Here is a 144,179-nt window from a genome sequence, read left to right as displayed (position 1 = left end):
ATGAATTATATGGCTAAATATGAAAGTGAGACAACTGAGCAGCTTTATAATGCATACATCTGTGTTTTTAATTTGGTCATGTTGTGTTTTATCCTTCGAATGAATTTTATCTGATGATTGAAAAATTAGGTTTTAGGCAAACAGAAAAGAACGCTATGTTATAAAAAGAAACATAAACTCGCCTTTGTGAATGTCATAGACAGTCCTGCTTTTGTTGGAATATAGGCTTGAAAGATAAAGGTGAAATGTATACACCCACTAGCCGTCGTATTGATGGAAAGAATTCATTAAATAGAGGAGGAGTCTTGCGACGCAAATCTGAATTCTGGTAAAAATAAACACATGTTTTCGAAATAGAAATATCAAACACAAAATTCTGATGTGGGGATGTCGACATTATGTTAGAAACGAAAAACTGCTACAATTTGAACTGTCCGAAATTCCAGTCGCTTCGGTCGGATTAAAAAAAACCTTTAATGTAGCTGCACTAATCCAGAGAGCTAGACTACGTGTAGCTTCTAGTAAATAACAGTATTGGACTGTGGTTCGAAATTTAAATTAGCAAGTTGGTGGCTACAGTTTTGAATCCCTCTATCCCACAGAGTTCGTAAACCTGCCAGTACCGGTGGGAACCACGTCGTATTGCTAGCTTAAACGAGGCTCTTTGAGGAGTTTGAAAATACAGACTTTCGAACATTTAAACTAATTGCTAGAAGGAATATAAACCGATAATAATAGCTTTTCTGTAGTAGATACCTGTAGTAGAACCGATAGTAATTTAAAACAAATTTTGTAAAAACTATTGCGTTGCGTTCATTTATTTTAAAAAATTACTTAGAAATGTATGGTTATTGCAGAGATAACTGTTAAAAAGACTTGAGTAAAATAAATGAGATGAAAAGTATTGGATTCACAGGATTAAGAGGGGCTTGATATAGATCACAAAACAAAACAGCTCAATGTTTAGACACTTCTTAGTGGATACAGATATGTATACATTGCGGCGATAGCCTAGTTGGGTGTGGAACGGACTGCCAAGACGAATGTCCACAGGTTCAAATCCCAAGGGCACACACCTCTGACTTTTCTAAAATCATGTGTGTATTCTTTGTGAATTTATCGTTCGCTTTAACGGTGCAGGAAAACATCGTGAGTAAACGTGCACATCCGAGAAGTTGTCTATAGGAATTTCGAAGGTGTGTGAAGTCTACCAATCCGCACTAGGCCAGCGTGGTGGACTAAGGCCTAATCCCTCTCAGTAGTAGAGCAGGCCCGTGCTCAGCAGTGGGCAAGTATATAATACAGGGCTGATATTATTATTATTATAGTGGATACAGAAAATTATCTATTATCTATACCAGGGATAGCGAACCTTTAATGGTTAAAGTGACCCACGTATGGTTGTTTTTTTATCTGTGCTCGTCAACGTGGCTCCACAGCACCTGATGTCAAGCGAAGTGAAGCCTAAAGAAATATACATATACAAATTCTTACGTGCCCGAACAATTTCGTCACGTGCCGCGTGCCATTGGTTCGCCATTCCTGATCTTTACCATCAAATAACTATCTATCATAGGTAGGTACTATCTATCCAAATCAAGAATCGCATACGAGTCATGCACACTTTCCAAATTCCTAAGTACAATGTAACAACAATATACTCCCAAAAATGTACACTAAAACAAATCTATTTTTATCCATTGTGATCTAGATTCTTCGCTAAACATGCCATTGTACCAACAGCGGGAAAGTAACGGATATCCGGCGGCCATTATTACGTCGTTAGCCTGTTTGTGCTAACCTGTCAAAAGTCGAATGTCAGAGGTCACAATGCCATCTTCATGTTTCAGCGGCACTTATTCAATTATAATTTACGTCGCTATTTAATTTTTATGTGGTCATGATTTATTTTATGAATATAAAACAATAATGAGTATAAAAACAACTGAAATTTTAATTGAACCTGCTGTTACATAAATAGGTTACTTTCATCGATGTTATTTTACTTAAAATATTTTATTACTTATGTAATAAGTATATGAAAATAACTCAAGCAGCAATAGAAGTATTCCTTTATTTTTAAAATAATATAAAGATTCTATTCTAATCATCTTTTATTATCACCATTAAGCTAAATGAAAATAAAAACTCTATAATTTTTAATACAAAGTTCATGAATGGCAGTTGCATTCATTTATAACAGAAAATCTGAACGAGTAGGTATTCTTACGATCTTTCCGCGTGACTTGCCGGAACTCTGCCTGGGCATTGCACCCGATTGCAGTGCAAAGGGGCGGCCAACCCGCTGCGCCTTGGGGTAGGTTGGGCAATGCGAGACGAGACGCCCGCACCACGCTCCTCTTAATTACCACTCGTCGTTTGTATCTCGAAATACGTCGTACATTACTCCTTTACAAGGCACTATTTGGTACTCGTATGTGCAAAAACAGCAATGTATGACGTTTTCACGGAGGTGTGATGGGAAAGTCGGTGCAGCCAAATTACCGGACTTCCCGAAGAAAACAAAAGGCTGGGGGCTAGTTCGGTTGGTGGCGGCGTTCGATATTGCACTTGTGTGCGTGCAGTGTTTAGGTTTATAGCGTCTGGTGCAATGTGTTTGTCGCAAATTGTGTTATGAATGTTGTGATGAAATGCAATTAGACGGTAACATTTATTAATGGAATACGACATTTTTCTGTTGCGAAGTTAATTGAACAAAATTTTAAAACCTTTCTCTAATATACTCGTAGCTTTATTTACTTTAAAATATTACTTCTCATTATAACATACTGTATAACATAAATGCGGAAGTTTGTGAAAATATTTGAATGTGTATGTTTGTTAGAAGTAAAGAAACAGCTGGACTAATTTGCATCTAAGAGCAAATTCGAACGTTATTAGAAATATATTTTCAGTTTTATCTATTAATTTGAACAGTAATTTATTAGATACTTTCATAAATGTAATATTTCATGTGCCTTGATAACTAATTATAATATAGGCGAATACACAACTCGATCAATACTGCTGGGTGTGAAGCGAAAAGTGACTGCCCAGGTTGAATCTCTGTTTACCCTTTGAGGGATAAAAGCGTGATATGTTTGTAAAAAAGTGGTATTTAAGTACTTATATTGTATGCATATTATTTTCTTGATTGCTACACTTTAAAAATAAATCAAAACTATAATTCAAGTCATACAAGTCGATATCGAAAGAAGATTAATCTCCCTCAGGAAAGGAATTTCCTCAAGAGTATTCATACTGAAGTTTTAACTACTTTCCTCCTTGGAAAATTCCATCACCTTCGAGTATTTAGGTCACGTTGCTAGTTTTTTTACTCAGAAGTTTGAGCTTTGACCATCCAGTATACAGCATGGGTATCAGTAGCGAAGCGCGAGGTTTTCCGTAAGGGGGTTCTCTTACGGAAAACCATAGGTAGGAACATAGGAACTGGGAATAGGAGGTAGGTATATAGGAACATATAGGTACTACTGATATGCATAAATGCGATATACGATAAAAAAAATTAGGCAAAAAATATAATGTAGAATTTTGTAATAATAAACTAATTATCTGGTGGTAGGATATATCCTATATCCGCCTGAATAGCGACCACCGTACACAAGGTGTTAAAACCCGCAGTAGTTCCTCACGTAAGTCCAATGATAAGTATATTTTACATAAGCTACAAAAGGGCCAGCAGGAATCGGGTTATATGGACCCTTCTCCATTGATGGGTATTATAGAAATTATACGTAAAACGTCTCTGCGTGCTTCGGTCTACCACAGATATAGAATGGAACGGATAGCGGAGTACCTACATGCATCCCTTGCCCAGAAAGAATTCACAAAAAATCAGAAACAATTTGAACTATCGACCACAGAGGTTTTATTATGATAAAGCATTTTCGAAAACCCGCGCGAATTGAATTTGAAAAAAATATAATGATATTATGTAGTATAGTGTGTAGATGCAGATACACCTCCCTAAAACTAATCTTGGTGGGGCCCATGACTACTACGTATGATAATGAAATTTACGTCAACAAACATACACGCAATTTGCATGTCAATAAATTTGACAAAAGTTGATTGATCAGAAAGGAATATATAATATTTTATACTGTACCAACTTTTTCGCACAAAAAGGATTTACTATTATAATTAATTGAAATACATGGTAACTTTGGGATCAACCTGTATATTCGGTTTTAACAGGCCGGCATAATTGTGTCGACTGCGGAGGGGTAATCATCTCGTTAGTCGACACTGTATTGTCCCCACTTCAGTTACTATCACGTGCAGTGGGGTCAGTTTACCGTGCTCGTAAAAAAAAATAAGGTGCTTAAGTCCTTAATAAATAAAATTAAAAATAGAGACATTCTTATAGCAACTCTGATTACCAGAAAACGCCTACATTATACCTTGATTCTCGTGAACCAATCAATACACAAATTGTTAGCGTTGGCGTTAAACATTTATAAAACATCGTATTCTAAATTGGCATCATAGGTTTATAAGCGGCAACATTAGAAATATCGCAACACTGAAGGGACGGTGGGATTTTTATTGGAATGCCTCGGTGACGTAGTTGTTACACACAGTACGACTATCGCACTAAGGTTTCAGGTTTGAATCCCGCGTCGGGCAAAATTGTATTTTTCTCCTAAGTGTTAATTCAAAGTCTGAAAATATGCCCAGTAAATGCCAATATGCCCCCGCCCCACCGTTTGCATTGGATCAAACAAATGTGGATGTATAACCCTACCCCTGAAAAGGGAAAACTCCATGATGTTATGTATATCATTTCCTATGATCTATTTTTTTAAGCTAGTTTTAAGTTGAAGTAATTGTATGTATCCATAGTTCTTTTATTAGACAATATAGTCGCTAAGTAATAAAGCCTTTAAATAAATAAAAAAAAAACATTTATAATCTATGTTTTAATAACATCAATGACAAACATGTATGCAAAAATCCTCACCCTTATACCTACGGATTAATGCGGTAAAAGATTTTATACCGTCTATCAGTGTAGTGCTAGCTGTGTGGGGCTGTCTGGCGTGCAGTTTCGATCTGTCTGGCTCTGGTGCAGTGGTCCGCTGCCGGCCAGTGATGTCATCGTGCGTTAGTATGGGACGATTGTCTGAGGGGTTGTACAGATTAATATTGAGAATTCATTTTGTAGATTTGAGTTGTAAAAGTGTGATGCATAGATTATGTGAATGTTTTTCCCAATGGAGTATAATACAGATGTAACTAATTAGATTTACAATGTTCTTATTAATTGACTTAACTATTATATAAAATTGTATTATAAAATAACAATAACCAAAAGAAACATCGAACTTATTAAACACACAGAACTAAATTAAATATTTACTATTACCACAAACTGATATTATTTATAAATTATTATGAAACAATATCTTGAGTAAGCAAACAAAAACATAACCTTTTGTTAAGTTTCATAAAAAAGACTTCTTAATATAACGATAAGTTTTATTTTGGTTCTAGTAAAATATAAAACCACAAACTTTTTTTTTATTGAAATAATTTCGTAAGTAGGTATAATAATTTAGTGACAAAAATAAGAATTTAAATCAGTTCAATATTAATGCCTCGCATTGCATGCTCGGTACAATAGCGCTCTGAGGTCCTGGGTTCGAATCCCGGGTCGGGCAAAGTGATATTTGGGTTTTTTCTGCTCAGTATCAGCCCGGAGCCTGGAATTTGTGCCCGATATGGCGATAGGCTCGCCCCCTATCACATCATGGGACGGAACATACTTGGCGAAAAGTGGGTGCCCTGGTTGCGCCTCTGCATACCCCTTCGGGGATAAATGCGTGATGTTATGTATGTATGTATGCATGTAAATAAAAAAATTTGATATTCGCTTTCGCGAATATTTAAGTCGCATATTCACATTCGCGAATATGGAAATTCGTCATTCGTCACATCGCTTATAGGTATACCGCATGGATAGGTAATGGGCATTCGGTACCCAGACGAGCTCTCCTACTTATGCGAGAAACGTAAATACGTATACGTTAAGTATTGAAATTTTTTCTTTGATTTCAACCTTGTTCTATTATTTATTTATAGCGTCTGTACCCAAAAATCACACGTATCATAATAACTTTAAAAATCCTCAAAACTAAAAAAGTACTGGCCAATCGGCCATTAAAAAAAACAGAAATGCAAAAAAACATGAATTAAATATATATGTTTGTTCCTCTGGGTGCGATCAAGCACCGTTCACAAGTACCAGGGCGGCATGTAGCCGTGGAGCTGGCGCGGTTCGATCCCGTCTGCGCTGTCGTGGAAATTGCCTGCGCACAGGGACGAATTAGTCTCACAATAGGTTACTATTATGTGCCTTGAGAAATTACCAATAAAATTAAAAAAGATTTATTATGGAGTTGACGAAGGAACAACATATTGGTAATGGGGTGGTGTTTAAGTGATACATAAATATAATAATAATTTCCGGAGAGATTGGAGTATAGATTTAAAATGCGATCAGATGACTACAGAATGACCTTTTTTTTACCAAATATTTATATTGTTAAGCCTGGTATATTATGATTATCGTTTCGTACTGTGTAAATAATATGTCTTCTGGTAATTATAAAGGGAATCCTGGGCCCCTTAACCTCTCAACTCGAGTTTAGATTTATCCTTAGGTGCAGCCCTGTTACCGCTATATGGGGTGCGAGAAGTTGGCAAGTAACAAGCCCTGCACCTGCAGACGTACCTACCGTCTGGGCGCTGCGAGCCGTGTAATTTAACTTTTAATAAACGCTCTGGATACAAGCCTTTTGGGAAATGTCCGACATTCCAGCGCGCTTATTTTGTATATTATAATCGGACACAGAAAATTTAAGGTGAGTGGAAGTTTTGCCATAATAAGAACTTAGGTGTTTTTTAGACATTATTTTTGGCTATGTTAATGGTAAACTATGACACAATATTATAAAACATAGTATAGATCAGATAATGCAATCATAATGATTTCTTATTTTATTCATTAATTTCTAGAAATTAAATTTGTTTTTGGGCGTTAAAATACCAAGTGGATTTCCACGTACCTTGCGTACAGTATCATAAATATGTTATTTCAATATAACTTTTCACAAAACATCAACAATGCTTGTAATCTGCGTAGGTTTAATCCTCTGTACTCAGAACTGAGAGTATACTTATACAATATTAGTATAAAAACAAAATCGATCGGTTCTTTTGTTGTCTGTTGTTGATCTGAAATTTATTATTGAGGCCTATGTTCAGCAGTGGACAAGATGAGACTGATGATGGTTACGATGCTGAAAAATAATATATTTGTACATGTCGTGACGTTATGAAAACACTTTCTGCAAAAAATAGCGAATATTATTGTAGTATCTACGGTAAGTGTATCTTTGATGTCAAAGAAGGCTGAGAAACGTATATTCGAGGATTCAAACCGCGTTGAAATCTTTGGTCTGCTTTATATTAGTGGCAAACGCCGATCTTAGGCAGCGGGAGGTCCTGGGCGGAAGCATAAAGTAGGATCCTCAGCTGGGCTGCACGAGACTCCGGGTGGTTGACCAATTCAACGCAATTATGTCGGCCTGTTTGATATCGGATAGACATAGACAAAATATAGTCCATTTATTGTTGCGTGGTGAACTAAGGCCTAATCTCTCAGTAGTAGAGGATGCGTGTGCCCAGCAGTGGGTCAGTATATAATACATGGCTAATATTATTATTATAAAGTATATTGCGATAGGACACATGTTTACTAACTTGAAGCAAGCTTTCAATACATTTATTTTTTTTCTATTTCCGAAGGGGTGGTTTACTCTGCTATAGACAAATTTTATTAAATCTGCTCAATATCTGCGGGGGAAGCCGTAAACTGAAAAATTTGTCAACGCGTTCAATTAGGACGGATTTAAAATCAATTACATGAGCTCAGACAGGCTTCAACCTGCCACGGACAGGAATGTTACACTTAGAACCGCCGTTTTAAATCAAAAATATTAACATATAAAATACTTAACCTAATGTTTTGTATTTTTGAGTCATTATACATTTGTGGCAACGATTCCACTCGTGTTGATGTCGATGTCGTCTCCGCCCGCGTGAAACAGCTTCTCCGGGATAGAAAGTAGCCTATGCTCTTTCCAAGGTGATAAGCTATCTCCACACCAAATTTGATCGAAATCGGTTGAGTGGTTTAGCAGTAAAAGCGTAACAGACACACAGAGTAACTTTCACTCATATAATACAAGTATGAATTGAGTTTTCACAGTCAATCCAATAAACAAAATCTTGCATTTTATTCTATATAAAGTTTCCGTTATATATAAATAATAAATCTTGCTGTATTGGCCTTCTGTACGATCGATGTTCGTTCAACTTTTTTTTAGATTTGCTTCATGGTCACCAACCTACCCAGAATTATTTCCGTATTATCATTTCTCAAATACCATTTTTAAGCGCACTTTCACCATATATAAAATTGCAGGATTACGTGCATCAAAACTCTCGTGTTGGAAAAACAAAAGATACTTCAAAGGTAAGTCTTATGACCTACAAATCGTCTGGAAAAATACGTAACTATGGTTTCAGTACAATGCAGCGTGACTAACGCATTTTATGGGAAAAATAAATGGTGTTTGTCTAGACCGTCGCCGCTTTTATGGTGAGAGACTTGCATTAACCATCAATTACGTCACGATAGTGCAGCCAGTAATAATGTCTGTGCAGCTCAAATTATGAATTAAAATGTACAGAAATACATGCGTGACCCTCCGCCAGATCCAAACTACCTCGAGGGAAAACACTATCTAAAATATATGCACACAGAAATTATAAATAAATTAGCCTTTTTTTCGCGCGTTATCGCTACTGTCTTCTGTGGGGTGAGTTGAACGGTTATGTTGGTTTCACCGGTCTTAGGGCCCAATGTTAACAGGCATTGGGCATAAATACATTATTCTAAGATAGGCCTAAACCATGAGTCATTGGATCGCCAAGTTAGAGCAGCAGTATGCAAAGCTTCAATAGTAGCCAATGTAAATTTTACCAAGCGTTTCAAGGCTACAATTAACGTCTTAAGATGACGGATAACATTTGCTACTAAGTATATAGAACTTTAATATATTTTGGTATTTGGTATTCTTTATTTCCTTTAATTTACATACCAGGGCGATGTAAATTAAAGGAAATAAAGAATTTAAAAAACTTACGGAGCTTGATAACCTTGCTTAAGTTATATAAAAAAACATGGTCTAATTCTAAAGTTTAATCACATTTTATCTTTATAATTTTCAACATTTTAAAAACCTCATGTTATTTAATTTTAAATGAAACAAGTACTTTTATTTAGCCATTTAAATAAACAAGCTGTAGGCTATCTTTGTGTGTTGTCGCTAAGCACTTCTGGATTTGTAAATAGGCCGTATAGACCGCGGCCTATGAGCGGCAGCCTCTTAGCGGCGGCAGATTTCAGAGGACACTTACTCGATTTATCTATCATTCGTTTATTTAACTTTAGTGCCTTCCATAATACAAATATATGGAAAATTATTAAGTATTTAAGAAACCTACATACATACATACAAAAACCTACCTACATGGGGCGGCGGAAATAAAGTGGTCTACACTCATAAAAAATATAAATTCGGCACTGGAGCTAAGTGGAACACTACTAATTCGGATGCAGGAGGCTTGTCTGTTCTTTTGTGTCTGCAGATCACAGTAATGGATGGCGACTCTCCGGTTTAGGACGAGCTTCTTGTTACCTCGTGCTGTGGACTAATGAAACAGCTTTCAATTCTCTATTTTTGATTTTATGTACAAATTACTCCTTGGTTATACTTCAGTGCAAATATTTTTCCTTCTACTCTTGTACTTCAGGGTCGTCGTAACTTTTTGACTTATGTTTACAATGTATAAAGGATTATATATATTTATTAAGCTGATCGTAATTTTGTGACATAAATGTTTACAACGTATAAATATTTTTTTTTCTGAAACTGAACTGATTATCCAATGGTGAGCAAATACTAGTGAAGGCATAAGTGTAACTAATTGTAAAAGTTTTCTAAAATGTTTGCCACCTGTATATTTATGATTCAAAGATGCCACATGTTCTGAAGGATGTACAGTACATAGATACGCTGGGGATAGGTAGAAGAATCAGAACTAGAGTTGGACAAGTAAGCAGTAGATAGATATCCATGGAACCAGAATAGAAGTACCAACGATTTTGTTATACATATCTCCATTTTTATTACCCAATAATTTTATTTAAGGCAATAATTTGGTACAAAAGGTTGTCTTGCCACAGGAGTTATCATTGGCATCGTCCCCACAATTGTTTCGACATGTTTATAACTGACGCTCCTTCCCACTTGTTTCTTCATATCAACTCTAATTATTTATACAATTTATCAATAAAAGCTTGAATATCGCCTATATATAGAAGGATAAAATTGCAGTTCGCAATTAACTCGTTTTTGATTAAAGAATCACGACTGACGGTAAAAGGGAGGCTGCGTTTGATCTCCATGTCGAGGGAATGTAATAATTCAGCCAGGTCACACAATGGCCTGTGAGAAACAGGCGCGGACTCAGGGCTTGTGGGGGTCATGGCCTCCCACGAATAATAATAAAATATAGTAGGTTGCAAGGTACAGCCCATTCGTGTTTTTTTTCAGGCATGGCAATGTGATCCAACTGCAACATATTGTAAGAAAAATAGGTTTGGCGCTGACTAGATACAATTAAACCCTCTCCAGTCGATACAATTATGTCAGCCTATTAATCTTTTGTTAAATGTGGATGCTTCCATATTCAATTTCGTTTATTCTAAAGCAAAGACTTTAACTAAACATAGATGTTATTAAAATATGCTAAAGTAGAGAAAACAGCTTTGTGGAACTAATTGCAACATATATAGGGGGCTGTCAGTTGATACAACTATTTTGGACTTTTTTTAAATTGCTATGTTGAGGAAAAAATAGTATCTTTTATTTTATATTAATTTCTTTGAACACTTTTGACATGGACTTCATTTTACCTACAAAAGTACAGATTTTTGTGTCCCCTTTATATTTCTAAATCCATAGCAACGGCGCTTCGCTCTGTTTTATTGTTTTTTGTTGTCGCGATGTCCCCTTCTATGACGCGTGCATACATCGGAGGTTTTAATATAAAAATTATGCTACAAAATAAATATTAGGTTTTGGTACGTATGTCTTGTATTTATTCGCTTTTTTTTTTATAAAATATAGTCTCTTGTTGTCTCTTATTCCTCGACATTACATAAAAAAATAGTGCATCAAACTTTTACCAAGTGTAGATGGATAAATGAAACTCGAGGGTAAAAATACTCCAATAGTTAGATACCGAATAATAAAATATTTAATTTAACTTTCAAAAGTCAAGTTATAAAAATCGATTAAACATTAATGACTTAGTTAAAATCAAATAATATAATCATTATGCAACACAAGCAAGGCATTTGCATCTATACTAATATATAAAGCTAAAGAATTTATTTGTTTAAACGCGCTAGTTTCAAGAAGTACTAAATCTATGTAATTTTTTTTATTAATAGAAAACTACATTATTTCTGAATTCTATAAGCTACTTTTAAATCGGAAAACCTATTTCACACAGGCGAACTCGCGAGTTAAATTTAGTAAAAGAATAAAGTTTATGCACCATTTTCATTTCACCCGTACACCAGCCTCCATTTGCAAAACACTCGCTCCCGTCGATTGCTAAAATCAATAGAAACTTATCATTCTCCGTCAACGCGGCAATGAGGAAAACGTCACGTCTCCCCAAATGGAACGTGTTTGTGGGTAAACACAATTTCTGCAGTAAGTTAGAGGTTTTTATAGGTATGTTGCAAATGTTTTAACTGGTCACTTGGTTCCGTGTGGTATTGTCTGAGAGATAGATCCACATTTCGAAACGATCAATCTCCCCACCTAAAAAGGAATTGGGGTTAGGGAGGGGAAGGATGTTGTTTGAGCCTTCGGTAATATATAAAAAGCAAACTATCAAGTTAGTTTTCGGCAGCCAATGCTTCTGCTATCGCAGTCGCGCTCTCAATCTACCAGTTGTGTCTGATATATGACTGGCAATCGACTGTATATATGGACAAAAAAATATATATGATTATATTAGTCAATTATTATAACATATAAAATGCACTTCGCTTTTTTCTATTTGAGTCGGCACTGGAATCTACTACGCGATGCCTATATTGTCGAAGTAAAAACCAAAATCATTGCTTAAATTAGCTATGCAACACAAAACATGATTCCCAATATACTGGGATTGCCGTCATTATTTGTGCTTCCAAATATGTCTTTCCGCGAAGAATAGTTGAATAACCAGTCCAAAAAAAATTATAGAATTTTATTTTACAACTGCATTAAGATATTTAACGTCTTTTCTCTATAAAAAAAATATTGGTTTAGTTCTACTTCGACGACGTTAAAAGAAAAACTATGCAAAAATATTAATGAACTTACTAATTCGTTTTCTAGAATTCAAATCCATGCTATCCAATTCATGAGGTCATCAGACAGCGACATTAAAATTCAAGGCGAGCGAAGTCACGGCGCACCAATTTACGTTTCTGCAATATTAGATGCATGCGATCTCGCATAGATATGGATTGTTGCATTTTTTATTCGGGTCGCATAGGAGTAATGGCGGACATGAATGCGCGGGAAATCAAATCCGATGGGCAAAGGAATCAATATTCATACATCCTTTAGCGAATTATTAAATATTTGTATGTTTTATTGTAACAGAATCATCTTAGATTTTTTTGGAGTATCGGAGTGATTATTGTTTAGTATATTGTTATTTCCATATTTAAAGCCTAAACACGTCTGATAGAATTAGTAAGCCAAGATCTTGTTACAACTCCCGCCAAAACTAAGTAGGTAACTTTTCATACAGAAAAAAATTATAATCATTGTAGGCAAATTAATACAACAGGGTTCACTGGTTCTACTTATTACTAAATTAATAAAATATTACTCTACGAAAGCCTTAAAAAACATTTTTTTTAATTAATCTACTTTAAATCTCTAATTCTTTATTCATGGAATCTTGTCCTAGATAAGTTTTTTTCTGTGAATTAATCCGATAAGAATAACCAAACGATTCTTTATTTGTATCCAAGTTTAAAAGAAATTCAGTCAAGTATTAATCACAAAAGAGCAAAATTTTTGGCTTCAAAGCAGTTTAGAGAACAAAGGAATTTCACAATGCGGTAAAGGGCGATTGTTTATTATTGTGCGAAACTTGAAGAATTGTGCAATTTTCGTCAAACAGTTATTATTATATAAGACAAATAAAAAGTCAATAAATCAGTGTAATGGAAAAGTTTCTAAATACGGAGCAAAGGCGGGGTGCAGAAGGTGGGCGGTCGTCATGGCAACGGGCGGTTGCAGGAAACTGCACAATCGATGTTGCCAGACGCTCCGCTGCCGCCTGTGGATCAATGTGTCTCTAGTACTATGCTGGGCTCCCGGGAAACCTACCTTCCCGCGCCAGTGTGCGCGAGCTCGCCGCTCATCTACCTGTCTCTGTCTTTATATAACCATTTTACCGTGACCTCCACCACGTCATTGCGCCATTCGAACATTTCATTACATTATTAAAGCGCCCGAGCTCTTTTAACACTGGCCAAGTCTGTCTGTGTGAAGTTTCCCCGGCCAGTTCGCTTGTGTGCGCTCCCTTTGGTAGTGTTGCGTTTCAGAGCGTTCCATTTTCAAACGGTAGCGTCGGGAAACTTGTGAATTGGTTATCTGTGTGTGTCGGGTGTTTGTGTTGTGAGTGCGTTCAGAAACGCCGGCACCTATTGTTTGTTTTGTTGTTATTATCGTTCTGAAACTGTTCACCGGCTGGTTATGCATGCGGCTTTGAGAGTAGCAGAGGAAAAAATATCAAGACATTTTTTTTTATATTCCTTATCAATCTGTTTATTCCATTTTCGAAATTCGCGACTGCAAAATTGACGGACGGATTTCGGATAGGAAAATACTAGGCCAGGATTAGCCGACAGTTTTGTATTAGATCGCAAATGGCAAAGTATGCCTTATTTAATATATTTGTAATTGGAAATTGAAATGTTATTATGTAATTTTTTTGAGAAATATTGTTGATAAATATTGTTGGACATGTTATAAATGATCAACATTCAGTATAATATTATGTTTAAATACAATAAATTTAATTAAATAAGGAACAAATAGTCGAAAAGGACTTTCTTTTAAATCGACGATGCTACAATAGATTGAATGGCGCAGCGAGTCGCAGCTACTTTCCTTTGCGGCAGTGGAAGTAGGAACAGCCGAGTTGCTTTCAAAATATGTTCTAAGAAATTTCCAACAGCGTAATTCCAACTAGAGATGTAGTTGTTAGTTTATCGATATTTTATGTCGACTAAGTAATAGCTATTTATTAGAGACTCCAGAGCTTCCTAATTCAATTTGTTATTTATATTAACCAGAGTTGGAGTATTTTTTTAACGGAAACATGGGTAAATGAATCTCTCATTCATAGAAAGGTATATTTGTATTCAAATATACCTTTAATAAAGGTCCCAGGAACACGCTGGATGCAGGCCGATTTCGACAGGTCCGTCTGGAAATCTTTGGGGGAGGCCTGTGTTCAGAGTGGACTTTATATAGCTTATGATGATTCAAATGTTAACGAATGAGATACTAACGAGTATTTTAATAACAAGAGGTAGGTAAAATTAACGTAAACAATGCGAAATATCGCAATTTATAAATAGTTTAATAACTCACAAAACATTTGATTAATTCCTTTTTTTGGCAGAAGTCTCTGAGTCAGTTATACAGGCAAGCCGAAGTCTTCCACTACAGCCCTAAAAGTAATAAAAGTAACACATTGGTTAACACGAGAGTGCGACGCAAAAATCCCTGTGATATAGGGGACATTATTTGTAAACAATGTATTCATTGGTTCGGTTTGGACGGACGCCAGAATCTGCGATTTATGTTATAAGAATGATACCTATTTTGCTTAAATACTTTGATACGAATTTTATGTGTATTTTTATTCGATTTTGTATGTATAACGCATAGGCATAACTCTGAGACGCAATGCTCGTGAATAAAAATAAATAAAAATCTAATTAATACCTTGAATGAATATTGAGTTAGTATTATTGTAATATAATATGCTATTTATTGTGTCTTGAGTAGTTTTCCATGATAAATAATATGCCTATATGTAAGTAAATATACAAATAATAGGTTTGTTTAGTTGTCTTTATTTTAGTAGGATTTTTTAAGTATATTCCGTTCAGGTACTGATACGAAGAATACATTACAAAACATTTGTTCTATATTGTGTTGCCGCAGGTTGCGGCATTCGTTTACTCGGCCGACTCACAGATGGCGCCGACAGCTTTGTTCTTCTACGTTTACGCATTTTAAAAACATTCCATTAACCCGCGTACTAAATGCGAAAGTTTTTACTTATGTTTGGATGTTTAAAGTGTACCTTGAAACTGCCAAATTTTGCAAAGAAATTTGTCACACACATAATATATTTACTGCTTACATTCTGAAAAGTAATATCGTGAAGAAACCTGTATCTAGAAGTTCTCCATAAGAATTTCCAGGGTATATAAAGTCTGCCAGCCCGCACTAAGTCAATGTGGTGGACTAAGGCCTCAACGCTCTAAGTATTAGAGGAAGCCCGAGCCCAGCAGCGGGACAGTATGCACTAAAAGGCTGATATTATTTTTATTCACAAAAGTGCAGTATTATCGAGAAAGCCTTTTTACGCGGGCGGAGCTGGGAGCAATAGCTACTCTAAATGGAATATTAAACTATTTTATGATGGAGCACGTATCCGGGGTTGAAACGAAAGGCCTTTGATTCGATCAACGTGAGGGAACGTATTTGTGTAGTGTGCAAACATTTTTTAATCCATAGGTATTGCGCCATAAATAGTTTTGCTTACAATCTGTCAGACTTAACTGAGGTGTTACCGCAGAAAATCGACATTTGGCAGCTTTTTTATTGCGTTTAGGTTTAACAGTGTAATTTTAGAAAACCTACTAGAATGTCGACTGACGAGAGATGATTATGCTGGAACCGGATATACACAGGCTGATCCCGGAACGCGACACACTTACGTGGGCCAATATGGCGGGTTTTAACAGATTGTGTACGGTCGCTATCCGGGCGGATATAAAATACGTATCTATATACAACCAGCTAGTCAAGTTTATTTACAAAGTCACTTATATTGCCTCATTACTAGTATTTTCTGTCGGAAATCACACATTTCCTTATGGTTACTACTCAAAGAGTCTCATCGTGCATCAATGAGGTAATATTGCTATTTATATTTTTATTAAGAAAGTTCCATAGTTTATATCAAAGGGATGAAACAGGGTGAACCCTAGAGCCTAACGGTGCGTCATCGTTCTCGGCTTATTTTTAAACACAAAAAAAATATGCACGATGAAAAAATAGAGCTCTAGCATAATCGTGTGCCGTAAGGAAACCTTTGAGGATTATTTTGTGGCGTAAATATTATCAATACTAAGAAATATATTTTGTAAATTATGCAATATATATTATACTTAAACTACAACATACTTACACAACATAACATGCTACTAAAATATGCCTATATTGTAGGATAAATCAGATGTTCAATATATTTCAGAGAAAAATACTTGTAATAGAATGAGTACATATTTATTAACATAATTATTTATGTTTTCCTTATATACGTAGATTACAAAGCGACCCAACGCACCTGACTGTAGGTGGATCGGTGACCAGATAGAATGTTAACTAATGAAAGATGATTATCCTTGTTCTCTCGTTAGTGGACACAATTATGCCGGCTTGTTTGAACCCGGATATACACAGGCTGGTCGCGGTTATACACGTTTACGTGGGCCATGGTAGGTTTTACACCGTGTGTACGGTGGTATCCGGGCGGATAAAAATATCTTACCACCAGCAGACTTTGAAGTATTGCGCAAGAGTGTATAACTTACTTATTATAATTCAGTAGGGTACCTGGTTTTCACTTCAACCTGATTTAGTGTCGCGTATCGTGTAATTAGAAGGCTTTTTGCTATATAGTAAAAATACTCTCTATTTGCACGATTGTGGCATAGCTTGATCATCTAGTAATGTGAAAGATAGACTTGGTCGTCGAAGACCGCTGTCTCGTAAAATTATGTCTGCAGGTCCTCTCTTCGTCTTGCTTATTAAAAATGCAGACAAAATAGTTACCGTAACTTCAAGTACTATCATAAAAATCCGTACTGCGAATGTCTCTTCCACATTAACAGCCAATAAAACGAGGCTTTGGGTGACGCAGTGCGCGTCATCGGGTGTAACGTCCTGTGATTCATTTATCCGGTGACTAGACTTCGTGACACCCTACTCCATCACATAATATTTTCTTTTAGCCCCTATTGCAGTAATGGCGATTCAAATGACTTATACCACTGCGATTTGGCACGTTAGAAATTCTGCGTAGTTTAGAATGTTTTGATATATTTATATTGGTTTGAAATATAATTGTTTGCCAGCATACGTGTTCTCCCCTTCCTATCTTGGGATTTTTCGAGTGGAGGGCGACGAAGCAATTATGCAGGCCGGCATGACTGTACCGATCGTTCAGGGATGCTTGGATCTTATGCCGGTTGGTATTTTCTATGGGTTTCACTTCGCTTAATGAAGTGCAGTGAAGTCACCTCGCCGAGCTGACAAAAAAATGTTTGCAACTATGAGATGTCTTGCTCTCTCGTCCACCACGGCAACTCCTATTTGCTATTGATACTCGTTTTATGACACTGAGCGATAAAACTCAATGAAACCGAGAGCACAAATCAACCCGCAACTTGTAGCAAGCAAGAATAAATAGTTCGAAGGTATTAGACATATTGTATTGCAATAATTAAGTACACTGATTTTATATAAGTCTAAAGCAGGACCATGTAGAGAACCTCAATATGTATGAAAAGATTTGTCACTGCATAATCTTTTTATTGTATTCTAAACTCTAATTCTTGCATATCGTAGAGTAGCGAACGCTACAACGGCTTGTCCAATACGTTAGTAATGCCAAAATCTAGTAATTGACGTTCAAGCTAGCCTCGGAGATTAGCTCCTACTCTGAGTAACAAGATACAACAATATGTCTCAAACTATTAGAACTAAAACTAACTGGTGAAGTAAACGTTTTAGGTCTGGAATTAAGACCCGTTCGGAAAATAGATTGTCGTCTCTTGACACATAAAAGCAGTGAAATAATTGTTTTTTCGGTAATATCGTGTATTTGAGTTCTATCCGAATGAAAAGGTGGTGCGATCTAAAAGTGTTTAATAATTTCAATGCAGAAAATTAGTTAATATGCACATATTACTGCCTAGGTGGCGTAGTTGTAATTGTACACGGTACAACTACCGCGCTAAGGTCTTGGGTTCGAATCCCGGGTCGGGCCAAAATATAGCATAGAATAGACATGGTGAAAATTGTGTGTACTAGTTGCGCCTCTACCTACCTCTTTTGGAATAAAGGTGTTTTGTGTATAATAATCACAAAGTTCTAAAGCAATAGTCTTAATCTACCCAAACTACGTAACAATTACTTACAAATGGAACCCAAAGGTAAGAAAGCAGTGTATAAATTGAGTGCTAATATCGAAGGCTCGGAGCGAGGTGCGTGACCCCGTCGCGCCGCACGGCAAACAATCGGGCAGGGGCGCGCCGCTGCTGCCAGCCTAATGAAACTATCAATAGTTGACGGATTGATAGCTATGATCGAATAAATATATAATTAGCTTACACCTATGTAGCATTAGGTAGAGATACAACTATTGCGCCTACATTTTGCGGAACTTATCTGCCAGATGTGATAAGAGCTGACCTAAACTTTATATCGGAAACAAATGTCAATTCCGGACTCACGCGTTTATATCGAATAAAAAATGATTATTTCTATATAGGAATCAAATCTAAAACGTAACAGTCCACAGCTCAAAAACTCTACCACTGCATGGATGAACTGCTAGTTTTATGACAGCGGTCGATGAGAGAGATCGCCAGCCAATTGCTCCTCTAGAAGAGATAAAAAGAAATGCAAGGGGATTTATCAACAATTTTGGTATGATTGCGACATCTCGGGTATCCCATACATGTCGAAGAAGGAAGGCCGTTTGGAGTTTAGTTTGGTATGCTTGTGTACTATGCATAAATGTTTGGGATCCAACCCTGCAGTCGCCCATGAAGTTTATATTTCGATGGGCTAACCGTTTCGCCTTCTCACGAGACGTATAGCGGTATCAATATTGTTTTAACCTGCCAAAAAAAGCGTCTACAAAAAAAGCGTCTAGGCCTTACTTGTTATTTAAAATCAATTACTAGGAGGTCATGACTTCGTCGGCGGTTATTGTTACACTTTCTACAAGAATATCTGTGAAGGGTGAGGTGTTTCTTCAAATTAGTTTATTTTGAAGGTCTATGGGGCTATAAATTTTTGTGGAGACCGATAATGGTACCTGTTGATGTAGAATGGGTATTTATTTATTTTATACTTTATTGTACACCAGAGACAAAAATAACAGAGAAAAAAGTACAAATGACGGTGTTATCGCACAAGGCAACCTCTTACAGACAACCATGGGATGTATCCATCCATACGAGAAAACGGAATAAATAAATGAATAACAGTTAATATAATTGTTTATAGTATGGCATCTCTATTTGTGGCCTTTTTCCATACGGTATACAATATGAAAGACGAAAAATAAACAGTGATTACTGATTAGGTAATTTAGGAATATTTTAATAAGCGACAATTACTGAAAACTTGTTTCAAAATCAATGTTAATCTTCGAAAATGTAATCCCTTTGCGGAAAAATTCCGGCAATAAACAGCTCTGAGTACTTTATGTAAATTACATCCGATCCGCCGGATCTTGTATTACGTTGGATAAGTTTTAATTACAAAGATCCTAAATCTGTTTTATCTTGAATGTACCTCTTGGCTGTTCTGCGCTCCTGGTATATAATTATATATCCCTATGTCTTTTGATATTTTTAGTTTCTTTTTTTTAAACTCAGTATATAAACAAGTATTGTGTCTGCCATAGAAAAATTGGACCTATATATTATAGTCTCAGCTATAACTAAATATCTTCAAAATATAATACTACAGATTCCCAACACCAGCCTGGATCCGGAACTTTAATAAAAACTTCTAAAGGCAGCATGATTTCGCTATATTTAGCGAAGATCGATAGTGGGCCAATGGAACATTTTTCCCGAGTGGCGAACAACTGCTATTTTATACCGAGCGTTATTAGTTTTCTAACATTTTCTCTTGTTTCTTATTTGTGTTGACTGATTAATGTTAAGCAAAAGTTCGAATGCTTTTAGCTACGTGTTGATAACTTTCTAATGGGGTGTGTAGTTGACTAGTTTGATTGGATGCAATCGCTTCACGCAATGTCAAATTTAATTAACATTAAAAAAAAAAATTAATACAGTTCATATATTTCTCCAATCAGCCAATGACATACTATGGATAAACATATCGCCCTAAGCCATTATAATATTAAAACACGAATATATATTTTTTTTATTGCTTTGAATGACTAGACGAGCCCGTTGCTCGCCTTATGGTAAGCGATACGGCCGCCCATAAACACCAGAAACACTATCCAACACCTTAAATTACAAAGTATTGTTTGGTATTCCACTACGCTCGCCATGCTGTGACATGAGATGTTAAGTCTCACCATGTGCAGTAGTTACACTGACTACAATGTCCTTCAAACCGGAACACAACAGTGACTACATACTGGTGCTTGGCGGCAGGAATAGACATTGCGGTGGTACCTATCCAGGGGGACTCTCACATATAAGAGACTTACCAGCAGTGAAATTATATTATTGTATTAATATAAGATCACAGCTGTATCCACGAAGAAGTAACAGAGATGTAAGTAGTAGGTACTCACGTTATCATACATTATATATCGGTGGAGTAACAACTGGTTCCACTACGGCTATTAGAAAGATGAGCTAGATTTTAGTTTGAGAATTCGAAGTTTCGAACATCACAACTCAAGTGACCTAAGCGAGTGTAATATTAAAACAATTTAATATTTTTCCTTCATATCTGTAAAATGATTTTCAACGCTAATAGCAATTCATAAATGGCTAATAACCACGGAATACGTCAACAAATTACGTACAAATAAGTCTATATCTACCAAGTCTAAATTCCTAACTAGTCCAGGGCAGCGAACTCCAAAGGCTCAGTCGGCCAATTAACCGCGTTAAGTATATTTATTATAGTACTATAAATGTAGTACAAATAGTTACTTTATACACCTATGGCCAATAACAAGGCTTAGTTAAAATCTGTACGGTAACATTTTTACAGCCTTAGAATTTCATGTTTTGTCAAAAACGAATGTATGTAGCATTACTGGATGTGGCATTTATATAAAATAGTTTAAGGTGCTCCCTCCAGCAAAATGGCACGGTAACTATATTTTTGGAAGCCATCTACTCGAAATTTATAAAATATATTGAATAAAAATTCAATATCATATATCTACAATATGTTTAACTATTACATTATTTTTTTGTAACGTGTATATTGTGTCATTAAGTTCATGTTATAAGTGCTACTAAAATTGTTCATTCCATGCTCTTATAAAGTACACATCATTTTCATTGCCACTAACATCATTAAAATTATATGAAGGAATATTTGGTATCAGAAAATTTTCAAAAAAGTTTAAAATTGATTTATAGAGAAATTAATCGTAAATCTGTGTATATCGCTTATAGGTATAGCCCGTTTGTTAGGGAAAGGGTCATACACTAATTGTATCGCCATAACTACAACTAATAAGATGAGAACGTAGCTTGTTTAATTTTACTTTTCTTCTATTTTACTTACATATTAATAGTTCAGAATTTTGTTTTTTAAATATATAACAATGCTTAAACAGATACGACGTTACAGTGTAGGCAATATTTCTATTTTCAATTGTCTTCCAATATGAATAGTGTTCATTGCATATTGCTATCAGAAAGACAGTTACTATCTCGAAGTTACTCACGTCATTAGCTCTATTTAGACATTTTTATTCACCGGTGATATATTTTTTTATATTCATTAATCCTTGGATGTCAATTATCTATAGTAGCAGCTTTCTCCTTTCCTTTTTTTTCAGGCGCAAGATGTTACGTAACAAATAAATGTTTAAAAGTCTATTCACCTACATTTTCTTAAAGAAAGGAATATAATATTTCTTTTGTTCGTCAGTTTATACAAAGAATATACTTAGTCTGGCCATAAATACTGTTACACTTAATTATAAAAAAATATTACATTTGAATTTCGAATCTGTCATTTTTATACGATTGTTCATTGTGTTTTCTCATTTTGGCGCCAATACATTGTAAAATATTTTGCGATATTAAAATGGTGTGGGGTGATAAAGAGAACCGAATCGCTGTGATAGCATTACACAAAGTAGGTATGGAGCCAAATGCAATTTTTAAAACTCTCCATACACTTGGTATTAGTAAAATGTTTGTGTACCGGGCTATTAATAGGTACAATGAGACCTCCTCTGTTTGTGACAGAAAAGATCTGGCCGTCCACGTAGTGTTCGTACGAAAAAGGTGGTCAAAGCAGTAAGGGAAAGAATTCGAAGAAATCCTGTCCGAAAGCAAAAGATTTTATCTCGGGAAATGAAGATAGCACCTAGAACCATGTCGCGTATTTTAAAAGATGACTTAGGACTTGCAGCCTATAAGAGACGCACTGGCCATTTCTTAACTGATAATTTAAAGAAGAATAGGGTGGTAAAATCGAAACAACTACTGAAGCGGTACGCAAAGGGAGGTCACAGAAAAATTTTGTTTACGGATGAGAAAATTTTTACAATTGAGCAACATTTTAACAAACAAAATGACCGTATTTATGCTCAAAGCTCTAAGGAAGCTTCCCAATTAGTCGACAGAGTGCAACGTGGACATTATCCGACTTCAGTGATGGTTTGGTGGGGTGTTAGCTATGAAGGAGTGACTGAGCCATATTTTTGTGAAAAAGGTATCAAAACATCGGCACAAGTGTATCAAGATACCATTCTTGAGAAGGTAGTTAAGCCCCTTAACATCACCATGTTCAATAACCAAGTATGGTCCTTCCAGCAAGACTCGGCGCCGGGTCATAAAGCTCGGTCCACGCAGTCTTGGTTGGAATCGAACGTTTCGGACTTCATCAGAGCTGAAGACTGGCCGTCGTCTAGTCCCGATCTTAATCCGCTGGATTATGATTTGTGGTCAGTTTTAGAGAGTACAGCTTGCTCTAAACGCCATGATAATTTGGAGTCCCTAAAACAATCTATACGATTGGCAGTGAAGAATTTTCCCATGGAAAGAGTGCGTGCTTCTATTGATAACTGGCCTCATCGTTTAAAGGACTGTATTGCAGCCAATGGAGACCACTTCGAATAAGCTTTTTATATTTTTTAATTGTTTTATATTTATGTATTAAACTGACACACTGTAAAAGTAATAAATGTTATTTGCAGTTAACAATTTTCTTTTTTCTTTATTACAATATTTATGGCAAGACTAGGTATTCCCAATAGATTCACGTTTCTTTCAACTATGCGATGTTTGTATTATTTATTGCATTGAAGCGAACTGCCAGTTCTTAAGCTAGCTTTTAGCGCTTATTGCGTGAATAACGAGGGTAAATATAAACTTTTCAAAGTGAAAACGTAATTGTCATTTGAGACATTATTAGATATGAAGAATACAGTTCATACTACGTTGTAGGTTTTCTTAATAAACGGTATGTTATTTAATTAAGTTTTGTTTTAAACTGCTGCTGCAAGGAAGAAAATTATAAAGAATTATTCAGACAAAACGCGTGAAAAAAAATGGTGTACAACGTCCGTAATGTTTGTTGGAAGCTATTATAATATACGTGTTTTGTGGAAGATTCTTTCTTTCCTATCTTAAGGGTAGGATCTCGATCTTAGATTCAAATAACAACATAAGGTCGAGCTTTTACCTACGGCTGTCCAACAGAAACGAAACGGGAATTCATGCTTTTTAACCACATTTACCATATACTACTATTTGTTCCATCTTGATAGGGGGTGTGTCGAGAGTCACTTGATTTCTCCAAAGTCCTTCGTAAATATCTTTTTCGATTTTTAGGAGACTAGCCAATTAAGGCAACGTCACAAGCGCGCTCAAGCCACATCTATAAACTCTATATCCTAATTTAGCCGGTGGTATCGCGATATCGCTGAGGAATCTCGACGTAGCACGCGATCTGGTTATTATCCCCGGGGGGTGGTGCGCGAGGGAGGGGGGGCAGGTGTTCACCCAGTTACCGGGCTGTTACCCCTGACCACGTGGCGTCGCTACAAACAAATGATTGAACCTTTGTAGTCGCTTTGAACTAGCGCTTCTGTAATAGACATGGTCTGTGGACTTAGATACAGCATTTTTAATTTAACTTGATAGATATAGTGTAATGAGTATATATATATATAATATATAATAATATCAGCCCTGTATTATATACTGTCCCACTGCTGCACGGGCCTCTTCTACTACTGAGAGGGATTAGGCCTCAGTCCACCACGCTGGCCTAATGCGGATTAGTAGTATTGATACACCCTCAAAATTTCTATTAAGAATTTCTCAGATATGCAGGTTTCCTCACAATAATTTCCTTCACCGTTAAAGCACGCGATAATTCACAAACAATACACAAATTTTTTTAGACAAATCAGAGGTGTGTGCCGTTGGGATTTGAACCTGCGCTCATTCGTCTTGGCAGTCCGTTCCACACCCAACTAGACTATCGCCGCTTACTGAGTAGTCCATGGTAAAATATATTAACATGTAACAAAGACCGAAACGCTCTTAAAGGCGCAGATTTCTATGGGACGCGTTTTGCCAAAAGCCATTATGTCTACAGTAGTAACTTTAGAGTTGGGCACAAAACTATATCGGAAACAGTTTCTTTATAAGTTACGACAGTATGCATCTCTGCCAGTTTGGTGGATTAAGAACCTAACCGAAATAGATATTGAAGATGAGCTGTGGGACTGGGTTATTTATATAAACTTTATATACAGTAAATATATACAGGTGGACTTAATACGTGAGGCATTTTCTAACAGTCTACCTTTGGGTTATGCAGAGATGAAACAATGTGGGTGTAAGTATTTAAAAAATAAACAAGATAAGACATATATTACATAAAACATACATTCTACATAAATACAGATATACTTTTATAAGAGATTTTTTATTTTTTCATTGCTTTGAATGACGAGACGAACTTGCCGTTCAGTCTTAGTTACACTGGCTACAATGTCCTTGAAACCGGAACACAACAGTGACTACACACTGCTGCTTAGCGGCAGATATAGACATTGCGGTGGTACCTACCCAAACGGACCTACCACTACCACCTTCTGCAAATGCGTGTTGGTTTAGTTTTTAGTACAATCTTCAGATATGTCAATACGATTATAATTTGCATATTTATTTATTTTAAAAGCGAATATAAGCTACAGTGAAGGTACACCAAAACGCTAATAGCGCTCTGTTGGATTCCCGACCTTTCATTTTATACGATTTTACAAGAATTCGCTTGTGTCAGATTGTATTTAATATTGACTATTTCAAAAGGAAACGTTTATGAGTTTGTTTGTAGGTTTGTAGGGGATAATCACTGGAACTACTGAACCGATTTTGTAAATTCTTTTTCTAATAGGAAGCTATATTATTTCTGAGTGCTAGGTTTTTTATCCCGAGAAAATATAAACTGGACCTTTGTCCCCGAAAATATTACGCAGGCGGAGCTGAGGGCAAAAGCTATCAATTATGAATACGTAAAATCATTTGTAAGAAAACACTGTTTACGTTTTATAAAGAAAGTTTCACAGCGTTTCGAAGATTATTTACTTTTGAAGAACTAATTGCTTTTTTCTTGAAACAGATTTTTCCAACTGTTATGCCATGGGAATTCGGTGCCTCATACTTTATTACGTATGAAGTGATTTGAGGTATTTTTTACGACTGCTATCTGCTCACTTTGGGAACCTGTTGAAATAACGTGTAAAAATATTGCGTTAAATCAAAATAATTTTATGGCAAATGCGTCATGCCATTATTAATTTATGTCGATGAGTCTTCACTACACTATGTCACAATTAATACGATAGTTAATGCCGTTAGAAGTGTGGCCCCAGTATAAGAAGGCTTACCCACAAATTATTTCATACAATAAGTGTTATTAACATTTTAGTTTATTGTTGGGTAGTAAGCAGCAGGAAAAACCTATGCGTCAGGAGGGCCGGGCTTCCCTGACGTCTAGCAGAGTTCGTAGAAACGTTTCAATGAGTCAAATAAAAAGATTATACAGAAAATTAAGGCAATTTTATTACACAGTTCCATATTAGAGTGTGCAATAGTAAGTCTATGCGAACTAAAGCCTACTTGATCAAAACTTAAATCGTATCTTAATCTTATTCTTAATATTAAGGAGTATAGCTGGCTGGTGGTATAAATGGATAGCGACCACCGTACACAATCTCTTAAAACCCGTCATATTGGCCCACGTAAGTGTGTCGCGTTCCGGGATCAGTCTGTGTATATCCGGTTCCAACAGGCCGGCATAATTGTGTCGACTGCCGAGGGGTAATCTCTCGTCAGTCGACACTCTATTGGACCCCACTTCACACCATCAGGTGCATTAGGATCACTTTATCGTGCCCGTGAGAGTACACTAAAATACATTACTAGCTAGCGAGTCTCTTAGCATTGTTCCGTATGTCAGATCCCGACAAATAAATTGTTACATCCAGGAAGAATTGAGGTTTATCTATAGCTAAAGTCTAAACTCAATACTGTCAGAATGTATCAGTAATACAGCCGTCTCAGCGCATAATATAAAGCAGTTTGATTAGTTAAATAAAACTTAATAGATAACAAACCAACAAGAAACATTTATGTTTCGTAATAAACTGTGATATTACGCTGCAGGGCACGTTAACAACGTCTAAAAAGGCAAATTGCACCGTATTCTCGTATAAAGAAACATAACTCAGTGTTGCCTTTTTAATCGGTATTCATATTATAGAGCTTAAGAGTTTGTTTGAACGCGATAATCTCAGGAAATACAAAACCGATTTAGATGTTTTTTCACTAATAGGCTATATTACTCCTAATAATACGACTACTTTTTATCCCGGACTTTGCCACGAGGCGAAATCGCAGGTAAAAGATAGTTATTAGATAAAATGAAATACCACTGATGTGTAAATAAATAATCTAATGACACGAAGAGCATAGATTGGATATACATTAACGAACTAAACGAATAAAATGTTCCGCAGACAACCAATAAAATTTGATATTACATGTGAAAGTGTGTGGTATGACGTATTTAGACCAGCACCAATAAAAAAGATAGCTTGTATGCGTCATCAAGAATTAGTGTATGCAATTGTATTACTTGCGACAAATTCACATCTTCAGTGTGTTTGCTAATGGCGAATCTATATTATTTAAATATCATTTAGAACATAATGATTTCTTATGTTTACGTGAATGTAAGACATTAAAATTTAAACTATTTTTCCACGTCCCCCCGCGACCATGAAGGCTGCAAAGCCTTCGAAACGTCGGGAGAAAACTAAAACATTAAAACCGCGATAAAATCCGAAAAATAGTTTAATTTTTAATCTACAACAGGTTAATTACATTTATTTTCAGACAAGTTAATTTTATTGGATTATATTTATCTGATGATTGAAAAATCACAAAAAATATATAATAACAATAGCGATCAATATTAAAATCATAATTGTGTAAAAAGCTGCATCCTGGCACTTGGCAGGTCATGGGAACGGATGTAAGAAAAAACGTCGAAACCCGATCGGCGGAAGCGGCGCGCGCGCCGGATGGGATCACCACAGCCTCCAGCCGATACAACCTTCTTAAACTTGCATTTATCGTATTTATATGTATTTTAATTATAGGGTAGTTGACTTGATACATTTTTGATATCTCATAAATAGGTATTACTTGGTGAGTACTGTGGCGAATGTCATGTACGCGGTACTTGTACACATCAGTGACTACACTTTTCTGTTAATTCCAATGTAAATACCTGAGCCGTGAGGTGACAGTGTTAATAAATTAATGTAAGCACAGGTTAGTTAGCACAGGATGGTAAGTGGGTCCAGATAGGTGTGAACTGAATAGTGATGCTTATCCCTCTACTACCTCCACGCTATATAATTTTGTTGGCCGGTTTGATACCGCATATATACAGGCTAATGCAGGAACGCGACAATTACATGGCGGCGATTTTTCCCCTTCTGTCTCTGTACGGGATAGTAAAAATATTCTACCACCAGCGCAATTATTTTGTTAAGATCTGTTATCGAATATTAAATTTAAAAAAAAATGTGTTTTCGGACTTCAATATTTTACATTTGGTATACGAATATCTACAATTATAGGTTTATAAAATCCAGATTCAGAAAATGTACTTTTTAAAACACTTTTGTTTTTGTGATCGAACATATCATAAGGTTACCTGTAATGAACCCAAGTGCCCCCGACGCACTGCCCGAGCACACCACTACTAAACTAAAGACTCGACATTTCATAACTGATAAATTGTCAATTATCAATTGTTTAATGTTACATATTTTCATTCAAACAACTCGTAAAGAAAATCAGAAGCTAAAACAAATAATTCAAAACATGTTTATTTTATAAAAGTAACGTTACGTAAGCAACTCTCGTAACAATTATTATGTAAGCCTAAATTATTTATTATCAAACTTCGGGAAGACTTATAAAGAATTACAATTTGAATGTGAAATGCTTTACCTTTCGGTATTGTTTTAGTTTCTTTTTATTATTCAGGACACAATAAATAACAAAGTACATTGTAATATTGTCGAAACAATCAGAAGTTGTGAAATACTTGTGTTGCTTGAAGCGGATAACTCTAGCTGAATTTCGACTACGGCGGCCAATTTCAACGGAGATCAGCCAGGGGCGCAGGAGATATTATAGTGCGCATGTGTGTGCGCAACATACTGGTGCAATCTTTGTTCTTTCACTCTCTTAGACCGGCGAGACGGCAATCTGACATGACCGGATATTAGGCGCAGGACCAACGACTTTAGGTGCTTTCCGAGGCACGGGGATATGACACAACCAACTTGAAGTGAACTGAAGCCGGGAGGAATCGGCCTATATTGACCATTCGCCACTTCCATTGAGAACATACAAATACGCATTTATTTTAAATTGTATAAATATTATAATCGCGTACACCTCCATCCATGTGAACCACCTCTCAGCATAAAAATCTCCTGTCTATACTTCTCCTAGGTAAAGGTAGCTTTTGTATTTATGCAAGACAATCTATACTGTACCAAATTCCATCCAAGCCCGTTGGTGGTTTATTTATTTAAACTTGTTTCATCGTTTACTGACATACTAATCTTCTCAAATTTCCACAATATCACTGATTTTCATACAATATTTCAAACCGAAGCAAATATTTGCTGACAATATTTGAGCCATTCGTTTATCATATAAACATTAAACAACTTAAGTACAGATACAGCGTGTGTTTAACAATGTGCTCGTGTTACTAAAACAACAATATCATGTAGCGTTACTTCCGTACAAACCGGAAGTTCGGGTTATTTTAGAAATTTCTACACCGAATTAGTATTAATGAAAAATCCTTATATTATAAACAAAGTCCCCCACCGTTCTGTCAGAACGCGAAAAACTAAAATCTATAAAAAGGACCACGGAAAGGAGCATAGGCTACTTTTCATCCTGGGAAAATATATGACCTAAGGAATGGGGTCTACGCGAGAATACCACAACGTGTCAAGAGAAGTTTCTTTATTTTTACAAGGCGATTCACAATTTTAGAAAACACACCTGACCGTTACACTTTATTCATAAAATTATTACATATCCTTATTGCCATTAAGAAAATAATTAAAATTAAACATTAAACTCTATTAACGCACTGGCCAGATGGCGGGATGACTTATAAAAGGCCCGCAGCGACTGGATTCATAAAGCAGCAAACCGGGCTCTATGGCGTACCTTGAGAGAGACCTATATCCAGCAGCGGGCTAATAATGACGATGATGAAACTCTATTACTGTTAGATATACTTAAAAATTATATAAATCTGATTAAAGTAGTATTTAAAACTCACTAAATATCCTTTTATTAATGTACAATACAAAGAAATATACAAAACCGATAGTTAAAGTATTTAAGTTGTGCATTACATCTCCCTACTACTATTATGCGTACTATTACACTTACTGGTAGTACGCATAATGCGCATAATATGACGTAATAAACACAGACAATCTGATGATCATTAACGCTTACTGTCCGGGGTATAGGTGTTCGATTATAATTAGATTGTTAGTCGCTAGTAATGTCACTCGCAGTGTCGATAATGAACTCATCTTTATTCACACTTGTGATACTGCGACGAGTCGCGGAATAACGTCGAATAAAGTACATGTATATAGCATTACGATTTTCACTTTTCAGGGGTAAACAGAAGTATGTTAGGTATAGATTTCGCAAGCTATGTTAAGACCTTTGTAATCGGGGAGTTTATTGCTAATTTGTTTAAGACTTTTGACTGGCTCGGTGGCGTAATTGCATTGTGTGCGCGGTACAGCGTTGCACTGTGCGGTCTCGTGTTTGTAACCTGTATACGGCAAAGTGGTATTGGGTGTTTACGCTTAGTATTATCAGCTCGCAGTCTAGAATTTGTGTCCTATATGACAATATGGTGGCTTCATATCACATTTTGGAACAGACATGGTCAAAAAAGTTGCTGTGGTTGCACCTATGACAATAATTTCAGGAATAAAGGCGTGGAGTGTATGTTATTTTATTAGTAAGGTCATATAAAAACATAACTTAAATCATATAGTACATTTATGAAACCTCATGATATGTCACGTATTTCCTTTTAAAAGTGACAACACGACAGCCCGACTAGACTTAGGGGCCTCTAAGATGCGATATTAGATTAGGGCGTTGCTAAGGAGACGGTTGTAAACGATCACCGTACAATAGAAAGCGGATTTTCTTAGAACTGTTTGGGTTTTTAGGGTTTTCGTAAAATAATTTGTGCGCCAAATATTTATTTCACTTTTACAAATAGTGTAAATGCAAAAGTTTATGAAGAAGGATGGAGATTAAAATGTTTGTAAGAAAACGACGGTAAAACAGATTTAAATGAAATTTTGCGTTTAGGCTATGTCCAGGATTAACAAAATGGGTTCTGTTTATTTAGATAAAGGGACGTTTACAAGATGAGACGGACGTTTGCAATTCATAACTTAACGCTATGCTATGGTTAAATAAATAAAATATAATTTATTGATCACCTAGAGAAACACCATTGCATTTATGACAAGTAATGATTACAAATAAAAGTTACAGCATTACGGATATTGAATTATTTTTTTTTAATGAAAAAGACAAGCATAATGTTGAAAAATGATAGAAAAGTTACCTCGGGTTGCCTGGTAACGGGATTTTTTTTTATAAAATAACTTCAAGCACGCGTCGCTATCATCACCGATAAAGACGATGACATCCGTAACCTAGCTAACCTGCAGCCTTTCACTAGCTACCTGAGAGTTAAATATCTGAAGAAGAAAGTCAGATAGAAACTCTCCGGTCTCACTTCTTTTACCACCATTTGTATATTTGGTACATCTTTTATATATATTTTTTTTGAAATCTTTCGTGTACAGATTGCAATTATTATTTAATGGGCTAGGCGGCTGTGGCGAAAGGCGAAATTTTTCGATAGGGAACCCATCATTTTGCAAATCGTTCCGATGATAATTATATTCTACAGAAATTCTACTTGAAGGGCTAGGCTAGGCTTCCCAGCCGACAGGAATCGAGTTAACTACTGCCTTGAGTAATCTAAGCGTTTAACATCAGGAGATCGACCACCAAGATGTGAAATTCCACATTTATAGCAGAAAGTATGGATGTAAAGTATTTTTTTATTGTTCGCTAAGTTGTTCATTCTCGCTCCTACTTGTGCTTCAGCCATTTATGTGAACGCGCCTTTATCGTCTAATATTACGACCGGCATCCTGTTCGCCGGTTTAGGAAGCTAAGAATTATGTTCATACTTGAATTATTGGTGTGTAAATATTTCTATGTATATATCGATGTGTTTACAGTATTTATGTGCAGAATTATCTGTACATAAATAATAAAATACTTTGCACTTGCAGTGCTCTGTTATTTAAGTATATTTCTAGTTATAGTTATATAAATGTATACTTTCATAAACCGTATTTATATCATTTTAAAGGTGAAGGAAAACATCGTGAGGAAATCTAATTAAATACGAGTTTGAATTGTTCAGAAGAATAAGGAAGATATATGAAAATTTATCGACCTATATTAGACAAGCGTGGTTGATCAAAGTCTACATCCTCCCAGTCTAGACAAACCCAGGCGCAAGCAATGTACAGTATATAATACAGGGCTGGTATATTATTTATTATATCAGCCCTTTTTAACATATTGTCCCACTGCTGGGCCGAGCCTCTTATTATTATTATTATATATATTTATTTAATTTCTACATATGTTCGTTAAAGCATTTATTTACCCAGTTTTAACATTGACGTACGATGAGTTTTAAGATTTATATTTAGCATAAATTCAACTTAGCAGTAACAAATGTTATAAAGGATTAAACTAAAGTTATTGATACCCGGCGCCTAATCGAGCGTGTATGCCGTTACACCCCTGCGACAGTACCTGACCCTTGTTTATTTATGCTAATTAGAATTGAATCTTACTGCATTTTAGACACGGTTATAAATCTATTGTAATAATAAAATATTGTAAAAATGCAACGCCATTGTTCAATCAAAGCTAAATAGTAATTCTTGCGGTATCCACCAAAGTAATTAAATATTGTACTAACTAAATTTAGAAGTCCATGTTTTACTAAAATCAATAATCAAATATCGGTCCCACAATATTGGAAACATCCAAAATCACGAAACAGGATGCCCATTGCAACTTGACACCATGCGTTGGCAAACTTAACCTGCCACTCGTAAATTAGCATCATGTTATTTTCAACCGTATTCCGTCGTAACAAGACGCACCTTACCAGGGTAATATAACAAGTAGGTAATAGTTTCTAGTGTTGTTAGCTGTTCCGCATCTGTTACCATGCACTCTTGAGCACGCTCACACGTTTTTCTCTACTCTGGCAGGATGTGATCTATCTGGAGTACGCAGGTGGTGTCAAGGAAGTGCATTGTTCACTTAAATTACCAGTTTTTTGGTCTATTTGGTCTAGGAAGCGCCAGCTGTTGTATGCTGGGTGCTGTTCTATTTGGAGAGGTTTGTGAGTTTTTTTATGTGAGACTGGCCAAGTAGCAAATAGGTTACCTGATTTTATCTCCATTTAATAATAATTAATATATATAGCAATATGGGGGTCATCTAGCAAAACACAAAACGCCTGCCCATACGCACTAACGTCATCAAGAAATTTAGAGTCTGAAAGCTTCGCGTAGCATTAAACTATTTTATTAAAAATATTGTCAGTTAATCATAAATGCGTCGTATTAAGATCATTAATTATTTCTCGTCTAGGTAAAAACTATTTCCGCCTTTAAGATTGAAGGCGTTTAGAGAATTGCATCACGGTATCCCCTGCCTATTGTAAGAGGCGATTAATAGGGGTCATCGAGGGGGTCGCGAGTGGGTGGCTGAGGGCCGTCCGCTGTTAGCGCACGTTGTACATATTCAAACACATTATGGTGACCCCTGGAATGGACGGCAGCGTGGAAGGTAGGCCTTGCAGTTGTTGACGCCGAAAGCGTTCTTCTATGCGTGTAGTACATATACAAATACAAAAACGTAGTTGGTATCTAGCCTCTCCTATTACGAATATAGGTGTGTAAAAAAATATTGTTTTGGTTCATAAATACAAGAATAAAGTTAAGCGTAAGTTTCAAACTGGATAGATTAGAATAGCTCAATAATTCACTATTCGCTCAAAGTTTCGTTCTACAGCTATTGTCACTGCGTATCGTCTAAGTTACTTACAAGAGACTGCGACAAAACAGACATCTTAAGGTCAACATTTAATACGCAGTGATTAATCGCTTATATTGAAATTGCGTTTATACCGTCGTTTGGATAAGTAACTAGTTTATTCAGTATTTTTTCCAGTAGGTTGTCTACATTCTAAAACCTTGGCCCTGATTCTTTATGCGACATGTTATTTTGACAGTTTGTAACAAGCACGTGACGCACTTCATAGCGTTTGACAATTGAAATTGGCAATACAGACTACCATTCCACAATATTTTCACGTAAATGACGTAACACGGCCGCGTTACGTGTTCACAATGTCTTAAAGAATAAGGTCTCTCGTTTAAAAGTTACTGACAGCCGTTTTCAACAAACGATCCCAATCTCAATCTTCAATCCGATTCCGAGAATGAACCAATGAAAATGACTCATTTGTAAGCATGTCAAAAATACTTTGTTCTGATTGGTCAAATTTTGAGAAAGATCGAAAAAGCGATTGAGATCGTTTATTGAAATGCCGGTTAGAAAACAATCTTTTACTTTGTAGGTATAAATACGTATAGATACATTCAACTATAAAATAATATTCACTATTTTATTTAGGTAAACAATGCAGGTTCGAGCAGTTACCTCAATGTAATGGTTCACTGGCCTCCAACAACATATTTTACATATTGTTATTGTTTTTGACCATTGTCCTTCCTTACGCGCTCGCAACCAATAAAGCTATCGGATTTATTAGATTCTCACCGCCGACTCCGTAATGCAACTCGCAAAGCAAACAATTTTTTATTTATAGGTAGTTGGATATATGTATATACAAGGACTATAATCCTACAGCAAATGTATTGTTAGCCAATATTTGTTTTAAGACTGTTTGGGTTTAGAGTTTGTGGAACTTGTGACCTTAACAATTATAATATGGTATTATAACAGTAGAATACTATTTGGGAATTAATTTTAAAACATTTTTTTTATGTTACTTTTTCTTTGGCAGGTATTCACATATAAATTGTATATTTCTGATTCTTCGTTTCTTATAACTATTCTACAAAAACACCATAATGTACATTTCTAGCAATCCATCGTAGTACAACGCTACGCGTAGAGTACGTAGCTGTGCGTAGTAAAGAGCTACGTGCTACGAATACGTAGCGCTAGCCAATAACTAGAATTGTAAATCAAATCTCGTTACTGAATTTTCAATTATTTTTGGCCTAAATGTACATTAGGATGGTTAAGGCGAAATTGTATAGTTTCATTACTATTTCAACCTTTCTGTTTAATTATTGTACTATATTTGTATCCGTCCGGATAGCGATCATCGTGCACATAGTATAAATACTTGCCATAATATTGACTCTTTTATGCTTCGGCCCAGGTTTATTTTGTGTCATGTATCTAACTTCGAAATCGGTCAGCATCTCTCGTCAGTCAACATTCGAAATCCGAATTCCGACCCATGTACCATCATGTGCAATGTTATTCATTTTGCTTTGCAAGTATAAAAAGAAAGTCGTGGATTCAATTGGCATGTAATATATCAAAGGCTAATACCAGATAAGTATTTAGGGAAAAAATTAATATAAAACAAATATGGTGATATGTAAACTGTAAAGATACTAAGTAACGAGTTATTTCACCACGTTTTCTACTGCTTAGATATATTGTGAGAGTATTGCTTATTTAGATAAGTAGAGAATGGTCTGAGTAAGTCATGAGAAGGTAATGCTGTTCCATCGCTCACAGTCCCAGCTGCACAGGGTCGGAGTAAGTGAACGGGGGCTTGACCCCCTCGTAAAGTTTATCGTTTTTGAGTTTTAATTTATATTTTAATATTAGTTAAGCTAACGATTCTCTCTGCTTGCACTTTTATTCGTTTGTATTATTGTTTTATTTATAATATGTATATGTATAGTTTTTTATTTCTTTTATAAGTATTGTAATAGTGTTATCTGTACAATTGATAAACTAAGTACTTGAGCATTTTCTATTGTCTTAAAGATTGTGGCTCATGCTGTGATTGCTTATAACCAGAGTTACAATTACGTAAGGTATTATAGCTATAAATATGTGTAGTTATTATAAGAATTATTGTAAACTCCGTTAGCAATCCTTATCCAATAAATAAATAAATAAATAGATTTCAAGCTATTTACTTGATACTCTAAGGTCCTGTTTCATAAGTTAAAAGTAAATTTTATTTGTCAGTTCTCATATTAAACAGCTAATGTAACATTTACTCAACAGAGAAACAGGCCCCGAGTATTCCAGTCATACTTTATGTACTATTTTCTTATAATCTGAAGAATCGCCATTATTATAGTATTCTTTTTAAATTTTAATCGCATTAGGCTAAAAGCCGATTTGTGTTTACTTTCCTTACGATAGCAGATAACTCTTTACCTTTACTTAAAGCTTCTATCTCCATACGACGATGTCTGGTACACGTAACACGGAGTGTCGTTGCATTTTTGCGAATGCCTTCAAAATAATCAACGAACATAAAATCAGATCTGAGTATTGCCTTCGTATTAAAAGTATTTAAACACTCAGATTTTTATCCCTGAAAGGGTAGACAGGTAGTGGTAAGATAGTAGACCTGTAGATAACCTACTTTTCACCAAGATTAATTACGTGCCTTGATGCCATAGATCAAAAATTTCAATCGCTCACAACTCAGGTCTTTTTGGGATTCAATTCAGACGTAATTTGATTGTCAGATTCGTAACAATATTCTCATAATAACAGGTATACCGAATATGCCATCAAGCCACGAGGAGAAAGTTTTCTGGTTTTCACTGAGGCACAGTTATCGAACCTAAAGTATTTTTAAACCGTTTTTTTATAAATTGTAAATTTAAGTACCCTGTGCAAGATCTAGATTTAGAACTAGATACCGTTTAGTGTTGGGTGTCTACCGCCTACCTCGTGCATTCGTAGTCGTTATTAAAAGGTTTTTTATTTGCTCCTCTTCACCATATTCTTGGCTGTTAAAATCAGAACCTTATTCTCTATAGCACGTGCTTTGACCGTGTCTAACAAGCATGTTGCCCACTACGTCGCGTTTAAGACAAAAATTGGCATACAGAATACCATTCCACGCTAATTTCACGAAAACGACCGGCTTAAGAGCATGCATTGTCATAGAGAATAAGGCTCCCTGCCGAGGGATCATCTCACGTCAGTCAATGGTCTATTACACCCTTTTATATTTACCATCAGGTGCAGCGGCATGTTCCTGTTCTCGTATAAAAAAAACTTGTTTTAACTGTAAGTGTGTATGTATTATGAATTATGTAATATGTATTTCCAGTTTTGTTTTCCAAATTATAACAGTAGTGCAGTCGCGAAGGGTCCATAAAACCCGATGTCGGCTTCTCTTTAGGCAGAATCTAATTACCATTACAGCGATTTGCAGACAGCATGCATATGAGAACCTTTACGTTGTCAGGTTGTCTCTGCAGCTTCTCTTGTTCATTATCGTTCGGTGCTTTAGGGTATACAAAGGTATAAAAATAAAAGAGTTCGTTTCGAAAGTTATAGTTTATATTAGATTTATAATAAGATATGTAGTCTACAAAATTTCACAAATGTTCACAACTTTATTTGAACCTAAAGCGGCTACCCATTTTTGTTATGAAAATAAAATGATCGAAATCACTGGATCTACACACGACACGGGGGCTGATTTTACGCAACCATTATTTTTTAAAATATAATCTAATAGGCAGTTACATTCACGCTTCACCTTAACATGAGTACGAGTCAAAACTAATAACGGTAAAAAAATAAAAAAATATCAATCGTGAAACCAGCCCGCCGGTAATCATAACACAACAACCGCGTCGTCCTCGACACCTCTCCCTCTCTGCATCACGCCACTCTCCACTCCTCACTCCTCAACACACACCGTGACATCTCACCACGCACATATACACAATAATCATTTATATTATATTATAATATAATCGTTATATTTAACTAGAGTTATACTGAATAATGATTCCTATGAAATATAATTATGCATTTTTTAAATTTATTATTCAATATAATAATAATAATAATACTTAATAAGTATATCAATAGGTAATGGTTAGTCAATGTCGTCCTACAGACTACTATAGTATATTATAATAATGAATGCTTCGTATTATTTTCATTTATCATTTAATCATTTATTACTTTATCGTCTTCTCGTCGTGCCGGCTGCGCGCCGGTGACGCGCCGGCGACGCGGCGGCGACGTGACGGCGACGCGCCGACGACGCGCGGCGACGGCGGCGTCGCATAACACTAATCGTACATACACAGAGCAGCCTCGGCCCGGCGCACACTGCGCGGGCGCACGTAATCACAAAAAAACATCGTCAACACATAAAATAATAATCAATAATAATAATCATACAGATAAAAATCATTCATAAAAACATTACAATAAAAATCTAAACATTAAAACACACTTAAAACAAACATTATATTAATATTATCATAATCGTAGTGTGTACGTATTGTATAATATCATTTAAGCGAATAGTCGTATAGTCAAAAATAATGTGAGCATGGCGCGCGGGGGAGCGGAGGGGGCGGGCGGCCTCCGGGGCGGCGGCCGGCTCTAGCGCGACCTACACCGGCACTGCACTCGGCACTCCGCTCTCAGCTCTGCACTCAGCCTCTCATTGTACTACCTACAGCTACTCCCGCACATTACACTACACAACAACACATTAGCTAGCGGCCGCTACTCTACAAGTACTGCCCGCGCCCCCCGACAACAGACAACAGGCCGCGCGCCCCGCTCCCCGCGCCGCCCGTCCATCGCCTATCATATCATTATAATATCTTAATACTTTACGCTATTACGTTATGTAAGCTTCATAAATTTCCACTTCTCATTTATGCTATCAATAATAATTATACAACTTTTTTTAAATTTTATGATTTTTTTCGAAATTCTATCGTTAACGTACATCGACTCTCTCTGCGGCGGCGAGCACGGTACCGCTCGACGACCTAATAAAAAACGTTCATATTAAGAAAATATATCGTGAACAACTCTGCCGACTTACGATAGGTACGGCGCGGCGGACGGGCCGTGCCGGCGAGGCGCCGACTTTTGGCACCAGGATTTCGATTACGCGATTTTTTACTTCTTTTAATATTTTTATAACGATTCGAGTAAAAAAGATCCCTACTACGAGAACGTGCGACTCGGCGAGGAGCCGGGGCGGCAGGCGGCGGGCGGCGAGCGGCGGTCGGCGGGCGGGCGCGGCGCGTCCCTCCCGCCCCGCAAACCCTCCGCGCCGCGCGCCGCGCTCCGCCCGCGCCCGCGGCAGACGTGGCGGTGCGCGCGCGCGCCTTACGAGATGATGCGGATCGCCTGGTGCGCCGGCGCCGAGCACGCAGGGCACGGCGCGCCGCCCGCTGCCAGCCGCTGCGCGCACTCCAGACAGAACAGGTTGTGTCCACACGGCACCAGCGCCGCCGCCACGCCGCGCTCGCCGCACACGGCGCATGCGCGCGCCGGCGATGCTGCTGGCGATGGTCGCGTCGGACCCCAGGCCCACACGCCCGCTGTGCCACCGCTTGGAGACTCGAACGACGGCGACTCGCCGAGACCCTCGTCGCGCTCCGTCGATGACCAAATGCCGAGCAGATCGCCGAGCCGCGCCGACGAACCTCCCGAAGAGCACGAGCCGGCCGATGAAAAGGCGGCCTCTTGTTCGGGTCGCAGCAACGAGGCAAGCCCGGCGCGGTAAAGCTGCGCCAGTGGCTCGCCCTCAGCCCCGGCTGGCGTGCCGCCTCCGTTGCCAGCCGCCGCGCCAGTACGCAGAGCGATGTGCGCTTCGATCTCTTTACGCGCCGCCTCCACGCTCTCCGGCAAGCCTGTCACTTCGAATACAGGCTCACGCTCCCGAGACGGCGTCACGATGTATGTATGCGTGGTGTGCTGGATGCGTTTAATGGTGGCACCCTTGGGGCCGACCACAAGGCCAACCACGCGGTACGGCACGCGCACCTGCGCCGTGACGTGTCCGGGCGCACCGGCGGGAGGCGGAGGTGCGGCACCACATTTGCGCGAAGCGCGGATCTGAGAGAAATGCTCGGCCGCCGAGAGGATCTCGCGCTTGGCCCGCGCAACATCCTCCTTGCGGCCGGTGACCACGAATACTGGCTCTTCGCCACGCACCGGCGTCTTAATGTACGTGTTGGTCTTCGCGCGCAGAGCCTTGATCTTGCAACCTGGAACAAAGAACGTCAAATTTTAAACAAATGGCAGAGATAAGAATCTTTTGGCGAGGGGCGTGCGTCGCTGTTGGCGCCCAACGTGGGGCCGTTAAATTGAAGGTCGCTCGCATAATAGATATCATAGCGGTCGTGGCATTGTACCGTGCTGAAGGCCGTCAAACGTATATTTCGGGTATGACGGAGCCACTGCGGGCATGCTCGGCGTCGATGTGGCCCGCGAGACCCCCGCCCGCAGCCCTCGCCCCGACTCCGTCGTTGCCCGCCGCGCCTCATCGCCAGACGGATTTTCAACGAACACGTAATATATCATTCGGCTTCGAACCACCACGCGATTTGGACGTCGGCACATTTCTTAGCGACACAATAAAAGCGGGTGATATGAACGTTACTGGAGCAACATGCCGCAGAGAGTAATGTAATCACTTGACATTGGGTAACAACGGTCACAGATCGGCAGAGGTCGGCATTCGGCACGTGTATGCCATGCCGTAGTGTCTGTCTCCCTCTCGCGCCCCGCTCCACTACGGCAGAGGCTTGCTCTGACCCCGCTCTACGTATAACATTTATTTACTCAGTAATGGTGCTTATTTAATTTAACATTTATGATAACGATATGTTCGTTTCAACCGACGGTACTCAGAGCCTCCCACGCTCTCGTTAAAGTACCGTAATATGAAGAAAAATCGGGATTTTTAACACGAAATGTTCAGCTGTTCCCCAATTACGTAAGAGGGTCGAATTATACCAGAGGGAAGTGCATCGTAGAAAGCTAGCACTCGATTACAGCCAGAAATTTGCATTGATTTTAGCTCAAGATAACATTCGCCCGATTCCATTACTCGAATTATGTTAAGAAATCAAGCCCCGTTATCAAGAACATACTTAAAAGGTATAAAGAAAGACCCGAGATAGATACCAACATATCTCAAAATAAGCGAAGATTGAATGCAATCTTAATAATCTTTAAAACGAGATCTGATTCTAATAACAGAACGGCTAAATGTAGATCGTGATGTCTAAGTCATTTCTTAGGGCACAACTCCGTCGTCTACTACAGGTCTCTACATAGCCATAAATAAATTAAATCGCCCGGTGGTACCGAAACATCCACGTTAAATGCGACTCTACGATTACAAATGGGGAAGGCCTATACGTAATGAAGGGTAGCTTCATGAATCACGGGTTGTCGACCCGGCCGTTAACCCCCGACCTACATATCATTCAAACTTCCCCTTTATACGCATGGACGTAAAGTTTATTTTTGAACGATCCTGACCACCGTCAAAAGGCCGGTTATTATCAACCGTAAATTGAAGACTGTAAGGTGTAAATTCGCAGTGACGATAATGCGAAAGTAATTTGCGGCAATGCCGAAAGGTGGCGGTGTGAGGCGTTTATCACAATACAGATTGTTACGTTGTTGAAAGTGATTAATTCTTGACGGATCGCAACTTCCCAAGTATTGATTTTGATGTGTATTCTTCCTTATCCATCAAGTCGGCGGCTGCATTATTTTGTTTCTTTTACTCAGTTTCACGCAATAAACTTATTCCAAGGTTATGACAAAAAAAGGACGATTAGGTTTAAATACTGCGATATGCTTGAGTGTATGTTGCATCAAATGTATCCAATATACATACATAACTACATGCAAGGTATTTACGTTAAGCACATAATAGAACATCAAGACCATTTTGGAGACATGGAAACAGCAATCAATCAAGTGAAACAATTTCGCCTCTCAACAACCGCATCGTTTAGAATACGATATAGATAAGTCACGTTTCACGTGCAAAACCTCTCCTCAGTCTCCCCTCAACCGCCCTTCAAAATATTACCTAAGCTTAACTAAACAGTTTATCTTTTACCGCATACTAAAATTCCTGTCCATGTTCATAAGGCGCGAACATAAAAAACTTCAAGGAGAGACAAGTAGACACTATTATCGGATGCTAGATAACGCGGCTAGGGGACGGGCGGGGGAGTTGGCTCCGCGCCAGCTGCCTAGCACAGAGCACTCCTCACACAAATTAACATGAACCTCCGGTTATTACGGCCCCTACTTTATTGTGACTCGCAAGCGCTGTTTCCTACGCTATTCTTACAATAGAATGGATTGAGGTCTCTGAGTGTTACGGAATTTTATATAATTCAGTTAATAGCACATATTTCATATAAACATATACTATATGATGCTCATTTTAAGTAGTTGCAGTAGAGTAATTTTAGTATTAATAATCCTGCATTTTAACATCAAATGACAAATACTAATAAAATTTAAAAACATATTTAAATAAACGCAAGTAAACTTATACAGAACAAATAAACGTGTTCGAAACAAAATGGCGCATAGAACTACAGAACAATAACGCGGAGAGCCCACTTCCGTTATAGCTACGCATAACCATTCATCAGAGCGCTACGTGTTTGCTACGCTAGCGCTACGGCTACGGCTACGCGGCCACTGCACTCTACGTCGTAGCGAACCGGGTCACCGCACTTTAGGGTTGCAACATAGTGGAAATGTCGCTGCGTATTTTACATATTTTTTACAGTTTCCAGAATTGCAGTTCAAAACAAAAACTGTGAAATATAAATGCTATAGTGATATTAAACATTTTGCTTTGTTGTATAATGATATAAATAAATGTATGATGGGTGATATATTTTCTATAAATATATTAAATCATTAATTAATGACACAAGAACCTGAGAACACTTTCAAAAACCAAAAAAAAATATGAAAATATAAACCATATAATACATGTTAGGTTTTCCAATGTGATAGCCCTATCACACGTCTCTTTCCCCACCTACTGCTACGGAGACACGACTTTATGTAGAGTTTTTATGCCTACGTAATAAGACTGTAAAATATCAATATACGTGTTAAAATATTAATGCGACGTGCGAGCTTTATTATGCTATAAAATTTGTTTTATTTTAATATTTTACATCGAATAAAATCAATTTAAAATTATGTTTTGGTATAACCAATTACAGCTCTCTGTGAGACAAAATGTAATTTAAATTAACCCCGAAGTCATCGCACGATATTAAAGAAAGTACCTTTAAAAATCATTAAAATTAAAAACCTTCCCCTTTGAAGAACCTGTTACATAGCTTACAAGAAGTACTAGATATTGAAAGCATAGCTTTCATAAGCAGATATTATTACTTTTAGACCATACGAGAATGTTCATTCTAATTAATTAATTTAAAGGAATGACGAATTAATAGGTATGGTTCAAAATCAGTTTCAGTTTTAACTTGAACCTCACTTACAACGTTTCGTTATTATTAAATTTAAATAAAGATAAATATTAAATTTATTTATGTTCATAAACAACAGTATTTATGAACAGTTTTCACTATAACTAATAACCCCTAATTACAGTTCGAGTATAATTTAAAGCCGGTAACTACGTCGAAGCGATAACAAGTTCAGAGCGAGTGATAAATGATCTTATTGTGACTGCCGGGAAAATGCGAAAGAAAACTCTCTCATTACACCCTCAGAACGTAATTATAGCGCTGTAGACGGCACCGGAAAATATTTTCAAGAACCTTTACTTATACGTGCAATATTATGTATTTGTGTTGGAAGATTTATAGTTAATATATACACGTGAATCACTTTTGTATATTAAAGAAGATCCTATTTGTTAATATTTCTCTTAAATAGCAGAGTCATTGAATTAAATGAATAGTGGAAATTCGAGCGAGATCCAAAATAGATTTTCTTAGAATAACCAATGTTGGAATGTGGAAAATTCATGTCATTTTTTGTGGATAGCAAAATTTTCAGAAATTCGTTGATTAAAATGATCCAAAAGCTTTACAGGAAATCGGTTTTAACTGGTATAGTGACATCGATAATAATAATGGTTTTTACGTGATTATAAAAAAAATATTTCTTAGGTTACAGGTAGCAAATACAGTTCGCTTACAAAAAGAGATATTTGGGTCATAAGTATATCAAGTGTAAGAATATATATATTTTTTTGTATATAGTCGAAATAACAGATTTTAAACGTGTTTATTACTTTTATAATAAAATATGGCCAAATTTAAAATCCCCTTTTTAAGTCGGTTAAAAAGTATCTGTTTGTGTTTACTGCACTCTGATTTGACACAGAAAATGTCAAAGAAATCCATACTCCATACATCTCAGATATTTAGGTCAATTGTACGAATAGGGAAGCACGGCCGGCGGAAATGTGTATTCAAACCTTAATAATGAATGAGAAACTGTCTCGCTCGCGCAACGACCTTCCTTGTCTGCACACAGAGCACGAAACATTTTGATACTTTAACAATTTACACCGACAATACTGAGGACATATTAGAATTAAATTATTGAAAAATTTTAAACTGTTTTGTATAATTGTTCTTTAGAGCTCACGTCTTATATTCAGAGAGGCAGATTTTTAATTAGTACACTGAATTTCACAACTTATTTCCATTATATGAAATGTGCTATTGCGATATTCTAACATAAAACATCAGATTTTTTTTTCAATAAACCACTTGCCTTACTATATTCAAGACCTAACCGCTATCATTATTCAAGCGATAATAACTTCAATTACGTTTAGGATTTGAACCCCGTGCGCAGTTAGTATTAAAACGTCAAGGTCGAATACATTTTTGGCAAGGCCGTGAGTCTGAACATGAGCGGTGATCGATATCTTGATGTTTGCCGCTTGAGCCTCGGAGCTCGAGAATACAAACACTGTAATATGTAAATTATGTTTTACTTTCATTAAACCAGCTAGATAAAACACAGTACAAGGTATAATTTGTCAAGTATGTAACACCTCATACCTCAAATAAGGGGTAGGTAGAGTTGTTACGAATATAGTGCGCCATAGAAATGCAGAAAAGAAATTGCTTAGACACGTAAAAATAACTTTTTGGTTGCTACCTATAATCGTCCTTAGATACCATTAAAGCAAACCGTCACACTTTAATATTTGTGTTTTTTAATTCTCTATTAGTTTGCTGGCTCAAGATAACAGTTTACGATGTAAATGATGGTTGGGTCCGACCGTCCGTTTATTGGCATTTGGTTGTTATGAACATGGGGCTTGGGATCATATAGAGATAACATTTACGGAATGGAGCCGCATATGAAATATGTATTATTATAGATCTATTTAGGGTCCTTACGTGTTCACAATATTCTCTATTTCAAAAAGGTACAATAACTTATTATACATAATTTCTAGAATTAGTGACTGAATTAATTATTTTTTTTCAAATCATTAACGTTTAACCCTATTAACAAAATAGACCGTATATTTTGAGGAATGGTATTATGGTAAATATATGACAGAAACATTGACAACTCCTGCATGTTGCTAAAACTTCCTTCTTTATGTTGTTTTAATGCTTGCACTTAATTCTATTTTACGTTTCTAAGTTTTAATGTTGTTTGTGGCGACATTGTCTCGAATCTCCGGAGACTCGCTAATGACTGCGACACAGTTAAACCAATACGGTCAGTAATGCGCAAAAATGTTATTTCACTACGTGTTTTTTTTTCAGTAAATAGAGTTTTATTATACTGCAGGGCTGCGAGCAATCCTTTAGTGTTTTATTTCGGTACGGAAAAGTGACTGGTGACTAAGTGAAGTTCAGATTAGTTTTTAACTCTAATAGTGACTATTTTGCGGATTTTCGACTTGGAACGAGAATCAGAGCCAGTATGGCTTGTTTTTTCCCCATGTACGGTGGCTATCTATCAAATATCTTCCTCCCTACTACTTGCAAAATTGTCATAATTCGCGAAACCACAGAGCATTACCAGGCAAACATAAATCGTAAGAGTCATAACAACAGCGTGCAGGGCTCTCGCCCCTTCCTATAGATGTACAGCGGACCTTTCCTGTGTATAATGGGTCGAGAAACGGTGCTAAGCTACGCGTCGACTTCGTGACTTCGGTACTCGGTGCTATATTGTTTTTTTATTTAATTTTTATCCAAATCTCTTATGCTGGTAATATATTTGTATTGACTAGAAAATTACCATATCTCACTACATATTATAGTAGCTTTTACAAGTTTCTTTAGGTGTCAGTGTACTAGAAATATGGCACCGGATTATTTCTGTACTCTAATGTGTTATGCAACCCTGGTAAATAATAACTTATTTGGCCGCCTTCTACCGGAAAGCAGGAGTATATCAGATACATGATTTAAATATTTGTTGTAACCATAATGAAACAAGAAAGTGCGTGAAGTATGTACAGAACTGCTTACAATATTCCGTACAAAATACATGTTTTTTAGAGAAGTGGCCCTCTCAACCGGCCGTGTCTTGGAGGGCTCTCGGCCGTCCAGTGCCACTCGAGGTACAGTCGCACATCGACTCGCGAACCTTGCGCGAAATTCGCAAGTACATGACTCAAGCCATGTTTTGGATAATGATTGACGTTGAATATTGTGCAGTTGAACTTGTTGCGCAACATCGTGGAATTTCGAAAACGAAGCGCATCATGTGACACTGTTTTTTTAATTTATCACTTTCGGCTTAGAATTAGAAAACCCAGAATCATTGATAAGGCATGTCACGTCTGATCGTAAATTGGAGCGTTTGTGAAGAACTAGGGGGATGTTGGTCAATAACATTTCGTCAGCTTTGGCGCGGTGCCAGGAGTACCACGAGCTGCGTGGAGCGGCGGAACTGTCAACACGATTAGTGGACAAACAATCGATGTTAATGGACTCAAGAGTGATTATTGATTGTGGAATTTGTTCTTTTATGACCTAATGTTATAACGAAGTACAATTTTTCTTTCAATATATAGGTATATTGTGTCCTAGTCACCTGACTACATTTGGACATGTTTCAGTTTTGAACGAATATGTAAGTAAATATGTACGGAATGGAACATATCTTTCAACCTACTACACAACTGCTGCAACACGGTAGTCGTTAACTCTATGTGTGATTATGTATATAGACTTCAATATCAGGAGCACCTTAATTTGTTCGTAAGGAATGAACCAAAAGTGTTGTGAATAAAATAGACAATCAGAATCGATGCACGAATTAATCAATAATTATAGAGGTTTTTTATAGAATAAGGAATAACAAAATATGATACTTTCGAATGATTGTTGTGTTAAGAAACAGACGTGTACAATGCAAATGCATTGTAACAAAAATAATGTATCCACATTTAAAAGTGACGGATTCTTCAGACTCAAAACTAGGTCACCGTGTTTTTAATAATACTTCAGGAAGCAAGCAGGAGCAATATTAATAATAAATATGCAATTCTATACCACTGTGGCATTTTCAATGTATTAAATTTGCTATGACCGTTATGACGCATGCGGTACCGGAACGGGTAGTAAGGGCGCGTGCGGGTGGCGCGGCGGAGTGCGGCGGTGGTGCGGCGGGGGCGGCGTGGAGGGGGTGCGGCGCCGCAGGGGCGCGTGGATGGCGCACCCCCCGATCGATACCGGTCAACGACCCGGCCGCGGTCTGCGACCGGTGCAGTGGTCCCGGCTCGGATCTAACCCACATTCGCTGCCCACCCGGCTGCTAATTACTACACGCAGATTACGTTGAAATATGCATTGTTTGTATTTAGGTCATACCGGGCCGCGATTGGACCGCCTCGAGTGTGTTCGCGCCCGATCCGGAGATTTTATTTTATTGCTCAAATCACTACCGGAAAAAATCTTTGATCGAAAAGATAAGTGGTTACCAGTCCAGATTGAGACTAGATAAATTGGAAATAAGCAAACGCAAATGTTTCAGTGAATGTTTTTTACACGGAAGAAGCCTGCATTCTCTCAAAACCAGAAATAAATTCCGCCAAAGCCTCCTTAACCTCTGGTTCCGTTTATTTCCACTTCTTAAACATTTTTTAAAAATTATACCTACGGTGGAGCCGACGAAACGCTGAACGTCATTATTATACGAGGAAAACGCATAAAATTAAGGTTACTCCGGGAAATTTAGCGCGGGGGAGAAATAGCTTTCCCGGTGTTTTGGAGCGGCCATTGCACTCGACTTACATAATACCAGGGGCACAGAGGTAACGAGAGGTGCGCCGACACTGCGCCGCGCCGACGACAGAAGAGCCTATCACATCGCCGCGCCGCAAATCAAACCGATACTTAATTTAACGTGGATATGTTCTAAATTTAAACGCCACAGCAGGTGGAGTATATGTGTATAAAGGAATGATTAATGATGCGTTTTAGCGCGTGTGGGTGACACGGTGGTGCGAGGAGGGACGGTATGGGGTTGATCGAACTGAAATTGGCAGCGTTCAACGGCCGCAAATTTATTTTGTTTTATAAATTTATCACAAACAATGGCTCCACGCCTATTAATCTATCAATAAATGGACATCGAGATTAAAAATACAACACTTATTTTGGTAACACTTTCTTTCAAGTATCGAGATTACTTGAAATGTTTGCTCGCGGTTAAATTTAAAGGAACGTTCAAAATTGGAACACTCAGTCTCGAAGTAAACATTCAAACAAATATCAACCTTGATATTAATGCGACATAGCTGAAAGTCTAACAGTAGCACTCAAGACATAAGACTGTTAATTTGTGTACGTCAACATATTGTAGTGACGTATACAATTAGAAGCTTTGTTTTGTTAGCGATAAAAGTTAATTTCATTTGCGTGTACCGCAACAACTTGATACATTACGAGGGGAGATTGACACGTGGCGCGTTGGGAATGTCGCGTAGAGAGCGGGACGGGTGCAGGCCCTCTCTGTCTGCTTGTCCGAGATACACATCTTTCCGACGAAAGGGAAATGGTAAGGCGTGCGTAGTTATTTTTGTTGATGACTGTCCTTTTTTACAAGTACTTCTTAGTGGAAGCGTACGTGCCGCGGCGTGATACAAGATCATAAAGGATTGCGAATTGTCCAGTGATATATAATTTCTAGAAGTTTCTTAACACTGATCCCGACAGCCTCCGAACTCAGGTATCAAATGTCATGCATGTGAAATGTATGTGGCCATCTTGAATTATACTTAGGACTACTCTTGCAGTGGTACACTCTGGAATGAGGATCTTGCTTAGAACTAGCTAAGATGGTTGGTTCTTAGTTTTAAAAGCTCACTTTGGTATCTAGCGACTTATACGTACCTTTCGAATAACAATTTTTCAGAATTACCTAGATACTGGAAAACTCTTATAAAAAAAAAACCGCGACGACTGTAAATTTACCTTACAATAACAGTGGCAGGGACGAAAGACTTAGTTTCCATCACCAAAACAAATAAAATCAGTGTTTTTTAATGTCTCTGGTAACTAGTCTGAAATTCTTGTAGTAGAAGTCTCGATGCCTTATAATCTTACTCCTAAAGTGGGGTAGAAACATAATTTTATGCTACTGCAAAACATATTTGTATTTTACGGATCGAACGTAAACCAAAGAGTCGCCAAGCAAATTGTGTCAGAAAAACCCAATGCGTTACGGTTTACATGCAGAATATAAATTGACATCTATTGCGTTGTATTAAAGCACTTATTTGTTGTCACTAATTAATATTTAATTGTTACTGATGACAAGCGTTTGGTTATAAGCATTTCATAACTTGAATTCTAATGATATAATTGAAGATTCTAAGTTAGTTAACTTCCGTATTTGTTCTATATATCAGTGACTAATTACTATAATGCTATTTTAATTCTAGTGCAAATATGTGAACTGTTATTATTTGTATAACTAGCTTTTGCTCGCGGCTTCGCCCGCGTGAAGGAGTTTTCCGGTATATTTTTTTTCTGACTTACTTCATATGTATCGTTATATTATGACCGAATTACACGAAATCATTATAAATTGTAGCCTAAGTGTTATTCTGATGTGTAACCAATAATACTGTAAAGGTTCATCCAAATCCGTTCAGTAGTTTTTGCGTGAAAGAGGAACAAACATCCATCTATCCTCACAAACTTTCGCCTTTATAATATTAGTGTGGCAGTGCTAATTTATGAATAAATAAACTGGGCCACTGAAAATTGAGATGATTATATACGGATGGACAATGGCTTATTTTCATCCCTATAATGAGCGCTACGAAATAATTGGAAAATACTCTCAAGTGTTACCGTGCTAGGGAATCTGCAGATCGGAGACTAGTCGTATTCTCTAACCGCCTTTTTCAATAAACGATCCCTTTTTTGATCAATCGCGAAAATGGATCAATCCGAACAGAGATTTTTTGACATGCTTACAAATGAGTTATTGTGATTGGTTCATTTAGAATCGGATTGAAGATTGAGATTGGGATCGTTTATTGCAGACTGTAGACTTATCTGTGGTGGAAGTGTTTGCAACCAGTGGTCAACGTGTTTTTCATACTTATCTCATAAACTTCTTATACAAATGGACTCGTTTCGATGTTTACCTGAAATGAAATAACATCTTGTTAGTACTTATGTCAAGGTCTAATTTTAAAATTATAAAAAAAAAACATTTAAAATAATGATGTTCCATTTAATATACTTCAACCGTTTTTTAGCATAATTCCTTCATTCTACATACTATTTAAATTTAGAACGAGTGATGGAGATAAGAAAAAATAGAGTACGCATAAATTAAGCCATTTGTCAGCATTGTCTTTGTTCAAAGTAATGGTTATTATGACTGGCCGGTTTCACTCTAATAAGCCATTGGAGCAAACTTAACTCGTTGTTTTTATTTAATCGTCGACGTAGGTAAAAGTCGCAACAAGGTCGCTGGACAAAAACTCGCCACTCGAACTTTTATGCGCTGTGCAGAGCGAATCAGTATGGCAAAATGGAATAAGCAAGTCAGCAGTAACTTAAAACGGCTGAAATTCAAGTCTGATAAACTAGATATTCAGCTATGTTACTGAGCTAGATTTTACGTCAATAGATATCTTTTTAATTTTCTTCACAAATGTATTCGATAAAAGAAAATAATTAAATTGATTATATTACTGGGAAAACCATAGAAAAAATTAATTTCTGTGCCCAAAACTGAATAATTTAGAGCTATTAAAAGCACAAAACGCGGCTAAACGAAGCCATTTATACAACTTGATTTTCCCCTAAATGAAATTTTAATTTGTCTCTTTTATGTTCTATTAACGCTTAGTACATTCATTAAGTATTTCATGTGAACGAAGACATTAAATAAATATTTCTACAATTTTACTTAATTACATTACAGCCTACCAATTGATCTATAATAGATAATATTTATTAATTGCATCAAATTAATTCATTGATAATAATTTAATATTAAACACCAAAATATATTGTAACCATTGTTACTTGTACTTAAAAGTTCCGAACCATAATAGCTATTTTTAAATTAAAAAAAAATCAATAAATAATAACATGTGTCATACTGATCTCTCATACAGTAGGCCACCATCGCACCAAGTTCACAGTCGGAAGGGCTGTCATATTGCATTACCGACGCGAGATTATCACTTATTTAAAGGTGGGATGTATCTTATTTCACCAAAAAACGGGGTCCGTTCGCCGAATATTAGCACGAATTATACACGACATTGACTAAACATTTAAATTAGCTTAATCTATTTGATTGGAATTAAGTGGTTAGGACAACAGATAAAGACGTATTAGTTTTTGTTGCGACCTCCGTGGAGCGGATTAAATAATATGTTTTGGTTAAATGTGATTTGCGATTATTTTATTAAATGAGATGTCCAAGTTTGTGGTTGTCTATGCTCATTGCATTAGATGTTATCAGTGAAACATGAAGGATTGCGTAAACTGTAATTCATAGTCCTAACACATCAGCGACCTAGTTATGGACACTTTCTATAAGAGGCGAACGCGGACGTATTAGGAATTTTTATTTAGTTACATCCAATTGTTACATCTCTTTGTTTCGCAATTTTTATTTTTTAAAATGTATACTTCGCATTTCGATTTGTTTAATTCAAATTAAGAACAACAATAGTGTCCCCATGGCTATGCATAATAAATTGCAATCACAGATCGAAAATAGAATAGAAATTTTCGAAATTTTAAAATCGGAAGCTCTAGTACACCAAGGTCTACGCCCATTCAGCCTATATGAGGATATTGCGATTTTCCTAATCGCACACGTCAAGGCTGCGCCTGCGAACTTCAACCTTTCAAGCGAGCACGCGGGTTAAATAATGTATGGTGTTGCGAACACAATAAAGTACTTTTGCTATTGTTTCTCATAGATCAAGGTCTTTGGGATATGCTAAAGTAATACAAAAAAACGTTACATAACAATGTGGAACTGGTACATCTTTATATTAGACTTACTAATAGTAATACTTATTGACCAATGTTGGTCCCAACATTGCGCTAAAGATATGGCCAATATTTCCAAATTTTCCTGCATTATAAATTGTTAGTTGTGTGTAGATATCACGTAGTTGTCAAAAGTTGGTAATTTTTGTGGTCAGGACTAACCATACGAGTGGCTGGTGCGCCTCGTCACGTGTCTTATCATACCTAAGAGGATTTTCCATTTAAAAATGAATTTTACGGCCACCGCATTTTGGTTAAATTTGCTTATTTATATGCGAAGTTTTTAAGTTTATAGAGGTCGGGCAAAATTAAGACCACCCAAATACGATCAAAGATCTTTCGTCAATTAGAATGAGAAAAAAATATTCAATTTAAAATGGACTTAATTGCTTTACATAATAGATTTTTTTGTAGAGCAATGTTTGAGAAATACGGAAAAGCAATTACGCCACAAATTCCAGGTGCTGCCAACTAAATATGTTAAAAATTACCATAATAGTTTATAACTATAAAAAAGTTGTTATGTAGTATTTCGTCTAGAAATGACTAATTCAGTTCCAAGTGCATCGAACCGCGATTTGACAGACGTGCCCCACACTAGGTATCCACGAAGATGTTTTTTGTATGATAAACATTTTTATTTCATTTGTCATAAAATAAACTGGTTATTTGAATACCTACGTCAACAAAATTTTGCGCTTGATGTCCGTGTAATTTTTTAACAACCTTTTAATATGAAATAATGTGTGGAACGATCGAGAAAAATAATAAAAACAATAATTATTAAAATATTTTATGGGTATCGATTTTATCATTTTGAAATAAGCGACATCTATCGTCAACTACAAGAATGTAAACCATAAACATTCACGAACGATGTTTGTAAATGCTAACCAAACTTTTTCCCACAAACTTCCAAACATGGCTGCATAAAACACCATTGCATAACGTCTTAAAAGCAAATCTCCGTCCCGGAGCCGATACGTTCAGTTTAACAACACGTAAACACGTTTCTAAAATATCTCATAGATTTACGACATGTGACGCAATCCGATAAAATCGGCCGCGTAACGTACGTGCTCCAAATGTAAGAATACTGTATATAAACGATCAATGCCAAGGACTCGATCATTTTCGCGAAACGAGATGACGTGAGAAAACATGTTTCAGGACATGAAGCGACTTGTCAACTTCCAAATATGCTAATAATAAATGAATTATTAACGTATTTACCTAGTGTGTCCGCATTTTACAAAAACAATTTGTAGCGTCATCATTTCCTATTTAAACGTACTCAAACGTATGCATTAACTACAACTTATTCTTAAAATAAATAACTCAAAATATTGATTAATTTTCATAGGGCAAAAGAAAGTGTCCATACGGCCGCATTAAAAGGCAATTCTTTAAAAATGATCGGTAGAAGCGCATGTGCGTTGGGTGAACGCACCGGCGTGTCCCGGTTGGCGCGTCGCCAGCTCTCACGGTAAACTCTCCTAATCACATCGGCGCGTTAGTATGCTTCTGATAGCTTATAAACGCCTAGTACTCGTTAACCCATTGTACCTACACTATTCAATCGTATAATCCACATTGTTCGCTGCCATTAATTTCTTGTTAATTCTTCCGTGTATAGTAACGTTTTCGTCGTCGCAATTTGCTTAAACTTGAACCAGTTTAAAATATTTATGAATAAATTGAATTAAGTATGAATGTTTAATAATAAAGATTATCCGTATTGCGTTTTATTCATTTAAATAAAGTCTTCTACTTATAACAATAACATAATTCTACGACTGTTCGTATGACATCATTTTGTGAGATGATATGCCACATAATTCGGTATTACCAAAGAGGATTTTACTATTTTAACTCACATAATTCACTACTCATATCTAAAAGAATTTTATTAAAACTTAAAAAACATAAGTTAGAGTAGTAAACACGGGATGTGGATTGTGCAACGCGACATATTTGGTATTGCGCAGAGATTTACATCGGCCGATAATGTTATCGGGTAGTCAACCCGACGTCGCCACTCGCCGGTGACACAGACCTCCACGCTCCAAGAAATTCGGCTTCGAACAAACTTCAGTATCAAGTTGTAGTTAAGTGTTTTTTATCGTATTTGATAGTTGTACGCTGTCTGTTATGCCAGCTGCACTTTTACGTGCAGGGAAATTGAGTTTAACGGACTTTTACTGGAATTCATAAATTGTTATCATCAAAGAATTTATTGAGTTTACTTCATGCGTTAACTTGAGTTATCAATTGAAATCGAACTTATGCAAACAATATAATAATAGACAATAAGATTTCGCTCCAAAACACCCACAGTACCCTAAAAACTAAAAAAACCAAGTTATTTTATTGGCCCGCCGGCGAAATATCAAAGTGTGGTACCAGGGCAGCATGACTGGCGAGTGGTGTTTAGATGTTGATAACTCGGTGCCTTCGACCGACTTCATTGCCGCACGCCGTTTCCGGCTAGATACATATTCGCTGAGGTCAACAACGAAGGCTGTTGCGTAACGTTTATGCCTTTTGTATATGTCATCGTTTATTTGCAAATTTTTAAAGGTGAATGTCGGTCCATGGCCGGTGGCATTTAGTTAGTCTGTGCTAGAACTAGGGTAGGTCCAAAAATAATTTCATTTTACTTCACGAGTGGTGAAAGTTTCACAGTTGCATTAATTGCGAGCCTTTGAAACAATGTTCATGACATTAAAAAAGTATAAATGTCAATAATCTTATTTATTGGTCAGTGTTCACTAACATAATAAAATAGCTAAATTGTAAATCTATTGAATAGTAGGTTCTTCGAATTCAATTAATTAATGCCATTGAATGAAGTTATAACAACACTGATATCTTTTACCTCAACCGCATGGGAATTTTTAGCGCACACTGATAAAAACAAGGAAAATATTAAAAATAGTTCACTCATTAAACAGTTTTAGCACGTATTTACGCAATAGTAATCAAATCGGACGATAAATCTGCAAACATTCGCTGTTAGATTTGCCCCGAAATATTATAGAAAAGGAAAGCACATGTATTGATAGTGCCGTCCTTGTCTAGCGGTGAATAGGCCAGGTGGTAAGTTGTACGAGACGTAGTGGATAGTGCCTCGGCCTTGGGTTCGCTATTCGGTAATGACCCTGCGCATACGACCGTTGTGATTAGATTGTTGAGGTGCTGTCACAGTAAGTCGCTTTAACTATTCGATGCTATAGTAGAGCGATATAACGCACTCGAGGACGCACTTGCTGCTCTCTTAATAAGTATGGAACTAATAGTCAAACATATACTGATGACTTAGTTACATGGATGTTATAGCAAAACGTCCAAGGAAACACAGACTTATAATATTCTTGAAACCTCTTGTCAATTTTAATATTATAATTTTAATTTCCAATAAACACTATTTCATTTAATACAACGCAGTATCATACGTAACTACCAGCTTTTGTGAGGTATCAAAACCTTATATCAGCAGTGGGAGCATCACTAAGCTGTCAAGTAACATTAAACGTTACTTATCCGACGGATAACCATCATCTATTTGTGATTCCACATAAGCGTCTTTATAATTATTCGCGGCTCGTCCGCATTCGCTTGCAGTGTGGCGACTACTTTATGTCATGTTTATTCTATAACGCCATTTGATTCTGTTACGAATATTTGAGACTTTTCAATGTTAATATACAGAATATATGTTTGAGAATCTTATTCGTTAACGTTTGGGAACGTAAGTGGATACGGAACATGATTTTACATATGTCGATGACTCACGGGAACCAGTTGGATTTATTCATTGATAAGATTACCTTTGTGTATTTAATCATAAAAAATAAACGTTAGAAAATTCCTATTCCTAATTCGAATTAATTTAAATTTTGATTTTGAATTTCGAATCTTTGGCAGTCTTGGGCGCGACGCCTACCCTAAACTCCTACACTTTTAAAATGTTAAAGGATGCAGATGTATACAGTGGGATTGGGGCGGGAAGTAACATGTTTCGACTTGACACATAACCTCTCGGTCACAATGATACCATAACAGTTGATGGCGAGATTAATGACACGTTTTAATACTATAAAATCTCAATTGAATATGAGTCAGAAAAAGTTCTCAATCCGCCAATGTTGGGTAGAGCCCACATTATGATGAGGAAGGACAGGTAGAACTGTTTAGTTGTTAGATCATAATACTTTTTTTTTTCATCCGTCTAAACTCTCAACTGTGCTCTAGTTATGGACAAATAAAATTTACTAATATGTTACAAACATTAAAGATTCAATGAAATCCACTTTAAGTGCGGCACGAAGGTTAACGCTATTATTTTTATCAATTTAAGTTATATCAAGATCCATATCAAATACACTTATTCTGCCGTGCTAAGCGCAAAAGCGGTATGTCAGGGAAACCTTACTTCGAGATAATCGAAGTTTCGTAAACATAGTTTTGTACGTAAAACTGAGATAGAGAAACTCTTTTAAGGTTTTTTTTAATGAAGATACCGTTATTTGGGTAAGTTCATTCGATGGGTATTTCTTTAAGTTATCTGACAACATAAAAATCAAGATTTTGATCTTTTTTGAGATACTTCTTTCGAGCTAAGCACGGCAGTATTTTCAACCTCTTTATTCCTTCGTGAAAACATTTTCTTAGGACCATATTTATCAGTAGGCACACGACCTTAGTGCAAGAGGTTGGTTTTAATTTGCAAATATTCCGACGGTAACAAAGGGCCCACCGCGTCGGCCGCGACAACAATGCCGACACACTAATTCTTATTTGCAACTCTCACTGACTTACTAAATGTGGAATACCAAATAAATCTGCTGTGATTTTATTAGGAATATTTTGTATCTATATTTAGTGTCTGTAATTTTGATCGTTTACTTAGATATTAGACGGTTACCTACATATATAAATATAAGCTATACAAAACACGGACGAAAAACAGCGCCTAGTAATAAAGTGATTATCTGTTTCATTTACAATAATAATAAAAATTACACGCTTTAATACGTAGTGGTGACCTTTGGAACACCATATTGAAGCGTTGTTTTAAACAACGCCGAAGGTCAAATTGTGTATCGAACATGAGAACTCCAAGCTCCTTGTGCGTACCTACTTTCAGATGTAAACGTCTGGAAACGCTATGGAACCGAGGCGGTCGCCCCACGCTGCGTTTACGACGTGCCCGCGAAATCCGAGCTTTAAAATCTTCATTATCGCCGCCATCAGCCATAACTCAGTCCTTACGGCGGCATAAACAAAATCAAATTTAATAAAAAAACATTATTTAACTCGCCGTCACACGTCCCGTGTGCGACACAGAGCTATCGATTCGATGTAAATCGATATGTCAAAACAGTAACACATCTCTTATCTTTTAATCCGTTATCTATGCTGGGTCTGAATGGACGATAAGGTTATTAAGCTCCGCATATAACGATTTACGATACTGAATGCAGATGAGCCCTGCGTCTAATCTAATGTTGGCGCTTGTGACCACGCCAGAAATAACGGAGCTCTGGCAGAAATGTCGATGTCCAAATGTACTACGTGTGACGCACTGGCGGGCGATCCCGACACGTGTTTACTATGTTCACACAATACACCGAAACCTGTTCCATTTTTGAAATTAAAATTAAATAATTGTTTATGGTTCGTTTTTTAAATTAGGAGTCGCGGTTTGACACGGGCTTTTAAAAAATAAAAAGTGGAATCTTTTTTTAAACTGGTATAATATCGTTTTGGATAACTTGATGAGAATTTGTTTGTTATTGCGATACGGATAAGACTTAAAATAAACTGCAATCAGGGCTTCACCTGTCATGAAATTGATATTTCGAGTATAATTGAATATCCAAGATAAATGTCCTGGGGATAATATACTGTTAATTGTGTGATAAAAGTCAGCTGCTGCGGGCGACGTCACAGGATGAGTGTAAAGGTGTTTACAAATACTATCCTCTATAGCAAGTTGAGTTCATCGGCTCCGAAATTATGGGACCTTTGACTCCACTGAGATCTTTGCACTGGATAATGTAAAAAAGTCTGATCTCTCAAGTTTGTGAATTTGTTTACTTTAAGTCGAGCTATTTTCGCTAAAATCCATTTAAATCTGACTAGATTGAGCGCTAAATGCAAAGCAGCAGTCGATTTAATATTTATATTAGAACTATATTCGAGACGGTTTTATTTTCAGTAACCGCTAGAACGCAAACGCCGTAGAGACAATGTCTGGCTCATGATAAATTTAACAAAAAGCAACGTAAATAAGTCCGTGCAAAAACCTTGATAATATAATGCCCAATATTTTTTACGACGCATATTAAATAATGGACCGTTTTTCTCGCGCCGTTCTGCCGCATCATAATGACGGATAAGAATGCACCGCGGTGAACCTCTCATTTGCGGACACTCAATTAATTTGGTATGATTTGACGGCGTCAATAACATAAACATGGAACAAAGTGACCGCAAACAAGGAAAATAAAAGCTACGTGAGTCACGTGGGAAGATATTTATTGTACCATTTGTGATTATTGACTGCTATGAAGTTAGTTATGTATGTTTTTAGCAGTTTTCGCCTGGTAAGGATGTTGATGAGGGAAAAGCGTCATTCGCGTCAAGCGTCGTTCGTATCCCAGGATAGGCGTTTGCACATGCAAAGGCCTATCCTGGGATACGATTTTCCGAAACAGATTGTAGGCTTTTCACCATGCATACTTGCTACACAGTCTATTCGCTACCTAGTACACCACTCAGTAGTAAAAGTAAATAAAAGTTAAAGCTTTTAAACTGAAATACGAACCCGCACCTCAGTAATCAAACTCGAATTACCGTCAACAACAAAGCCTCGTGACGTTCAAAGACAATACCCAAACACACCAGACACAAAAAATAGTTTCCATATAAAGTATCTCAATAAACATAATACTTAAAATCACTTTACCAAGATCACGTTCTGAACTAAAAATCCGATCACGCTTACATATCGACATACATCGCGCGCATTGTTCTATTCACAATAACAGTTAGACAACAAAGCCATCAATGGAACTAGTGTAGAGCAAACGCTACACTGACGAATGTTAGGGGTTGTTGAACGCAGTGCGTTCTATTTCGGAGCGACTAAAAACGTCGGCGGCTCACCGAGTGACATTTAGCCGAGCTAGATGCATCCAACACTATCACAAAGTGCTGGCTATCTATAGAACCGGGACCTTTGGATTCGGCAGACCAAGATTTTTACCTACAGATGAAAACACGAGAAAATGTGACACACTATGCAGGGTATGAACATTTCGACGGCTACTTAATTTCTACTGAGATTGCGCAATATTGATTATTATTAAAACCCGTCAGCCATTCAGAAAACAAATACACCTTATTAAAGTGTTACGTTTTTGAACTGATATGTAATTTAAAACAATTCTCTACAGTATAGAGTTGTGACACATAATTTGATTGTATATCAGACCCAATACGTAGTTCAAATTTTAAGAATTCAGTGTAAAGTAAAGGTGACCTATATCGTGAGGATCTCGTTCCTGAATCACTCTTAATGACACGAATGATTGATGTTTCTCATTTTGAGGTCGATTTTTAAATTAATGCGCAGTTTTTGCTCCTCGTGAGAAATTTAGATTGATTTTGGCCCTAATCTCTTAAAATCATAATCATTAAATGTTGAATTGGTTTTTAATTCGATGAAAAAGGACATTAGGAATCAGTCTCACAGAAATTGAATGGCGGCTTTGTGATTTTGATTAGTGTGGTCAGTGACATTGCCGGATATCCAATTATCTAATCCTCTCATTTTCAAAGTTGGTATCGTAATTCCCTTGAAAATTGGTGCTTGCAGTCACTTGCTTTTAGATAAATCGTCTGCTCATTTTAGGCTTTCTACTTACACAATATTAATGGCCTAATTTGGTTTTAATCAAAATCTTAAAATTTATCATAATTTCTATCCACATTTATCGATGTATGAACAACAAGCATACAATTCACGCGCATTAACGTAAATTCTGAATGTTAATCAGACGAAGGCACTTCAAATGCAAAGTTAATGAAATACGAACAAATTGTTCACTTACAGTAAAGATAAATTGAGAATTTGAAAGTTAAACAGCGAGATTTTTTTTTTAAATTATGTTTGTCGTTTTAAAACGTAGCTCTAAATGCAATCAAAATTTAATTTAATTAGCTGATTGATTAGCATTAGCTGTTAAAAGTACCAGGGGAGCAGATATTTGTAGAGATTTGACATGAATTTTTGCTGTACATTTTCTTATCACCAACCCCGTTGAGGAGCTTCGACCTCGACCGTTGGCCCAACCGGTCGCAAACACATCGTGATTGACCACAACGCGTATCTAAACACATTAAACTGTGAAAATATTACCCGTAACCTGCACGCATGTTTTAAACAAGTTTTAAACAAAAAACAATCCTGCTTACATGAACTTAAACAAAGCCATAACTAATTGTTTAACAAAGATATTTCCAGTGATCCGTTGATTTTAACCTTAGAACGATGAAGGCCAGTTGATGAGCTTAGAGAAAAAGAGCGAAGTCTGCGGTAATACAATTATTTTTCGGCCGTTGTCTGTCTGTCCGATGAAGTGTGGGCCAAGGCCATCATAGAATGGATCCCGACGGGGTGAAGGCCATAACCACCAAATATAATTAAATACTTGGGGGCTTTTTGTCGAAATGGGTCAATACTTAATAAATCTCACATAACAATCCTAAAAAGAATTATATCATCAATACTGATTATAAATTATGTTCCAATAGAATACAAATTAAAAAAGACGAGTAATATCTTTAACAAACATACCGAAATCCCGATAATTTTTTTGGCTTTATTTTATTACTCAATTTAATTTGGAGGTCAACGTAACGCTGATTCGAGACCTCCGCTCGCCAAGATTTACCTGCCCCAATAACTTTCAGCGCCATCTAATTAATGTTATACCCGGAAGAAATTTGAATTTTCATTGCAATAATTTAATGAAATTTACCCTCAAATATTGACAAAGATAAATGATTCTGTCTATAAATTGGCATGAACGACTTAACCGACGAACACGCTGTTTTGAAATTACTTTTATTTGTAAGAATTTTCTAACCCATCCTAACTTAACTAGGAACAATTTTGTACCGATAGATCATTTTAAAATCGAAGCAGTAAATATACACTTGTACTTAAACAGAAATAAACATTGCCAAAATGAAAAACACATTATATTCATTCGAACATAAAAGAAACTTTGAATAACTGCGATTATGACTCAGCGTCAAGGAAGTGGACGGAGGGTTGCGAAATCGATTCCCGCGCCGGCCAATATTTATGTAGTATATATTGACACGAAAACATTTGTCCTCAATGTGGATGTTGTAAGCAGTAAGAGGCGGGCCACATCTGGCGTTTCATGGTACCAGTACTGCGGAACTAGTTCACATTATCTTGAATATTTCATTCATCAGTTTTAATAAAGAAATCACTCTGAAAACGAATACTTGTGCTAGATATTACTAGGGTACGTGCCTACCTACGGCCGAAAGTAATATTGAAATGATTTTTTGAAAGATATGAGAGATTTTGGTATAGACTATACATCAGATCGGATTCAGTGGAAGCTTGTTAGTATACGCGTTCTGCAAGCTAGCCGGCATAATGAGAGAATAATATTGTAGTTCGGATTAAACCGAAGCCGTCTAATTTTTATTTGAATTCTACTCTAGTCAATAAGGTCTAATTTTGAACTGATTTTCAATACAGTGCAACATCCTTTCACAACATAAGAGCAATAAAACCATCTGCAGAAATAAAGATTCAACTCATTAAACAAAATTGATACATATCGAGGAGCGCGCGGGATCCAATTTCGTACGTTTTAATTAAGGTGAGCTGCGCTTGCGCATCGGCAGACAAAGCAAGGAACCGGTCGGGAGTGGTCAGGCGAGTGTGGGGAAGTTAGAACTAGGCCGGTATGGTGACAAGTGATTCCATTTATTTGAGGGCAGTGTTTCGATGAAGTTAGTGTAATAAGTAATTAGGCTTTGTACTTTCAGAGTACAATACCTAAATGTTTCCTACTTACCATATAAATTTACTTGATTTAAAATTAAAATACCTACATAGAACTTGCGGGATTGCCAAATTTACCTTAGGTTAAGATGCTTTTTTCCTGTTAGAAACAAAGACGGAAAATTTGTATGTGAGTGTAATCTAAGGTATTCAAACTCATTTCCGTAAATATTATGAGGAGTATTCTATACCTTTTTTGTTCTTATTTCAAACTTCGTCAGTTATTGATAATAGCTATTTAGAATCCGAAAATACTGACGATTACGGATGTGATTAATTAATAACAAATTACATACTGAACTAATGTGTTTTTGTACTATAGAGCAACTATACTCTGTGATTATCTACTTATAATTTAATTAAGTGGTCAAGTATTAAATGGCACAATCATGTTGGCTATAAAATTATGAACATAATGTATGCAAGACTAAAAAATCGCTTCATTTGTCTGGTCGCAGCGTATGGCTGAGAAATCTGCCAGGTCTTGGGTTTATACCTAAGTACAGTATAAAAACTGTTTAGGTATTGAAAATTGAAAATACTGTTGCTGGGGATTTATATGAATTGTCGATGTACAAATTACAATCGTCTGTCTGTTTGAATATATACATGTGATATAATTATATATAAATATTGGTACCGTATATCCGGAAATCATTAATCTTGTTTTCATTGCGACATCGTGTACTCGGATCATCTGTATCGTATTCTCAGCGGCGACTCGCACTAAATAGGTTAATTGATAATATTCTAATTGCGCAAAATTACCAAAGTTCAGTGACCGCTGAGTGCAAACACTTATCAAGATCAATTCGTGCCGATACGATATTCAATACTGCTTTATCATCGCTTTAAACAGAGATACAATATCTAACTGAAATTGGCAAATATTTCACTCATGCATGAAACGAGGTAACCATTATGACAAAAAAGTCAAAAAAGAAAGTTCCTAACCCAATCCAGTTCGGGATAAACGTCGACGAATTAGACCGAATGTACCGAATAATTCGCCGAAAAAACAGTTCCCTGCGCCGAAAGTAGGCGTGTACCGGTGCGGCTAGCGCAAGACAAACACGGCTTTCATTTTTATACGTCCTCGCATTCTATTCAGGTTCGGCTGTCACTTTTTCTTTCGTTGCGGTAGTGGTGCGACGCGAGTAGTGCCGCGGGTAGGATCTCGATTCTCGATCAGCCTTGACCTTCGGCGGCGATCGGGCGGCCGGGCGAACGTCGACCCGCGCCGCCCGCCGCCCGCTGCTCGCCTCCAGCCGCTAGTGACGCACCCGAGCCCAGCGCTCGACACATCGATACTGCATCCATTCACATCACCATCGATATTTCGTGTCATTAAGTTAACCATACTTGTTTGGCGACATGTCTCAATGCTAACAAGTTTTGACAGTCTTTGTTTAATCTTAATAGATCTAATACCGGTTTATAAGGAAGTGTGTGAACAGAATACGTAATGATGTACTTGGTTAAGCATATTTCTAAATATGACAGTCTCGTCCTGTCGTTAGAAATTAAGAGTTAAGTCAAAGACACTTGAGGAATGTCTGCTGAATATATTTACACGGAAGTTGTTACACTGAATATCATGAATGTGTAATCACAGTGTATGGCAATAAAATCATTGAAATACTATTCTTGTGGCTTATTAGCCATGCATTATGTAACTTACCTATTTAAGCCATTCAGATGGAATTGATTTGTTATTAAACGACAAGGACGAAATTGAACAGTTGTAAATAAATTTTATAGCGGCGAATTAATTGCTGTGTACTTATCTTAATCGCTCAATAAAATTCGTAATTAATGTCAAATTTTACAACTTTAAGCGCGTCACATTGGCGTTGATTAAAATATAATCTTAATTTAATCCACTGCCCTTAAGAACGGTATATTTAACATAAAGGCAGGCGCGTATTACGTTTATATCTGCGCAATAATTTTGATTAGAAACATTCTCGATGAACAATTACGAGCCAGGGAACACGTTGGACGTAAAGTGGTTTATTACTACTTACTCTATTCAAATACTCAACCAATATTTTTTAATTTTGTTTCATCGATAACGTACGGCTACCGTCTCTAACTGGCCGGCAAGGAGCGCAATGCGCCTCGCCGCAGTCCGATGCACCACTGAGCTATGCGTTTATCTTCCGCAAAATGTTTATTTACTGCGCATTTAGAATCTATATTGGTTTGTCTTTTGTGATGTTATTAACCCTTTAATTGTTAAATTTGGAATAAGATCGCGTTTTTGATCACCGTTATTGACGGGTTAGTTTAAGTCTTGTAGTTTTTAGTTTAATCTGTTAGAAGCTTAATAAACAGTTTAGGAGAAAATAGAGTCTGATTATTTATCTATTACTGGCACAATAAAAATATGAATGCAAATACAATGTAATTATTTAAAGATTTATTTAAATTCTAAAGAAACCCAATAAAATTTACAAACAATGCAAACTATTACGTGGAAGATATTCTATGGATGTCAAATAAAGGACCTCGTATCCGTTAGCTTACTTCAAATATCACATCCCTAATTCTTACATGAATGGGTGTTGTTATACTAATACTTGTAACTTTCGTTTAAAATTAGCTAAACAAAAACAAGTGCAATAGCGTAAAGAGGAGGAAACTGCGTCAAATGAAATGGAACCGAAGCTCAAAGCTCGAAGCTCGAGCAAAGCTCGCAAGTCGCAGCTTAAGCCGCGGTGTCGGTAACATCTTCAAGGGGCGCTCGTCGGCCGTGACGCGCGCAGTTCCGCTCGATGGGGACACACGGACAGAACGTTTGAACAACATTATTAGAAATATAAGTAAAACCGGCCAATGGTTCTGCTATACCGTGAACACGGGCCTTCCTCTAAGGTCCCTTAATGAGCGTCTTGGAAGCGTTTTAAAAAGGTAGCTAGGTAAATAACTGCATATTAATTATGACTATTTTCCGATAAATTATAACCGATATGTTATAAATTAAATGTAAGCATAAAGTGGCCCGTGAGAAATATAAATCATCTGTAGTAAATAATTGGACATATGCAGGGTATTTGTGAAACGAGACGTAAATGATTTCTCAAATTAGACAATTACATATGCGCCAAAACATGTTCAACAATTTTTTAAACAAATACATGTTTTAAACAAAAAAAGGCATTGGTACAATATCAATCTATAAAAAAAAAACAAAGAACTACTTATTTTGTCTAATTTTGCAGCTCCTTTACGGTCTATTTTTATTAAATGTTATTAAAACATTATGAGGTGATTGACTCAACTGATGGAGTAAATTTTAAAAATTACGTTATATCAACCAGAACTGTGAGCAAAAACTACTTTATAATAGACAGTAAATATAGTTGCAAGTCTATCTTTATAAATATTGCGAAATCTGTGGGCGTCTGTATAAAAATAGTGGACATACACGTGATATTATTTTGACCGTCTGCGGCTCGCCCACTGCCCATTGCTAATACATCACACGCGATTCAGGAAATTTATTTTTATTTTGATCGCGTAACTTCATTTTGTATCAACTAATCTTTAAATACCAAGAATATAATTAAATCGGTTGACTTATTAAATAATTGTCGTTGTATTTTTTTATACAAATATGTCAGATTGCAGTCTGTAATGTGTGCTGGTGGCCAATAAATGATATTTTGACTTCATAATAGATTACTGTGGACGATCCAAAGCCCAATCGTGGGAAATTAAGGGTTCTATTAGTGGAAAATTCACATACAATATTTAACATAAACATAAATTCAAATAGCAAGAGCAGTTTACACCTGAATGTCATATTTTGAAATCTCTCGCTGGGTTCGGGCCGATCTGTTTGGTTTTATAAATATTTACCTCGCGAATGACTCACTTTAATACTGTTTACATTTTTATTACGTCAGTTTAAAACCAAACGATCAATCTGGAGATTATGTATCTATGTAACATCTAAGATTGATAATATGAGATAGGTTGTACAAAACATCAATGAAAAAACCTTTAATTCATTGTTAGTACAAGCAAATACACCTCTCAAGAGCATCTCTTTCGAACAGTTTAATCCCTTATTATTGCGATAGTACAGAAACGTAAATACTTTTGCTATTCGGACTATCGAAACTTTACATATGTAGGCGCGGCGAGCTGTCCATCCTTATCGGCCGTAACAGTATAATCTTGTTAGTGGATGTATCGTGCGTTAGCGCGCACACATGAATGGCAGTACGTGCGTGGTGCAGTACATAGTACGCGATCCATTCAATTTGTTTACTCGCGGGCGGCGGTCAAGGACGCGGTCCATCGGCCGCTCCACGCCGCCCGGCGACCGCGCCGCCGCTACATCCACGCCGGTAGGCGACGAACAATTAACTACGATTGTTTCGTTTAAGTGTTTGTAAGTAGTTCCGTTTATCCGTTTTCCCGATTCCGCGGTGTTCAAACGAAAGTATTGTTGAACAGTACGTAGAAGTTATTTTCGGATAAAATCAATATGTGTGGTATTTCGTGGGTTTTTCCAACATCAGTGTCTGTGTGGCAGGTCTGGGCGACGCGCGTCAGTGTCTGCGTGACGTCTGGTGCGGTGGATCGGCGACGCGGTGAGTACAATAACAAACGCGCACTAAACGTCGTCTCAGAGTCGCCGAGCCGCCGAGCCGCCGAGCCCCGCCGCCACGGCCGCCGGCTCCCACCACTCAGGCCCCACGTGCTCCCAGAGACCTTCGCGCAGACCACCGACTCTTAGGTCATTTACTCCAATTACGCAACACCCGTGTAACAACTAAGGCTACGTATATAATCGACGGAATTTTTATTGACTAATTATTCGCCATTTTTTACACGCGGTGAAGTCAGCGGATATAGCTAAATATTCAAACAGTGTATCATTCGAGGCTAACAATAACGCACAAAAACAACTCGGAACGAATTATCTCACGTCGATATCGAATGGTCGGTAAATAACGTTTGGAGGCGAGGCGGGCGCAGGCTCATGCGCGGGCGCGTTGCGTTGGTGATGGTAGAGTGATGCTGGCCGCCACACCGTGCCCCGTCGGGTAGGTCGCAGGCTGCGGGAGGCAGCGAGATGCGCCACATTCCGCGCCGGTGAGTCGGCGCTCGGAACACGGCTCGTCCCGCGCACATGTGGACGCGCATCACACGCAGATTCCACTCCGGCGCAGCGCTGCAGCCGACCGCGCTGCCCGAGCCCTGTCGCGCCCGTCATTCATCAGCGGCCGCGAGCGCGAGCAGAGTCAACGCCCAGACGGATTAAAGGGCTTATTTAACGAGCGCACTTTAATTTACAACCGGAATAATAAAGACGCGCGGAAGGGACTGAGGCCCGCGCACCCCGCGGCTCCCCTCACTAACCTATATTGCTCGAGATATATGAAGACAAAGCACGGCGTATTCCGTCGCGCGGCGACCGGTTGTCGACCGTCGCACGTCCGCATAGAGCCGGTAATGCGACGTTTTACGCCTGTTGCTAAAACATCTACTCAACTTTCGGTTTCGCACGAACTCTAACATTGATTTAGAGCAGAACGATAAAAACGCCGAAGTCGCGGGACGCCGGAACCGGTCGCCGCGCCGGTCGAAAACTGTGCGGGTAATTATGTTAACGAGGTGCCGGGCGGGGATATGCGCCTGCGCGGGGATTGGGGTCGAGCACGTGGCTCGACGTAAACTAAACGATAGTGAAAGACTGTTTCGTAAGTGCGGCTTCGCACGTATAGATTAGAAGTATTGCGGGCGGATGGCGGCGAGTGGCCAGCGGTGGCGATAACGACGCGGAAGCCAAGGTCGCAGCTGCGGGCAGCACAAGCCCCTCGTTCACGGACTATCTGGCTGATGTTTGTCGAGAGTAAACAAGCAGCGCTGCGGTGGCGCGCCCGACCGCGCCGTGTTTATGGGTGTGAACGCACTCGGGTGTGCTCCGCGCGCCGCCCGCCGCCGCCTCGTGAGAACCACACCGGGCGTTAGGCGATGATATGAGCGATAATGCGACACGTGGTAAAGCTCCGCACAATGTGACGGAATCGTTGCGCAACCGTTGCCAGTACTCGCGGTTATCGCTACCAAATGTCGCGGAGACGCGGCCGGCTCCTGCGCCGATAATCATTTTTTTAATTTCCTCGTCCCGAGAGGTACCCGACCGATAAAGAGTTCACGCGATCTCCGCGGGAGGGCTGGATGACGCGCCGACTCACATTCCTAACACATTATTTATTTTTAATAATGCCAATGAACGCTTAGCACGTTTACCTTCGCTTTGCGTCCAATGGACGCGCGCGCTTCCTGTTCAGAGCGCTAACGTGTGTCGGCTGCACCCTGGCAGGGAGCAAAGGATCAGCGGGACGTCGCATCATTGCTTATCGATTTCATTCAAACATCGAGCTTGCCGACGCGGAACGGGCCGCGGCGTGCCGACGCTGACGAGGCGAAAACGTCCGCCGACTCATCGGCAGTGGGTCAGTGGAGCCCGGCCGGGACCAAGCACCGACATCCCAGTTCAAGTCATTCATAATAAAAATGACATCAACAGCGTGGGAACTCGTAAATGCCACGCAAAGCGACCGGTCCGACCGGCGGCCGCGCTTAATTACTACTCAACTGATTAATATTGGTATAAACGACATTCGTCGAAAAGCATGCGCTGCGCGGGCGACGAAACTGAAAGCCGCGCCATGCGGGGCGCGGGGGCCGCGAGCGCAGCACAAAAAGACAAGAAAACACGCAGACGATCGTGATGCGTGATGCGTCAGCGCAATGCACTCGTGCCGTCCCTGTCGCGGCGCGTGCACTTGTCGCCGAGGCATCGGTGCAGCGCGGCGCGGCGTCCCTGTCCCTCAGCCGGGAGCGCCCCTCCGCCTCCTCCTGCGTCCCGCTCGCGCCGCACTCCGCACTCTGTTTGAGGAAGTGCGCGTCGGGCTTACGGGATCGCCTCGGCCGGTAGTCGCTTTGCATCGCATACCGAACGGATTAGGAGGTTTAGTCATTGAGGAGAATCAATCGGCGCGCGTGTGGCCGCGACATTTCCCCCATAACAATGAGTGATAGTGCATCCGTCCCTGTCGCGGCGAGCCCCGCCGTGCTGTTGCTCCGAGCCAGGTTCAATATCCCAGACCTTGGACCGATCGAGAGTGCCGACGCGGCCGGTTGGAACTAGTCACCTACCACCTGCAATAACTTATCCGTTATTTTTAGCACATTATGATGAATCGACGACACAACGCAAGTATTGTGCGCAGTGCGCCTCGGTCAGCCCTGATCGCGGGCGAGAGCTCGTTCTGAGGAAATGGATTTTTCCACGTCGCGTACGGATGTCGCGTTCGCGATCCGCTGGGGTCACGTTTTGACACAAACGACCGAACGTAAAAAATTAAGAGTTTATGATTTCACTACCAGGAAAACTAATGAAGCGTCGGTGGTCGGCTGTCGGTGGTCGACGCGGCGACCTCGGACCCGCATCAAATATACGAGCGGCCAATTAGATGTCGGCCGCATCGCGAAAATAATATAAATATTAGTAGAACCGACAAAGGTTTTTAATCACCGATCGCGTCGCGTTTTGTTCCTTTTGCGGTCCGAAATTACAGGTTGCGAGTTCGCTCACCCCGGCACGCCGCGCTTAGGGCAACTATGCTCTCGTGGATCGTGTGAAAAATTACCGTACGTTTTGTTCTTATTTCGCATTATAATCGACATTCGATATGTGTAATTTCTCGCATCCGGCCAAATATTGGCGGGGGCACGTAGCGAGTTGGGCCCCTTCGGCTAACTGGCAGCTTGTGCACTGCAGTATTTGAAAAAAGAACAATGAAAACGAAAGCGAACGTCGCAGAGCGCTCGTCGCTCGGTGCTCGGCGCTCGCCGCCAAGGTTACGTAGTAGGGGCGGCGACCGGCGCGGCGCGGGCGAGACGCGGCCGTGACGTCACGGGCGCCGGAAACGATTGTCCGCTCATAGTTACGGTAACGTTTAGAGTTTAGAAGAAAGTGGTCGCCGCGGCGTGGGCTAGGTCAGCACTCGACGCGCGCAATGTACGTACACTATACAGTGCACACTGTACAGCAGGCTCCTCGGCCGTCGCCCCTCGATGTACACACTCGCCAAATTCAATGCCTTCATTAACAAAACTTGCACTACTTGAATCAAGTTCAAAATTGAAAAAAATAAAAACGATTATATATGCTACCTATTAATTTTAAATACCATAAACTTCTTAACAATATACCTAACATGATCAATACTTTACGCAATTACAATAAAATAACTACAATAGTACTTATACATATCGATTCTGGTTTATAAAAGTACACTTATGAGTCACAGTTATGGAACATAATTTAAAATATCTCACATACAAGCAGCTCATAAAACAAGCGACGACAAAGCCCGCGTTCTGTTCCCGACAGGGGAAAAGCAGATGACCTCAGCGCTTCAGATATATGCAATTATTAATTGTACGTAAACATTAAATGCCTCATAAGAAAATTGTATTTAGCTATACATTTTCCATAAAATCGATAACAATTTTTTTTATACGTACGTACTTAATATTTAGATGATTTACCAATTTTCCTAATAAACACAAAACGATAATGTTAAAAATACTTAACTGCTATTTCGTAAAAATAAATAAAAATTGCAATTATAAATACATTAATAGAATACATTTCCCATTAAACCCGTATCCGTCGTTCCAAAAACTTGTTCCACAGAGGTCCGCGACAGCTGCTTCCACAACGCATTAAAACAATAAACCTCGTCGCCGATCGACTTCGCTTTGTCTCAAATAACATTTAAAAAATACGCAATCGCCTTCCTACTTCCCATTCGTTTAGGTATAATAATATTTAACACTACAAACTTTATCCATCATATTTTTTTTATATTTAATTTTTAAATAAATTTTAGACTTAATATAAAAAGTGAGACATTTCATTTAAGAACTAATATTATAAAAGTGTGACACCTAAAATGTTCAAACAACTGCCATTTTAAATTCCTTTTTCGTTGTACCACTTTTATATGATGATTAAAATTAATGTTAATACTAAGAAAGAATGTTATCACGTTCCAGAATATTTGCAATCCAGTGATACAAACCAAGGGCCGTCTTATCCCATCGGATGCTTACAAGGCGAACCTATTCCGCCATATTAAGCGCATTATCGCCCTCAGATCAAAGGCATAACCCACCGTTAATTGCAAACACATACCACCACGTTCCACCAACTGATATTTACCTGAAATAAAAAATAACAATTTATTTCTGCTATGAATGTCAATAGAGTTCAACAACACTAAAATAATAATTGATTTAAATTAAACAAAATAAGCCACAATTGTGCCTCATTATCGATATCTCGATTTATAAATACCGGCAGTTATGTATTGTATTAGTATACGATTGCCGATTGTCTTTTGAAAGTCGATTTTCCGAATGTCCGGTAATTCATTCACATCGATGCGGGAAAGGAAAGGATTAAAGCATTTATGCATAATAACCTACAGAAGAATACATTGTAACCCGAAGGACTCAAATCTGTCTCGAGACGCCATAAAAAATATCTTCTTAGCAACTCTTGTAAAAATTACATGTAACGCAGTCGGAATGTCGACCTAACACTGAAAAACGGATCTTTGTTTGTGGTAAAATGACAAAAATGCCGTAAACACACCGAGTACGTAATGCAAAAATGAAAACAAAAAACACGCGAGTGCGTAAATCTCGAGCGGCTTGCGCGCGCGTTATATGGAATTAATATTGTCGCCTAAACACACCTCCTTACTTATTTCACATTGTTCGCAACAAAAGCAACATTTTGTTAACTCTCGCGTGCGCCTTTTGGCGGCAATGGCTACGTTCTATAGTCTATGCTCTTGTTAATTTAATATTTTATAGAATTCTTTATTCAATAATATTTTTTTAGGTCATAAAATTCTTTATGGTTAAGGTGGTAGCTCAAGGTCCATTTTCATACATTTTGTTTCGGCTTTAATCTGGGTAACTAAACAAGTATTGGCAAGTAAAGAATTTAAATTCACGTCTAGTTAGTGATTAGTTCTCGCAGTTGAGACAATGTAAAATAATTAATAATCATGGATATTTCTGCCTTTAAAATTTCGTCATATTAAATTTTAAAGGCCGAAATATCCATGATTATTAATTATTTTTACGTTTTTCTTCAACTGCGAGAACTAATCACTAACTAGACGTGAATTTAAATTCTTTACTTGCCAATACTTGTTTAGTTACCCAGATTAAAGCCGAAACAAAATGTATGAAAATGGACCTTGAGCTACCACCTTAATGAATGATTTATTTTATTGTTCTTTTGAAATAAATTCACGTGTATTATGTAAGCGTATAGCTGTGAGATATAAAAAAGAATATTTGAGAAAATGTGCAATTTTTTTAAAGTATTTTACCTTAAAATTCTTTAAGAAAAGTGATTTGCCTATTATCTAAGTATCTATCTAGTTGGTAATAAGAATGCTCTGACCTAGCTTTATGCGTCATCCCGTCAAGAATTTTAACTATTACTCAACAAAGCCATTCTTTATAAATTGACCCATTTATGTCCAAGATTACAAAAAAATAATAACAATCTCATCAAAATTCAAACAAATTTACCTTCACACGCGCGAAGGCTCCAGTCATAACTGGGCATTATTGGCTGGCCGGTATAACAAGAGCTGCTCATTTTGAAAGAGACGGTCGGAGCGTGATGAGGTGCAGAGGTCATTGTTGTTTGGACATTTGTATTTAAATACCCGACTTGGCCGTTAGCGTTTCCGATAGACGAGTGACGCAGCGCGACGGGCGAAGAATTCGTAATGAGTCAGCGCTCGCTGGATGGAGCAATAAGGCGGGACTCCGGTCAGCGGCACTACGCATTGCCCCTTAACTCATTGAACTTGCCCATCCGATGTGTGCATGCAAACTTTTTCCGGTTGTGATCTCAATTGTACTGTCAACACACTGCGCGTTTGATCCAACATTGGAACGTTGGTGCGCGTTGCGATACTGATTGTCTGACGCTACTTATACTTTCGTATTTAGACGATAATCATGTGATTATACAAACGTTTTATCGTGTGTGGGCTTTGTTTAAACAAATGACAATCGGATGCACGCATCTCCGTTGCAACAAAATACGCAATTAAATAACTACAAAATTAAATACCATACATTTAATTATTTGTTTATAATAAAGAGTTGTAAATCGATGTCGCGGTTAATGTAGGAAGAGTCGAACGCCACAAATAAACTCGTCGAGTGCGCTCGTCTTATTGTCTCGTGTAAGGTCAGCATAATCGATGGATTAAAATAGTCATATTAAAATAATTACCGCAACGAGGAACAGAGCGGCGGATAATCTGCCGGCCGACACCTCGCCCAAAGAACATAATCAACGCTAATTTCGACCGATCGTTTAAACTTTAATACGAGATAAAAAGTAATGAACGAATTCTCCGGCCGCCATTATCGCTCGCAGGGACATAACTCGCCGTTCGTTTCGCAGTTAAATTAAAAACGCGTAAATGCAAAGGTGGGCCCGTACAGCCACGGCTTCAATTAGATTTCGCGAAAGGCGAACAATAAGAAATAAAATGTGATCTTTTACGATCGGTCCGTCAGACGTCGAGGCGGTCAGCGCTGGTCGTAAACGCGGGAATGCAACGGGGCCCGTGTTGCTAAAAACCAAAAGTTAACCGAAACTTTGACCATTTAGCCGAAACTGCCGGCACGAAATTTGATGGGGCGGTTTATGGCGCCAGAAGTGGGTCACCCGCGCCGCACTCCAGCACTCTGCAGGGCCCACAGAACTGACGCGATCGATCAACCTCGACACCCTGACTCCCGTCGAATCATCTCGATTAACGTGCGATCGTGGGAACAACACTAGAATTCTAACCGTTCACTCCACTTACGATCAATTCGGCAAATACGAATTTGGAACATAAAATACACAGTGGTCGCATCGAATACTCGCGGAATGCAAAACGGAATCTGGCTCGCTCTTTGTTGCGGATTCCCAGACGGCGAACGGCGAACGGCGGGTGAGGTAAAAAGCGGTCACATGTACCTACCGTCTTATAAATTATGAACTCCACCGGGGGTCATTAGTTGTCGAAATGACAGCGCGAGGAGCCAGGCGCGGCTCCCGGGACCCCGACCCCTCGCGGTCCCGTTACCCGCGCTAGACCTCTAAAAACTAAGGGCGATAGGGTCGACCGTCCAGTTCCACTCGTTTATTTGGGTTCTCGATAAATCCCAGTTTAAAAGTGAAACAATGCCTTTCGGCGATAAAAAGAAATCGAATGTGGAGCGGCGCGAGATCGTATCTGCGCAAACTGCGCTTTAGGTATAATTAATTAATGCGCCGGGAATCTCGGGACATAAAATTACAATAATATTGTTATCGTGGCCGTGTTGAACTGTCCGAGAAAGCAATAAGTCAACGACTCGCGTTCCAATGAAAGAAATCCCTGTTTGATTGATGTGTTGCCTACATACACCGACGCAAATAAACTACTGTATCGATGTTATTTATTGCGCATTACGCAATTACTACGCACTGACATTTTTATATAATTTATTAGCACAGGATGCGAGGACGCGAGGAAACGGCCGATAGCCTTTGCTTTGTAGTTAAAGCATTGCCATCAGACTAAAGTCTGTGACGTATAAATCTAAAATTGAAGCAACGACCACTCGAGCGTAATATTTTTCATTCAATCATAATTTTAACACTAAAGATGAATTTTGTAATATCTGATGTCGAAGTTGACCACAGCGTGTATAATATATAAGCGGTAAATCTATTGGAGCGGTGTAAACAAATGTCTATTTTAAGTCTACTAAATCATTTTCTATTTATAAAAGATTGATGTACGTTATGTGATAATGTTATAAATAAATGCAATAAGATAGAAGGTCGTCCCACGGGTTACGCGGCGCGTCGAGGTAGGTCGGGAGCGAAGCTAGATCAAAATATTATGTCAATTGGTGTTATTGAAACGAGTGATTGATTGGGGGGCTGTTGACCTTGCTAATCGCATTGTTCTGGCTTAGTCGACCGCCTGCCGGGTTATAACCTCCTGGTACTTACCAATTAGTAATTGTATTGTTTAAATCTCTTTTGATCCGTGGCGGGGTTGAATGTTTTGTGGAAATGGTTCGTAATATGTATACAGATTAAGTAAGACGTCAAAATTCTATATAGTCATACAATTTCTTAACAAACGAAATAAATTCTTCAGAATGAGTTGTTAGTAATTATTATCTGAAGGTGCATTGTAGGAACAGTAAGAAAATAAAGAGGTTATAAATTATAAATAAACTGGGTAAATACATTAATGACTTTTACTTGCTCATTCATGTTTTATAAAACGAAAATGCTTAAAAGCTTTATCGCGTCGTTCGCCGCATACATTTTTTTCCTTATAAATAGTCAAAGGAAACTTGATCCATACAGCCAAGAGCACCATATTTTTATTTTGCCATTTACAAGGTCTGTATTGTCTGTGATCCGAGTTACTTTAAAAGTTGATCCTGAATCATGCAACTGCATTTACTTCTAAAACTGCATATTAACCTTTGCGGATGCAGACACGCGAATCATATATCTGTAATTACATAGTACGCGTTTAGCCATACAATTAATTATCACAATAGTTCAGTTTTGACGTGACACGTGAAAAAACAGGCACAAATTATACATCGAGGTTTAACAATAAGTTTGACTCGTCCTTTTCTATCAGCATTAATTACAGTTGGTAAAAAAGGTGATCGGTTTAACAGACCAACAAATTACAGAGTACTGACCGGTATGATTTCATTGGGATACGTCTATTTCGAAGGTTAACATAATGTGCTATAATTAATTGGGTTCGTGCCTGTTATACATAACTAAACATATTTAAAATTGACTTACCCTATAGATCAAGACAGAAATTATTTTAAACAAGGTTTAATTGATTTTAAAATAAATCATACGACACAAAAAGCATTACAAACTAGTAATTTATAGTAATTCACAAAAACTGGCATTAGAATGAAAGTAAGGTTTCATCAAGCGACTGCAAAACTTAATCAGAGTTGAGTGAAGAAGTCATTCAAAATAGTATAATAGTGTAAGTAATAAAACATGGAAAGAAACTTTTACTTTCCAAGTAGTTTGAAGCAGAGCATGTACCAGGCGTTTATAAAGGCGCGGAGTAAGGGGCGCGAGGAGGTTGTGAAATTGCGTGTGACCGCAAGACATCCGGCGGACAATGCGCGTGCGCGTCACAAAACATCAGGGCTGGTAATTTTAAAATTAAACTAAAATTATAAAAACAAAAAAGTGCCTGGATGACATTTATACACTTGATGTCAATTTAGTAATGTAATATTTCATACAACATTACACATTTATTAGAAAAGAAACCTAGAAAGTGGTTGAAAGATACGTAAGGCAAATTCATTTTATACATAATGCCGCATGATTTCTAAAGAATAATTAATAAGAATGTGTTATTCTTGGCACATGACTAAAATATAGCAAGATTGGCACCCCTGGCGCTTCCCCGCGCGGCGGATGTTCGTAATGCGCCCGCGCCACTGCACGCACGTCTCTATCCTGCACAACACTTAACGTAGCTTCGGACGCAATTTAACCAGGACGTAATTCGGGACTTCTCAGAATGGCATGAGTTTAAATTGTTTTTATGCAGCTCAGGGTAAGGTTAAGGCGAAACAAGGTATCAGAGATTATACATATATATTAAAAGTCATAACCAAAATGGGTAGACTAGATTCTAGAAGCACTAGTCTAAGCAAGATTGAGCGAGGAATTAGTCTTATGATTGATTGCATTACCATTTTAACCACTAAAAGGTAATGGATCTTTAATTTTGAAATCACTGTCTACTGAGAAATCATAAATGATAATGTCATCAATGTGGTCAGACATTTGTATTTATAAGTAATACATAAAAAAGTCATAAAAATCACATAAATATATTCAGTGAAGTGACGTTTGTAAGCATAAAAGTTTAGTAAGAAAGCTTGTAGACAAGCTTGTAGACTACTCAGTTCTAGAAGTACAAATTGACAAATAAGTTACGCTACACTAAAGTTTAAGTTACGCTCGTACCTCAAAAAAGTTGTGTAAAGTTCGAAGCAGCGGAAGTTGGTAGTCGGCGTTATTTCGACAGCGGATGGGAAGGGAAACCACAACATAGCATCAGATCTCTCGATCAAGATTTTAAATCTTACGCACTTCGCTTTACTTGATTATTACATCTTATAGTACTTTTCTAGTCCTAAAGAATTTAGGAACTGGAATTAAGGTAACTGAACCTACCTTCTAGCATGAACTAATGGAACTCACTATGATAATATTGCTTGATGAAATGACATTTTTAATGCAGCCAATTTCAAACAATGAATGTCTTAGGATAAAAATATGACTACTGCGATTAAACATCAATTTATCCAGGGCATAATAATTACTAGTCACATTAACTGCCCCTGCTGACATAATATCCGCGATGCGGTGTGACTAGGGATGCATAACATCGAAAGTGGTAGGAGGTATCGGATGAAGCGATCTATCAGCCGCAGTGTTTACAGGGAAGCCGCCGATGTGTGGGAGAAGCTAGGCGAAACTGGTTCCAATGTTTACCGACGCGTTCCGAAGCTTTGTTGTCTTGCTCATTTAGAAAATGTTGCTTGTTGACGGTTTATGGGCGAGTTTAATTTATGAATACTTGTTACATACATTGTAAGATCTGTTTTGAATAAAGTCGATGTTTAATTGGATCAACATAATGTAAGCAAATTTGTTGATATCATCCAACATTACAGCAATAATAAACTGAAAGCAGACGTCTCCAAGAAACTAACATGTATCATTTATAAAATTAAATTCTACACAATATTCAAACGCCGTAAACTAGTTTGTAAAACATTTTAAATATTTAACCTTCCCGTCACAATAGCCGTCAAAAGTCCAATTTCGCATTTCGTAAATAGCCAGCTTTAACGGAGTAGCGAGCCCCTAGCTACAACCGAGATATTCTTACCGGACAAAATTACGAGAAATTATTGTTGATGAAGATTTAAATCATGAAACACTTAAGGTACAAGTTCTTTTGTGTTCGCCGCGTGGGCTCTTGGCCAAATTGCAGTTGCCATAAAGGCATGAAAAGATGTCAATACACGCCGTTTACGAGGTAATTTTAAGGCTGGCAATTTAAGAGAAAAGTTCGAACGAATTTCGCATTCATTCTTTTACAATGCAAGCTTGAATCAAACACGCGATCTGCTTTTACGAAACTAGGAGTTGTACAAGTTTCATCATGCGATATTCCGGTAAATTTATTTACCATTCATTCATCTAATAGACATTTCTGTAACTTAAGAATTTTAAATCAAATAGTTTCAGAGAAACGAAGAAAAACAACGAAACAAAAGAGTAGAAATTCATATAGTTTTTTTACCATTTACTTGTATCCCTAATACTAGATTCTTTATGAGGACCAGCATGACAACACATCACAATAAAGTTCGCCTTGACCTGACCAGACCCCTGGCAGAGACAAAGAAAGCTGAATAGCTCGCATTCAATACAGAATTCATAGAAACGGCAACTGTTCGAATGGAATTTAGACCCTCCGCCTAGTCCCCTAAACGAGGGCCCTTAGCCTAACAATGGGGCAGGAACAGCGTCGACCTTGCCAACGTCTAGGTGAATTGTGAGCCGATTAGCTTTCGGCAGTTTTTTTGATGCGTCTAACCCTGCTCTTTACGATTCATAATTATTACATGTCTGAGAAGCAATCACCTAACCTGTCATTATGTTGTGCAAATAAGTTATTTATAAGATCAGTGGGGCTTGTACCTGCCGGTAGTGATGTAGCCCAGTCGATACGATAATCGATACTGATTTGTATTAATCGATGATTAATGTGTTTATTGTATACAAAAGTTTGAAGTTTAATTTATGATAACCGCGGGCGGTTAATTAAAATTGCGCAGGGTCAGTTACGTAAAATTTGATGTCGTATCACATAGAAAATTATAACTTGTTTCATCTATGGTACATTCAAGAACGAAATCAATAAAAAAATATGTCGATAACATAATGCTAGTTTTTATCGATCTCTTCAAAACCTATGATGTCCTGGTACAATCTTGTATTTACCGAACGGCAAATTACCGGCAATAAAAAAGGGGGTCCGTTTACAGCGCCATATCTCATCGGGCCGTTTTCTCATAGTTTTGTTACAAAAAATGGCACATTACGGCAAGTATAAATTAAGATTAATACGTGTCCGTTTTTTGGCGGGCGCCGCTAACATTATGATTTGTTGCAATTAGCCCGAACGGTTCGCGTGCACCGGTGCATGCTGACGTCATCACATCGATTTAGGGCTTTAGCTTTTAAACGCGATTTTACTCGCATCATTTGTAAAAAATCTATACAAATAAGGAGACGTTTATAACAATTTCATAACTCAGATCAAACAGTAATTGGAAAGAAAATCTAATTAAGCCAATAATAATAATTTATCTTGTAAGAAATTGTTTCTTAAATTATGAATGGGAAAGTTTGTTTAAACTCCTATTGAAAAGCTCAGTTGATCCATATGAAACGTGTAGTCTCGTGACCAAACACAGGAATTATGTATAGTCTAGTTGAAACGATGGCTAGCGATCGCGTTCCCAACCGCCGATACAGAATGCATTCGATGGAAACATAATACACCGCATCTTTACGAAAAAAACGCCAACACCGACTCGCCTTGCATGCAGTAATAGGATATTATAGTAATAAGATAATAACATGTCGGCTCTAAGCGGTGCGGCCAAATTGCCAGCGTCCTGCGCCTTTTTTACACCCTGTTGCAGTTACCGAGACTGTCTGGGCTTTATCCCCGGCGGTTAAACTAGTTCAAGGTTGACGGAGATGTCGCGCTCCGTGAATGGGCGGCTTTATTTTTTGTTTGCGATAGGTCGTCTTTAGGTCAGCCAAGTCACCCGGCAGCCGGAACGGTCGATGCCATAAACTAGCACAAAGAGTCGTGTGTCGAACTGCCGATAAACAAAGCTCACAATATTATAATCTAGTTTTTATGCCGACGACAACCCGGCCATTTGTTACGCGCTCAAAACATTTGTATCGCAAACAAAATAAATTAGCCGTAAGAATGTTACACATATGGTACGGCAAATAAAAATAAAGCTATCGACAAAAGGATACGATTTAAAAATTAATTAACTACTTATGGTAATAAGTTTTGCGGGTCCGATCGAAGAATGCATATTTAATTGTGGTCAAAAAACGTAACAAAAAAACGTCCACTCGAATGACGGAGGCATTAAGTTATTTTGTAACAGAGTGCAACGCACTGGGAACTGACCACGTTAGGTTGGCAACCCCGCGGAGGGCAACTGCACCCGCCCGGCCGGGTGCGCCACGTGACCTAATGCTCGGTTTGCCGTTTGAATTTGGAATGATTAGATCGATTAATGAAATTAATCGATTAAATAAATTAATCTATAATCGATATAAACGTAACCGCGTCAAGTGACATTTCACTTTCCGGGTGCTGAGACCAGGTGCTCGCGACTCGAGACCACCGAGCTGTCGAACGCGACCGACACAAAGTCACTTACAAGTAACTTTGTTGAGAAAAAACAGCCCACCCGGCGGACGGTAAGTCATCCGCGCATATTATTATAAAGATAATCTGCGAAATATCAAAATATCTGTCAACCGGCGGGCGCTTTGATCTATGGTTCGGGGCCGGGATGACGAAAATCATAGCGAAAAAATTCAACGAAAAAACACGGGTCACGACTCCGCGCCGGCAACTCAATGGGTCGGATAATTTGATTATGAGTCAATTTTCGTAACAGTTCTAATGAGATTCTGATTTGACATTATTGTTCTACGATACAAAAAAATCCGAATTGATTGATGTGTTAATTATGTATGTAATTGAGTTTGCGCCTTGGTAGCGTTTTTTCTACCGAGTGTGGTGGCCAGCGCGAGTTAAAAAACACATCGTTTTGTAAATGAGGTTGCCAGTGGCGGAGTTGAGTTTCAACCCGACTCTCGACTATTTATTCTTATTAATTTAGTGTAGTGGTAATTTCCATGTCGCTAATGACCGTTCCGCGTATTTTCCAATTCGATTGTTCATGAAATAAGCCAAACCTAAAGTATAATTTTCGAGTAAAATGTAATGTAAACACGTCCCGCTGGCGTCACAACAAGGTCCAAGTAAAGCCAATCCTCACCCACATAACTACTTAATTTGGTATTCAGCTCTCAAAGTGCCGTGACGTTATTAGTTTTTCGCCTTAAATCGATAAAAATCTAAATGAATTGTGAATCGTTTTGTCCGAGGCCGTTGTTTATGTGAAATAAATCGGCCACATCAAACAACTGGTGCCGTCTGCGCTAACACGCGTGACCACACGATTTTGACATCAATAACTTTATGGTAACACCGCCTGATGGTCGCAGGACTCATGCAAATGAAGGGGCGGGGAAGGTCAACACATGCTGGACGTACAAACAGAACGATTTGTCAAAAACCGTGAGATACTGGGCCGAATATAGAATTAGCCGAATCCGTTTTTCTTTAAAAATGTCGTCGGCATTTTAATGACCGGTCAGGCATACCTGAAATATCGAATATTGTTATTAATCGCCATTGTGTTGCGGACACGAATACCTATTGCACACTTTGTTCTTGAAATTAATTAAAAAATGTTGATTTATGTGTTAGTGGACAGTTTATTAAAGGAGGCTAATGAATGTCACATACGAGTCGGAATCCAAATAATAGGTTTGTATTGTGGTCGTGTTGGCTACAAGTATAAATTTTCTGTTCGACTAGTCCCGGTTCACGGTCGGGCGCGCGGCACGTCAGCTGGTCGTTCCCTCGGGCTCCGGCGCTCGTACCTCGCACTCGCCCTCCACCCCTAATTACCGCTAGTGTGTTTCTGTGTCAACCACACTATTCAAACATGCCGCACTATTTTAAATTCAAGCTTATTTGAAATTCGAATCTAATTGGTTCCTTTTTCAATTTTGAAAATATTCTGTTTGACAATAGCAAACTTCTAAAATTCTTATTAGACTAAAAAGGTAATCGATTACCAAAGTTGATGTTAACCGATAGACAATAGACAACATTCATAACTTTCACTCACTTCCGTTCCTTAGTAAATGCTCGATATTTAAAACAATATGGCTATGAATAAAGGCCCACTCGACCGATTGCGGCGCAAAAACAAGATCGGTTAAATGTTGGAAATAAAGGGAGAAAAAAAGCCAATTTCCAAGAAGCGTTGACCGCGTTGCCAATTATAATAAAATTGTTGTTCAATACAGCCAGCGGAAAGGTTAGCAATTTAGCATATATTTAGTTATGGACTGCGAGCCGAGAGAAGATACCATCACGTTCGGCTTTATTAGACGTGTGTGGAAATCGATGGATAGAATTTTAGAAAACGGCGGTCATTTTGTTGTCATGCAAACCGATGAGAGTAGAACAATCGAGTTTTAAAATCGATGATCACGAGTGAATCGATCTGGACGCGTCGCTCGCAGATTATTAGTCGGGAATGCCACCGCGCGGCTCGGGCTTTTTCAATCGCATGCAGTTCGCGCTGATCGCATCGTGGCCTATCCCTTTGTATACATCACATAGGTTATTGTGACCGCAATAGTCTCGGTGAATATTATTTCTTTATCCAACCTACGGGCCGTAAATAAATTATTCAGCGATTCCAATTTTGAAAAGAAACGGCTGAATAAAGTATTTATTATGAGATCCAATAAGATCGTCTATCTATTTCTATAACAGGATCAAGAGTCTAATTAGCGAAAACAACAAGATTTTACTTCAAATATATCCAGTCTAAATTCAACCAAATATCAAAGAATTTTCAATTGATATTTCACTAACTTATGTGAAAAATACTGATTTTAAGCAGCAAAAAGTGTGGAATGCAGTAAACATGTACGAGACATCTGAACAAAGAAATTCCTGTCAATTATGTGCAGAAGTTTCGAGGATCGTGCGCGAGACGCTCACAGCGTTTATAAATGGAGACTGATTGTATGAATTTTCTACATTGCATAGCGATAAAGTTTGTACTCTGATTTCGACGTAGTTTTTAATAATTTATTAGAACTATTGTTTGACTTTTGCGATTGTGTAGACAAAGACATTTAGACATTATTTTGAGAAACTAATCCAAAATTTATATTCTAAATGCGAAAGTAACTTTTACGCTTTCAGGACTGAACCGCTGAGCTAATTGACTGCTGATGAACCCTGGGAATGACATGGGACATAGGCTACTCTTCATCCCGGGAAAATATATAGCGTGATTTGTCCTGATAAACGCTTGCAAAAGCTATAAAAATAAAAAATACCGAAGAACTCGTGCTGCAGAGACCGTCTCGCCCCCGGGTGTGAATTGATACGCAAATGAGTGTAGACTCCATCGTCAATACTTAATGCGATCGCGGGCAGTAATAACGGACGCGTGGTCCCTACATGCGGAAAACATTCAATTATTGTTGGTATACTTTATGTATATACTGATATAAATGGAAAAGTTTGGTTGTTTGTTATTCAAGCTACAGGACGGCTCAACGGAACTAGAGGAAATTTGGGACGGAGATATAGTCTGGAATAGCACATAGGTTATTTTTAATTCGGGATAAAATATAGCGAGAATTTTGCGGGAACGTATTACCGTACGGTGTAATAGCTATTATTGTATGCAGCTGAATGGGTAGCTGTGAACGCGGATGGGAGGTCCTAAGTTAGATTTACAGTTTATGTATATATTATGCGATTTTCCTAAAAAAATATGCTAGATTGAATTATAGTGTAGGCGTTAGACAGATGGCAGGAAAAAATTTGCCAAATATTTCTCAGCATGCGCGCTATAGTGAGTTGCATCAACTCCAAATTGGATAAGGGTAGAAACTAACATTCCATGCCACCAATACGTTTGGTTTAGATGCGGGCTCAAAACCCGGGTATGAAGCGACCATAATATTCACTAATTAATCTGACAAAGCAAACAAATTAAAGTTTTTTTTTTTTACTGGCTATTGTACATTATGCCAATTTCCAGTTAGGGAAACAGGTTTGTCCAAATTAAAGTTATTGTTAGGAAGCTTTACAACTAACCTAATATCTTTACGCGGGAATATCTTAGTCAATGTATAGTTGCACTTATTTAGAAAAACATATTCGAAATTTAAAAAGGGAGATTATAACAATCGTTAGCCAACCTAACAACGTATAATTTTGCATGAACTTTTTGTGCCAACATAAGAATGTTAAGGGCCCTAATACTAAGAAAGTAACCTTTCTCAGAAGGTAATCTGTTAACATATCTCGTATTTCGGCCGGCAGGTGCGTGTGGCAGATGTAGCGAGCCATTTTTTCAACTAGTACTCAATGGGAACCGGTGCGTGCCACGTGTTAGAAACTATTAGTGTTTCCTGTGATGGTAGTTGTACCGAGTGTGAGATAAGTATGTGCTTATTATATTTCAGATAAAATAAATAGAAAATAAATAAAATTAGTGTTATATTGACATAGTTCTTGAGATTCTTAAGTATCAGAAACTATAGAAGACTAGTCTTACAAAGCCCAGCATCGATGAATTAAATAATTTGTTAAAGTCCATTGTGGTTTAGTGTAAAAATAATACGTTATATTTTTAAAGAAAATGTTAATAATTACATTCATTATTATTGTTAGTTATTTATGTAACGAACTACACCATGTACCGCCGACCGCAAATGTCACGAATAATGACCGTTGTTCCTTTAAAATAATACAAAATACCGAGAATCGAACGCAGAACGTTTCGAAAACAAAACAAAATTGCGTTTCCGGAGTGCCGCTCGGCAGATGGCGCCTTTCCGCCAGCTGGTACTGGCCCGCTCCAAGTTAAGCCCGCCGTCGGAGCGAGGTAAGGCCGCCTTTCAGTTTTACCGCGACAAATGTACTACGCGATAATTGTTACTTTTAATTTTAATACCTTGCTCTGCCTTAAATACAGTTGAGTTAATCTAGTAGGCGAACTGGTATTGGGGACAGGTGGTCTGAAAAAAATACTTGCACACAATAATTATCGACGCGAAATAATGTACCGGCATGCGAGGCGAAAATCTAAAGGGTCGACACGCACCGGGCTGACGGAACTCGACACCGGCCATTGAACATTTTTCATGAGGGAAATATCGTCTTACATGTCGCTCGAGCCACCCACTACGCATACGCTCTCAAACTAGACCGCTTCATTGTTCACACGATATTTAAAAATAATTATAATTTTTATTTTTAATCTTAAGTTACTTACGGGCTTCACTAGATGAGGTCTATGCTATTTGACACCACCGACTTCCACACGCACACCGCATTGTATAAATATTGACATCCCTGGATAATAAGTATTAAGTCATATAATTTTATATTTGTACTTTTTACCAAAAAATAACGTAATTTTAATACTTTTGTAAATAAAAAAAAATTACGTTTTCTTTATCTACCATAATTCCATTTTCAAATAAATCAAATGTAATGAACAATCTAATGAATGGAAAGAACTTCATGCCAACCATAAAAAAAAAAACATTTAAAAATCGAACAGAAGGGATTGTCAACTAACTGTACTTTGGATCCTGCGGATACCTGCTCACTACCTGATGGTCGGCGATACGGGTCCAAAGATTTATGGAGGGAGTTCATTATTATCGCATCTCTTATTGTGTGGGTATTAATGAGGTTTGAAAGTATGAGTCGATATATCACGGGCTCGTTGGATGCGGTATTTTAAATTGGTATAAATCAACGATAAAATGCGGTTGCAGTGTTGTGAATTAATTGCTATAAAATCAGCAAGGTTTGTTATGTAGTTTTGTTTCGGTTTTGATACTTGCGATGGTAAAAACAAGTTTAATTAGATATAGAAATGTTGTTAGGTAAATTATTCTACGTCAGATTTCTTCAGAATCGAACCGCATTGTTTAGCTAATATCACGTCTTTATATAGTTATTCATAACAAGAGCTTATCGCTTCATTATACACTTCGATCTAACAAACTTTTTACCGCCAAACTGACGCCCGGACCTATGACCTTATCAGTTCTAGACTAAATACGCTACCCCATTGTGGCTATAATTAAATAATATGACGAAATCAAGTGTAGTGTTAGTAAAGTAATAAATTTCCCCGCCCAGTGATACGATGATAACCTCTGCACATGCGCATTAACTCAGCGAAATGATTCATAGGAAGTTGTACATAAAACTTGAAGGACACAAATTTCGTGCGGCGGCCATATTGTTCGTGTGTTAATATCGTTACAATCAATTAAAATATAATTTGTTACGTTTACTGGTATGTAAGTCGAAGGTTGTCTGACAAAAAAATGTGGTTTGCTAGAATCCCTTGAAGACTCATTTTTTACAAAGTTTTTATATTATAGCACAGAAGGCACATTTTTATACTAAAAGTGTATTTTAATATCTTAAATGCCTAAAATAGACAACTAAAAAAATGTTTAGAACCTCTGCTAAATATGAACATGTCAAATAACGTCACTAATCTTGTATCGACTATCGATACTCGAACATTTGAACATGAAAGAGTGCCATCAATCATAACCAGAACACCGCTCAAAGAAAACCTCTTCAACTAGTCTATTCAAATTTTAACGTTATTTTATGTAACATGAGAAATGTTCATATCATAATTCAGAAATACATAATGTAATCGATTTTTTTTTATTTTGGCTACAGAATTATAAAAATGTAATATATGTTTTGTTTTTAATTTCTATTGTTTTTGTTTTACCTTCTTCCAACATTTAAATATGTATTAATACTTATCTGGCACCGCGATATTTACCTGAAAAAATAAAAATACTATTATTAATAATGTGACATTTTGACATTCAAAAAAAAAGATATTATTTCTACTTTGAAATACTATAAAACACAATATAATTAATTTTATTTGAATATTATGATTACAAATAACATTACAAATTTAATTTGATTTAAGAAAATATTTATTTAATCCACAAAGATTGTAAAGTCAAAGTTGGAACTCAGAAACCAATATGCATTCAAGCTTGTGATTTCATAAATGGAACCAAACATAAAAGAATAAGACTTATTTTCCAACGAAACCGTAGAACAGAATCTATCCATTAAATTATCTACAAATTGACTACCAAAATAAGCAATAAATTATACTAAATTAGCATCATATGCCAATTTAAAACAGTAACAATCAGCTGATAAATGGCCAAATAAAATAACTTTATAATTGGGAACAATCAGTTTTATAAACAATATGTTCGATTATGCAAAACAATCAGCAACTTGCAATTACCTAATCGTTTTACATATTAATTTGGTTTCGGTTTCTAACAGTCTGGGAGGTATTCTAAGCAATAAAAAAGTTCTTTATACTATAATTTCCAATTTTAGTCACCGACTTGTTTGATTAAGGTTATTTTTTGCCTTGATTGAACATTTATCATGCAGGTAATAAATTTTATTCATTAATCTCGTGGTTTTATTTCATCGTAAAAGTATAATAACAAGGAACGTTTAGGTTTTTGAATTAGGTCATAAAATTTCGGAAAAACAAAAGCTAATCCTAACGATGCGATTTTGAAGGTAATAAAAAAACTATTAATAAACTACCAGGGTATCATAACTAGGAAGGTGTTTGTAATTGGTCCGCGCGATGTCAGCCGACCGTTGGCGCGACATGTACGCAACGTCAAACCCAGCTGTCGTACCAGCCGCGGTACAATGGTTAGCGTTGCCCTTTTTAATAGAATTTCATTGAAGCGGCGGTACGCGGCGGTGTTCACACGAACGTTTTCCAACAACGTATAATAAATACGTAAATTTTAAATAGGGTAATTGTGCTTCGAAAACGGGGACAAAAGGGTTTCTTACACTTGCTTAAAATAAATCGGCGCTTATGTTATTGTTAACAAAAAGGTGTAAGTAAAACGACTTTTAACGTATTTTGAACATGTTCTGGCGTGTTTTAGGCATAACTTTTGGGACGGGCTTGTAATATCTGTGTAATATTTTAACCTTAGTTATCTTATTAGAAATGTCTTGTCTTACCACGTCCTAGGACATGAAATCCCGGACCTTTGGGAGGCGTGCGTGGGATCAAGATCAACACGTAGAGGCCCGTCAGACAAATTTAATGTTAATATGTTACGAGGACTATCCCTTAGTACACTAAAGGAATGCACTATGGACAACCATCTGTGGGAATGGGACTATTGTTAGTATGGAATAAAATAACAGGTTTATGGGGATGAAATGCTCGTGGACAAGGTAATAGGATCTATGGGGAACTATTGCGCCCGCCCTACCGCTAGTCACGCGGCAATAGGCAAGCGGTGACTCGCCATCTCGACCAATGGGCCCCCCAAAGCGATCGCTGCAAAAGCGACAAGGGGGCAACATCCGAGCGGCTAAGGGTGGAGAGGCGTCGCTGGACTTTTAACGACGATCACGCGCTCCCTGAGGGTCCAGCATCACGTGCCCACTCGCCACTTACGCTTTGCATCCACCCTTCGAGCAAAACTCTCGCGACTCCACTCTGGCCGGCCGGTTAAGGCAAGTCAGAGGTGGGGGCGCCTGTTCCTTTGGGGCACTCCGGCTGAAGTGAAGAGGGGAAGCCGGAGGAAAGGAACAGGAGTATCCCCCGGGAGCACTCGGGTCCGTGGGGTCGCTACTCCCCAACAGCTCGCCACAAGCTGCCCTGCGGCCTTTTTAATAAAAACTTTTTTGATATTAATAATTAATATATATTTCTAACTAACTCAATCGTAACTTCGGCGTTTTTAAAAGCGCCGCGATATATACAGCCTTATTCAACACCGCAAGGTGAAAACACCAATCGGCGACACGATCAGTAAAAAAAAAACTTCGCTTTATATTTAAACATACAATTTAATTGCCATATACATAACAATGTGTTGGAACAATTGCGATGTGAAATACAACATGTGTTTCACTTTATTGTATGTCATAAAATCCTTTGTGTAAATAAACGGTGTCCCCCGAGTCCAACAGTCACTCGGGGGTATCCAGAAATGATTTTTGAGTCTTGACCTTATTTTAATAACGGAAATTCCGTTTCAATACGTATTTAAGAGCAAGAGATCTATACTGATATATGATAGTCCATACTTTTTGTATGAAGTGTTTCATGCAAGTTTAAATAAGTAGTTGTAATACGCGAAACTAAACTCTAGCGAACATAAAATTAGTCGATATTTGTGCGCAACTTTTCAAATAATGCATTTAATTTTTAATACATACAGAATACCATAAACACATCAAGTTCTGTAAGTAAGCGAGGTATTTACTGCATACCACACCTGCTGCGACTTTTTATTTTATTTCTGTCATTTTAAACCCGCCACGCAAGGCTCATTAAAATGATTGCTATTGAAATCGAGTTAAATAGTTAAGAGTAGAAGCGTCCGTATATTTGAGAAGAAAAATATTACTATTAGTACACCATTCTGCAGAAATTATCGGACCTTCCGAAATAATAGCCCTTCAGCGAGCTTACCTAGACTTTAAAGCTATTTTGTCGGGGCAAAAACCTAGTAACGTCTTCATGGTTAACGAGTGAAGTTACAAATAACAAAGTATTGTAAAAAAACTAATTATCGCGCGCCATTCAGCTAATTAATGATAAAAGTCAAAAACTTGCACTAACGGTTTTACTGTTACAGTTATAGTGAAGTTTAACCGATAAGTTAAAGTACAATTACTAGGGTATCAATAAATTGTAAGAGGTTGGTTGGGGCCGCGCCGGGTGTGGGGCAGGTGTTTTGAGACTCGCGTACAGTCGCCAACATAAGGCCTCGCCCTCGGGTCTAACGAACTCGCATCGAACAATGAAAAGAAAACAAAATATACTGCAAATTAATATGATGAAATATTGTAAATGTCATATTAATATGCAATCATGATGATATAGAATTAGATTATTCTATTTGATACTTAAGAAGTATTATGATCTTATTGTAAACGAAGTCTAAATAAAACAACGAGGCTCATAATAATTACCCTAGAAAATAATATTCCACACAAACATTTTATCAACTAGGAGCTAGCAAATTTTTGCAGTTAATCTAATTCCAGCCTTGTACTTCCACTGCTAAGTATAGCTCTTCCCTACTACTGATGCCTTAGTCTACACCGGCTTCGGGTTGACATACCTTTAGTAAGCTTTTGTGTGTGTGTGTGTGTGTGAGTGTACGGGCAGTGGTGCACGTCGGTTGGCAGATGTGTCGCCGTTAACGATAACTGGTAGTAAGCGACTTGCGATACGTAGGTGACGACTACCGGGGCTGATACCCTACATTACTTTTATTGTCTAATTGGGAAACAGTCAAAAAGTTTCCACTGTGGCTGTTTCATGCATTTTTTAGCTTTACACGGATGTGAGTATACAAATAGGTTTGCCTTTATTTCTGAGGGGTGAGGTACACCTAATGCATTACAGTTTAGCTCAAATATTGATACGTTGCACAAGTTGAGTATCGGCAGACTTATATCTTCTTTATTACGAATCGGATGAAGATCGCATTTTTTTTTACCTTTTTTCAATACTATGTTTTAGTGATATTTACGTAAGTACCTCGCTAAAATGAAACAACCATAATTAAAATTGTGACCAGTATAATATCAAGCGTAATATACACATGTTCTAAACCCGAGCCATAAGTATTTACGTTAATAACAGAGTGAGAAATTTCGGTAGTAGCGTATTGTAGCGCCATCCGCGGGCACATGTGTTGTTGCTAGGAACACACTCGCACATGCGCACTGCGCACAGGTCCCCGACACCGGCTATTAGCATCGTATCCTGCCATTACCCCGAGAAAAACAACGCTTTTTCCACTGCAGTAATGTAGGCGACAAATAAATTAATCTCGGCAGAAATTGCCATCGCATAGTTCGCCGAGATTGTCAGCGGACGTGTGCAGGAATAATGGAGCCGAGACGGGACATCGGCCGCGGGGCCTCGCAAATCGAAATGGGAGTGAGTCTGATTCGCGGCGCCGCTGACAGCGCGAGATGGATTGTTGACAACATTAGTGCGGGAGCATATCGACTTGTCGCTCGGCCGCCGCTCGTGTGTAATGACATAATCTACGCGGCGCGCGCGCGAATACTGACTCTATGAACCCAGCGCTAGGGGCCAGTTCCACACGCACCGCGCCGCCGCTTCATCCGCCACGTTTCGATTATAGGCACTCGCGTCGCGGCGTACATGTCGCGAGACGTCCGACAATCGATTTCAAGCTCACAAACAAAACGGCTCAAGGTCCACAATTAAACGCGAGTGCAACGTTCGCGCCGGATTACGGCTTATTCGTGCTGCGGCGGCAATTAGGAAGTCATTCATTAGGCTCCCTAAGTTTCGCAGACGTGGGGGTGCCGCAGCCGCTCCGCGGCGCGCCGCAGCCGAGCGCGGCTCGCACAAGGTTCTAAGCGGCGTCTAGCGCACACGCAGAAACCACTACGAACCAGCTCACTGTCAGTTAAAAACAAAAAGTAGCTGTGTGTAAGGCCGGGCGGAGGAGCGATGGCACAGCGCCGCCAGTACAAACAAGAGCAGTCGGGCTTCCTTGTCGGGCGGCGCGGGCGCGGGCGGCGCCACGGCGAGCGACAGGGACAGGGAAATGCACCTCAAAATAACCCTCAAATTCGTCGTAGTAGATACAACAGGCGCGGCGCGGGATCGTTTCCGAGCGCGAGATAGGGACGCAAGATGCGGTTAGCGGCGTCCCAGAATGCATCTGTCAAGTTACACAAAAAACGGGCCTCGGAATTTCGGGACGTCTCGGTGACGGGACACATGCTCGTTTATTTTTTAGTGTCGAGTAGTTTCATTCAAAAATTGTCAACGGATAGTGAGATTTGTGTAATCTCGTTAAAGTAATAGCGGCCGGTTAACAAGCGATTTAGCGATCGTTGTTTGGAATCAAAGGCGACGTTTATAGCCGTCGAGCGATAAACACGGGTGTTGCGTGGGGTCAGCGCGGCGCGGTGACGTCGCGCAATGCTTCCACTCGGGGACGTCTCTGCACGCAGCGATAGACAGCATCGTGTAATTTGTCGGGCGGTGCGTGGGAAAGGGCATAATTTGTGCAGGTATCAGTTTCGCTTTTCGTTTCCGGCGGGAGAGGGCGCGAGAGTAAGACGGCGGCAGGAGCCGAAGCCTTGACCCTGCCGCGGTGGCGTCGACCGGAACGCGCCGCCCGCCGAGCCACATTGCGAATGTTGCCTCTCCGCCACTCCGCCGCGCCGCTCACTACGCTCCGCACTACTCGTTACGAGGCACGCACGTGCAGCATTGTTTTCTATAACGCCGCGCACAAGGGCGATGTGTTCACATGTAAACAGGTTCATTTTTTATGTCCACTACTGGCCGAAACGGTCGAGTTGTGTTAAAATCGAGAGTTACCAACAGATAAGTACGCCAAGGGTTGGCAGTCATTGAGCTGGAACCGGTCCGGCTCGTCACAAACCGGCTTTGACGGATGAATTACCGAAACGCTTTGGGAACTGGAGGGACAAAGCGAGCCTCGGATTCCACGGTCCGGGAGCTACTTACCACGATGACGTACTAATTACAATCATAATTACAATGTAATGTGTAACAGATGCCGGGGAGGCTAACCGGGATCAACTCGACTTGTGTTACGATAAGATTAAAACGAGATGAAAAAGCGGGGCGGGTTTGTATTTGGGTTGTTCCGTTTGTTGAGCCGTTATAAATGTGAGGGCAGGGTTGGGTATACCTCTATCAGACTCGAGCAAGGAATGTTCGAATTTTGATTTTTTATGTAATACAAAGACAACATTCAGCTCACGTCATTTTTGTTTCACTTACAACCGTAGCAATAAGAACATAACTCAGCGACAGTGGAGATGCGAAAACACGCTGAAGACGCCACAAATCAAAACAACAAACGCGCCGACAGGAGGTGCGATCGGCATCGACATCACATCGGGTATCGGACGCGACGGCCGGACGTGACGTCACCACGTGGCCAGCACGAGAATTTTAAACAACCTCCTTTTGGTATTATTGCGTTTTGAACATGTGTCATTGGATGAGGCCGGGTTGTTAACTTTTCGAATTACGATTACTTGGATGTCTTCCGCGTTGCGTAAACGTGATCACCGATTGTATCTTTAATCATGAATAAAGGTACAATCGAGCTCAAAATTACCTATACCTTTAACAACACTACTTAAATACAAATGAAAATGAATCCATCAGATTTCATAGCTTCCAATCATAAGCTATAAATCAGTGTGTTCGTTTGTAGATACGTCGGCAAGCCACTCGTCCCCTCACAGAAGTCCACGATCAATAGCGGATAGACGTAGTTAATATTCACATCATATGAAAAATGCGTTGTTAAAAGGTCATCATGGGATTTAACAAGAATTTACAATAGTTTATAGCTAAATATTCATCCGTGGAAATCTATTTGTGGGCTCTTTTGTCTCATTGTTTGTGTCGCTTACATCCTGTCGCGACGTTCATATTTAATGTATTTAAATGTTATACGAACAGAAAAAATAAATGTTACAAAAATCTCAATAAATTTGATTCCACATGAGTAATACAAATAAAAACTTAATGGACCTTCTGTATCGTTTAGTTCCAAAATTAAATTTTTATTCTAAATTTAAATTTCTACCGCGCGCAAGAATTCTACTATTTAACGATTCAGCAAGAAATTAAACATTAATATAAATTATTCTGTATAAATATTTTATTAAAAAACAAACACTCAGGTTTAGAAAAATTAAACGAGCCCATATTGTATAAAATGAAAGACAATTTGGGAAGTGGCCCATAATGGAGCTCTTGTCCCGGGAAGACCGAAAAGCAAATTATTTCTGCACAAATGGTTGGTATTAAATTTCTACCATTCCCTCCTTTGTGTCGACAGGTACTGGCTGCAAAAAATCCTAAGTATGCTTTATTTTTTTTAATTCTATAGTTTATGATTTTATGCGTGAATGGCGGGTAGTTTTATGGTATTGATTTAGGATTACAGAATGTAAGCAGTTGAGTCGCATTTTAAAAATGAACAGTGGACTAGAACTTTCTTTTATAATGTAGATAATTTCGTCAAATACTTATTTGATATTACAACGAAACTAAATCAATCGTCGTTCCTAAATTATTTGACATAAAGAAGCTTTAAATAAGTCGTAAAAGTCATCACAAACTGAAACATTCGACGGTAACAAAAGGAACCGGCCCAAATAAACGGCCGGCGAGATGCAACCGTGTCGTAGTGAAGGGCTCGCGTGTATGTGCTAATACATTGGCGGGATCGAGAGCGCGGGAGAGCGACAAGGTTTTAAGTCGGGCAGCTGTGTTTTTAGGGGCCCGTGGGTTATTGAAATTCGATATTATTATTGCGTCACAACAAAGTTATATTAAATGCATGTTAATCAACAATTAAATTGTAAATACACATGAATTCATTATTAATATGAGATATATATCATAGACCAAGAAAATCACAACCAAAATACCAAATGGCAAATAAATCGACGTTGGTTTAGTACGGGACCCCTACCTCGGTTTGGAGTCGCAGCGGGCTTGTTTTTTGCTCTAATTTTACCAGTCTGGATGCAGGTATGTATAAGAATAGGTAGGTATTGTTTTGCACTATGGGAAAGCAATAATGGCCGCCCGCTCCGCTTTACTTCGATTTCTTACGACGAATAAAACTACTGCGGCTGTTTTTCGGAATTTGAAGCTTTGGCGCTTAGAGAAAAGTATGCGAGTTGGATGCTCCGGTTTGTGATTAGTAATTTTGATGATAATCGGGTTTAAAAGTTAGTGGTTTTGTAATATGGATTATGGACTTTATATTTATATACAATTAGACAAAATATGGCGTAAAATCGCCCTTGATATAAATTTCATATTATACGCGTTTACTTTAACATTAATTATTTTAAATAATAATGACACGAAAATCCAATAATGACCACCCGTAGCCAACTTATATCAAAAATTCCCTTTTAAAAGTAGACAGGCGTGTAAAAATTAAAATATTACCTAGACCTTTCAGCCCACAAAGGATCATGTCAAAAGGTAATTAGGTCAACACTAGTAAAGTACACGTGTTCAAATCCAGGCGTTATCTACCCCAAATTCTGATAATTCGGTTTGTACAACCGTGTTCCGAGTCAGGATCTTGGATCTTTACATTATTTGATTTCTGATAGTAACATCCTTTAAGATACATTTGGATGTTTAATCCCCGATGCAAGAGGGGTAATTTTAGCGTGTATAACAGTGGCGAAGAATATAAGTGCCGGCTTTCCTTTCGTAATTAATGAAAAAATCTAGTTGTTACATTTGGATGTTTATTTCCCTACGCAATATGGGTCATTTTAGCGTGTATGGCTCTATATACCCAGATTCCTGGCGGCTTCCCTTTCGTAATTTATGTAATATCTAATTATCATTAAAATTTGCATTTATGCGTAATTAGTACCTATTTTAAGCCGGGTTTCCTTTCCCAAAATTTCGCCCTTCGCCTCTGGTGTATGGCATTTTCAATGACAAACGAATGGACAGATTGGTTTAATGTTTTGATATACTATTTTAATTATTAAGTACTTACATATACTTAGCACCGGTTACGAAAAAAGATAAAGTTAGTTAAGCTGAGCATAGTTGAGAAAATTACACATACGTATGTAAGTATGAAATATATCTAAGTTATACGAGCTAAGCTAAGCTTGGTCTTAGGTCTGCAAATCTATTAATAGATCTTTTCATTAATTACAATGCGCTATAATTTCAAATTGTATTAGTTATATCGGACGAGAAATTTCCTCGTCTGGTCTTTATATAAAAACAGCGGTACATTCTATTTTCAAATAAAACAAGAATATAATCCATAACATATACCAAGAAACATCCATAACTAAAACATCAAGAGTAACCGCACACAGATACAAACTTATTAAATCTATTCAATATAATGAAAACTAAGTTTGGATGTTAACCTGCGTGTTACAAGCCTAGTTTCGTTAATTATACAGTCTAGACTTCTACACCGACGGCTTATAAACATCACTGTTTCATCTCTTGATTACATTTTTATTAATGAGATGAAATTGTTTTACCTAACAAGAAACCTTCAAGGAATATATTTATAAGTATAAATATATCATTAGCGATAAAAATATAATGAATACTGAACCTTATTACTTAGCAGAATTCAGGAAGGCTGCTTTTTTGTATCTGCATTTGACGTCAACCTTTGCTAAGATAGAAAAATATTGGTAGGATTTAAAATCTTTGAAAGCAGCATCGTCACCATTCGTAGCAAGAAGAGACAATAGAATAACCTTAGAAATTATCAAGGACTAATAGTTTCCTTAAACCTAATCTTATAGCTGTAGAAACATTTGTAGAAGATGTCTCAGAAACCACACGAAACATACCGAATTACAAACAAAAATACGCAAGACTTTATCGGTTTAAATCTGTGCAATCATGTGCCCGAATAACAATTAGCGAGCCACGAATATGCATATAAAATGTTTTAAATATTTTCATAATCAACTTGGTGACATCTTAATCTCGGATGAGGTGTAATTTGAATTTTTTATGTGAATTACACGTTTGTCGTTTGCGATTTACTTGACGATATACTTATTGGATATCAGACTAATGTGGATACCCTATCTGGGAATTAGCGTGATGATTTATGTTCATTATGAGAATTTGGGGGTTTGATATTGTCGAAATTTGGATTCATCTCTATGAAGTGATGCTATATTAATGTTATGAAGGGAAAATCATTGCCTATGGGTGATTATTACTTCTTCCAAATAAACTACGAAAAGCTTATAATGCCTAACAGTGGGAAAGGTATTAAATAAATTAAGTTTAAAGATTATAAAACAAATTTACTTAAGGAAAATGAATCTAGTAAGGTCGCTCACCTCAACGCCTTGTGACAAATTTACCCGCGCCTTATAAACAAAACTTGTATTTAGTTCATGTAAAGATATTTCTGTATGTTTGCTTTCAAGATTATTGGTTTATAAAGTTTGTTTGTTATTAATCACTTCATATATTACGTGTGAATGCTTTGAATAACTATTATTTAATACATTTTGCTGTTTTGAGAGTGGTAATGTGAAACTCAAATCACGTGTGATTATTGAAATAAAGACTGCACTGAAATGTCACAAATAACAAATTACAGGTGTTCAAACAAATATATCTCCTACACATGCATACAGTTAGATGAAAAATAAAAACTACACAATTTAATAATGAAAAAAAAAATTTGGTCCGAATAGCTTTCTTCGCTGATCCTACGTTAAAACTGTAACAAATAAGTATCTTAAAGTATATAATTGATTCTCATGGCGGGCCGACATTCGGAATTAGTGCCAGATAACGTTTCCCGCGAACTACCTTTGTCGGTAGTTTTTTTCTGAGCATCCCTTAAGAAAAAATTCCCGGCAGGGTAGCTTTTTTGCCATGGTACCTTTAATTAGAAGGTGGGTGTTTTTGTGCGACTTGATGCGGATGGTTTTGGAGTGAAATCGGAGAAATGAGTGCTGGCGGGCAGATGATTCGATTTTAATAGTCTTAAAAGTAACCACACACGATTATGTAGGTTGTAATATATATTTAAATTTTAATAAAAAATCTACCTTAAATACCTTGGCAAATAAGTTTGGTCGACGATTTTAATTGAAAATAAACGAGATTAGTGCAAATGAAACCGCAGATAGAAGCGAAGGCAATCTCGATGTAATAACGCAATTAAGGGCCTGTCCTGTTTACCTCCAGACGAGATAAAAACAGAGCTCGGGCTCCTAAGCTCACTGTATGAAAGTTTTATTATCGCGACTAGCGCTGTTGATAAATACGACGATAATTAACGCCAACACAATACTTAAGAAAACTTCATTATTTCTATATATGACACGAAAATATTCCACGATCATGGCAAAATTTGAATAAATAGGATTTTTTTCGTTTAAAAAAAATAAGTGGGTACGTAGAAAAAATAGCTTGTGCGACATGCCATACTTATCGTGCAAAACAGTTAGGTATGAAGAGTTTAGCAATGGTACGCGTGCGTGGAGCACGAGCAAGGGTGGGTGGTCGCTGGTGACGGCGCTCCAGCGGCGGTGGCGCGGTCACCACTGACTACGGCCGTAGGACTACGCGTCTACAACCGCTACGGACTACGGCACGGCCGCACCGACCGCGACTACACCAACACCGCAGTAAATAAACAATATAGTAATACACATAGCAGAAGACTAGAGACCGACAGCGGCGAGCGAGCAGACACCGCTGGGATTTGCTCTGATCGAACATAACCTAAAACCAAGGAGCCGCGGCACGTGCGCCCTTACATAAGGGTGGCGCCGCTCGCCCGAGCGACGACACCGCATAACCTCTAGACGGCGACACAGTGCGAGGCGCGGCGGACCGCCTGCCGGCTCGGGGCTGACGCTGGGCGTACCTTGTCGTCCGACGATCTCTGCGACGTGCTCCGAGGAGGGCACCGGCACACACTCGGTCATGTTCTGCGATTTCTTGGCGCGGTCGTCCGGTGGCGGCGCGAATCCCAGCGGGCTCGCCAGCGGGTTGGTCGCCGGCAGGCTCTCCCCGAGGCTCAGCATGCTCAGCTCCAGCGCGAGTTGGAACGCGCGCTGGTCTTCCACCAGTCCGCCACCGCCGCCTCCGAGATCACCGAACAGGCTCGTCGGCATTTCCACTTGGGAAGCAATTTTGTCGGCTAAAGAGAGGTCTCCTCTCTGTCACTAGTAATAAAAAAATTGGTGGGTGCGTTCGATCGTTTCAAACGCCGCGCTTTGTCATGTGAAACGCACGTGTGCCCGTCGCGCGTCGCGGCGATGAACTGAGTTGCCGGCCGGCGAGCGCACGCGCTTTGCGCGCAGCGCGGCGGGGTGGCGGCGCGCGGGACGGCGGCGGCGGCGGAGTGCCGGCGGGGTGCGGCGGTGCGGGCGGCGGAGCGGGGCGGGGTGCCGCGGCGTGCCGGCGGGGTGACTGCAGCCAGGGCGGGATGCGTCGCAGCTTCCGCCCGCCCTGAACCGCGCGAGTGAGCGCGGTCGCGGCGCGGCGTCTGAGCCGCACTTGAGCGTGTGAGTGGGCTCGCCACTCGCCAGGTAATTATTTCGGGCTCACGTTTTACGGCGCACGTTGGCTAGTGGCGATAACGGCTGCCGTAAAATTATTATGATTTATTTACAAATAACACATACTGTAACACTCGCAGCGATTACTGGCACGTACCTAACATAATCAAATATTATGTAGGTCTAATTAACATTTATAAATAGTACGAGCACGATCTTTGAAAATCAAGCGTCGACTTTGGTTAATTAATAACTCCGTCAATATTTCCATTATCAAATACCTACAAACTTTATTAATTAGCAATTACGTTAAAACGACACCGAGTGTAGAGCATAGGTCATCAGTGTCGAAAACAATGAGTAACGTGAGTTAGACGAATTTGAAGCGGCGCCTGCAGTTGAGCGTTTATCGCGGCGCGTTATCAGTCAAAGGCGACGGCGAAATTCTGGGAACGACCTTACCTTCCGGGTCAAATGAGTAACGCAGAAATAGTATTGGAGACTACGAAAACGATATCTGTCCTAAATACTTATCGGTAATAGGAAATTTAAAAATAGTGCTAAGTATGTTATTTGTTTCATTGAAGATGGGAAGTAGAATCTCCTTGCCAATAATCTTTAAGTAAATACTGCGACATTGTGTTTTTTTTTTCAGTTAATACTGATTGAGTCAATCACGAGTTTTTTTTATGTTCTAGGGTCAAATGAAAATTGGGTTCACCTGATGGTAAATATTCAATTATAAATAAACATGTTCATGGGAAGCAGTGATAACAACAATTTGTTATATATAAAATCATCCGAACACATATTCATAAAAATACATGGTAAATAAAACCCATAGGGAGGCTTTTTGGCTTCGATAAGACAGTTAGGATCGCATATACATACTAGTCAATCAGACAGAGATAACGGACTGCTGCTTGGCGGCAAAAATGTACAACGCTGTGATGCCTGTCCAGGCGGCCCTTTGTTTTCGTCCCTTCTATGTCTAATCATAATTATGAAATAAACATAATCTATGTTTAGTTTTATAACGCGATTTATAAGTGTGAAAAAGAAATAGTCACCTTTTACTATTCCGTAGAAGATTGCGGTTCGGCAATTGAAAATACTGATGGTAGCTAGTTTTATAATATGGGCGAAATTGTGTTTAAAAAAATAATAAAAAAATAATAAAATACTTTATTTATCACGTAGGCGAACAAAGTTGCACTTATGATACGTCAAAACAAAGAATAAGAATAATTATTATTTCTATACAACTATTAAAATTACTTATATAACTATGGAGATTTTAAATTAGGGATAAAGTTTATACAAAAGACAAGGTACAAACCGAAGTAACCAGCTCGGGCTGGCAAGTAGGGGGAAATAGAAGGGTAACGCGTCGCGATCCTCACCGGCGAGGACATGAGCCCTAACCTAGCTAACCTACCAGCCTTTCACTAGCTACCTAAGTGATGACTACCCGAAGAAGAAAGGCAGAAAGAAACTCCGGGCTTTCTATTTGTCATCAATTGTTCAGTACTTCTTTTGTATTTTTTTCCAAGTCTTTCTTGTACATAGTCACAATAGTTATATAAGCTAATGCACGCACATCACCGTTAACATGGGATAAGATGAAATCCAATCGACTAAACCTGGAGCGGCATAAAATAAAATTAGCGATAGCAAATAAAAGAGAGAGAACAGTTTATCTGTTATAGGATTAGGTTTTTTTTAAACGGTTACGACAAAGTGACCATCTACACTTAATGGTTATTGGAGTGGGGTCCAATAGAATTTCGACTGACGAAAGATGATTCCCTTCAGTCGACACAATTATGCCGGCATGTTGGAACTGGATATACACAGGCTGATATCGGAACGCGAAAATTACGTGAGCCAATATGGCGGGTTTTAACATCTTGTGTGTGGTGGTCGCTATCCGGGCGGATATATATCCCACCAGCACAAATAGGTATCTTATTTTCAAAATAATACTACATATCGATCAAACCTTTTCTCTAAAGCACCTTACAATAACCAACGGAACTGCTTGATGGAATCAATTCCAGAACTCAACCTAAAACCGATATTACGACACCTCGAAATCCTTGCTATCAACAAACAAGTTATTTATTAGTGGGTAAAAACAGCTCTGTGGTTTTTTAGCTATTTCCGGCGATGGTTAAATGTGACCGGAAGACAGGTCAAGGCTGGACATACACGTGGTTATTGGCGAAAAATTTACTGCTTTATTAATTCATGTGCTAATAAATTAAAAAAAAGAAAAAAATATTTTTGTCGTCCGTATTTATTATATGCAGATTGTGTACGCATTACCAGTGGCGAAAAGTAAAATTTACCAAACGGTAAGCCGATATTTATATACTAATATGTATGAATGCGGTCTGCCCCGGATCTTGAATTTTTAAGGTGGGGCAAAGTTGGATAATGCCGCCCCTAACCATCTATAATTTTTACTTTTGTCATCAACATCATCATTTCGCGCTCCGCGGGAAATAATTTATGTGTGTTATATACTGGATGTACACATAAAATGATTATATAACACAATAAATAATGAATTCCTGTGATGTTTATATTCAGATAAAATTGTAATTGTAATTAATATTTTCAATTGTAACTTTTTTTAGCAAGAAATAAAAGGCTTTTTTATTTTTATTCATTTATTTATATACTGGATGTCTCAGTAGTCAAAGTGGCGTTAATGATGAGATGTGTATTCGTCTGTCAAGTTTGAATTTGCTGCTCTCTAAATTCGCCGCCCGGGCATCGGGCCCTTGGCTTGCCCCCTAGATCCGGGGCTGGAATGCGGTCTGCAAATTGTTCTGATGATAATAAAATTCTACCTAAAGGGAAATCGGATTATATGGACCCTTCACCACTGCGCCTTATTGTTACGAACGTAGAACATCAATTATGAGTTTATCGTCTAACCTAACGCCACAAAATCACACCCGCGTTGCCCCTTTTCTGACAACAACGTATCAACAATGTTTCACCTTACAGTGTTTGGTCATCATGGTAATACATACAATAATTTGCATGTTATGATCAACCAATAACACAACTATGTTGCTTTTGATACTAAATGGATTTCCCGCCGTCAATTCTCATTTTAATGACATAAGAGACTTGCTGTGAAAATAACAGATATACACAAGTAATACATCGACGTCTTCACTTTCTTCTCTATATTTATTGTTTGATATTTTTTTACTGGTGTATCGAATATTGCGCTGTTTGTTCAAATATTCAGGAGAGGCTAAAATTTCAGATGCTGGGTACCAGTGGCGAAGCGTCCAAACAACCTGATTCCTACCGGCTTCCCTTTTAGGTTTATTTACGTTTGGCTTAGTTCTTGTATTAGACGCGATATGGTAACTAAGGCAAAGCTTTTTTTTGTCTCGGGTTATCTATTGAAAATTTGCACTCTTCGCCACTGGGGTACTACTGTCTAGCAGTTGTGAAGGGTCCATATAACTCGATTTCTACCGGCTTCCTTTCGTAATTTATGTAAAATGTTATTATCATTGGAATGATTTGCGAACCACATTTACGCATGTTACATCCTATACCTATTATGTTGTGTCGTTTTTCCTTTTGAAAAAATCACCTTACACCACTGCTGTCCAGATCAGTACAAAGTAAGTCATCTTATTTTCCCTGTTTTGAATGGAATAGTTTGTTAATTCAATGTAATGTAGGTAATGGAAGCAATATTTTCATTATATTTTAATTTAAATATTTATTTAATAAAACTTGTCTGTAGCAGTTTCATATAAATGTAGATACTAAATAATTGTAGGTTCATCGTAAAACATTCAGCAGAAACTTATACATAAAATGATTATGTACCTGTTGGGCGAACGAGACCCAATTTGTTTGTTCGGGTATGTTTTTCAAATATGCACCTTGATAGAAACTTTGGGTATAATGTTATATTTTGTATGACTGAATGAGGGTACGAAAAGGTGAGCTGATGTTCTTTTCGTAGTCTGATGTTAAACCTATCTATACTATTATATAAAGCTGAAGAGTTTGTTTGTTTGTTTGTTTGTTTCAACGCGCTAATTTCAGGAACTACTGGTCCAAACTGAAAAAATATTTTTGCGTTGGATAGCTCTTTGTTCGTGGAGTGCTATAGGCTATATATCATCACGCTATACCCAATAGGAGCGGAGCAGTAATGGCTAATCTCAGGAACTACCGGTCCAAACTGAAAAATTCTTTTTGCGTTGGATAGCTCTTTGTTCGTGGAGTGCTATAGGCTATATATCATAACGCTATACCCAATAGGAGCGGAGCAGTAACGGCTAATCTCAGGAACTACCGGTGCAAACTGAAAAATTCTTTTTGCGTTGGATAGCTCTTTGTTCGTGGAGTGCTATAGGCTATATATCATAACGCTATACCCAATAGGAGCGGAGCAGTAACGGCTAATCTCAGGAACTACCGGTCCAAACTGAAAAATCTTGTGTGCGTTGGATAGCCCTTTGTTCGTGGAGTGCTATAGGCTATATATCATCACGCTATACTCAGTAGGAGCGGAGCAGTAATGGCTAATCTCAGGAACTACCGGTTTGAACTGAAAAAATCTTTTTGTGTTGGATAGCCCTTTGTTCCTGGAGTGCTATAGACTATATATCATCACGCTATGACCAATAGGAGCGCAGCAGTAATGAAACATGTTGTAAAACCGGAGAAAATTATTAGTTTTGAGAGCTTCCGTTGCCTGCGCTGCGTAAACGGTTAAAGTTATGCAACAATCATGTATGACGGGATTGTTCCACTTAAAAAGTTCTAAAAAATATTATAAAAACCAAAGTCCCCCGCTGCATCTGTCTGAACGTGTTAAACTCAAAAACTACCCAACGTATTAAGATGAAATTTGGTATGAAGACAGTTTGTGACCCTGGGAAGAACATAGGCTCCCGGGAAACTACTACTTTTATAACGGAAAACTTTAGCCTGAAAAACTTTATAACGCGAGCGGAGCCGCGGGCAAAAGCTAGTAAATAGATAAAACGTTACAATACTGAATTACAGTGTATAGAAATCTACCCCCGCTGGATAAATGCGTAGTGTTACATAGATGTTGTCGACTCGTTCTTTAGAAACACTATACTATTATCAACACAACTAAATCTTCTGTTTATACTTCAAATACAAGTAATATTACTTATAAAAAATAAATAAATACATCACTTATTGTAAATCCGTCTTACTATCCACCAATGTTATGAATATTTTGATCACAACAACCGACTTCCCTAAAGATATTTAGTTTCCAATGCAACTGCTATGCAAAACACGTTCTTATTCCTAAAGCGATATAGATGATTATAAACAGTTGCTTGAAACTAGGTCACCAAGGGTTATTGCCCGGGCTGAAATAAAGGGCGGCTCTCGATATTTCAAACTTCTTTTGTGAACCTTTCCCTATTTTCTTCGGGTGTTTTCGCGCCAAACTGAAACTAGTGGATTTCTATTGTTCAACATTATATTGTTTTATATTGTTTAACATCTAAAGTGTTCTATAGTATAGCTTTATTAGAAAACTGTATGAAGATTTTAGTGTTATTTTCGCACTTATGAACAGTTCCTAAACAACAATGATATAAATTCTGTTGTTAATCAGTCAGAACTACGAAATAATGATATTTTATAATTAAAACGATCTGCCACGTTTAAAATTAATTAATTGTTACCTCAGGCGAGACATAGTTACAAATTCTATCAATAATTTAGGCAAATTAATGACAAATGAAAATGGCTTTATTAGTATAAGTTAGCGTTCCTTTTTGTAGTTATAATTTAATACCAATCATTTAATAATACTAATTCCTATATTATATATGGGAATATATTCACCCTGTTGTGTACACTGTACATCTTATTTGGTGTACAGTCAACTTCAAAAATAGCAAAAATTCAGATCATCTTAAACTTTTTTACCCTTATCAAAGATCATTTTTATTCACTAAAATAAACTTCAAAGGATTAACCTTATTTCAGATAAAGAAACAAGATTATTTCCATTGAAATCAATATCTAGAAGTGCTTAGAAGTTTTGAATTTGTTCATCTACTTTGGAAGGTACCTAATATGTACCTATATCTAAAGCGTGTTGGGGCGTAACTGCTTCTCCACGGCATACCCTCCTTTAGTCTACGCTGGCTTAATACATGGTATGAAAATCGCCTAAACTTGTCCTGGGATCAAACTATATACAACTGGGCCCTTATTCTGTATGATAGTGTAAACGCGTAACGCGGCCATGTCATGTTATCTTCGAGAAATGTGCGTGGAATGGTATTCTGTAAGCCAAATTTCTATAGTCCTAAACATGATGCGCTGTGTTACGTGCTTGTTACACACTGTTAAAATAACGTGCGGGATAGAGAATAAGGACCCTGGGGCCTTACTCTCTATGGCACGCACCGCATCGTGTTTGAAACAGAAATTGACATACAGAATACCATTCCACGGTTTCACGAATATAACGTAACACAGCCGTGTTAGTTGTATACACTGTCTTAAAAAAGACCTCAGGGCCCTTATTCTGTATGATAGTGTAAACGCGTAACGCGGCCGTGTCATGTTATCTTCGAGAAATGTGTGTGGAATGGTATTCTGTAAGTCAAATTTCTATAGTACTAAACATGATGGGTTGTGTTACGTGCTTGTTACGCACTGTCAAAATAACGTGAGGGATAGAGAATAAGGCCCCTGGTAATACAGGTCGACGTAATGCTAGCGACCGACGTTAGTTGACATTTATTTTTGACAGCATTGTACATAAGATAATTTATTTTTACCCATAAAACTTATACATAATTTAGATTCCTTAAATTATTATTCTACCGTTAGTTCGAAAACGTTTTCAGTTTTCATCAGAGAGGAAAGAAGAAAAGGAGTTGTAGCTCTTATAACCAGTACCGCCATCCAAGTGACTGCAGTAAAAAGATTGGTTAATGTACCTCAACTACTAGGAGCGCATAAATTCGCAGCCTTTAAGGATAGAGATGAGTCGGAGTTAAGTTTGTTATCGATTATACGCCTTCGCAATACTAAGAATGTTATAATTAGAACTCGATTGTTCTGAAGGCGTAGCAAACACTCCAGCACTATTCAGAATATCTGAAGTGTTGACTGTAAGGATAGACATAATAATATCAGCCCCGTATTATATCCTGTCCCACTGTTGGGCACGGGGCTCCTCTACTACAGAGATGGATTAGGCCTTAGCCCTTCGGCCACGCTCGCCTAGTGCGGATTGGTAGACTTCACACACTCTCTAAATTCCTATAGAGAACTTCTCGAGTATTCAGGTTTCCTCACGATGTTTTCCTTTCCCGTTAGAGCAAGCGATAATTCGCAAACAATACACACATCATTTTTAAGAAAAGTCAAGTGTGCCTTTGGGATTTGAACCTGTGAACATTCGTCTCGGCAGTCCGTTCCAACCCAACTAGGCTATCGCCGCTTAAGGATAGACATGTTATTTAATAAGAAGCTCGACCTCCATCGTCATGAAAACATCACACCTTTATCCCTTTTCAAGAGTAGGAAGAATTATAAGTGTCATTTACCGAGCACAGTTCCAGACTCGAAGAGGAAAAGTTCAATAGAAATGGACCTGGAATTTGAACCTGAGATCTCTGCGTGTCGCGTACGCAAAACGTCTCCGATACTAAGGCAATCATATTATATAAACAAAAACTATATTTATGATCCTTACTAGCTTTGTAAATCTTAAAAAAATATATTAATTACATCAACCGAGCTCAAAACGCGTTTTTAAAAGAGTCACTATGCAGGGGTTTACATTAATCGCCAAATTAGATACCAAACACGATACACTCGGATACCAAACACGACGACACATAAGAGTATATAAGCTCACGCGTGACCACCGAAGGGATAGACTGAGGCGTAATTAGTATCACGGTTCGTCGAACTTATTTCCGTCCCATATGAGAAGGCGGTTAACGTCATATCGGTTAATTCCTGGTAACTAAGTGTTTTAAATTGAAATATAATTGCCTAGCTTTGATCGCGCTTTAGACCTCTGCCAAAGCGATGATCGATAAACAAGAGAATATAAACAGACTTTAAAAAAGCAAAACTACTAAATATGTCTCTGAAGGGTCTTTAAATAAGTCCCTCCTAGATAAAGCTTTGTCCGTAGCTCTTTGTAATACTCTCTGTATGAGTTTTTGCGTCTGTCTGTAGGTTCTATTATGCGTAATGTAGTGAGAATAAATGCTGCGAGCCCGTCCTTTGTACCTGCTTGCAGTTCAATGTTCAATGTCGACCGGTCGTGTGACCAGCCGGTGAGAAATGTCGGGGAACATGTGGGATTTTTATTAATTAATATAGTTGAAGATTTTTTTTGTTTATAAATAAATAAATTAAATAAAAGTTATGATGTCGTTGTTATTTTAGAACAATCAATTCTGCGATTATTCGCTTCAGTTGAGTTAATGTTTGAAAAAAAATTATTCACTGCTGCTTGATTAAATGATTCTATTTTATTTTATTTTTATTTATTTATTAGGTTTTCCAGCAGACTTAACACTACGACTATAATAATGAAGCAAAATCTTTAAACGAAACACGATATTCTACACGAAATATGAGACTTAACACACAACACAAATGACAATCGGTAATAATACAGATACATACCCAATCAGACGCTACTAACATGGGAAATATCCCGCTCCCACCACAGTCACCCTTACCAAGTACTCAAGTTTAAGAATAAGTATGAAGCGACAACAATGAAAGCAGGTACTGATTTTTTCATCCGTCAGCTGCTTGAGGGGACGGCAGATGCAAGCTTTGTGCCTCTCAGTCTCCAGATAAAACGGATGCGAAGGGAACAATCGATTTCGAGTATCGCGAATGGTTTCCGTTGTACTACTTCCTGTTTATTTGATGGATTGTCGTGTTATAGATATGATAAAGTTTTTATCTAGGCATGCGGTAAGTATTTGTAATATGATGGAAGTATGATGTACGTTGCCACTATTATGTTTTAGTTCTATAGTAAAATGGAATTATCGAATACATTCTTTATTATTTAGGTACTTCGTAGTCGTCTAACCGCCTTTTTCAATAAAGGATCGAAAACGTTTTTTTCGATCTAACTCAAAAAATTACCAATGTTAACGAAGTTTTTTTTACATGCTTACAAATGATTAATTTCGATTGGTTCACTCCCGGAGTCGGATTGAAGATTGAGTTTGGTATCCATTATTGAAAACGGCTGTAAGTAATTGTACATTGCATTAAGTATCAAAACGTGGGCTTACGTATGAAAATATTTTTCGTGCATTTTGTATGATTTTATTAAATGTTTATTGTGATTAATTGTATCTCATTATTATAGCTCTCTCTTATGGAGTCCGGGTAAGTAGGTTCTATCGATTTGTTTATTTTCACCACTAAGCAATATCGTATAAACATTATGTTCTGTTGATATCTGTTCTGTAGGGTACAACTTTGTAATAAAATGTAGTAGTTCATCACACGAATGACTAAGTATATTTATATAAGTCTTGTCGTTAATCAATCTCTACATATTATAAAACAAAATCTCCCGCCACATCTATCTGTCTGAACACGATAAACTCAAACACTAAAAAACTAATTTTGATTAAATTTGGTATGAAAAGCAACTTCAGACCATGGGCATATAGGCTATTTTTTATCTCAGGAAAATAGGCAGAATTTTATCCTGGCACAACTATTTCACACAGCAAAGCCTCAGGCACCAGCTAAATATTAAAACAACACGATATTTTTAAAAATAATTTGTCAGATATGTTAAACGCAGTCCCGAAATAGAATTTCTTTTAATATAAACCTTGTTTTGGCGATGAATGGAAGGCAAGCCGATAAACAATGCCTCCCACAGTGACACCTCCCGGGTAATGTTGAAGCGGTGGTAATGGCCTCTTAAGCGTACATTTTACCCATATTTGAAGGAATTAGTGGTGTTATTCATAAATTAGGAATAAAAATATAGCATTCTAGACACTGTAAGATGTCTTTTTACAATCTTTAAATGTAAAAAACAAAAAATCCTATGATTGAAATATTTTTTAGTTCTAATTACAACAAGAATTATAAAACTGTAATTAATTGACATACAAAAATGTAAAGATTGGATTGAATTTGTACTAAGGTAACAGCATTGCTTAGGATCATAATATTCTTTACAAACACTAGTATTTTCATAACGTACAATTAGAAGTGTACCACGACAAAAAAACTAAAAAATATGGAAAAAAAATATATTTAAGTGGTAGGTAATGCGTACAATACTTCAGCATACATAACTGTAATTCGCATAAGAAACTAACTGAATACTAATCTTCATACAAGTGACAAAATCTTCAAACTCGCTAACCGTTAAGGGTGGTTCGGTAAAAGGGTCCGGGACCCTAGCCGGGACCTCGGTGGCAGCTGGCGAGGTCGTTGAACTTTGCGCTAATTCCGCCCAGCCAAATAACATAGGTATTCACGGAGTTCCGTGGTTTTCCCGCTTCGGAAATGCCGTGTCAGCATGCATTGTGACCGTGTGTAAGTCATTGAACGAGCGTGTTTTTACGTGATCTGTTGTTTTATGTTGTCCTAGTACTATTTCTTTACATTGGACTAGAAAATGTATTTTAAATTGCACGTTTTTTTTAAATAGTTTACTTTTTATATTTGACCATATTTTTCTTTTCTTGTTACGAATGTAAAAATTAACAATTTTTTTACGATATATCATACTAACATGTTTTTCAAACCTACAAACGAAAGGCTTCTTGTTAATTATAAAAGGTACATAATGTCTAGAGGTGAAGAAATTTAACACTAGATGTAACACACATCGCGCGTTTATTCAAGAAAGCGTGGTAGGCAGTTAGAGGCAGGCACTGGATATATCATGTAAAATATTTTCGTTCAGTATTTGTTTACATTTCGGGCAGTAAATATCTATTGATTATTCCTTAATATAGTACAGGCCTTTCACGCACCTACACATCAAAAATGCCGTCTATACGTATACTTTAATTTCAGGTAATTACCTCATAACAATGGTAAATACTATTAATATAATTCTTTTTCCTCCACATTTATTTCTCACCGGTTCACACACCCCGTCGTTTCCGTCAAGATTTGCGCTGCGAATTTTTTCATTCCGACATTGACCCGGCGCATTGTGAGTGCCCTTTCTTAGGGGTCCTTTCTCAGGGGCCCTCACAGCTGCCACTGCAGGCCCGGTGCAACAATGCACCTCCTTGCTTGGATTACGCGCGGGTTGCATTCAATTTATAACGTTTATTTTTTCTTGTGATTTAAGTTATAGGTTGTGAACCATGAGAACGTTTTAATTCAATACAAGTTTTGATCCCATGCTAGGAAGGTTGCGATTATCTACAATTTAAAAAAATATAATCTGAATTGATTTTTCTGTGACATTTTTCGTTAATGCTCGGACTTTTGAGGAACAGAGCAACGGGGTGGTCACACCAACATCAATTGGTGTTTCTGATTCGCAGTCGCGTTTATTAATATTAGTAAAATTGCTATATGATCAATATATCGGCAAAATAGCCCCTTCTTCATCACTCTAGATTGCTATTTACAAGAGTGGTACCAACCATATGATAAGCATATATTATAGCGTAATCAACTTAGTGTATTTGTAATTATGTCAGACCTTCGCCGATATTCGTATAAAAATGTATTCGTCTAAAACTTTCCATGAGATTTATTCAACGATTTTATATTCTACGTCACATGTTTATTATTGTAGATGGCAATGACCCGCAGTTACTCCTACTAAGTTGAAAAAATAAAACAAAGATGGACACACGAAATGTAAATAATAAAATGTCCATTGATGGTTCAAACAATAAAATTATTTACTACTCATTGTTAAGGCTGAATGATTCAATGACCTTCCATTAAAAGTGCTAATCTGTTACATCATAAACAACTTCGATTCATGATTTCCTAGTACTAAACGACAGTTATTGTAAAAGTGTTAGTTTTTGCACCTTTTCCCTTCATTTTGCGATAGGAAACAATTAAAATGTATCCTGGGCTATTTTATCTTATCCATTTGGTTTTTTCTTGCACCTTTGAAATATTAACAATAAGCCATTTACTAGAAAGATAACAAAGAGTAAAAGGGAACTCAGGTATTTAAATAAAAAACTATTACAATGTAAGTTTTCGTTTGATCTTTTAGACATTATGTCTTTGTGTCCTATGTTTGTGTTGATTTTTTAATTACCATGATTTTCGGCTATCAAATGATGGTATATACATCAATGATGGTATACATGTTTTGATACAAGTAGGTAAGTAAGTATACCTGCATAATCTGTTACCTTTGAAATAATCCGACCTTTTGATCTTTTACAAGTATAGGTATATATTTTACCTTATTTTAACAGCAAGAATTTGTTGCTTACATTTATTCTATATTCCGATTCGAATTATATCTAGACGTTGTATATACCACAAGAAAAATAAATTCCCAACTGGGTTCATTACTGTTGTATGTAACCATTTCTTTACGTATATAACTATTTTGGAGAAATAAAAAATAACACCTTCCAGAACTTTAGACGTATTTTTTTCATATAAAACAAACCCGTTAAAAGTTTTATTGTGTAAGTATAATTTTCATTTTTTTAAAGATCTTCTAGTTGTCGATATAAAAACACTACAGATATAACTAGGTGCATAGACATTTGTAAACGATAGTTTTCTTGGTAGCTAATAACATAAGTACCAACCAGCACTTTGTTAGTATCATTTACTGCCGCCAAACAGTACTCACTTATGTGCAGGCTCAAAGATGTAGTATTAACTAGTATTATTGCTGAGTATAAGATAGCTGAGCAAGATTTTTTTCATTATCAGCATTCAGCAATGCAATTGGAAAGTTTAAAGTAATTTTTCGTCGCATTATCGAGTAATTAAGTACCAATAAAAACTAAATCGTTATCATAAAGAAACTGATATTAAGTATTACAATTAATTAGTGATAAATTCTTTTAAATAACTCTTCATTCTTTCAACATAAATATTAGGCCGAAATCATGAAACAAGATATCATCTACTTATAAGAAATACGGATATTTTCTGTTCGGAGCTAGCTCGTAATTCGTTTTTTTCTAGATGTCTTTATCAGCCATTACTCCCTCGCGAACAATGGGGCTAACGTAAATCCTAGCTGAGACCGACACATAGCTAGATGACCTACACATGTACGTAAACACGGATTACTGAGATTGAAACACCCGAAATTCTTGAATCATGTTCTAATAATTTCGTTCAGATTTTTTTTTTATTTGAATGTGTAATTGTTAATTTTTGGCATCTATTATCTCTTTTGAACTTTACATTAAAATATGTACAATTGCAACATAGATTTTGTAATAAGTGTTCTGTACAAACTTGTAAGTAAGGTGCCTAAGTACATATTCTAGGTTTTCAGATTTTTTTCTTTTACACGTGCATTTATAGGTTTCTCCTTGCCAAATTTTATTATTATAGGTTAATAGGAATTTCATGGTTATAGGCTTTAATTTCCTTGTGAAACCGCAAAATATGCATAAATATGCGCCATAAACATGTATAGCTTTTGTACGAGTTGCCGTACAAATATTTTTTTTTTACAGCTGAAAAAAAACTATAGCTCCGAGTATTTGATATAAATTTAACTTGATACCTCTACGCGTTCCTGAGAAAAAGGGGTTTGACAGACAGACGGACAGACGGATAACAAGGTGATCCTGCAAGGGTTCCCTTTGGGGCACGGAACCTTAAATGATTTAAAAGTCTGAGGATACATCTTTCATTATATTTACAATCTATTGTAAATTCAAACAGAATACTGGCTGTACTCTAGCCGCCGTCACAAAAAAAACACATCAATCTCATTGTCAACAATATTGTACTTGGTTTCAAAGTCAATAGAAAGTACGAGCGCGCTTGAGGTACGCCAGGTGGTCGAAGCTACCTGGGCGTCGGGACCTATATACCTGGAATGAGTGTGTATTCCGACCTTCATTGTTAAATGCGTCGAAGTATGCAAGTCTGCTTTGAACGGAAAATATTGTTGGAATAACTTATTGTGCGAGAACATTCTATATTCAAATAAATCTTCTAGTGTATTTTTTTTATTGAATCATTGTGTTTATTAGGAATTCTGTTTGAATATTTGAGTACGCAATCGAGTAAAATTAATATTTTTTAAAAAATTAGATTGAATTGCATTATCGAGATTAAACAATATTTTTGGGCCTAAACACGATTGAAATCCGGCAATGAATATCATTCTGAAAACCCCATCAATAGTAAATAAGTACCTATAAATATATTGTGAGGTTTTATGTTTTAGTAACAATATTTTTATATCTCAATTAGCGGTTACGTTAACTTTATTTAAAAAAGGTAGGGGTGCCGTGTGTCATCAAAATCTACACTAGATATTAGGTAATAGATACGATAAAAATAGAAAATAGTACACGTAGACACTTTATGTTAAATGATTAGGTATATTGGTTACTTATATTGTATGTGTAAGTACTTATGACCATGTTATTAACGCGAGAGTAGTTGGATAAAATAATTATAACTAAATTCTTTGTATTAGATTTTTACTAAAATCACTTTCATCGAACCAAAATAATATTATTATAAAAGTATAGAATAATATAATTAATGTTTGTAGATGTGCATTGGGCGTTTAAATATTATATTTTATAAATGCGACACTCAACGCCATCTGCTGGAAATGTTGTAAACTAAGTCACTATGTATTTTTAAATAGCAATACTTTTGAAGTATGAATAAACTTTATTAGTATTGGTAACACTTACATGACCTGTCACAACATTTGTCAAAATGGCACGTCAGCAGCAGGATGTTGATGAACTTTTCGATGTGAAAAATGCATTTTACGTGGGAAATTACCAACAAGCCATCAACGAAGCACAAAGCATTAGCGTAAGTAAATATAAATACATACATTTTGTACGGTAAATACTCTGTTTTCAGCCAATTTTATGTTGAACAACGCCGCTCAATTTCTCATCATCAAACCATGTTCTTATTGTAAAACACCTCTTGCAGCCTTCTTCTCCCCTGATAGCGTTGCAGCGTGATTCTCTCCTGTACCGGTCGTATATCGCCCAGGGGAACTACAGGATCGTTTTGCAAGAATTGAAGACGGCAGATCCTATGCTCCAGCCTCTCAAGAGCTTGGTTGATTACTTGTCTCCTGGAGCAAACAAGCCTGCTATTGTTGCTGATATAGACGCAAGAGTAAGTTTACTATAACTTGGTTACTAGTTTCCTCGTGATGCTGTACTTGCAATATATGCATTTCATCATCTCCATTTCTATTCATGTAAGTGGCTAGATTACATGAATTATAAGTCATACAAGCATAAAAGTGCTGATAGCGTAATAGGGAATGGTACAAGACAGCTAAGATGGTAACAAAAATTACAAATGTTTTCTATTAATATCAGATGCTTAGTGTCCAGCAGTGGGATGATAATATGTAACACTGAATCAATCTGTATTGTAAAAATTTTTACATAAAGGAAAATATTATTACAGGTAGCGAAAGGTATAGAATTGACAAATGAAATATTCCTGATTGTTGCTGCAACCATTTACTATCATGAGGATAATTATGAAGCAGCCCTCAAGTAAGTATCAAAATAATAATTGCTATTAATGCAGGAACAGCATTGCCAAATTGTGCAATTATTAATTTATAAAAAAAAAATACTGACATATTATTTATTCCAAAAGGATTTTTCAAAACCCACCATTTAAGTAAAAACATTGCTGCTTTACAAAATTATCTAACAATCATTAACATTACATGTTGTCTCTTAATGCAACAATTATATAATTATATAATAAAATGTATTAATATTTTCTAGGATCCTTCACAATGCCGAGACTTTGGAGTTGAGAGCATTCACTTTGCAATGCTTGTTGGCTATGAACCGACCTGACCTGGCCAAGAAACAACTGAAAAACCTGCAGGATATTGAAGATGATGGAACCCTGACACAACTTGCTCAGGCATGGCTGAATTTGGCTCAGGTATATTTTTAATATTAATAAACTTACGCGAGACATATTAAATTAGTCGAAAACAACACGGTTTTACTCACATACTAAAGTAGTTGGAATCGCCGACCAGTTTCGACCTATTAAGTGGGTCATCCTCAGGGGCGAGTGTTAAGAGGATGTCGCGTCGCGGAGGCCTCTCGATCATGATGATGATTGAAACCGTGTTGTTTTCAACTAAGATATATTTTTATTGAAATATGGCAATCATATCTAAGCAACAATCAGTAAATTTTTGAGTAGAGTGTTTTAAGGGTTTGATTTTAATATGAAAATTCATAACAATTCAAATTTTTATTTTATAAAGATATAAGTAGTCCAATGATTTTAAAATTGTCCTAGACTTACAAATTCTAGATCAAATGAAGCAGAAAAAAATGGCGATTCAGAGTCATAATTCGAAATAACAACAAAATTTCAGAAATTAACACAGTCATAGGCCCTACAAAACAAGTCATTATGTGTTGCAGGGTGGTCCAGGAGTGCAAGATGCCCACTACAGCATCATGGAGTTGTCGGAGCGTCTCGGCGCTTTAGGAGCTGGTCCGTCTGCTGTGGGCGCTGCCGCCGCCGCTTCTAGAGGTTATTATTACGTCATATATATATTTATAGCAGGTTGATGTAACATATTTTGTAAACGTTTGGATTGTAATAACTGTATCCATGATAAAAATCTATTTGGGTATATATTAAGCAGTCGTATTCTGTGTAGTAGAATGTTTTAATCGTTTTTTTGTGCTTTAAATGACGTGACGAGCCCGCCATTCGCCTGATGGTAAGCGATACGAACTCGCATAAAGAACAGAAACACCATCCAACACCTTGAATTACAAAATATTGTTTGGCATTCCATTGGTTTGGTTAAGTTTTACTATGTCCTGTATTACACTGGTTACAATGTCCTTCAAAGTGGAACACAACAGTGACTACACACTGTTTGGCGGCAGAAATAGAAATTGTCCTGATATCTACCCAGGCAGATTCTCACATATGGTTACCACCAGTAGCTAAATGACAAGAATTTTGAATACAAATGAATTCAATTACAATTTTACTCCAATTTACATTTACAATATAATATAAAATTCTTTATTTTTTAAGGAATGTGGGAGGAGGCTGAGCAGATGCTGACCGAGGCTCAGACACGCTCTCCACAGAACCCTGACTTGCTGTTGGGGTTGGCTGTGACGGCTACACACAGCGGCAAGCCACCAGAGGTATATACAAAAAAAACTTTAAAATCGGTTTAGTAGTTCCTGAGATTAGCACATTCAAACATACTATTCAGCTTTATACATTAGTATTATACATTACATATAAGCCTAAAGCACAAGGATATTTAGATATACATTTCATTAAGACCTCTCTGCAGGTGTCAGCCCGCTACCTGGCCCAGCTGTTGGACAGTCACTCTGACCACCCGTTCGTGAAGGAGTACCACGCGAAAACCAACGAGTTCCACCGGCTCGCAGCGCAGTACCAGCCCTCCGTGGCCAGTTAGACAAATATTGTGTATTCTATTATGTATTAAAGTTATTCCATATACTGTATTTTTGGCTTTATTTGTATGCAGTGCCGGATTTATATTTTTTATGAGTGTTGCCACTTTATTTCCGCCGCCCCATGTAGGTAGGTTTATGTATGTATGTTTCTAAAATACTTAATAATTCTCCATTTGTTTGTATAATGGAAGGCACTTAAGTTAAATAAACGAATGATTAATTAAATCGAGTGAGCGTCCTCTGAAATCTGCCGCCCCTAAGGGGCCCACGGGCCGCGGCCTATACGGCCTATTTACAAATCCAGGACTGTTTGTATGTAGAGGTGGCTTTTTTATGTATCAGACCACGTAGTCAACACTGAGGAAAATCTACGAATTGCATATTGGAATCCCCCGGATTAATGATTGAAGGGGCCCGGAGGAAAGTTGAGAGATGGTATCTGGCGATGCCAAGTGTGGGGGAAGGAGCCCTCTTAAGATGGGTGGTGGGGATAAGGCCAGGAAATGTTTGCGAGCCTTCAAAAGCCTCAATGTGTATTGACAACTGTGAGGTATACATACTGAACTGTGTGTCTAGGGCCGCGGCTAATGTCCCCCAGAAGATGGGCGTGCATCTCATCTCTCTCATCATGGTATAAAAGTAGCCTATAATATGTAGCACATTTATATGTGTTTGGGATAGTGTGACTTTGTAATTATAATTGAATATTTATATATTAATCTGTGGTTCCGCAGTCTTACCCCCTTATTCATAGACGTTATTTATATAAAGACAGAGTATCGCTGTGATAACCAAGTCTGTTTCTCAGTGCTGACGGCATGGCAGCCTTCGCAGTGCGTAGACATAGGGCCGTTGTGATTGGCTAATATTGAGATACAACTTTAATCTAGTTGGCTGTCAGTTAAACAAACCTTAACAAACAGCAATCTGACAGATAAATAAAGCTGAGAAACAGACTTGTTATCACAGCAATACTCCGTCCTTACTCCTTAGATAAATAACTTCTATGAATAAGGGGGTTAAAGTTTGCAAGCCTTTTAGAAGAGTACCTTTAGAATTACATTTTAATATTTTTCAAAAAATTATAACAAAATTAGCTGAGTAAATGAACAAGTAAGATGTAGGGAAAATAAAAAGTCATATAAAAATCATTTATTAATAGAAGCTGTAATCATAATCATTGTCGGGCTCGTCGTCCTCTTGCTGGGTGGTGTTGCCCAGCAGGTGGTACTGGCGAAGGCGTTGTAGTGCGTCCATGTCGTCGACCAGCCCCAGAGGAAGGTCAGGATCTGGATCGCCCTTCACCAGTGAATAGTCGGTGGTCGACTCACGGGGTACCTCTCCCGTGCGACCTGCGGAGATATGCTGTGGTAGGGTTACTTGATAATGATTGTTAAAGGGCAATTGAGGTGAGTTTTAATTGTACAGTCACCTACAAAAGTAGCATAACAAATTAAAAATTTAAAAACCCTTCTTCAGGTACTGGTAGGTCTCTTATATGTGAGAGTCCTTTTGGGTAGGTACGACCGCAATGTCTATTTCTGTCGCTAAGCTGCAGTGTGTAATCACTGTTGTGCTCCGCTTTAAAGGACATTGTAGCGTAACTACTGGACATAATAAAACTTAACATCTCATGTGTCAGAATGCGAGCGCAGTGAAATGCCAAACGATATTTTGTAATCCAAGGTGTCTGATAGTTTTCTACTGTTTATGGGCGGGCGTATCGCGTACCATCAGGCGAACGGCAAACTCGTCTCGTCATTCAAAGCAATAAAAAACGAAACTTATTTTTCAATCGAAATATTCTTTTTCTTTATTTAAAATAAGTCAATCACATGAAGTTTATTTTAGTTAAGAAAAAAATATTGTTGAACACAAAAGTTTAAAGACAATATAATTCTTTTTATTTGTTCAGGTACTTTTGTGGCTGAATGTACTGGTAAAGTGCCAAAGTAAAATATATTTTGTCTACAATTTTATTCAGTAGAATTACTTACCTCGTGGTGAAATTTCGACGGGCCCTTCAATGGATGGTGCTGTGAACGCTTCTAAATCTTGTTCCGTTTTACCTTCTTTGTCAAGTTTTTCTTGTTTGCGTTGTTTGCGCCACGCTTTTTGCAAATTAAAACGTTCCGGCCTGAAAAAGCAGCAACAAAAATATTGACTCGTGGTATCATATCTGCCTACTCCCTCTGAGGTTACAAGTGTGAGCTCTATATAATGTTCTGTTGATAACATAGATGAGAAAAGGATAAAAAATAATTTATTTCGTATTCTTTTTAACCTCCCAAGTAAAGGAAGGGATGTTATTTAAAAAAAAAATATATATGTTTAATATCGAAAGTCATACCGTTCTCCATCTTTATAAACCCTGGACTCGAGGTTCTGTATGTCATGCCTGATGTCGGCTAGCATGAGCAGCATTATATCTAGGGAACCTTTGGGCCCCCGCGGACCACGTGGTCCCCTCGGGCCTGTATCACCTTTTGGACCTTCAGCTCCTGTCGCGCCCGGAGGACCCTGGAAATCAATTTAAACTTAGGATACTTTGATAATAATTTACTAAAGATTTACAAAATCTTAAAAGCAAGCGCGCCAGTTCGATTTTTTTAACTATTATATGTATCATAGTTAAAGTAAGGCTTAATACTGCCGTGCTAAAGCGGTATGTCAGAGAAACCTTATTTCGAGATAATCAAAGTTTTGTAAATAAGTATAGTTTTATATGTAAAACTGAGATAGAGACACTCTTTTAAGGTTTTTTTTAACAAGTTCTAAACAAGTTACCGTTATTTGGGGAAGTTCATTGGATGTTTATTTCGATATATTGATGACATAAATATCAAGATTTTGATTTATTTTGAGATACTGCTTTTGAGCTTCGCACGGCAGAATAAAAAACTGTTTTTAAAAAAAAAAACCTATATGCTTTAATTACATCCAAACTAAAGTTGTTACTTAAAAATACGCAACGATAATTCTAAAACCAATACAAAAAAATACAATATGGGTTCCAGAGTGTAGTATAACGAACACGATGCTACTGTGCTTACCCTGGGTCCTCTTTCACACCTACAGTACCCTCCTTCCAAGGGGACAGTTGCGTCTAGCAGCTTGTAAGTATACGAGCCATCTGCTTGGCGATCGCCACCTGGAAAAATTTACATAATGACTTATAACTACTTAGCAGAAACGCATGGCTAAGTGATGATCATACAGTATGAGAAAAGAGAGATCTGTGTAATCTCACTGGCTGTACGCAACGCAACAGCAAAAGTGCCATTACAAGTTTTCTGTTAGACAGTGTGGTCATCAGTCAAGTAGCACATTTTTTAATATTTAATAATTTTAACATCTAAATAAATAAAATGTAATATCATGGCCTCATTATGTTTCGTTATAATCTTTTCGTTAATTCATCAAAATGACATTCAAATGTTCATCCAATCATTTTTTTTTCGTAAACATGACAGGTTTTTGTGATACCTTCCCCCTTCAGCACAGGGTTTTCCATCAGCTTCTTGAGAGCGGCCTGCGTGGTGTGCAACTGGTCGTTGAGCTGCTTTACCTTCCGCGACAGCCAGGTGACCGTGTCGCACGGCGCGTAGCAACGAGATGACGCGCGGATTAGAGGAAGTGGCTCCTAGAAATGGTAAAAATATAACTATAATTGTTAACTGAGAAAATTTCACATTAGTAGGATATCTCCCGCTTTACTACAGGGGAAATGGACAATAAGTACTTATTTTTCTTTTAATTAATTTGGTTATAGGTTAAAAGCAACTTAGTCATTCCCAGGATTCGCTGAGCTCCAGTGGTCCGTGTTTTATTGCATGCCTATTAATCTTGGCTTTGTTAACTGTGAGGGCGTAATAGTCTCATAATAGTAGATTTAGTTTCGAAAATTCTAGTCGTAGATAAACAAAGATGACCTGCAATGGACTTATATTATTGCAAAGCAATAACGTGGTTTCGTTATGGTTGATGTTATAATTGTTTTCTGAACTATAAAAATATAGATTCTTGATATATTATCTTACTCTATATATAGGCAGATAATACTAATACCGGTAAGGCGACTATGGGCATCCTGGGCACGCACGCCTTGCCGTCGCTAGCCAAGGACAGCGGCGCTGCGCACTCGCAGTGGAAGCCCCCGGGATCGTTGACACAGTGATGTTCGCACCCACCATTGTTCACCGCGCATTCATCCACGTCTAGAAAATAGAGGGGCGCTTGTGAAGGGAAGTCTCAGAATAAAAAAATAATATATTTATGTCAGGTAACTAGCATAGGTTATATTAAATTACGAACTTTTATCCAATGTAACAACAATTCTGGATATAAAAGTAATCAAATTTATCAACTATCACTTTCAAGGGAGTGTTCGGACTGATCCGAGTCCTACACACCAGGGATGAACATCGTTTTCGCATAATAACGTAAAAGCAGTCAGTGCGCGCAGCAAACATTGTCTGGCCTGGCTGGAGGCGCTGCAGAAATGGGGCCCAATAAAAGTCCCACTGCACTTTTCTGGGATAAAAACCTGACTGGAAATTAATTATTGTTAGTCTGTATTTTCCTTCTTCGGCTTTGAAAAGCACCATTTGAAAATCAATGTTTTTCATATACCAGGACAACATAACTAGCGAGAAGAAAAGTTCGTACCAACACAGTAAGGCTGCTGTCTCCGCGAGTAGTTTTCTTCGTTGAACTGGAAGCCTGGGTAACAGGTGCACCACATCCTTTCCCCTTGGATCTCGCACGCTTGCTCGCATAGCTTCAGACTACAAGGCTCCTGTGATTTTGGAATGCAACTGAAATTACAACAAATAATTATTATGTGTGAATATTTTTTATAATAAGTACTAGGTATTGTTCGCGGCTTCGTCCGCGTGAAAAGCCTTTCCCACTACAAAAGTCTCTAATCACCATTACAACACCTCTAAGACGCTAGTGACATCTATAAATAAATAGGTACAATAAAAAATCAGATTATTCCTCATGGAATAAAAGTAGTATATTTGTTAAATTCAGAATATAGTCTATCCGTGTACCAAATTTCATCCAAATCCGTTCAGCTGTTTCTACGTTTCTACATTTTCGCATATTTGTTAGAAATAATGACTGCAGGATAATACAATTTTTTTAGGGTTAAGCTTAACTATTTCTAATGCTTATTAATATTTTTTTGGAGCTGTTTTCAAAATAATAACCAAATAAAATATTAATTATTGTTTATACTATGTAACCTATAAATTAATTAATCATCGTTTCGCGCCGTGGATCGCATTAAATTATATTTTCGTACTAGGAAATAATAAATCAAACAGAGACGCGGAGTTATTTGTGTCATTTTATTATTGCCTGTGACATGAGAGTGACTAATAGACATTTTGATCTTTTGACTACCGGAATACTCGGTCTACATTCAGTTCTATAGTTACTTCAAAAATATATTTAGGGTATCAAGCGGCTCAAGAACTTTTGAGTTTAACCTATGCGAACTGAGAAAAAACACAAGTTTAATGCAGTTTGATTGTAAATTGTACATTGGGTAATTTATTTGTTTGACCATGACCATTGACCATATCCTGGACTAACACTTAGGCTAAGTACTTTTTTTCCGGTATTTTCCTCTCATGGCAAATAATTGTTTATTTTTATCTGATATTTCGAATAGATGATTGTCATGGGCGTCGGGAGGTTGGTGCAAGGAGTGTACGTGCACCGCCCTGTCCGGAACAAATTACAATAAAAATAACTGAATGACAAAGGGAATTATCGACCACAGAGGTTCTATTATGGTTTAGCATAATATGCAAAAACATGTGGGATTTTCATTTAAAAAAAATAATGATGTTACTATTAGAGTGTAGATGCAGATGCACCTCCCTAAAAATAAATTTAGCGGCACCCATGATGATGCTGCAGTCGTACACATGGTGCGATAGAACGCTACATTGATTTAGTGATATTTGTAGCGACTGACGCCATTTCGCATTTCATTTACACTTGAGTGGAGCTAACATGAGGCGGTCAACACTTACTGTCCCGACACGTATCGGTGCGTGTCGCAGCAGGTGAGTCGCATGCACTGAACGTCCACGCCCTCCACGCGACACATCTGTCGCACGCGCAGCACTCGGTCCGACGGGCACACCGCTCGCGACACGGTGCTCACTCTGCAACATGGTACCAGGGTAACATCACTACTAAGGTAATTCAGAGGAAATGTGTTTTGTCATATAATGTATTTATTTACTATTTTGTTGACAGATTACTTTGGATAGCTCCAACAAGGAAGGAGATATGAGCATACGAACTGTACTCAAGATACTATTTGTATGGATTAAAGTTCCTCCGTAAAAGGTAGGTGCGATTAAGGAAAGGAGATAATAGGAGAATTTGAATCATTTTCTCTATCTAGCGCATGCTAAGTATCTACAGCTAAAGTTATGAACAGAGGAACTTTATTTCTTTAAAATAGATAAGATCTCTCATATCATTTTAGTAAACATGAATTTACGTACGAAATTATCACTTTTAACCACTTATCTCACTGCGTTGCAGTTCGGGAGAATGATCAGCAATGACCCAAATAATTAGCACAATAAGTTATCTTATACAACAGCAGATATGGGTCATTGTAACCAGACGGCGATAGATCTAATAATGGAACAGAAATGTCTTGGCGGTCACTTTTATTATCTGTCGTGATGACTGCGGCCACTAATATTTATGATGATAAGGATTTCTATTAGTTCATCTCGTTCATGAATATTAAGAGTGCCACAGGAGTGAATGAATGAATTACCATACTCGTCTATATTATAACATGAGTTACATAGGACTTAAATATAACAATCTTTAATAGTTTAGCTCCTTTCTTTGAAAGAAGCAGAGCGAAAGACCTGAATAACTGCAATGGCACAAAACAGACTCATAAAAAGATTTAATGAAACTAGTTATTTCCAGTTTTGTTTTAGCAATGGCTAACATTCATAGTCGAGCTTATGCTAATTAACGAAACTGGCTGAAGGTCAATTCAATAACTCCTAATTCCTTATTCACACCACATACTTCTTTTTTTTATTGCTTGGAATGACGAGACGAGCTTGCCGTTCGCCTGACGGTAAGCGATACGACCGCCCATAAACAGAAGAAACACCATTCAAAACCTTGAATTACAAAGTATTGTGTGGTTCTCCACTGCACCATCTTGAGACATGGGATGTTTAGTCTTATTATGTCCAGTAGTTACACTGGCTACAATATCCTTCAAACCGGAACATAACAGTGACTAAACACTGCTGCTTGGCGGTAGAAATATATATTGCGGTGGTACCTACCCAAGTGGATTCTCACAAATGAGAGACCTACCATGTATTTCGCAGGTCTTCAAGCTTTAATAGTCTGTTAATTGGCTTAAGAATATAGATTTTAATATATTCAAGAAACAAGCCTACTTCTACCTTCAGGAATATATTGTAGATGTTTATGAGCGGTGATAATCACTAGCTCTATAGCAAAAAAAAAATGATTTTGAAATACACGAACTGCGTCTATATTTATTGGTACATAAATATTCTTTATAATTGTTTAGCGTTTATGACAATGCTTTTGATGGTTGTCGACCATAGAGGGAGTGTTGCTCTCTATATAAGTTCGGTTCAGATCATTTAACTTACTCTTTTGCAACTTAAATAGTTACCTTAATACTACAATTTTTTAATTATAAAATACATATTGTTCCTAGTTAAGTGATCATCATCATCATCATCATCAGCCTATATCTTCGTCCACTGCTGGACATAGGCCTCCTCCAATATACGCCATTTTACCCTGTCTAGTTAAGTGATAGGGCGGCATAATTCTAGCAACTATTATTAGTTATTATCTTATTAGTTGACATTATACTTGGACTGAAGTTTGAACGTAAGAAGAATTTTGTTACTTCTAATGGCTTTAAGCTATTTTGGAATAAATACGAATTTATTATAATTTGAGAATATAGTTATGTGTGGAAACCGCAATTGTTTCTTATTTATACTTATATTATAAAAAGGAAGTTTGTGAGTGAGTTGGTTTGTAGGTGCTAATCTTTGAATTTACTAAACCAATTTTGAAAATTCTTTCAATAGTATACAATGACATTACTCCTGAGTGGTATAGATTTTGTAACCCGAAAAACATTTTTCAATTAAAAAAATCAAACAATAAAAGTATTTGGTACGCAATTAAAACAATACGAACATACGGCATTTATAAAATAATACGAGCGACACGTGTAACTTGTGATGATCGATCAACACAATCTCCTGCGTGGATTTTTCCTCACTTATGGTTCAATTACACTGACACCTGGAAAGAATTTTCCTATTATTTTTTCAGTATTACATGCTGAGAGGCTGTAGCAGTATCTTATGGTAGATTTTATTTCAGAAAAGTTATCTTAATAGCTTAGTTAGTATAAATATTCTCGACAGACTTCAAAATATTAACCACCAGATTGCATAATATAGGTTGTCATAATTGAACGACGGCACGAGTCGCTTACCTGACGGAACATCAGAGTTGCTAGACTTAGAGAATTTAATTGGGGCTTAGAGAGCAGCGGTGCGAGCAGTGAAGGGCTGCTCGCTCGACTACTGCGACTCTGAGGTGGACGACAATATGGGTACTCGGTATCCCTATGTCGTAGATGCCAAAGGCGTCCGTTACCATGTGGGGGCATCTAGTTGAGGGCAATAAGAGGGTTGCCGCAACGCGATATCGTGTAGAGACGGTTACGAGGAGCTAATTTAGTGCAAGAATATACCCCGGGGCCGTCCCGTATGCGCCCAAGAAAGACACTGCAGGTTTTGGTTGGTATGCCGGTGTAGGGTATGTATGTCGGGGGTTAGAGACTGGGTCCAATGCTCGCTCTGATGATGCTATATTCCCGGGTGTCGAAATGGGGCTGTAAGATCGGTGAAACCAATATAACCGTTCCACTCACCCTCCAAGTGGTAATAGCAATAACGAGTTTTTTTCCCACGAAAAAGGACTAAGCGAATTTAACTCATTTTGTTAAGTCTCCTAGAAGTTTCACTACCCGCGGCAAAATAAACTATCTCCTCAAAATTTGCCAAATAGCTTCAAAACTAATATTCTTTTATGCCACTTAGTGATGAAAAATGTAAACATTGCGGACGATGACATGAGCCTATCAGAGCTAATATTTAGCCAGGGTTTGTTGGCTCAAGTATAATACTTTGCTAAACCATGACGAAATCCGTCAACCGCAATTTCAGATAAAGGACTTAAAAATATATTAGAACAATGAAATCATTTTATGTTACCATTAGGTTTCTTTGTGTTTTGTTAAAAATAATTTCTTATACATTTTATGTGACGTGTTTTTTCAATATTATGTATCTTATAAACAATTCTTCTAACCTCAGTCTAGTAGTAATTGCACATTTGCGTCAGCTGCCGCAATTATTAAATTGCAGTACTAATATAGATGTATCTTCGTATACTCGTAAGTGTTACGATGTACCACCAAATTAATTGAGAAATAGAGAAAAAAAAAATTTGGTCTACATAACTAGATGCAAACAATATCATATGCCTTAACTACTATCCATAAAGAATGACTGTTCTCTGTTTATAACTTTTTACATGCACAGCATATTTCGAAGGCACATTAAACTGCAGTAAAATCTAGTTTTTAAATTTAACTTCATACTTACATATTGTCATACCTAATTGTCACATCGCAGACTTGTAGCGCTACATTCGTCTTATTCCGTATTGCATGCACCAGGTGTGACAATAAATCTCTTTTTCTTTCTTTAAAGTACACAAAAATAAAATAAACAAAAAATAATAATGAATCCTTCAATGGTATGATATTATATTTTTTATCAATTAGATTTTTTTTAAACATCATTTTTAAAAGTTGATCCTGAGAATATGTACACACATATTACGAATTATAATATCTATTGTGTTATGATGACGAGCGAAACACAAACATTCTTTAATTAAATTGCACCTACTGGATAATTAATATGCTTAACATCAAGGGAGCAGCTTGCTCTTCTCTTAAAGCTATTGTAACAACACAAACAATTGTATAATGATTTCTTACATTTACACGAATGTTAGACATGATATCAAAGTTAAAACTAGCTATCGGATTTTCTACCGAAGTTTTGTAGTCTTCGATAGTATCTGTCTGTTCTTCAAGCTGTTTCCTTGTTTATCGTTTATCTAAATATTTTCTAGTCGTGTTGTTGAGTGAGTTAATCTCTCACGCCGCTTCCGAGAACATCAAAGGGTTTCTGTTGCACGTACTATTTATATCCACTCGTAATGAAAGCACTAATATGTTAGCAGGCGGGGAGTAATGGCTTTTGTTGGGGGCTCACCTCCTCGCTTTAAGGGCATACTTTGCGAGCTTAAAATATTCTTTGTATATTATAGTTGATGATCAGGGCAGTCTACATTGACTGTAGAGTTTTGATCTTTTGGATTTTATATTAAGTAACCTGCTTATTTTTCAAATCTTAAACTGTGTTCCGGGAATAATATTTGGTGGGTATTCAGTTTTTTAAAAGTGCTTATCTCTTGTGATTTTTAATCGTCTTTATGTTCATTATCTAAAAAATGAATAATATGTGATGCGATGGAGAAGATTATATGATATAAATTTAACATTGTATATTTCACATGGAAAAGATTTTCTTTTAAGAATCGAGACATATATGTGAGATGCATGTATTATTTGCCCTTGAATAACGGTAATTAATATTTTTTAATAGTCATATGAGCTATTAATTTAATGCGTTAATTTAAAATGTGTCGCCAAATCCATTTGCAAACACTTGCGGTAAACATCTGTTTTACATTAACCAGTAATATAATATGACTTATCAAATGCATACGACGATTGACCTACTTAATGGCAAAGATCAATGTTTACTGTTTCCGAAGACTTAATGAGAGACAAATTTTTGTAAATGACATCAAATGAGAATAAACCAGTGAGGTTTTGGTTTCAATTCTGATTAATATGGAATAAATTGGAATGAAAATTGTCTAAGCTTCTTTAATTCTTGAAATGTAAAGCCATTTTTATGGGGACACAGCAAAGGGACCCTACTGAACCTGATGCCAGGTGAAGTGGGTTCCAATAGAATGTCAACTGACGAGAGATAATTCTGTCCTATCCTCTATGGACGGATGCTGCTCTTCTGGATAGAGGACATTATATACGAAAACCTGCATATGTGAGGTGTTTACTATAATAATTTTGAGGGTATTTGAAGTCTACCAATCCGCACGCCACCGTGGTAAACTAAGGCCTAATTCCTCTCAGTAGTAAAGGAGGTCCGTGCCCAGCAGTGGGACAGTATATAATACAGGACCGATATTATTATAATACTAGCTTTTGCTCGTGGCTCCGCCCGCGTTATAAAGTTTTTCAGGCTAAAGTTTTCCGTTATAAAAATAGCAGTTTCCCGGGAGCCTATGTTCTTCCCAGGGTCTCAAACTGTCTCCATACCAAATTTCATCTTAATACGTTAGGTAGTTTTTGAGTTTAACACGTTAAGGCAGACAGATGCAGCGGGGGACTTTTTTAAGTGAAACAATCCCGTCATACATCATTGTTGCATAACTTTAACCGTTTACGCAGCGCAGACAACGGAAGCTCTCAAAACTCATAATTTTCCCCGTTTTTGCAACATGTTTCATTACTGCTCCGCTCCTATTGGTCATAGCATGATGATATATAGCCTATAGCACTCCAGGAACAAAGGGCTATCCAACACAAAAAGATTTTTTCAGTTCAAACCGGTAGTTCCTGAGATTAGCCATTACTGCTCCGCTCCTATTGGTCATAGCGTGATGATATATAGCTTATAGCGGTCCACAAATAAAGGGCTATCCAACACAAAACGAATTTTTCAGTTGAAACCGGTAGTTCCTGAGATTAGCCATTACTGCTCCGCTCCTATTGGGTATAGCGTGATGATATATAGCCTATAGCACTCCACGAACAAAGGGCTATCCAACGCAAAAGAATTTTTCAGTTTGGACCGGTAGTTCCTGAGATTAGCCATTACTGCCCCGCTCCTATTGGGTATAGCGTGATGATATATAGCCTATAGCACTCCACGAACAAAGGGCTATCCAACGCAAAAAGAATTTTTTAGTTTGGACCGGTAGTTCCTGAGATTAGCGCGTTCAAACAAACAAACAAACAAACAAACTCTTCAGCTTTATATAATAGTATATAGATATATATACTGTCTACACCGCATTTGCCATCGGTTTCAAACTAATTTTGATGTAACAGGGCAATAGAAGTTGCATTACAATATGACAAATGCTTACTATCTCACTCTTTAAGGAAATACTGAACTTAAGTTAACCCCACAAGCAATTTACCGAGTCCGTCCCTGCTCAAGCGTGTTACTTGGTACACTGTACTTCCTTCGAATGCCGTCCGTTGAACTCCATTACATTTTTAAGCGCAGTGCACTGTTTTGATTCATTACATTGATAAAAGTCGGTTATCGTGCGTTTTGTTCGTGTAATTTCCAACTCGACCTAATAAAATGAATTTTTCATTGAATGTATAAAATTGTGTTTACGTCTTACGCCTTATTATACGTTTCATTTTTTAATTAATAATGGCTTGAGTTTTTGTTATTTTATTGTTTAAAAATGACTAATTGATATATATATATATATATATGTGTTAAATTATAAGGATAGCAATGAACCAAACTAATTACAATTTATATTTTAAATTTCTAGTGAAGTGTATTTTTATAAATTTATTCCGGACTTAAAAAATTATTCAGAACTTCAGTTCTGAATATTGTTTTAAAACTTTCAATTTTTGACCGTCGTTAAATTATATAGTGAATGTGCATAGTCCAGTCATTGTTTATTGATAACAATAATTAGGATATTTACTTGCCAATTTAAATAATTCACGAAAAACTTTTAAAAACACAAAATACACAAGAATTTAAGGATTTATCACCGTGTACTAGGAACTCAGACTCACGCATCGATCGCGTCGTCAGTGTGCGGCTCCTCAGCATAGTATCCAGTGTGCTGGGCGAGTACCAGGACGACAGGGTAAAGCAGGAGTAGCGCGACGCAGGCCGCGGGACCGGCCGGCGTGCGCATCGCGACTGCGGCACCGAGCCCATCGCGGATATGCGTTTGCGCAGTGATACTCAAACTTTTAACGATAAAATCCTTTTTGTATTCTTTAATATATTTTTGTGAAAAATGTGTTGAAACTTTATGTCGGCTAATGTTATAAAGCCCCAAAAATAGGTCGTTCAATTACTTTGGTTAGCCCATGATATATATTTGTTATCAATGCCCATTTAATACGCACACGCCGCAATTGACAACACAAAAAAAACATAGCTAATGATTAAAATTTTATACGCATTCTTTATTCTTTTATTTTCTTAGAAAAGAGAACAGGAATCTTCCAGACTTTATCCTGAATCTCAGTTGTGTAATGTATGTATATTGAATATTGCTACCAGGAAATCATAGGCCGTTGACTTAGGTCCCATAACTTCAATTTGTAAATGAGCGCTAAATGAACAGAGCGTTCCCGTTACGTCATATCTCTGAGTGCCTCGTTTATCAAGCAAGTGTAATTTGTTCCTTTCATTAAATGCCTATAGTTATTATGTCATTGGAATTGTTTTAGTTATTTGTAAGCACAGAAATGCATGCATGCATACACAGCATGAATTTTATTGTGGTAAATGTGAGCTATAAATGAACTGACGATATTCTAGAAGGGCGTAAACGATTTCATATCGTATTGAAAAAAATATTATCTTTTCTCTAAAACTATGTTATCCAAATCATTAATTATTATTCTATACTCTTTTTTATATTTAACTCTTCGAACATAGCAAAGAGCTCCGACTACACATTAAATTTGAATTTGAATATATTAATAAAAGTATGTACTACTTTGTTAAAATAATAACAATACGAATTGGAGGCCCAACTAATTAAATATCTTCTTTAATTTTTCTTATAATTAAGTATCTAAAACTAATGATGGTTAAATGTCTATAAAATGTTTACCTAAATTTCGTCGTGTATTAAAAAAAAACAAAAAAGTTTAAAAAAAAAAATGTAAAAGTTTGAATGCTGTTGCCGGTTGTCTAGTAGCTAATATCCCCGAAATAAACTATATTGCGTACCGACTAGCGACTAACGGCCGTACTCCGAGATATACGACCGATTCGACCGTCACACTATGTGGTGTGTACATTACACCTCCTGTGACCACGATAGCGCGGGATAATTATAAATAATTTAATTTTAAAATATAGGACAAACATTCTAGAAAAAATTGGGAGAATGCATATATTATTTGTAAATAGGCCTTTTTTTATTGCTATATAAGACGAGACGAGCTAGCCGTTCGCCTGATGGTAAACGATACAACCGCCCATAAACAGTAGAAACTTCATTCAACATCTTGCATTACAAAGTATTGTTTGGTATTCCTGTGCGCTCGCCATCCTACGCCATAAGATGTTAAGTCTTATTATGTCCAGTAACTACTGGACATAATAATAGACACTGACTACAATGTCCTTCAAACCGGAATACAACAGGGACTACACACTGCTGCTTGGCGGTCGACAAGACATTGCGGTGGTACCTACCCAGGTGGACTCTCACATATGAGAGCCCTACCACCGGTAAAAATTTACTGGTATGCTATAAGACAGCAGTGTCGGTAGTTAGGCTTCATAATGCCGTTGAATTCGGCGTGCAGCGGATTTTCGGTAATAAGTATTTAACAAGCGAACGACAGTTATCTGAAATCATTATTAATAGTGCGATGCCTAATGATTGTCAATTTTCAATAAGCGGTTGTTAGTTGTCACCATTTATATCGATGATTGTCACTTCATGGAGAGCGCTTTATGATATTGAACCACATTGAACTAACAGACTCAACGATTGTTGCACTATATCCGTACAATAAAAAAACTACTTACTTTATTTTACCAGCCCAGATTTTTTTCTTATTAATTCGACAAAACGAATTTAATTCCACCTATTGTAGAGTGGATAGAAGTCTAGATAGAGTATCGACACACGAAAAATAATTAACCCTATCCCCTTAGTAGACACAATGCGGACCAGATCAAAACCGGACCAGCTGATTCCGGAACACGACATACGTGCGCCATTATGGAGGGTTTTACACTTTGTGTACGGTAGTCGCTATAGAGGCGTAAACAGATATACTTTAAGCAACAGATATACTTTAATTTAAACCGGTTTATATGCTATGGAATATCCTGAGTTCTACATAAAAATAAATAGTCACCCTACGTATGATTTAAATCATAAAACGCGTCAAAATATAACCAGACACGATATTTGTTTAATTACTGACGGCGTCTGACGAGATTAATAAATAAATAACAAGCTTGTTTCTTAGAACACATTGCGGTTTGCGTCGTGAATATAGTTTGGAAATCCAGTATAATATTGCTGATTATTAGAATACCAATGCGCTATCACGCTTGCATCCTAAAGGGGTAAACATTAAAGACGTTTATTTGATAGGATCTTGACTTATGATAGTTGATAATAGAAAAGTCATCTATATAGATGGTATATTAAATTAGACTTTATATTCTGAACTTTATATACAAGCTGTAAATCTATGCCCAAATATACCTTTACAAAAACGTTATTTAATTCGTCGTGATGACATAACCAATGCATCCGCAAATACTTTGACAGTCCTTCGTTTATACCATAAATTAATCTCAATGTCCTGAAGAGTGTTACCGCTTGGTCACATCAATGGTTTGTTTATTTACCGGCGGAGGCGTCGGCTCACGGCCGCGATCTACTGTCACAGACAATACAAAAACTGTTCCCGACATCACCCATATTTGGGTTGGGGTTAACAAGGGATTCAGTTACTAGAGAGCCTTTTCTCCGAGTCTGTAGTGCCAGAAATATAACACGATCAAATTAAAAATGCACGCTATCAATTATTATGCAAAGGCTCAATTTACTTTCTACTTAGTTTTCTAATGTTAATTGTCGATTAAAGTTGTACGGTGAAACAGAGTCTATTTTTTAAAAGCAAATTCTAGATAAAATAATTACTGGCCTTGGCTTTCAAATGTGTATCAGGCTGGTAGACCTGTGTATAAAATTTTTGCAAAACGTCTCTTGTGCAAGCGATTTATGTTTGAAGCTTGCAGGACTTGCAGCGAGGCGCTTGTATAACATTACAAATATACATAGTGCGGCTAGTGTTTGCTGGTTTCTTTTTCTGCCTTGGTACTTTCGCTAATAGTAGGATATATTTTATATCCGCCTGGATAGCGACATAACCCGCCATTGTGGCCCACGTAAGTGTGTCGCGTTCCGGGATCAGCCTGTGTATATCCGGGTCCAACAGGCCGGCATAATTGTGTCGACTGCTGAGGGGTAATCTCTCGCCGACAATCTATTGAACTTCGCTCCAATTACGATCAGGTTTTTTGGGGTCACTCTCCTGTGTACGTATAAAAACAAAATAGTATAACCGCATCTGGAAGTTCTGGCGCAATATGAGTAGTATTGAGTAGTCAGTTTGCTTTACAAAAAAATTCAATTCTACTTATATGTTAATACGCGGACAATGGTGTGGGTTATATGTTTGTATATTTGTTAAGTCTAAGATTAGTTTATATAGTTTATAGCATGTAACCGTTTTTTGTCCCTGAAATAAAATAAAATATGTTGCTCTGAACTTAGTAGAGAAAAAAAAATGTCAGAGTAAATTTGCACGGGCTGCCCGTATGCGTCATATGTTACAAAAAACAAAAAAATGTTAATTCTAATGTCGTATAACAATGTGTTTGACATCTCCTCCACATAAAACCGGTTAAACAGACTGTCCAACGCACCGTATCTCGGCTTGCGTCACTAATGAAATGCAAATAAAAAATAACGTCGCGTCACATTTCTATCACTGCGGATAGCGAAGTACAACTGACACCCACCTAACTTCGTATTCTTGATCCATGATAGTAAGGGATAGGGGAGACCAGACTGGACTCTAATCCTATGCAATTTTTCTTCTTTTCCTCAGATATTATATCTATCCGTATTTAAGTTTCTGAATATAATAAATTTTTTTTTTTTTTTGGGTTAATTATTCTAAAACACCGTCTTGACTAATTTCAAAAACAGCCACATCCACATTGGAGGAATACATGTTACCAACCTAAGAAATCACTGACACCTTTTATCCCCAAAAGGGTAGTCAGAGGCGCAACTGGTGCATACTTTTCATCGTGGTATTCCATCCCATGACGTAATAGGGAGCGAATCTATCATCATATCGGGCACAAATTCCAGTCTCCAGGCTGATTCTGAGTAGAAAACCCAATATCAGTGCCCGACCCGGAGATCGAACCCGAGACCTCAGCACTGCAGTCGTACCGTAATACATCTGTGCCACCGAGGCAGTCAAAAATACAGTTGACCTACTAGCAACGGGGTCATTATGGCATCGAATTTGAAACCGGCTTTTATTTATAGGCATCTGACGTCTATTGAAAAGGGGAAGGCTTTGACGTGTTTACCATAAACAAAAAATGAATCTGCAGAGTGAATACCATGGGATTCCTTGATTAGTGATAATATTACCCAAATCCGGATGTGTTCGTAGTAAAAACAGCGCATCATTATTCTCTTGAGTCGTGACGTCAGATGAATGCGTCATTAATCGGAAAACCTGACGTTGCAATAGCTGATTACAATCTTTTTCTATGTAAAAATAAATTTGTTACGTCATCAATGTTTTATTCGTTTCATATCATATTTTATGAATTTTAATGAATTATCCATCGGTTGCTCTATATATAATTTCACTTTTAACCGACTTCAGAGATCTTTAACAATAAATAGCGTTCAAATTTCATTATTTTTTAAATTAAATCCGACTCTTTGTCATTTTATTTTGTTACTAAGTAATTTAAACTTTAAAGTTATTAGGGGATAGGGCCTGTTTTACAAAGAGTAAATGTTATTCTTCTCATCATAAATGTAAAAGCTGACCAAATACAAAAGTCACACCTTAATATATACTTATTCCCAAATAAATTAGTACTATTTACACTAGTTGTTTAATATAACTGTTAAAAAATGACTTGAAATGTGTGAAACAGGCCCTTATAATCCACGTACTATTTGCCTATAGGTTGTCATATTTATGACTATAAAATAATGTGATAAAGGATCAAATAAAATGAAGCTATCAACCAGTATTGTTAACCGATCATTACCTGCCAACTTCAGTTAATATTCCCGCCATTACGGTCATTAGCATGGGGAAAACCTGTCATTAAATCTCTCAAGTGAGATGCATCTTGGGAGCAACCCGACATACATGTTAATTTATAATAATCTGGGGCACGTTGTTTTAAGAATTTATTAACACGTATTCAAACTATATGTAGTTTTCCGAGAATTTACTAGATGGCGCTACTGAGAGAGATGTAATAATTACTTTGTAATATTGAAATAATGTATGTTTGACATTCTTTTTTCAAATATTTTATTAATATAAATCAATTGTGATCGTTAAGTTCATAAAATTTATAGAATAACCAAGCTTTACTGATATTTTAGTTCCATTTTTTTAGAGGCAAATACGAGCGGAACGCAGCAATTTGTTGCGGCGAACTCGCTAATCGTTTCGTATGTAAAAAATAACATATCGCGCATGACGTCACCACATTATGTAAGCGGAGGGAACCACCAGACTCCGTTTTGTTCAGATGAGCCGTCATCACACATCGGTTTTTCAATAACGTCACTGTTCTTAACAATTTATTTTCTGTCGTCATCAACTCGGAATAACTTTTATCAGCTCCGGCACTGTGATTATTAATGAACTCAGCATATAGGGAAATACGTTTAGTTAACTAACCGTTACTATGAAACTGGGTTTTGGACCCTGTAACTGGAGTACAAATTACTAATAAGTTAATGTCCAGTTATTTATTATTGATAAGTGCAAGTCAGAATGACTTCGCTACATAATACGTCAATTTGAGTTTTTGCATTCAATATTGATAAATGAATGACTTGTTAATCATTTATTAATTAACATTACACCAGCTAACTGAAATATGACGTGTATTGTAAACTACAATAAACATTGTATGGTCTTGAATTAGACTTGAATAATGTTTTAAACTGGCGTTAATAATAAAAATTCTGTAGTTTTCAAAAGCCGCGGTTTAAAAAACACTAAGTTTAGAAATCGTGCAAAGAATCACGTGAGCTAAAAGCCTGTATTTACCAAAAAAACCATTTGTTGTTTTATATAACGAACGGTTAAAGCAGCTATAACATCAGAGGCTGTAGACTAGACACTTTTTTACAATCGTGTACGCAAATAAAAAGCTATATGTATTAGACTTATTGAAGAAGATAGACTTATCTTTTTTGTTTTCTATTAACGTAATGACATGATAATGTGATGGTCGATGGAGCAAGAAGGTTCTGGAGTGGAGGCCACGAACTGGCAAGCGCAGCGTCGCACGTCCATCTACGAGGTGGACAGATGACCTCATAAAAGTTGCAGGAGGTCACTGGATGCGGGCCGCTTACAATAGGGCGATCTGGAAATCTTTGGAAGAGGCCCATGTCCAGCAGTGGACGTCCGTGAAGGGGTCTTGGCACTCCTACATATATCTTACTAAAGTTATAAATGTTGTTGAAGATGAACTTGAATGTTTGTAAGAAAGAAACACAGAAACCATTAGACGGATTTAGGTAGCTATGGATGTAAAAAGTGGTCTCTATTACTATTTATTTACATTTTAAATTGTATTGTACGTCGCTTATGTTCGCTGATGTTAGGATAGCTAGGGCTAATCCCCTCTAGTCAGTAAAGAATATTTGGATCCCACTCCGCTTCCCGGTGTAGTGAGGTCACTTTACCGGCCTCTATAAGAAAGTCTAAGTCATCGTCATAGCGACATAATGGTCGCATGTAATTATATATCTAATGATCTAGTATAATAAGATTGTTATTGCGATGCACGCGTAAGTATGATTCTACTAGTAATCGTTTTTGTTTGAGATTGGCGGTGCATTCAAATTGTCCTCTAGCGTATGAGACTAGGTTTAATATGCATGTTGGGGCAAACTACACATACATCACGGTCTTCGAAGGAGTAGTTAGAGGTGCAACTCCCTTATTGCTAAGTGTGTTCCGTCAAATGATGTTACAGAGAGCTCTCCCCCATATCCGGCACAACTTCCACACTCCAAATATCGATTTGGAGTGTGGAAGTATTATTTTAATGCACTATATCGATAGTGCATTAAAATAATATCACTTTGCTCGAACCTGGATTTGAACCAGGGACCTCAAAGCAGTTTCATATAATGCACGCAATACAACTACACTACCAAGGCAGCCAATATTTACTGGCTATTGTTTTCGGCTCCGTCCGTGGTTTATTCACAAAGTAAACGGCCTATTTGAGGCTTGCTTATTAGCGATAATATTTAAAAATTTCACAAAATCGTGACAATATACCTATAACAAATCAGTTTATTCGTATGTTGGTGGTAACATATATTATATCCGCCTGGATAGCGACAACCGTACACAAGCTGTTTAAACCCGCCATAGCGGCTCATGTAACTATGTCGCGTTCCGGCATAAGCCTGTGTATAGCCGGTTCCAACGGGCCGGCATAATTGTGTCGACTGTCGAGGGGTAATCATCTATCGTCAGTCGACATTCTATTAGACCCGGTAGTGACACCGTCGCATATAATATCACGTAGATACTTAGATAAGTGATGTAATGTAGATCACGTACCAGATCAGTATATAAGCACCATTTAAACATGAAATAATAATAATATCAGCCCTGTATTATATTCCCACTGTTGGGCACGGGCCTCCTCTACTACTGAGAGGGAATAAAGCAATATATTAATAAAAATAATGATTTAAACATGAAATAAAGCAGACCAAAAATCATCTCGGGTCTTATTTCATCTCGCCATAAGAATAATATCAGCCCTGTATTATATACTTGCCCACTGCTGAGCACGGGCCTCCTCTACTACTGAGAGGGATTAGGCCTTAGTCCACCACGCTGGCCTAGTGCGGATTGGTAGACTTCACACACCTTCGAAATTCCTATAGAGAACATCTCAGATGTGCAGGTTTCCTCACGATGTTTTCCTTCACCGTTAAAGCTAACGATAAATTCACAAAGAATACACACATGATTTTTTAGAAAAGTCAGAGGTGTGTGCCCTTGGGATTTGAACCTGCGGACATTCGTCTTGGCAGTCCGTTCCACACCCAACTGGGCTATCGCCGCTTCATTCCATGCCTTCAGATGCAATGGGCTCACTTTGCAGTGCTTGTACAAAAAAAGTAGATAAGTAAGTACGATGATGTTTTATGGTGTCCTGGTTTTGGTATGATTTATGAGTATTAGATCTTTGGTATGAGCTTTTGTCTAGATATACTCTACCGCCAAGTATCAATGAGTAATCGCTGTTGAGTTCCGAATTCCAATTTGAATCATTGAAATTACCCGACATTATTTAAATTAGTGATGACTAAAGTAAGCAGTACAGTGACATGCATTAATATTATTAGTAGTGGCAGAAATTTAAACAATATTATTTTAAATTGTTTTTTTTTTAAGTATGTACAAGGTAAAGTAACCCCTCTGTAAGTGGATTGAGTTTCAATAGAAAGTCGTATAACACAAGAGATGATTACCTCTCAGCGGTCGACACAATTATGCTGACCTGTTAGTACCGGATATACATAGGCTGATCCCATGACGCGACACACAGATCGGCCACTATGATAATGGCGCGTTGTAACACCTTGCGTATGGTGGTCGCTATCCGAGTGGATATAAAATATATCCTACCAAGAGATATGCAGAGGCACCAGGGCACTCACTTTTCATAGAAATATGCTGATCTACAAATATATGCTCAAAAATATATTTTTTTACTTCTTGAAAATTTACTACCAGGGTGTTCCTTATTGATTATTTAAGATGAGTACCTAAGAAGGAGATGCACGGAATAGATAATTTAAGTAAGTGACAGTTTTATTATGAAATGAATGAGACAATATCCACATAACAAAAATATTGAACTAAAGTAAAAATCATGTAGAAATATGATGTTTAATTGTTTTTATATGTATTATAAATTTTGAATGGCTTCTAAGAATTCATATGCATAATAATATATTATATAGTAATAGTATATTATATATAATCAATTTTCTGCTACATTTACCCCGCAATTAATGTCACTTTTTACATATAACTATATGTTGCTATCGCCACAATTATAATATAGTTTATTGTTGCGTTTAATTAAACAACTAAATTTGTTCTTCCTATAATTATGGTGGGCATATTGATGTCCACGTGGAGGTTGCGGTTACGAATGTTTCATGGAAGGAGTAACTACTAGCACTTAGAAGTAATGTAGCTTTCAATTAGTAAAAACAAATTCAAATCTGCTTAGTAGTTCCTGAGATCAGTGTGTTCAAACAAACAAACCCTTCAGCTTTATGTATTAGCATCATGATTTCTTATGTTTACGCGAATGTTAGACTATTTCGTTATTTATATTTTAATTTTCTACCGACGTTTTGAAGACTTTGCAGCCTTTGTCACGGGTTCTCCTTCCCCGTGTGTTTAATTTTAATATATTAGCATCGATATTTTTAAAAGAGGAATAAATAGACAACAAATTGTAAATCAAAACGCTGACGACGTGATGGGTGCCTCGTGCCCATTAAGTTAAAAACAATACACCGAGACAAATCTTTTGTGTGTGTAGATTACATTGTTCCTCGGGTAAATCCCGCAGGAACGTTCCCACCATACCTATAATGTTTATCCTCAAACTAACGCAGTTACGTGTTTTATACAATCTACTTTTTACTATCAACCACAAATTTAATAAACATTTGATAATTCGCTTGTGGTTTTGGGTTTTATAGATTTCTTTATGATTTATGGTTGCCTAGTACCTACCAGCGATAACAATTATAATCTATAGGGATAATTTTTTAGACGACTATCGTAAATTTGATCCAAATGCCCCATATTGATCCTGTCTCTTCGATGTTTCACGCATTCATTGATCACTACATCGTGAATGTTTCGCCGTCGTTCCGAGGAAGGGATGGGTTTTTTTTATTTATCATTTCCGTGTTCAAACCCAACAGGAACATGACCTGAGGCATGTCAGTACACAGGTACTTTAGTATCGTCAACACAGCTTAACAATAATAAAGAGTACCTAGTCATCGTAAGCCAATATGAATAATTTATTTAGCCAAATATGGCCTCATCAATAGTCTTTGTTATTAAATTCAATAAAAAATGATACTGCGAGAGAAAAAGGGGATTATCTGAATTATTTTAGCTAAACGAAGCCAGAAAGTAACTATTATTGTTACCTAATTGATTAAGTAATTTGTAGACTTCAAGACACTGTGAGCTCATTCTGCGTAGATCGGACCGCCAACAGCTAAAACTTAAAAAGTTGTATATTTGTAAAATGTAGGTAGATATTGTAACTCCGACTTTGCGGATGAACAACACCTCAGTCCCCCCCGTGACTATGAAGGCTGTAAAGTCTTTGAAACGTCGGGAGAAAACTAAAATTTTAAAACCACAATAAAATCCGAAAAATAGTTTAATTTTAATGTCTAACATTCGCGTAAACATAAGAAATCATTAAGTATATTGTATTTTCCGGATAAGAGTATGCAAGCGCTATTGTTTCGGTTTGAATGATTTAAGTCAGTGTAACATAGGATTTTTAATTATCAGACCCCGCAGTCAACGCCGGGGGAAATGTGCGAATGGGAGTAGGAATATTCCAGTAGAAATCCTCTGGCCTAGCAATTACAGGACCCTAGAGGAAAGATGGGAGGGAATAATTGGGGAAGGAAAAAGAACCTTCTTAGGATGGGTGGAAGGGAGTAGGCCAGGAAATGTTTGCAAGCCCTCATAGGCTTCAATGTGTAGTTACAACCAGCCCCGGATCTAGGAGGGGGGGCAAGCCAGGGCCCGTGCCCCGGGCGGCGAATTTAGAGGGCGGCAAATTCAAATTTGGCAGACGAATAAACAACTCATAATTAACGCTACTTTGACTACTGAGACATCCAGTACACATATAAATTATTTCCCGCGGGGCGCGAAACCATGATGATAATGATGACCAAAGTAAAAATGTAGGTGGTCGGGGGCGGCATTATCCAGATTTTGCCCCGCCTCCAAAAAATTCAAGATCCGGGGCTGGTTACAACCATGAGGTATACACACTGGACTGTATGCCTAGGTTCGCAACGAATGTCCCCCCTTGCATGGACGTGCATTTGGTATGAAGACCGAACGCATGTATAGAACTATCCTTTACAAAGTCCTGGATGATATTTCTACTATTAACGGTAAGTGGCATCAGACAAGCGCCTTTTTTGTAATTAATAATCAAGCCTACCGACATGGTGTAAGGCACGTAGCACCTACGTCACGTCCCGCATGATACACCCACATTCGCCAACGGTAATCTTTATGCGAGACAGAAGAGTGATAATCAGTGTCGGTGTAATATTTTTAATTCAAATTACTAAGGCTGAGATGAAACAGTTAGACCTACAGGATCATTTTGTCATTGCGTTAGTAAATGAAACCACATACTTATATTTACTTCTGCTAATATTGTGTCAAGAATCATCTATTAATCTATCTTCTATCTATATCTTCTATACTTATAATAAATCTGTAGAGAGGTCAATTCTGTACATGAAATATATTTCCAAAATAACTATCAGGGGGTGATCAGGGATTGATACTGATGCCAAAAATGCAATTAGTAAAATTTTTGTCTGTCTGTCTGTATAACCGTTATAGAAACAAAAACTACTCGACGGATTTTAACGAAACTTGGTACAATTATTTTTCATACTGTTATAGTATACTTTTCATCACGCTACAATTAATAGGAGCAGAGCAGTGAAGGGAAATGTTGGGAAAACGGGAGAAGTTACTCGATTTTTTAAGCTTTCGTCGCGTGTGCAACCTTAATGGTTAAAGCTACACAGAAATCATGTATGACGGAAATGTTCTCCTTAAAATTATTTAAAAAATATCCCACGACAGCATATGTCTATCTTTTATGGTTGACTTACAATAACACGTGTAACTCCCGATAGCTTAGCAGTTCGAAGCTTTCTCAGTATATTTGTCTATTCTTACGTTTATAACACTCTCAGTCATCCCTTAAAAAAGTTAACATTATTAATCTATCTATACTTATAATAAATCTGTAGAGTACCACCTGCATACCACCATACATTAAAAAACATCCCGACAAATTGACCACCTCCTCCATTTTTGAAGTCCGAAATCCACGCGGGCGAAGCTGCGGGCGGAAGCTAGTAATGAATATTTTCAGCAAAACTCTCAGCTTTACTTTTCTGATATTTTGATCATTTTGTAGTTTAGTATAAACATGTGTGCGTGTGTATGTCTGACTGAAAGTATGTTTTTGCCGCTGCAACAAACTCTCTAAGAGTAGCAGAAGTGACAATAGGGCATCTAAGTTCAAATAATTTTTTTATTGATTTTATCCGTACACGCGACAGTCCGTAGAAACAAAGATCGCTAGAAAAGATCCCATCTCATCATCATCATCTTTCGTTCGAACATCGTAGAAATAAGATTATTTTTATTACCAAATGGGGCGCGGGCTGACTTCCCCACTCTGGCGCCCAACGTGGCCAAGACAGCCCTGATCTTAGGTTTATTTATTCCATGTCGTGGGTAACCCTATCACATTTATGGCTCCACGGTTCACAGTTACCTATACTGCGACATTATGAATCAAACTTCCTTCGAGTAATGCCTATATTTTTTGTCACGATTTTGTATTGTTACATTTTCTTACCTGGAATTGAACTGGATTGACATCACCGGCATTGTTTCGGGCTTAGGTAAACTTTTTATGATACACTGTGGTACTATACAGGTTTCCTATTAATTTGTTCGCTATTTAAATACATCAGTCCCTTGTTTTAGTATATTTACCTCTCTTCACTGGCTGTTCTAATCTGAAGGTTATTATTATTTTCATTTAAATCCCTTTACGCATGTCCATAGCGACATACACACATTAATTTATTTTT

General features: G+C 37.6%; 3 protein-coding genes across 4 annotated transcripts; 1 reads left to right on the top strand and 2 right to left on the bottom strand.

Annotated features, from left to right (window-relative positions):
• Positions 1 to 37,789: 37,789 nt before the first annotated feature.
• LOC115448320 (RNA-binding protein MEX3B) lies at positions 37,790 to 99,985 on the bottom strand. Its single transcript, XM_030175726.2, has 2 exons — positions 99,573 to 99,985; positions 37,790 to 40,500 (listed from the first exon to the last, which is right to left on the bottom strand). Exons 1-2 carry the CDS (start codon positions 99,820 to 99,822, stop codon positions 39,617 to 39,619), a joined length of 1,134 nt encoding a protein of 377 aa, XP_030031586.1. The 5' UTR covers positions 99,823 to 99,985; the 3' UTR covers positions 37,790 to 39,616.
• Positions 99,986 to 115,104: 15,119 nt separating this feature from the next.
• On the top strand, positions 115,105 to 117,941 carry LOC115448321 (coatomer subunit epsilon). The gene is made up of 7 exons (XM_030175727.2): positions 115,105 to 115,248; positions 115,375 to 115,566; positions 115,867 to 115,958; positions 116,199 to 116,364; positions 116,862 to 116,973; positions 117,493 to 117,608; positions 117,764 to 117,941. The coding sequence occupies exons 1-7, from the start codon at positions 115,147 to 115,149 to the stop codon at positions 117,890 to 117,892; spliced, it is 909 nt and encodes a 302-aa protein (XP_030031587.1). The 5' UTR covers positions 115,105 to 115,146; the 3' UTR covers positions 117,893 to 117,941.
• A 1,089-nt stretch (positions 117,942 to 119,030) lies between these two features.
• Positions 119,031 to 131,112, bottom strand: LOC115448318 (collagen and calcium-binding EGF domain-containing protein 1). Of its 2 annotated transcripts, none has more exons than XM_037436488.1 (9): positions 130,963 to 131,112; positions 123,944 to 124,078; positions 122,562 to 122,710; positions 121,956 to 122,110; positions 121,380 to 121,536; positions 120,947 to 121,044; positions 120,244 to 120,413; positions 119,891 to 120,030; positions 119,031 to 119,245 (listed from the first exon to the last, which is right to left on the bottom strand). In XM_037436488.1, exons 1-9 carry the CDS (start codon positions 131,085 to 131,087, stop codon positions 119,049 to 119,051), a joined length of 1,326 nt encoding a protein of 441 aa, XP_037292385.1. In that variant the 5' UTR covers positions 131,088 to 131,112; the 3' UTR covers positions 119,031 to 119,048. The 2 variants fall into 2 exon arrangements, with proteins under 2 accessions (XP_037292385.1, XP_030031584.1); XM_030175724.2 differs by having other exon boundaries at positions 121,962 to 122,110.
• Between the last annotated feature and the right edge of the window lie 13,067 nt (positions 131,113 to 144,179).

Source organism: Manduca sexta, chromosome 8 (genome assembly GCF_014839805.1).
Source record: "Manduca sexta isolate Smith_Timp_Sample1 chromosome 8, JHU_Msex_v1.0, whole genome shotgun sequence".
Classification (NCBI taxonomy): Eukaryota; Metazoa; Arthropoda; class Insecta; order Lepidoptera; family Sphingidae; genus Manduca; species Manduca sexta.
This window is presented reverse-complemented; position numbering and strand designations above follow the sequence as displayed.

What these genes read in the sequence shown, in the direction of transcription:
- LOC115448320 (XM_030175726.2), bottom strand. Translation starts at nt 99,822, where the DNA reads ATGCCGACGAGCCTGTTCGGTGATCTCGGAGGCGGCGGTGGCGGACTG. An exon ending in AGAGATCGTCGGACGACAAG is followed by an intron (nt 40,501 to 99,572) that starts GTACGCCCAGCG and finishes TCTTTGTTCCAG; the next exon opens with GTTGCAAGATCAAGGCTCTG.
- LOC115448321 (XM_030175727.2), top strand. Translation starts at nt 115,147, where the DNA reads ATGGCACGTCAGCAGCAGGATGTTGATGAACTTTTCGATGTGAAAAAT. An exon ending in CATGGCTGAATTTGGCTCAG is followed by an intron (nt 116,365 to 116,861) that starts GTATATTTTTAA and finishes TATGTGTTGCAG; the next exon opens with GGTGGTCCAGGAGTGCAAGA. An exon ending in TGCCGCCGCCGCTTCTAGAG is followed by an intron (nt 116,974 to 117,492) that starts GTTATTATTACG and finishes TTATTTTTTAAG; the next exon opens with GAATGTGGGAGGAGGCTGAG.
- LOC115448318 (XM_037436488.1), bottom strand. Translation starts at nt 131,087, where the DNA reads ATGCGCACGCCGGCCGGTCCCGCGGCCTGCGTCGCGCTACTCCTGCTT. An exon ending in CCCTGTGCTGAAGGGGGAAG is followed by an intron (nt 121,045 to 121,379) that starts GTATCACAAAAA and finishes AAATTTTTCCAG; the next exon opens with GTGGCGATCGCCAAGCAGAT. An exon ending in GGTGTGAAAGAGGACCCAGG is followed by an intron (nt 120,414 to 120,946) that starts GTAAGCACAGTA and finishes ATTGATTTCCAG; the next exon opens with GGTCCTCCGGGCGCGACAGG.